The following is a 121896-nucleotide window of genomic DNA, read 5'->3' on the forward strand; positions in this document are numbered from 1 at the left end:
TTTGGATCTTAGAGCCCTAAGTCCTGGGAATCTTTGTCCCACCAGGTTTTCAGCAGCTCTCAGAGCCTAGGAGGAGAAGATCCCTCTAGCCACCACTCCAGACAGAAAGATCCTCTTCTTTCAAGACTACAGCTTCCACTGAGAGAAATAGTTTGAAGTGGGACCCACAACCTGAAGAAACCTCAACCTTCAAGACAGCCCTCTTAGATCAATAGCAACATGGATGGAAGCAGTGGGAACCTGACCCTGTGTCATGGGAGCATCCTGTTATCCCTGGCAACTTTTGTAGAGAAATCAGGCTACCCTGGGTATCCAACAGCCAACAGAGAGAGACCACTTACTTTGTGAGCTGCCTAACTGGCTGTATCCTCTGAAAACCCAGTACCTGTGCTCCTGAGAATCAGCCTTCCATCCAGCCTCTGCTGTGTGGGAGAGAGGTCACCTCCAGATCTCATACCTCTGACAGACAAAACAAAGGGAGATGGAAGACTCAATTGGTTTGAATATATTTATAATAAATTTTTTTTAAGAAAAAAAAAGAAAGAAGCTGCAAAATTCAAATGTTGGATTTGAAAAGTAGGTGAACTCTATTTTACCCTGTCCAGAACTCTATGAAACTTCTGGCAGCTTCTTTCAAGGGAGAGAGGCTATTCATTGCCATTTCCTGCAATTTCTGCTCCTAGAAAATAGAAAGAATCATTGGGCTTCTCTAGGTACCCAGCTCCCTCCAAGCTCTAAGAGAACTATAAGAACAAAGCTCTTTCTCTTCCCGAGAACCATGTATTTATCTGTGCTTTATGACTGATGCTGACTAAATGATAGGGAATGATGAAACCATTGAGTGGGTTAAATCTGTTTCCTCAGCTTGACTGAATGGGCATTACTTTAGATGTTAATGACTGCAGGAAAAAACCTGGCTTGATTAGCTGTGATTGGGCAGGGAGGTCACCTGGGTTTTCTTACTGGTGGATACAAATTCTACATATGCTGATTATTCATGGCAAGCAGTATATTCATTTGCAGGTGGTTTGCACAAGCTGATGCCAGTGAAAATTGTCCGATTAAAAGCTCCTTGAAGGCTGAAAGCACCCAGCTGCTATCAGATGTCAAACAGTATTTAGCAAAGGCCTGTAAAATGACTGGTACAATCAACATCCCCATCATCACAGTTGCCTAGCAGCATCCAGTTTGGAGAAGATCCTCTCATACCAAGCATGGTCAATACTGTACAAAAAGAAATTGTTCCTGACTCAGAGATATTCTCTTCAGCTGTGCTTCTAGTCCTCCTCTTGCCATGCTGTGGCTCTTAAATCTCCTTGATTGAAAGAGCTGATTGAATTATATTTCTAAATGAAAAATAGCAGATATGGGATGGAAATTAAATAGACATTGCTCTTCCTCTCTTTTTTTTTGTATAATAGGACACCACTGTGAATCACAGTGTTAATATCTAAAGACTGAAACACTCAAACCCAGTGTGGTTTGTGTGGGAACACCATAACATTTGTATATCCCATAAAAGGTTGCTTTAAAGTGTGAGGCCAAAAAACTGAGTTAAAAATCAGGCAAGTCATCTGAGAATGAAGGCAAAAAATCTTCCTCTAAACCACTCTTTTTGGCCACTCTACCGCAGTGTTGGTTACCCCCACAGCTCCACACTCCTGTAAGATCCACCATCAGAGACAGAAGCTCAGTTCTCACTGAAGTCAGCAGGGGCTTCTGCAGCCCCTCACAGCCAGGATGTGCCTATCACCCATCCCTCCCTGCCCTCCGCCGGGTGCACCATGCGGAGCATCCCTTGAAGTGAACAGGAGTTTTGCCAAATTAAGAGCTGCAGGTTCAAGCCCTGCATGCTGTAAATAATTAGCCTTAAAAACATCCCCACAAAAAAATTCCCTGCCTGAGGACTTGTAAATGAGCACAGTAAAAATAATTCTCTTGCTGTCTGTAAAATGTGTTCCTTATTAGAGAACGCTCCTGACCCCAAGAGTGTCCACACTGTATTTCTCCCTCTGCCTCTCTCTCTTGCACGCATGCGCACGTGTGCATGTACTTTGTTCTTTCCTAAAGCTGGCAGCTGTAGCAGTAACAGCAGTTGTAGACATTTTGAGTATTTTTTCATCCCCCATATGTTGGGAAAGCCTTTGGGGGTTCAAAATAAGATCCTTTGCCCTCATAGAAAGAAGAATAAATATATTTAAAAGAATGTTACAAATTTGGCAAACATCACATCACAACATCAATCCAGACCCTCATCAGAGTGAAGCAAATAACAATGTGCAGACCTTATTGAAAGTACAGGAATGAAAAAACTGTTTCCCACAACTGAGGAACTTAAAGTCAAAAATAAGCAAGCCTGAACTCTAGCTTTGCCTGCAGTAATGAGCTGTTTCTCCCCCCAGTGGAGTGCAGATGAGTGTTTGCGTCACCCTGCACTGCACTCCTTTCTCTGAGACTTGTCAGTTAAATAAATAGATTGTGCTGAACAAAAGAGAAAACACTTCCTTCAGTAGCCAATGAATTCTGATCCTCCCTCTGCCCCGGCTTTACATGTTCTCTAAAGCAAAACCAACGTTTTTCTGGATGAATGCTTTTCCATGCAAGGTGCCTTCTGTTCAGTTTCCCACCACACAATGGCTGCTCAGTCTCCACAAAGATGCAACATCACTTGATTGTAATGATTCCTGATCAGAACTAAAGGCAATTTATCAGCACAATTGGACACATAACAAACATATGTAAGTGACCATGTTCTGGGTGCAGTGAGAACCACAGCTATCAGCACCACGGCTTAAAGCATTTTTTGAGGAGACAGCAAATTGTTTTTGGTGTCATTGGGATTGTAATCACTGAGATCAGGCATAAGAGGGAGACGTGGTCACGTAACAGAGCAATTCAGAGTTTAGATCCATTCTTTCTGCTCTTAAATTTCCTCGAATGAAAATATGGAATAACTATTAGTTCCACTGAGGCTGCTCTGATTTATGCTGAAGGAAACAAAACACTGTCTGGCCTTAGGGGCTTTAACTTTTAAAAGGGGCTTATTAGAATGCAGCCACAAGAGACTAAAAAAAGTAGAGTCAAATTCCATGCTCTTCCAAAAACAAGAAGTTCTGGGATTGGTACTGAATGCACAGCATGAAATTTAAGACTGAAAGAGTCAGATTAGGTCATCACAGGGATTCCTTCTGGTCTTAAAACATCTAACAGATATGATAAAAGTAGAGAAACCAAGGGAAATATTTTATGAAAGATCCTTTGCTTAGCTCCTCTGTATTCCTTTCTATTTCCTATTTTTTCACTTCATCACTGCTACACTTTGACTGAAATGAAATGTTCTGCAGCTCATGAAAGAAATATCACTAAGGTATGGCTCTTGCTAATAATTACCAGCAGAACCCCTAGGTGGATAATGCTTATTTATCAAATTTGACATTGATTTGCATTTTCAACACTTGCCGTAATCTGATCTATGCAGAAACTGGCACCTTTACATTCTCTTTGGAGCTGGAGGGTGTTTAGAATCATTCTTCAGACCGTATAAACCAAGATCCTTATCCCACAAGAGAATTTCACACAGAACTTTGACTGCACATTTGAATCAGTTATATTAAATCTGAACACTTTTCAAGCAGTCAGACAAGTTTAAATTCCACTGGAGCCAAAACATTTTCAGCCATATAACAACCAGGTTTTAGTGCTAATAAATGTCCTTTCCTCCTGTCTACAGGATGTCACTATGAAATGAAACTGCTCCTAAAGAACGTTAACAGAGACATGCAATACATTTTACCTCCTTGGACTCCTACAGCTGTGCAGAAAGGGTAACTCAGGGCTACAGGGCTACATTCCAATCCCTGGTGCTTATAAAGTAATTTTCCTTTGTCCTGAAGACCACACTTGTCTCTAATGACATCAAAGACATGACTGAGATGGAGGGACTTATGAGTGCAGATCTTATTTCCATCATAGATGGAACAGGTAATTCTAGGCAGGTTTTGTATCTTGAGGGCCAAAATTAAAGTGAGAGTCTATGACATTGTAGCAACTATATTCCATAGCTTCTTTCAGCTCCTTTTGTCATTCTAAGCACAGTTCCTCCAACTTTGTTTAAACTTGGGCACACTTACTGCCATGGAAATACAACTCACCTTTACAGAAGGTTCTTTGCTTGCATCCTTTCCCCTACATCTGTGTATGGGCTCCCACAAGCCAACAACTCACACGAAGCACAGAGCAAAAACCAAGGTGATGTAGAAAGCTGGAAATTAGGAGGCCTATGCAGATCAATTTACACCAAAGTAGATTTTCAACTGTATTCACTGGGGATAAACAGATCTACAAGAAGGAATCTAAACCAGAACATGTCACTTCCCTACTGAATGCAGCCAAAATTTATTTCCCAGTTTACTGTCTGTAGCTTGATGTAGTAAGAGAATATTACCTCGGAGTGAATTAATTAGTTGGGCTGAGCTTGCACCCATGGAACCTCTTGGTGAGCTGTCAAGAGTGTTGCCCCAGACGTGTTACCCTTTGCAACCTTAGAAATGGAGAATAAACAGAGAGTAACCATAGTGTCTTATAACAAGGCTCTAAATGCAGATGAAAAATCTCCTTGTGCCCACCAAAAGCATGCAAATTCTACTGATATGACTATATAAGCTTCCAGGCATAAATTCCTGGTAAAATATACTACAGGCTCTGAAACACTAATTGTAATGATTGAACTCTTTCAGGCTCAGTTATTTTACCAAAATCATTTGGAAGCTTGACCAAAATGGTTAAACAGCTTCTAGAGCATGAAGATAATGAAAATTTTATACAGAGGTATTTTCATTATTGAAATAGGGGAGGAAGACAAGATTTTTTTTTTTTAATTAAATCCAAATGCAGTAAAAGTTTGTATCAAAATAACAAATGGAAATAATTAAAACTCATCATTGGACATGTGTATTACAGCTCCTACATTTGTTGTCCTCTCCTCCAGTCAGGCCCTGAGACATATGGGAAAAACAAGTGAAACCAGTCATATTAATAAAGCCATGAAGCATAATTGTTTATAGGCATATAGCCAGTATCCACCTGCCATAACCTGGAACTGCGCTATGCTCCCAGATAAGAATGTGAACCTTGATCAAGTACAGTGAAGGTCACAGACAGCTTTGGGGGGAAAAGGAAATCCAGTGTTTTTCCTCCTGTTTAAATCTTCAAATTAAATAAAATTGTTCCAAACTGGGAAGGTGGCTCTTTTCTCCCGCAATGGGCGGGATGGCTGAGGTCACTGTGGAATTCGAGAGCATGTGAAGGTAATAGATAGCATGAACAATCCCTGGATTCTGGCTGGGTGCAGATCCCTCAGCAATGATTGTCCATAGAGCCTACAAGCAGCAGGGAAGCAGAGGAAGCAATACAAATAGAATTAAGAAACACTTAAACATTCTACACAGTTAGAATGAGCCAGAGGATGGAAGTTATATTGATCCCTGTGTCATGAAGTTCTAATTAGCCATTTCACATGTCACAGTGAGAGCTGTGGATGCAGGCAGACACATATTCTCAGCAATATTTTGTTACTCATCTTATGATTTTGCCCTCAGAGGGAAAAGAAATTGACAGTAACTTCAGGCCCTGAAGTTACAGTGCATGCATACACAACTGGAAGCTGCCTTTGTGTCATCTCCTGATCCTGTTGTATCACCTTGCTACTGCTGGGAGGAAGCTCCTTTTAGGAACCACAACAGACACACTGACATAAGCAAGAGTTAAGATGAATATGTGCTGAGGGCAATTAGACAGTGCAGTCAAAAGTGGTTCTTAAAAGTGGTCCATGGGCCATTTAGCCCTTGATCAAAACCTTCTAAGTATGGACAAATCTCAGACCCACCATTTCCTACTGAATGTAAAATTTCCCTGACTGCTTTAATGGTCTCCTTGCTGTTGGGACTGGAGTAGGCAGAGGCTAAAATTCCATTTCACATGTGAAATATGAGTATTGCAACACTGAGACACAGATAGATCTTCACTTCAAGAGTTCTGCATCCTTGTCCTCTAAACAAGTTTCACTTTCTTTCTGACATTCCCTTACGTAAGAGAACTACAAAACAAGCAGCATGACCAACAGCTTTTACTATTGGTTATTTACATCAAAACTTTTTCTACGGACATTTGCAATTAAACAACATTTTTAGAAGATGTCTCACGTTTTACTTTTTTTTTTTTTGCCTTCAAAACCTTGTACATTAACAACTTTAAAGTGTTTGCCAAAATGTATTGATTGAAGAAGTTCGTAGAAAGTGGCATGTGCAAGGGAGGCACGTAGTAATTCAAAGTGTCTGGGGAAGGAGAGCTATTTTCTGCCAAAAACTGTTCAACTTCCAGAAACACAGGCATTCTGAGTTTTCAGAGTTTAAGGCATATTTCTGAAAGTAAAAGTTTCCATGTTGGGAAAGAGATACGTTTTCTAGTAGATGTACATAATTTATCAGCACAGGATTCATCAGTTCAGTTGTGTGTTACATGAACCAGCAGCCTGAAGTTCATGGTGCTCTTAGTTAGCCAGAGTAAGGGGGGAAGGCTGACCTAAACAAAACACCAACTTGTATAACAATATATTTGTGAAGGCCAGAACACTGTATATGGGCAGGGTGTAATAACAAAAGGAAAGGTCCCTGAGAAGTGATCTTCCATTTGGCAGAATAATAAGGTATTTTCAGACAGGTCTCATGGCAGTGGATTGGGCAGACAGGTAACTCACCAGAAGCTCAGGCAGCATCCACACAAGCCAGTAAATCCTGCCAACAGTTTGTATAACCAGGGAAGCCCCATAAAGGCACTTTGCCTGCTTACAGTGCAGAGCTGGACAGACTTAATGAGAAATGGTGTCTCTGAGCCTGCTGAAATCATCCCAGTGTTATCCAAAGTATGTTCCCATTCTTTAGAAACACCTAACTTTTCCTCTCTTCCCTTTTTGTCAAGGTGAAAACCCTTTCTTAACACACTCTGATCCCTTGAATAAACAAGCAGGTAACACAAGCACGTTGACATGGACTGAAATTCTTGCTGGTCACTTTTGAGTCAATGGAATGAAAGAATTTCAATGGGAAAAAGTACCTAAGTCAGGTCTGGAATTAAACATACCCTAAGAGGAGATGGGGTCCAGAATCTGAATCTCTGAGATCCTACAAACAAAATTCCATTCTCTTGGAAAAAGATAATTTCCAAGAAAACTTCATTCCAGATTTCCCCATCAAGAAATAATGGCTTCCCTGTAGGAAAATCAGAAAAAAAATGGGCACAGGCAGGGGGAAGAGTGAGAAAACAAAGACTCTCTTTGTTCCCCATCCTCTAACTGTCCTTAAGCTCTTGTCAGTTGAAAACCAGATAATTTTTTTATTCTAACTTTGCCAGTTGGAACAGAGCAATGGAACTATGTGCAAGCATTACTTTCTGAGCAGAAGTAACACTTCCACATGGAAATGAAATTATTTTTAAAAAAAGCTGTTTGAGAGAAACAAAACCTGCAATTACACCCTATTTCATTCTGGTGAAAAAACTTCATTTTTGACAGAAAGCTTTTACTTTCATTTGAAAGGTTTTCTGGCCAGCTCTGCCTACAGAAGATATTTTAAAGATCTGTTTCACAAATCAGTGTGAGCCTTTCTAGGGCTCATCAGTGAGGCACGCATTATTTTGTCCAAAGCTATTACCCTTGTCCAAAGCGATTACCCTTATCCAGAGCTTTCTGCCTCAGCTCTCAAGCTGATCAGCTTGCAACTGCCTCATTTTATACTTGAATGCCTCATTTACACCAATGAAAACATGTGAGAGCCATTTGTGTTGGCTCACATCATATTCTGCTCAGCACAAAAGAACCAAGGGCAATTTCGCTACAGGCACAACAATGGCCACTGTGCCTGTGAGCCCCACGGCAGCTCCAGCCTGCTGTGTTTACAGCCCCACACACACTCCACCGCTGCTCCGGCAGGGAAAACCAGCCCTCCCAGTGGGGCTGTTTTGGTGTCTCCAGCAGGAGAGCAGCAGCAAATCAAACACACAGGATCCTCCTGCTAAAGGGAGAAAGGGTGGGAATCACCACAAAGTCACTCTGCTGCTATGACCTGGGTGGAAATAGGCTCTGGGTATTTTCTCTGCAGTTATAAGAAGTGGTGAGCACAATACATAAGGATAGAAATGGAGCAGTTCACGTGACAACAGACAGAATTTAAGTGACAACTTCCCAGCAGCAAAAATACCAGTTTTTACTTCCCGGCTAAGACCAGATGGCACCCAAAGAAAGTCATGGCAGCCCTCTAGCAGCGCAAAGCTGGCCCTGAAGTGTTAAATGTGTGAACTACCTAGGAGTCAAGAGCAGGGCTGGGAGGTCCTGCCTGCCATCCCTGAATTAATCCACCTCTACCCACAGGCTACGCAAAAAGCCTAGCTTTAAAGATCTCAGTTTCTAGCCACGTCGGAGAAGAGCCATGGGCTCAAAGCAGGGGATAGGAAGAGTGTGAAATCAGACAGAGTTCTAAGAATAGCTGCTCTCCATATCTCTGGTTGAATGGATGGATCAATATCATTTTTTTTTTCTACTGAAAAAAATCATTCCTCAAGACAGGGATTGCAAACTTTGCTTAATTTGGCCCCTACACAAGGTCATGCCACGATTCACTACCTTCCTACCCTCTCTGCTCCGATATTTGCAAGCCCTCAAGCCTTCCTGTGTGGCAGGGCTGGAAAAGAAGACACTACACTGCAGCCTGAAACAGCTCCACACACCAGCCTTTGTCCTTCTTGGTTTGCCCTTTGGCACAAGAAGTCATGCTACAATTGACTCCTAGTTGTGAGAAATACACTGGAAACACCTAAGGAAAATATCTGATTTCTCTTTTCTTTTCTTTCTCTGAGGGGTGCAAGGAGGAGGAAGATTATGAAATTACTCATTCACCCTGAATATTTCCTAAAATGTCTTACTTGTAATCTACCTCCTTTCATAGCTGATCTGCCAGGAAATTCTCTCAGGAATGCACATTCCTGAACTCAAGAATCTGCAGTTGATACCTGTGTTGAGACTTATTTTTGGAGGAAACTAAATGGCAGGAACATCCTATATGGATGCACCAGTGACCTGATTTCATTTCTTCCCTGTGGTGTAAGTCTCATTACCAAACACATCATTACCCCCTGGAACAAATTTCCACAGGAGCCTCATGAGTGGAAGTCAGGAGCTAATTATATACACATACAAATGGTGGGAACAACCACAGTTCGACTAGCTGGAAATCACTTCAAAATGCAGAAAATATATGACTGACACTACTTTGGGGAATTAGTCAAGCACCATGTAACAGAACTTAGGATAATGCTGTATCCTCTGGCAAAAAATATCATTTTTAAGACAGGAGTCCATACACACAGAGCAATGCCATGAACAGCTGATATCAGCTGATTCCAGAGCTGATGTAGAATGGGGTGTCATCCTCTGGGGGCTGCTGAGAGTGAACTAGGAAGGCAAAGACAAGCAAGATCTCTGTCTGGTGTCTGAAAGGAGTCCAATTGAACTGAGCATTCACACTCATGCCTGAATCAAACCCCCAGATCTAAATATTGCCCAGTTTTGGATGGCACCTCCCCAGAATCTGTGCCTTGCAAACACCCACTCTAAATATCGTGAACCAAAACTTACATCTGACTTTCCCATGCTATGGGGTGGCCATACAGAAATGCCAGACTCAAATTTTAAGCTTGATCCTCTTTCACAGATTAGATCCCTTAGGGAAAACCAAAGGTTCAGCTTTGTTGCTTATCCCAGCATCTGTACTTTGCACAGAGGCCTAGAAATAACAGCAAGCTTGGCTCCCCCTTGGCACTGCAAGATCTCTGCTAGAGCTAATGCTGGAAAGCACCCAGAAATGGCCACAAACCAAAACCACAAAGGGCCTGCCGCAAGTCTCACAAACCTTGGGTTTGCACCGAGCTAATAGCATCAACATCACTGAAGTTATGCATGATTTGTAGTCTGTAAGTGAGAACAGAAGCTGGCTGTCTGTGCAGAGAAGCTAAATCCCTTTAATTATTAAAACATATCCTACTGCTGTTGAAAATCCCATTGCTGCTGGAAAAAATACACTAGTAATAATGTATGCTATACATCAAAGGCCTCTTTTGTAAATATAGTATTCAATTTTTTTCTTTTTTCTAAAAGAAAATGGCCTTAGGACTAAATTAATGTTTGATATGTTATCTTAGAAACATTTTGGAGTGGCAGATTTATCTGCTGTTTACATTTTTCCTCCTAATACAGCAATGAATAATTCCTGTTGATAATGGGAAATGATTTAATATAAATGGCTGAAGAGTCCTCTTCTGAAGCCAGTGGGAAATTTAGCTGAGCAGGAAAGACATCACTGGAAAGGAGAGCAGAAAAACTCAGAGAGTGAGTGATTCCTGCAGTCCCAAATGTATTTGAGAGAGTGCCATGAAAGTTGCCCCATCCTGGCTCTCAGAGGTGGATGAAGCTGCATTTCCAGTATGTACAGTCTTTTGGTTGTGAAACGGCAACTGCGCAGTTAACTCCTACTTACATATGTTAGGAATTCATGGCTTAATTCCAAAGGAGCCAGTGTCCCATACCAGTATAAACACCAGAGCTAAGAATTTGCTCTTACTCTGGTGAAAACGTGCCTTGGCTTACAACTGCACAGAGGACGAGGCCCATGCAGCTGGGGATCCCAACTCCCTCCCAGTCCTGTAGGCAGCATTTCTGGCACACAGATCACAGATAACTCCCCTGGCCCCAGAGTTGAGCTTGGCTCCTGAATGGATGCAGTTTGGCTGCAGAGGCTGAAGAGCTGGTGAGTGCTTAGTCTGCAGCAGTAGGGCCATTGCCTTCCAAACTGCACCAATAACCCAGACCCTGAAGGGGAAACACAATGAGAAAGGTGCCACTTTTATGAGCTGTGTCTGTCTTACCATGTCCTTGAATCCTCTGCAGGCAGCAGACAGGCCGATTTTTGTCCCCATGTTCCACCATGGGTTTGCACACTTCATGCCATCACTTCCCCTGCTGAAAGCAGGATCCATGCCTGCCCTGTGCACTGTCCGTTCTGCCCAGGGCTGCTGGCACAGCAGGATGGAGCCACTGGCATGGCCCACAGCCCCTGATGCCTCTGTGTGCTGCACCTCCCCACTCCATCCCTGCAGCCCCAGGCACAGAGCCAGGGTCCCACTTTCCCATCTGCAGCACACCACGGAGCCCTGGCCAGCGCTGCATTCATGTAATGCTTCATAAGCAAGGCTGTCTAAATAAGCAATGTGAGCACAACATCTGCTTCCCAGGCCTACCCATTGTTTTCATGGAGGGCTTCAATCAGCAGTTCCCTCCACCCAAATTCAAGTTAATGCAAGGATATTGAGTGCACATTTCTGCTTGGACTATGTTTTTCACTTCTAAGTTGCAGGGCAGAAATTACAGACCAGCTGGAGTGTAGAGGAGAAATATGTTCTTGGACATCCCATGGGCCTTAAGCTCTGCACCTTCTTGCTGGCTTCCAGCCCATCCAGCTCCTCTCAGCAGAGGGCTCTCACATGGGCCTTTTCCAGAGTGTCCAAAGGGAAGATGCCATCATCCTCCACCCTCCCAAGACAGCGATGAAGACTCTGGGGCACCATCCTCTAGCCAGGGACTTCTAGAGTGCTCTGAGTTTTAGTCACGTGTTCTCTCCCTCTACACTTGCAGGACATGTCCGTGATGCATCTTTTCAGTAAGGTTTGCCAGGAAGATCGCCAGCCATCATAAAATGCTTGGCTCTGTCCTTGTCTGCTGCATCCCTCTGCCATGCTGGAGTGGCACAAAGGGTCAGAGAAGTCACCCCCTGCTTGAGTATTGCCTGACCCTCACCCCACCTGACATGGATGAACTTGAGAAAACTATGACCTGTGAACACATAGGCTATAAAAAAGCACGGAGAAATGATAAATTAGTTCTCCAAATGGTAAATCTCCCATCTAGCTTTATCAGGCAGTGATGGAGCTTTAAGATAAGGTAGGAATTCTCCTAAAGTAAGCCACTCAAAAACAAAATGTCATACCTGAAACATGTATTGAGGGTCTCCAAGAGTCAGAGGAGGGCACAAGTGCTTCCTCAGCAGTCTATTCAGGTAATTGATAACTGGGCACCCCTGACAGGACCTTTCTGGAGATGCTGGTCTTTTTCTTGTCTCACAGACTCAGTGACTACTTTAGGTTGGATGGCGAGGCTGAAGTTGGGGGGGAAAAAAAAAAAAGAAGTACATATTGCAGCGTGAGTCCTGCTAAGCAAAGCTACCAGTTGCAGACAGGAGAAGCCTGGAAAGGAAACCTATACCAGATTTCAAGCATCATGAGTGTATCCCCTCAAACCAAGCTCAGCTATAAATGTTCCCCACTCAGGTCTTTCCACTTCACACCACAGCTGTTACAAAAATCTGGTACTGCCTGCCTGATCAGATCTGCAGATGAGGAAACCCTCCTGTGTGTCTTTGCCAAGTGTTTGTACAGTTCCTGTCCCTGAATTTTCAAGCCATTCAGGCAACTCTTAAATCAATCTATAATAAATCCAGTTTTGGTTGGCAGGGCTTTGCAAGTACTCTGTGAGCTTTCCTGATACCCATGGGGATGATCTGAAAGAAAACCCACAATCTGAGCAGAAGAAACAAATTCAGAGATTGTTTTTGGGCAGCTGAGAGAGCAGGATCTATTTTGGGAGCAACTCAATGAGAAATTTGTTTATGAGACTCTGGGGAAGAATAGAAGTTATGTGTTACAAACCAAAATAGGTCCTTTACCCTCTTCCTAAATACAGAGTACTTGAAGGCTGCTTTATGGTGGAAACACATGCAATCCTTGGAGACAAACCACAGGAACAAGAGCAAAAAGAAAAATAGAGCTCTGCCCACCCACCCGTGTAACAGCATCCCTCTGTGAGATACCTGGCACCACAGGGCAATGGTTAGGAGATTGCCCAAAGGGACTTTGGGTGGCCTAAGGACCTTGGCAGGGCAGATGTTGCTGTGGGTTTGAAATACAGACCTACAGGGTGGAGATTCAAGCAGGGGCAGTTGGTGCCTCATGCTCCTGGCTTCCATGATTCCCAGGGTGGCTGGGGCCAGCTGCATTCAATCCTCTAAAAGATGCGTGCAGGGACAGCTGCCTTTGGATGATCAGGCTATTTTGGCAGGCAGACTGTGCAATGATTTTATGGTGCCAAATATTCACCACAGAGAATAGAGTGTGGTCTTCATGAGAGAACCAGTGGCTGAAAGTTTCGCTGAGGTTTCCACAATGCCTGGGTCTTTAGCTTCATTATTGCATTTGTATCTTCCTGAAGCCTTACAAAGCAACAAACTGGAAATCCAAAGCATTCATCCACATGGAGTCTATACACATTTACATATTCTGCTTCATATTATTGACAGTAAAGAGACTCCAATGCTAAGCTCTCTTATTCTAGATCAGGCCATATTTTTAAAAGAGCTTCACAGACACTGGAAAAATTAGGTAAAACAGGTTGGACCCAGAAAAAGATAGCTTTTTCTTTAAATATTCTAATGAAAATTTTTAAAATTAAATATCTCATTTTGAAAATGCTGAAACAGTTCATGTTGACTGTTTTAATTTATATTTAGGTCCGAGTTTGTTTTCAAAATGGAAATTTTCCTTTAAAAGGACCTACACTTACAATTAAATAAAAAGGTGAAAATGTTTTCATATGGGCAAATTAAGCCAACAGTAATTCTGTTGCAGCTAGACCTGAATTTTGATGTAATTAAAATATATCCTTTTTTTGCTTTTCCCAGTGCATCTGTTTACTACACTCAATAACCACTTAGCTAAGTAATGGCATCCAAAAACCACTTGCTGCTCCAGTCCTAGGGGATATTCATCCTTCAGCTATCAGTGAGATTCATTCTCTAATGAAGTCACAGATGCCTCACAGAGTGAGGTCACAGCAGCCCCTTGTGAAGACCTGAGGATGTCCGAGCTCAGTGCTCTCACAATATACTGTACACAGTCTTCTGTCTTTTCCACCCCTGCTTGCCCCAAGAGTAGCACAGCTATGGAAGCGAAATGCTGCAGATATGCAGAATACTGTGAAGGGCCTGATGGAATACTGGAATGGCCCCCAGTTGTAATAAAGTTTCCTTTCCATTGCACCAGTTATATCAATGACTACAGCTCAGGAAGAGCAGGAGCTGGACACCCTCCACGTCTGCTGAACAGAGCACCAAGATGCTGATTACAATGGAAAGGGCTCCTCATGGCCTCTGCTTCAGCAGGACAGAGGCATCTGTGTGAAGGATCACACAGAAGGGTCTTACAGTCCCAGAACTGGAAGAGTTTGCACTCTGAGGTCCTTCTTCAGGCCCATCAATTACCCTTCATTAAAGGGGTGATGATTCTCCACAAAATCTGATCTGCCTCTCAGGAGCAGCAGAGCTGCAGCAGTTCTCTCCCGAATACATTTCCACTCTGCTGTTTCATTTAGCCCCACACAACCAAACATGTAAAACTGTGCTAATGAGCTAGCTAGCCCAGGAGCAGGCAACCTGGGGACTCTTCCTGCCTAGGCACTGGCATGACATCTGTCTGTTAAGATGAAGGCACTCCTTGTATGCAAGTTGCCAGCAAGCTTGATTCTCAGATTCCAGCTGGATTCATAAGGCAGGTGGCTGGACAGGAACATCTTCCCAGTCAGGGGGGTGCACGTGAATTTGGCTTTCTGAGCAGTAGTAGCCAAGGCACAGTTTCGCTGTCTCACTTTTCAAAGCAGAACCACACTTAACCAGCAGATACTCAAGTTTGGGAGCAGGAACCTAACAGAAAGCAGCCATGATATCCTAATTATGGGCTGCTGGCTCTCCCAGCTGGAATAGCCACAGAAGGCCGTGCAGGAAGACCAGCCACCCCACACACAGGGATCTTGTCAGTAAGGGCCAGCTGGTCCCAGGGCCTGCCAATCCTGCTGTCATTCATCAGCTGTATTACAGAAGGCAGTCTCTGTCTGCTCCTTTGTACACACTCTGTGCTGGGCTTCTGGCACGATACCAGTTGAAGTCATGGTGGGAAAGCCTGAAATTCTTCCTTTCCATCTACATTTCCTTTTCAGTTTCTCATGCTCTCCAGACAGCCACTCCTACAGCTCTCCTTCCCTCTTGCCCCGACCTGCTCAACACGCCAGCGAGGTGGTGACGGCGTTCTGCCAGATACGCTGAACCTGAGAGCGTCCCCATCTTGCCCAGCAGTCACCCGGGGAGGGAAGCAGCATTTATCACCACTCCATCGTCTGCTGCCAGACACTCTTGCCATTAAGATGTCAAAACAGGTTTCTCTGTGGAAATGCAACAGCACTGCAGACTTACCCTTGCCAGCAGCAGCCCCAGCTGGACATCTGTTCCCTTTCAACCTCACATGTGCACTTTAAATGCTGGTACTGTCCACTTCTTTGGGGGATTAGGCTCCTATTAAAGCTGCCTTCTGCATGATTCATTGTTATCTCCTGGTGTTGATCTGATTTATGGATTGGCCTGTGTTAATTAAGGTCATAAAATTGGGAGTGGGAAAAGGCTTCCAGCACTGTGATGCTGTTTAATGTTGGGTCATTTTCCAGTGCCTATGTTATTTTTCAGGGGATGGGAGAGAGCTCAGCTGATGTCCTGTGGTCAGAAATGAGATTTTACTGGGATGAGCCCTTGCTGGCCTCTCAGTCTTGGGAGAGAAGACAAGTCAGTGGACAGGTGAAAGCACCTCTGCTCAGCACTGATTCACAGACCCCAATGAACTCACAGTTCAAGCTGTTATTACCCAGATTAGGCTTGTGTCTAGAGCCCCATCTGAGACTGGAATTCCATTCTGCTGGGCACCACACAGCATCTTGTAAAGATGATTCCTGCACCATGAAATCTTGCTGACAATTCTGCCATGGGCACATTGCACTTTTCTCTGTGACTACAACAAAACAAAGACAGACCTGAGCCCACCTGGTTCAGCTCAGGAATCACCAGCAGCATAATTCTGGCCAAACGCTGCTCCCTGCAGGTTGTCGCTGTCTCCCAGGTCACACAGAGCTCCAAGCCACTGTGGCAGGTCTGTGACTCCTTACTGAGCAACACTGGTCCAAGCTGGCTCAAGCACTTAAGTCAGTGCATGGATCAGAAGGTTCTCTGCCACCAAAGCAGCACCCAGCCATGCAGGAACTGGCCACCATGCCCAAGGTCACACCACGAGTTCACAGAACAGCCAGAACCCAGGTGGGGCCAGCAACCACAGTCCTTCAGGCATCTGGCCACATCCCTCAGGGCCCATGTGTTGGTCCAGCTGCAGGATGCTGTCCTCTCATTTCAACCTACATATTTTCACATGTAACACTGGGGGTTTTGTTTGGGATTAGGTTTTTGGGTTTGGGGAGTTTTGGTAACAAAATTTTCAAAGTCCACAGACTGTTGTAAATATAACAATTACTGATTTGATTACTCTGTCAGTATAAAAATTACTCTGATGCAGTAGTACAGACCTGGTTGATGCATATTTGGCCTCATGTGCTGCTATAAAACAGATAAACAAAAAAAAAAAAACACCAGTGCTATACATTTATCTTTGCAAGCTGCAACACTTTTTTTCAGGAATTTATTACAACCTGTAATTTCTTTGTTTCACAACCTTCACTTATTTTAGAGCATACTTGCACCCATTGGTAGTGGAAGGTTTACCTTTTGCATGTGAATCTGACTTGTCCAGAGAGGGCAATTTCTTTCTCTGCTTCACTTTCCTCTTCCAGCCAACTGCATTACAAGATTCCCATGAACTGGCTCAGTAATTCACTTATTGTGGCCATTTTAGCAACCAGGGATTTTATCAGTATATGTTTATTATACATTTATTTTAACATCAGTGATGGTCACCATAAATCTGCTATGGCTCCACCATCAACCACAGCAAAACAGTTTCCTTGATGCAAATATGATGAAATCATATATATTTCCAGCGCTAGTCAAAAATATTTTACGTACTATAAATAAAAATTAGAGACAGGACTAAATATTTCTACCTGAAAGTTTAATTTAAATTAAAAAATCAAAAGCAAGATAAAAATAAACTTAATTCCTCTGTTAAGAATTTGCAGACTTTACCAGAACGATAGCCAAGAAGGAAAAATGTTGTAAATTCTTCATCACATAAAGTCTTTGCTTAAAGACTGCATAGCTTTAATGTCTTTAAAAAAAAGAAAAAAAAGGTACAATTTGTAGCCTGGTTGAAGGAATTTCTGGGTGAGCTTCTGTGACCTTTGTTATGCATGAGGTCAGACCGATTATCATAATGGTCCCTTCTGGCAATGAGCTATGAATCTGTTAATTTTAGCTCAATATCCTCTTTCTCTAGGGGGGTAAGCTAACTGAAATTGTATCACATTTTCCACTTAGGACTAAAGACACACACACAGTCCCTGCAGTTGAGCTGGCACATACTGCTGAACCATCACACGCTAACTTCTGTGTGTGTCTGAACTTTCATTCAGATAGTTGATAAGTCACATTGTTCTCCTCGGATCATGAATTATTACTGATATCCCCATGATCAAAATCAGACTGGGACAGCCTTTCTGCTCCACCCTCCAAAAACTGGGACATTTTAAAACAATTCAAATATTCATCTTCCTTCTGACGCAAATGTTTTAGTTCCTGCTTTGGAGTTCCCCTTGTGTTCTATTCTATTTTATGTATCATCACAGCTTATTTATGTATTTTAAGAGGACCTGAAAATCGCTCCGTTGCCCCGTCCCCATAGGTGGGGCTTTACACCAGAGCAAACAGATCCTGTGATACTATGCAGTGATGCAAAGAACTCTGCAGTTGTGGGTTATCAGAAGACAGAATGAACAATTTCCAGTTAAGCAAGCCAATGTGTTTTACAGCACCAAGGCTTCTCGTGGCCAAGGAAAAGCCACGAACTTCATTTCCAGATCCAGCTGTTCACATGACACAATGTTTAAAAAAGGTTCTTTTTCAACACAGATAATCCACCTACAGTTAACTGAGAGTTGATTATTCCACTTTGGGCTGCTTAAATTGAAATGAAAACATTTTGTCCTGGCCAGCCAAGCAGCAGTGTTCTGCTCCAGGTCAGTTCAGTGCTCCTTTGCCTGTGGCCCTGGTGCCTCCCAGCCACTGCAGAAAGTGGGGTGCAGCACATGTAAATGCTTTGCAGACTGCACCCTTCATCTGCTCTGAGATTTTTCATTCCACAGTTTTCCTAACAGTCTATGGGAAACGAGTTATCTGGTCTCTTTTTCCCAGCTTGGAATGAAAACTAATAGTGATATATGCAGATTTCCCTTGAGAGAAAACATCCAATTTTTACACAGTGTCTATCCAAGATGTTGAACTTGGATAGAGGAAAGTTTTGGTGAAAGCAGAGAGGAGGGTTTTAGCCCAGGAAAAATTATATCATATTTAATCCTGATCAGTTCTCCAATCCACTCCTCCACAGGGACATCCAAAGGGCTCTGCTGGTACAAAGGAAAGGGAGAAGGAAGAGATGTTGGGGACAGAAAACAGTGGCATGCAGCCAGGGCAACTTAATCCAGCTCTCAGGAAACTACAGCCTCAGAAAGGAAAGGTCAAAATGGGGTTTACAGCAGAAATGCAGACACAATGTGATGATGGGGAGACAATCTGCTCTCCATAATATTCTTGTTATCCTAAGCAAACAGTAGAGGAGAATGAAAAGTACCACGGGGCTGTTCTCTTGTGTTTGTGTAAGAATGCCATTTTAATTCATTTTCACCAGTGCCTCTAAGTCAATACTTCTTTAGAGCTACATTCTCATGTGAAATCCATATCCCAGCAACTGGAATCAAGATTGCCCCAGGTCAGACACCTGTAAAACTGAACTGCAACAGGAGAGAATGGCACTTTGTGTTAATAGGCAAGAGACAAGTCAGAGTCATAGTTCTCCTGTTGGACCTTCAGAAGGCAGAAAGACCCATCACACGATTACAAATATCCTCATTATTATGCAGTTTCTCTTTAACCTTCCCCCTCCACTTATCTCCATACCCACTTGTAGAGAGGCAGCTCAAGTAGCCAGATTCCAGGGCAGATGGGTATACAATAGATCCATGCCAAATGTGTCTACAAACACACACTTTTGTAGATTTAGTTAGCTTTTAAAGACTTGGACTCCAGCTTATTTGCCTCTTCCAGGCTTTTGTCTCCTGGATTTGTCTAGGGAGATTCCTGTGACTTAGTCACTGAGCTCTACACTCAGGGGATTGGGAGAAGGAGAAAGCCTGCTCATTGCAGTTTATGTTAATATGGAACCTGTAGATGTCCTCAACTATAAGTAAAAACTTTCTTTTATCTCTAAAAAACACAGCTATTGCCTTTTGCAATGCAAATTATGCTGTGAGTACCTAAGCCTCTTCATCCCAACCCAGCAGCCAACCCTCAGAGGATGTGCTCCTATGTACCCACAGTCCCTAGATGCCCTGCCAGCTGAAGTTAAGAATGCAGAAAATAACCTTAGTGAGGTGTCTGCATATCCTCCACCATCCCTGATGCCTGTGGTGAGAGCTGGAAGACTCAGAAGCTGCAGCTCATGGCTTGGGGTGACTGACTGGGTCCTCACCTTTCCCTCTGCTGTTCTTTCAGAGGCTTCTGCCACCACAGCCTGGGTGGCTTATCTGCTTGTGAGACAGTTTGTGCCTGGTGTCTCAAAGGCTTCACCAGATGTGCTGGAAACAATCTCCAAGAGTGGGATGACACACACTGCTGGGGATAGCAATGTCCATTCCAGCTGCATCCATGGGTGCCCATGACTCAACACCGTGCTCAGGGGCCACGGTCTCCCAGCAGACACCTCACCAGTGCTTGAGTTGGAAGAAGATCAAGCACTAGCAGACCAGGCCTTGAGCATGCCTTCAGGGAGAGCAGCTCAGGGAAGTGCCAGGGACAGCCTCCTTGTTCTGTGGCTTCCAGTAAACAGCTAATTCTGTGCAGGAGGCAGCTGCAAGGGAGGGAGATGATGATGATGCTCTGTATCTCTCTGCTGCTGCTGCTGCAGCCTTGAGAGTGTCTTCTCCTGCAGCCAACTGCTAGAAATATTCAAGCAATTCTGCTACGATTTACAAGGGATCTACTAATTGCCTGGAAATGCTAAAGAATTGCCATTCCTAAGGCATAAAGTATATATCAACCTTAACTAAAACAAAATTGTTGTATATTATTACATAAACCTATTATTTTCCTCATTCTCAGTGCCTCTTAATTGAAATTCCTGATTGCTTTTTCCAGGCCCCTCTCCAGCCCACCGCCCAAAGATTAGTGATGCATGTAGCAAAGCTTTGTTAACATCCAACGATGTGTGGTAGGGAATGCCCATGATTATTTCACCAATTCCCTCTGTGGTCTGGTCTTTTTATTGAAGCAAAAGGGTCTTGCCAGACTTAATTGAAGTTAAATAAGATGAAATTTTTCCAGGGGCCTTTGTCCACAAATTATAAATCATATACATGACACTCAATTTCGCATCCCATAATCACATTAGCAATGCCACTGAAGTGAACAGAGCTCCTCAGGTGAGTAAGAGTTACTCTCACAAAAACTTATTTGAGATTTGGTTACAGCCTAAGTTGGATGCACTCCAAACTGGAAGTTTCATTTGCCCTAGTCTTGTTCATGATTTTGGGGCAAAGTTCATCCTTTTGAGACATGATGCCAACTGCACATCAGATGAGTGTGGAGTTTTCTATTTAAAGACTGGAGTGTTTCTAACAATTCAATTCCACTGATGCTTTACGACTGTAATCCCAAACACTGTTTTTGCAGCTGGCTGCTTAGAAGTGAAACAAACCCAAAGCACCTCTGTAAGAGTGAGCCTTTTAAGCTGCACTGAATGGCAGGCAGGCACACCTCTGTGAGACACTGTAGGAGACATTTATGCTGAACAGGACACGACAGAGCCAGTCTGGCATCAAATACTATTTAATGTAGTTCAGATCCATAGAAATGGCTGTAATGGGATGTCCACACTGAACAGAAAGTTGAGTACCTTGTTTCCAATGTAACTTTTGGAGAGTGGCGTGTCCTAGGACCACAGGTGACAATGTTCCAGCAAAAGCTGTACCTTCTGTAGGCAGGACAGAGCCTGTGGCACACTTTGGGCTCACACAGAGAGGCCATTCACACCACCAGGAGACGTGGCACAGCATTTCAGTTGCTAATGGATGCACTCATCTGGGGTTTGCTGACCCACTGAGCTCCTCTCAGGCTATGGCAGGCTGCCCAGCAGCCCCAGCAGTGCTCCCATGCCACACCACTGCAGAGTCACACAAGCAGTGTGTCCGCTGGGAGCCATCATCTAGTTTCCTTGGGGTCCTATTGTTCACAGACAATGCTGAAATCACTTCAGCCATTGTGGCCAATACCAGTGACTGTACATCTCTCCAGAAGCAAAGCCACAAAGTTTCAGACTGACTTGAGCCACAGAGCTGGCCTGCACAATGAATGTCTGCACCACACATATCCACAACAGGTCAGAACTAAAGGGCCCCTGGAGGCACATAAAACTCTCCCCTCCTCACATAGACATTTGACTTTTGATCTTAATTCACTCTCCTGGGATAGATATGATTGTTCTCTGAGGGCGAAACCCAGCTCCAGCTCACTCTGAACCAGGCCTCCACAGCCTGGTCTCTCTTTCAGCATGAATTACACATCATGCTACAATTTTGACATTCTCTGTCGCTTTGCCATGACATTTTATCTGAGGTGCCCTGGTCTTCAGCAGGAATGGGCTTTCTCCACCACAGAGGTGGCCAGAATGGCCAGAAAATGTACTCCCAGCAATGTCCTTCTCACACCCCAGACACCCTCCATAACACTGCAGGGAACAAGTAAAAGTTTGCTTCCTGCGAAAGGTCTTTGAAAGTCCTTTGGGACTACAGTACAGATCAGGACAATACAAGTCTTTGGGATCACAAGGGCAGGAAACAATGAAACAATGTTACAATTTTTTATTATTTTTAATAAAATGTATCCCATATTGTATTTCAATACTTCTATGAGACTTCTCTTCAGTCACTTGTGGCCCTTAGAACACCCTCTTCACCTTCCCTGGGGGCACCTGACATTTTTAACATCAGCAAATTTGAATGTGATTTATACAGTTTCTTAAATATAGCCCTTACCTAGTTATAAAATAGTGCCCCAATTCTTTTATATACAATAACCATTGTGCTTATGATGACTTAAGCCATGTGTATTATTTTTTAAAAGAATTATATTTACATGGAATGTTTAAGAAAAGAATTTTCCAGATTCCGGAACCTCCTTCAGAACAGGAAGGAAATAATTAATTTTTACCTTAAAACCCAACCAGTGTAATGGTTTATTACCCAGCGGGAAAAGTGTGAGAGAGTTTCTTTTCAGCTTAATGAGGTGGATGTTTATATTAAGAGATTGTTCTGAAACTCTGGTGCCAGCAGCAAGTGAATAACAATATTCAGATCATGCTTCAATCTCAAAACATTTTAGAGCTGAAGTCATTAATATTTTGGGATGGAGGGACACATGAGGCACAATGAAACACAGGTGACTTGCTCAAAGCCACCTCAGAGGTCATTAGCAAAGCTGACCTCTTTGAGCATTGAACTCAGGGCTCCAGTCTCTCTTCTACTGGTCTGACCATGGCTCCTTCCTTACTCCTAAAGCCTCAGCCACAAAGCCTTTTTCTGTAGTGATTAGTTCCTCGTCAGCAGGCAGGACCTTAGGGAGGCACTCTGTCATACTGTGAAGTTGTAGTATGCCCTGTCTTGGATTTTGAGCCAAATACAAGGGGTTTTGAGAACATTGACAATAACCCAGAACTTTACACTATTTGGAAAACTCTATTTAGAAATTAAGAGAAGAGAATAAAAACAATCTGCAGCCTTACTGGACCAGGACACTGCATATTCACATCTATTCCTGTCTTCCACATGACCCCATTTCTGGAAATGTCCAACATGGATGTGCAGGGATCTGAAGAGATCTGAGCAGCGAGTGTGTTTTCCCAAGTAACTTCTGAATAACTCTTCTTGCAAAGGTGAAGTGCCCCAACTTTATCACAAATCAGGAGCAAAACCCCATTCTTCTTCAAACCTAAGGATCCTGCCTAATATTTGGGGATTTGTACCACCTCAAGCATCTTCCTTTGGCCAAAGTCTTAAGCACCTATTTTGATGCATGTGAGTAGCATGACACCAACACAGATATCCTGGCCATGTAATGATTAGGGAAGTGCTGTCTAGTCCATTCCACATTTCTGCTGGTGATTCAGTTCCCTTTGTACCCTGCTTTGCTGCACAAACTTGACAATAAATAGGCTGCCCTGCTGTGTCCCAGTGGTGGGGCTGCCTTTCAACAGTAAAAGTAATGTGAAAGTAATTCCTGAACATAATAGTTTTCTGTTATTTTCAGGCTTCAAAGCACTTTGAGATCCCTCAGAAGCTGGGGAGATAATACTACTTCTATAGAATATTACTCCTCCTACAGACGTGCATGTACCCCTAGGACCCAAAGGCAAACACAGGGGAACTTACGTCCTAGAGCTGAACTCCAGCTGCATTCATCACCTCATCTGTTATTTGATGGACTTTTGCCAATGGGCATTGTCAACAGGAAAAAAAAAATAGAGAGGAAAAAACCCAAATAACTTTTCAGCTAGTATTTTAAGGCTGTGAGTTACACACCATTTCCAAGAAAGGAGAAGATTAGGTATTTTGAGCATGAGTTTTGAGCATGTCTTTCTTAGGTGGCTACAGGGAAAGGATGATTGGTCTTCCAGGATGAGTATTGCATTAATCAGTCAGCAGAGCTGGGAGAGGGGACAGCTGCAGCCCCTTGAGCCATCTCTTCTCCTTTGACAAATCCACCCTTCATGAGAATACAGCAAAAAGATAACTAGTAGGAAAGAAGATTTGATGTGGGGATCACATCACATCCACATGTCAATCACTTTAAAGGATCTCCAGCTAACACGTCAGTGAAAGCAAACTCCATGCTGGCAGTGACCCAGCCCTGTGGGACACTGTGTGTGCCTCCACTAACACCCATTCACCTCTGGCTAGGGAAATGGTCTGCACAGCCCCTGATCCCTAATCTCAACTCTTGGACACCACTTTGAGAGAAGTCTCTCCTTGTCTTAGGAGTAAACCCTAAAACCCAAACATATTCCTGAATGCTTGTGTTCTCTGAAACAGCACCTTCCCAACCTTTTTTATCCCTCACTTGCTCTATTTACTCACAGTTTGTCCCTTCATGACAGGGAACAGGCTGTGTTCAATCTGGTGGTTGGCAATGTGTGCATGCAGCGAGGTGGGGTCAAGTGCCTGCACCCTGATCTGGATGAGATCAGCACAGCAAAACTGTGTGGCCTGGACCTTCTGTACTGCAAAGGGTGCACAAGACCTTGGGATTTGTACTTCTGGAGCAATATACTTAATTACCTGGTTTCTGTGAAATAAGATGTAGCTACTGGGTGTGTAGCCAAAATAGGTATTGGAAGCCCATATACTTGTTACAATTCCTCTGTGGGATAACAGTACTCAGAACTAGACTCCAGCATGCCACAAGCCAGCAGCTGTGGGGTTTAGCTAACCTGTATCCTGCATACTTCTAATATCTGTCATTCAGTGCCCAAAAGATTCGCCTTCCATAGGAATAGACAGAATTTGCACATTTACCACTGCTTACTGTTGGGCTTCAAGAGGCAAAGCACCTCCAGCATTTGCTCCTCAAAGGATCAGAGCTGCAGATCCTCTTTCAGTGACTCAGAGCAACTTTAACCATCTCAGCTTGAAGTTCTGCAAAACATTAGCGACAGACATACCAGTGTATGACTGGACAGTGATTCAGAGTTTTTGTCTGATCTTATTGTCAGTTCTTAGGAAAAAGGAGGGAAAGGGGGAAGGGAGAACTGGATTGAAGTCAAAGTCATTAATACCCTTCTACTTGAAGAATGAGCCCAGGGAGAAAAAGCAAGGTCAAATGTACATTGAAGTAGTGAGATACAACAGCACCAGGCACAGCCAAAGTCACAAAACAATATTTTGCCTTCTTTTTCCCCACTCTGAACTCAAAAATTCTTATCTAAGTAAAATCAAGTATTAGGGCAGAGACAAATCCATATTTCTGATCCTTGATTCTGAGGCAAAGTGAAGCAAACTAGAGGGTGGAGCTGGCTGAAAATGAGCTGCTCCAGGCCTTAGAGAGGTCATCAATCCTGTGCCACAGAGCGCGTGCACTCTGTTACAGCTGCGCAAGTGCTGTTGTAAGTGTGGTCACCTCTGGGCAACCTGTGACTTGCAGAGCATCCTTAAGCAGTAAAAAGGGAGATTTTTGGGATCTCTCAACCAACTGTACTTGCCCTGTACATTTATCCTTGGGAGAGAGGATACTTGGTAAACAGAGACAGCTCAAAATGAGGAATTCTCCTAAAAGCTGCTCCTTACAACTTGTTACTAAACCGAGAATCCGTTTCTCATAGCACTGTCCAGATCTGACTCGCTGTGAAACCACTGGGAAGAATGTCTGCACTTTCACTGGCAGGTCCTTGAGAAACCAGTGGGAAATGTATTTTCATGAATACCTGCGTTTTTCACAACTCTGGGAGGGACGTCTCCATCTGGTGGTCAGGCCAGGGAAGAGAGGCTTACAGACCTTGCTCCAGCTTGTCCAGTTCTGAGCACGCCTGCTCTGCTTCAGGGGCTTTGGCTTCTCCAGCTGCACATTGATACAGCAACATTTCCAAACTTCCAGGGGGTCCTGTTATGTCAGAGAAAGGCCTGGAGATTCTTGGCTGGACACTCCACTGTGAGCTGCAGCCCAGATTCCACCCACTCAGCTCAGCCAGAGCAGGAGGGGATCAAATTGTCATCTCAACATCTGGTTTGAATCCAGTAAGAGAGATGTTGTGGTGTCACACACACGCACACACATACACACGTACTCAAGGGCTTACAAGTGTCAGGTTGTGGTGACATCCCAGTGGTTTCAGAAGGTGGAGGTGTGAGTGAAGGGAAAATCTAGCTGTCCTTCAACTCCCAACTACTATTTACTTGGCTTTCCTTAAGAGTAAGTATAGCAAGTAATAGCAAGCCATGCCAGCATTAACGTCTTTATCTCCTCAGCATCCCTAAGAGGAGGGGTAGTGCTGTCAGTCTCACTCTACAGCTGAAGAACCAAAGGCCAAGAGTAGCCAAGGCAAGTCAACCCAAATCCTGTGCAGGCCAGAGGCAGTGAGGAGACAAACATAGGTCCTCCACCATTCATCACGGCCTGCTTGCTGAACCCACATTACTGACTCACTCTGGAGCCTGGCAGAGCATCCAGAGCAAAGCTACAGCCCAGTATAAATACTGTAACACAGCTTAATTCCCCAAGCTGTGTGTAAAGAGGTATCTCAGCCAGGGGACACACTCAGATACCTCAACAGGAGAGCTTTGTGTTGTCACCAAGTACAGTGATGAATTACCTGCTAGAAGGCAGCTTTCATCCTGCACGGCAGATGGGGAACAAGCCATAAAGATAGCTCACAAGAGTGTGGAGGGGAGAGGGGCTGGGTCCTCCTGCTGAGCAGGCACATTGCATCACCTGCCACAAGGTCCTGGCCCCAAACTGAGCATTTTGAGGGGCAGCCAAAAGAGGAGAGCGGAAATGGACAGGAAGGTACAGAAAATGGCAGGACTTCATGCAATATAAGCAAACACATTTGGAATGGAAAAAGCAGCTCCAATCAAAAGGAACTCTGAATTTCCCTCTAGACACAAGGTATTAAAAATAATCCCAGCTGAAATCTACCCACCTCTCTCACAGCATCTCCCAGCTGCTTCAAAAATAAACAGCTCTGTCTGGGTGGAACTGCAGCCACACATGATTTTGGGCTCTCAACCTGAGTGTGGGAATGATGAATAGAGTTTCCCTGGTCCATCTGTCCAGGAGGGTCTGCCACATACAGTTTCTGACTGCAATGCCAAATGCCAAGTGGACAAGATACAGTGAAATGAATCACAAGGAGAAGACCACATTTTAAGAAGATTTAGCATGAGTTATGTGAAATCTAGTGCCTATGGGACTCATTTTACCCTCAGGGTCTCCAAGCCTGGAACAAAAGTTTAACAGGAGGGTATGAATGTCTCATGGAGCCAGAGACAGCATGGGCTGCAGGCTCACTGGGAGTCCCAGGACACCTCGATGACCATGTTTAACCACAAACAGTTGTCACAGACTTTGCACCTCTCCTCTGGTGCCAGGCCAGCAGCAAGTCTGGCAGCATGGGATTTGGGGAACACTAAACCGAGGCTTTATGGCTGCCAGGGAATAGGACACAGTTTTGGGTGCGAAACAGTTCCTGACTGGCTCTTGGGTTTTAAGTGATTTATGTTGCAACTTCTACATTTTTAAGTTATCTGAAGGCGGTCAGGCAAAATGTCCTGCACCAGGCTCCACTGATCTTCAGACACCAGAAAGCTTTTCATTTTTTAACAAATTTTCTCCCAGGGACTGCAAGATCTAATAGGTACCTGGCAGATGACAAATGAGCCCATCCCCAGCTGGAATGCTGCTCTTTGTCAGTTGTCTTTGTCCCCCTCTCAGTCTAAAGACCAGGATCCCTTCCAACCTTGAACCCTGCCAACTCCTAACACTGTGCAGAAATCCCCAGGGGAGGCGGAAACCACTCTCTCCAGCAGACTCCAAGTCTCTAGCAAGTTCCGAATTTTTGAAGGTGTTAACCTTATTTGAAAGGGGAAGCAAGTAACAGGGCTAGTCCATAGCAAAAATAATCAGGCTGGGTGGGAATTACAGCTCCTTTTGATGGGGCCACACAATCCACTCAGCAGCAAACCCTTTGTTAATCTCCCATCTATTTCCTGCTGCAGAATTAATTGTCGGGCGCTCCTTGAGGGAGGCAGCAGTCAGAGGCAGGCTTTCCCTTCCAGCCCAGCAAGGGCTGCTGCACACCATGCCGCTCTGGAAAGCTCCTTTCTGAAGGACTTGGCTGAAGGACAGTTTCCAATTCTGGTTGCTCTATTTCAGGCAGAGCACGTACACCCACCCTGGGCTCACTGCCTCATTGCAGGCTTGCCTTTTCACTTTCCTCAGATTCTGTTGAGGCAAATTCTCATTGGCCTCCATCTTCTGGTACGTCATCCTTGGAGAGCAAGTGTGGTGTTCAGCTGTGATGATACACACATCTGTGCCCTGCTCAGACCCTGACAGTCTCCAAGGCAGCCTCTGCCAGAGGTGCAGCCACGTGCCCCCACCAGCCCCACCTGCCATGGGCTCAGGGGGAGGCTCTCAGCAGGTGAACCCCCCAGGAGAAGCTGCAGCTGCTGTCCTTCCCGAGCTGCCCATGTGCTGGAGGGGGGAAGAGGAACATGGCTGGGTACCCTCCTGCTCCTGCTCCTGGGAGAGGTTTCCCAGCATGGACATGCTGAGAACTCATCTGGGGCAGCAAGACTCACCCAGTAAAACTCACCCAGCAAGACTCACATGCGTGCAGAGAAGTACCCGCCTGGCACAGTTCCTCCTTGGTAATTTTAGAAATGTTTTTCTGGCATGAGTGAGAAGCTTTTCACAGAGGACACACAGGGCATGGGAACAAAGAAGGCATGCACAAGAGAGAGCCTCAGGCAGTGCTAGACAAGGGGTTCAGAGAATGTGACAGAAATTCAAAATCTCGTGCTGGAGACTTCACAAAGCAGCAGAAAATCCAGCCCAAGGCCTCATACATGCTCCTGAGCTTGTCACTCCTGCCAGCTGTATTCTGGTGTGACAAATCCAAATTTTTAACATACCAGCGTGCTTTCCCCACCTTTCCTATATGGATTGCTCATTGTTCTCTCACTCCTTATGGCTGGCAATTGTTTCTCGCAATGCAGATGTTAAAGAGTCACAGGTTTCCTGAAAACTGTAGCACGGGCTGTGAAACTAAACAACACGTGCTGTACAATAAGTCATAAAGCATGTGTGAAAAATAGTTGACACAGAAGCTGTCATGGAAACCAGTGCTACTAGAGAGCACACAGCCACAGAGCTCCCATTAAAGGCTGCAAAGTTGAACACAAATGCTAATAACTAAGGCAGAATATATTAAATTTACCATCATGCCCCATTCAGTCTTTACAGCAAGTCAGCTGAAAACTACAACCATTTCCGCTGGCAGTGCTGGATGGTAGTTAGTAGTAATTAAATTACCAGAAATCTTCTCACAGAGAAATTCTTTTCATCTTGTGTACCCTAGAAACTGTTTTTACTGACTAGGGACTGATTTTCTCCCAGGGAGTAAGTCTATTTAAAATAGACTATACACATTTCTCCAGCTTGGGTTATATTCTCCTACCAGCTCCCCTGAGCAACAATACCCTGCAAGCAAGAAAAAGCCCAGGCTGGAAAAAGAAACATGGTGAAACCAGATTAAGCTGTTCAAGCAAGATAAAGAGAGACAGACTGAAAACTGCACAATACCCTGCAAGTATTACAGGCATATCCCACACCATGATCAAACCTGTGGTTCTTAGATACCAGCTAGAAGGAAGCTACTGACCTAAAAATATTCACATATATAGATACCTTTTGACAGCTCACAGGCAGAGGAGGGGTGGAGGAACTTTGTCCTCTGTTGTGGAGAAAGCCTTTCCTCATTGCCCAGCCTGGCACGCTTCTCAGGCGGCCTCGGTGGCGGGGCTTCAGACGTGGGTGTTGCATGTTCTGCTGAGATGGGGACACACCAGAACTCATCCCTGACAGCAGCATTTACAGCCAAGAGCAATGCTGAGCTGTCCGGTGTGGTCCAGATGGAGGTGCAGGATTCTATTTTTTCCCTCTACCACTTTGTTGAAAATATTTTGATGTATCCAAGGGCCAGAGCCATGCATTTAAGTGTATTTTTCGTGCTCTCTCTCAGGGCCTGGTCTTTATCTCAGTGACTTCAGAAAGCTTCATAACTGCACTGGTTCAGACTATGAGGAAAGCCAGCTTTTTCTGCTGACTCTACAAACATATAACAAGGCTTTTACTGACCTATAAAGGAAGCGTCTATGCCAGAGTTGTCAAAAGTAGGGCACCAGCAAACTTATTTCACCTTATTTTTAATCCACCCAAATACCATAGGTTGGAAAGTTCATCTAGTGCTCAAATGTTTATAGGGATCTTATTTTGCTGAAGAGGCTGTAGAAAGAGAAATTGTGGAGGAGAAAATAAAAACCTTATGAAGAAAAATTAGGACTGGTTAAAAATTCCTGATGAAGAAAAATTAGGGCTGGTTGAGAAAATTTGTCAGAATTATTTTTCTGGACAGAAGTCAGATCTTTGAGTAAGTGAAATTTTTAGAGCATAAAAAAATGTGTACTTTCTGTAGAAAATAGAAAGTTTGTCATAACCTTTTGACTGAAAAGTATGTGATTCTGCCAGATGCTCCTGGTTAACTCTTCTTGGTTTATACGTGAGAAGTTGCCTTGTTTCACAGGGAGATGCAAGAGGAAGAGGTAGGGTCAGGCAGGAAGTGTCCAGTTACAGTCTTAGGAAAAGAGACTTTAAAATAAACTAGAGAATGACTACTAAATGAGAAAGAAAGACAAATCCTGAAAAGGGGATGAGACAAGAAAGGGTAAAATGAAAGCACAGGTTCACATTTAATAAGGCACATAAGAAGGACAAAGACAGTGCTCTTCTAATGCAGGAGTCAGAAAGAGGTCTTTGGCCATGACTAGGGCCTTTTCCACATGTTCACTGCCTTCTTTAATGGCAAGATCACAACCCATTTTTCCTACAGTTCTGTTCACTGCACATACCTTTTTACTATGCTCCAGCATATCAAACTACAATATGCACATTTTTTATGACACATAAAAGGTGCAAGCCTAGCTAACACAGATGGCTACACGACAGTCATGACGGGAAAAGGACAATATTTGCCATTAAACAAAGAGCCTTCAGGACATAAATATTGAAGTGTGACACAAGATCAAGCTGCAGCTCATTAGATTGGGTGTAGCTTTCCCTTAGACTCACTGAAATCCAAAGTTCTGCTGCTGACCCCACATCAACCCAGGCTTGTTTCTTCAAATGAAGGATGTCAATGCTCTGGCTCCAAAGAAGGCATTATCTCTTCACTTGCTCCTTCCCCACACAGCAAGATGGGAAGGTGTCTGTATTTCTGACATTTCCCATTTAAAGTCCTTCTACTGGTGCTGCCAGGAGTAGGCAAAGGAAATCACATTAGCTCTACTATGTCAATGCAGTGGGACAAATTTACACTGATGGAACTTGTGACCCAAAATGACACACACCTTAGCATTTTTTTCTATGAAATAGACCCCAGAAATGCCAGTTTTATCTCCCAAGCTTGACAAAAGCAGCTTAAAGGCTTTCCCATCACACTCAAAGTGAGAGCTGATAAGGCCGAAAATCCAGAAATTGCTTACTTTACAACTCTGAGTCCCTTTCAAGCTGACCTCCTGCCCTGAAAGCCTAAAACTCCTCACCAACAGCTATATTTAGGCAACTAAAGGACTGGAACATCTGGGAATAATAACAGCAGTCACTTGGAAATGGCATTTATGTACCATTGTCTAGAAAACATCACTGTGCTGCAAAAGCTCTCCAAAGTCCACTTGGTAGATTTCAGACTGGAAAATTACCTTTTATACAATCTGTGCATCACCAGAAGTGATGAGTGACAATCATATGTAGGAACAGCCCAGTTATTAAAAAAAAATCTTAAATCTCAGCAGTGTGACCTGGCAAAATAAAAAAACAATAATAAAAAACCCTTTAAAAAGTGTCCCAAACTTTCTTCAACCAGAATGTTTACCATGACCTCTTGGAGGTATATTTCAACATTGCTCTTCCAGCACTGAAAATGCAAAGCCATCAAGAACTGACCAAAGTCTGAGAAAGAGGAAACCAAACTGCTGGGTATTTTCACCTCCCAAGCTGAGCAGCATGTGAAAAAACAAACAAACAGTCTTCAGGATCTCACAGTGATTTCTTTTGATTGCTTCCTTTTAAAGGGGGTTGCAAAACTAAATGGAGCTCTGGGTCAATATTAGTAGCATTAGTTGTTTGTCCAGCCTGCTCTTCATCACAGCTTGCCTAGGGCTATTCATGGTCAACACTTAAGTAAGCAAAATAACTAATCTCAGGTAAAAGTTCTTTGCAGATATCCAGAATTCTGCTGGTTAACCCTTGGAGTCCTTGAGAATCCTTAAATGCTTTGTTTGTGTTGAAAAATAACTAACGAGCCTAGTTCATACAGCCAGTGGAGCGGGAGTAAATGTTGGATCTTGCTTGTCCTGACACAGGACTGTGAGCTGGATGCAGACATTAGCTGCTGTAAAGTCCTCTTTGATAAACTGTTCTGTACCAAGAATGGGTGATAATTTTTTGGAGCCAGTAGCTAAGCTTGCAGTGAAGTGCAAAAATATCAGGCTACAGTTACTCACATGGGGCTGAATAGCTGTACCTGGAGAGACAGCCAGGACAACCCAAGCAATTTTAGTACGATGGCCTGAGCTTAGCAAATATCTTCCTGCTGTGGCCAGAAGGTGAGGTACAGACAGGCAAGAACTCATTTGCATCCAGACATACCAGTATTTAAAAGCATTTGATGTGTCACACTGATATATGAGGCAAATAACTGCCTATGGATGAGATACTCGCTCAGATTTACATCTCTGGCTCTGCCTGCTTGCAGTCATAGCAGCTCCATGTGATAATTAAATGCCTGTCACACTAATACTGATCCCTAGACTAGTAGGAGCATCCTAAATTTGACAGCACCCCATCAACAAAGGAAGCAGACAATGTAAGACCATGGGACTAGTTAGCATTTTCAGAAGCCAACATGCAGGCACATACCAAGCCCTACCGCAGCTGAAAGCAAAGGCTGGGCTCCTAAGTCACCAGCATGTCCACACTGAGTGCTGGGATCAATGCCAAGGTCACTGTGAAGCTGTGATCCAGTGATCATCTGAGTTGCAAACCCCCTTGCCCTTTGTCACCATCGTCCAGTGCAGTTTTGCTGAACTCTCACGTGAAGTCAACACCATCCTGCTTTCATATACCCTACCTCTGCTGGGTATTTGGTCATCAATAAAGGATGTCATCCCAAGAAGATCCCATGTAACTCCCACTTCCCTTGCACCATACTGAGTCTTCAACCTTCCCATAAGTAGCAGCAAGCCTGCAAGGAAATGTAAAGGACTGTTCTAGATAAGAGTTTTTCCTTGAAGGGAACTCTGAAAGGAATCTGAAATATTTTTATTTGCATGGAGCTTAAAAAACTACCAAAAAAGCAGCAGCCTGTGGACAGTCTTGGCATGCCCTGCAAGGTGCACAGCCTGCAGAGGAAGGGCAGATTGCATATTACTGAGCTGGTGGATCCAGTCCACCCAGCAACCTTTGGCCATCTGCGATGTCACACTACCTCTTCAGCTCACCTGGGTGACTGCACAGTGTCTGTGTGCTTGCTCCATGCTTGGCAAGTGCTGAGGTCAAACTGAATTCCCACTGCCTCTCTGATTTCGGCTCTAGGCTCACTTAAAAGCCCAAAGCTGTATCACGTAGCACACATTCTTTAATTTTAAAATTAACTTCTGAGGGGACAAAAGGTGAAGTAAAGTAGGGAAGTAGGACAGGGAAAGGCAAAGGAAATTGCTTTACTGAAACACATTTTATTAATTTTGGTACTGTCTCCTTTTCAGCTGGCCAAATAATAGTCAAGGCTGTTTCAAGTCCTGCAGAGGAGTTTGTGGAGACTGGAGTGATATGCACTTGCCACGACTCAGTCAGTCAATTTAAGGTTCCCATGCATCAGCCTCTGAGCCAGCAGGACACTTCATGACTCCACTAACAAAACCAATAATTAGAGTAACAGAGAGTGACAGCTATGAAAAATAAACAGCAACAAAGACTAAAGACTCCAAAGCTGCCCAGCCAATGGGAGCTAAAGTTTATGTACTCAGTTTAAGAAAGACCTTGTAGAGCTCCCCTGTGGTCTTTTGGCAATTTGATTTAATTTAGTCTGTTCCTCCAACAAATAATTTTTAAATTAAAAGAGGGGGGAAAAAAAGAAACCAACCCAAACACTGCAGTACATTTGTCCAGTGCTCAGACTTGGTTGATTACAGCTCTTTAGGTTCCAGGAAATCTTGGAAAGTTTTAAAAGCCAGATGACTGTTGCTGGATCCACAAAATCTTCTTTTTTGCTATGTTTCTCCCTTTACTTGACCCCAGTAGGGCTCAGCACATCAGACAGGGAGGCAGGAGTCCCCTGTCTCTGTAGAAGGTGACCATAACCATACACATAGCCAAGGTGTAGGTACACAGGGTTCCATACAGGTAAGGCGGGAGGAGCTATTCGTGGTAGAGCCCCTGAATCACTAAAGAAGTAAGAGAAGGATTTAAACACACACTTTCAACCCAAACAGTAGAGCCATCATTACTTTTAGCATCTGTTCTACACAGGTCAGCTAATAACACTGTTTTCTTCTGAACCTCTTCTTGGGCACTTGGGCTTGCCTTCCTCTGGTCTACACAGCCTCTGATCAGGCAAGTCATCAGACACTTCCAAGGACAAACCTCTTTCTTTTTTGCCTGCCTTTCACAGCCTGAAACCTTCACCTCTCTCCTCTTCAGAGGGGTGTGTGTGTCATCTGCCCCGTCCCCTGACATCTCTCTTCAGTTCTGGCCATGCTAAGGACAATTTGCAAAGCCAGCCATGCAAACATCAGCTTTCCTCTGCTGCCCCTCAGGGTACAGCCCCAACTCACCTTTTTCCAGCCTAGGTCTGCAGCAATTTTAACACAAAGATATACACTGCAATGTGCCAGAAGGAATGAAAGTCAAAGAGGTAGAACGAGCCAGAAAAGCAGATCCTATTCTGACACACATATGAATCTCTGCAGCTAAACATCACACATTGCAGTATGAAATGACATGTCTCCAGACATGTTCTCAGCCTGGAGGGTTACACTGCCAGAGCACTGTTTCTCTTCTGAATCACAGAGCATTGTCATAGCCACAGAGTGCCAAAATCAAGAAGAAAACACATGAGAAAAGTTACCAAAGCTTATTTGGCAAGGATGTCCAAACAAACAATGCTTTGCTTAAGCAAAAAATTCTCCTTTTTACCAGAAAAACAAGACTTTGGTAATTAAACCACCTCCAAGCAACTTCAGTAGCACAGTGACTGTAGAACTTTGCTGGGACGTTGATTTAATAAATAAAATATCTCAATTAACCAACACCATTTCATGAAACACCTGTTCTTGTCTGCTTCCTATACAAGTTTTGGCATGATTGACTCTTGCTTAACATTGAGATCAGATGAAATCATAGCTCAAAGTATTACACTGAGAATTAAAGGGATGAGTTAACCAACACAATCAGAAGCCCTAAATTCTCATTCAAGTCAACTCTGGTGGGCTACATGCCCTTTGGAAGAAATTACTGCATATTTGTTGTAAAGCACTTAAGAAATCACCTTTTGTCCTTCAATTCATTTTTATCAGGAAAATGACCAGACAAGGAATGAGTTTCAGGTTTCAGTTTTTCCAAGTCACTTATCTTTTTCTATACTGAAATGGAATAAAAAGAGAAACAGTCACTTTTGCAGTACTTTGAAATCTGCTCCATGCAGAAAAACCAATGCCAACATTTTGAGTCAATATTACAACAATCAAGTCCCTCGCCATACTAATGATCTGCAAGTAAGTATCACTTTACATCCTCCTTCATATATTATCTCCCTTACACCTAATCAATCCCATTGTGATCTCAATGTGATTTGTAGAATCCCTTATTATTTGTCGGTGGGAGGGAAGGCTCGGAGTCTTTGGGGACTCCTCTATATGCCAGAAGAATACTCATCAATTGGTACCATTTAGAGCCTCTGCAATCATTCTTTATAAATTCCACTCTAATTGCTAGGCTGCCATGGACCACGCTGCGTGCCAGCAGTTCCCGGTAATAGGCTTCTTCACATGAGGAGTGAAAGAGATCTGGCAGTAAGTGGTAGGTAGTGTCAGTGGCTTTCCTGAGTAATTTCCTGAGTTCCTACAGAAAATGAACCTGTAAGACAGCTGCCTTAGAGTTCAAGAGGCATAATCAGACACAGATGTGAAACAAGGGCAGCTCTTTGAGCTCAGTGAAAGGAATACATAATTTTGAACACACTGCTGCATTGGTGGCTAATTAGTTACAATAAAATTGGATGTGTGCTCTTTGTCAGGGCTCTGAAGTCATTAACTCCCAGAATACAGATAACAAAACACTCTGCCTGACCCACCTGTGCTGTCATCAAGACAAAACTGCTCATGTTGAGATTATTTTTTAAAGGTATCTTACTGGAACAACTGTTTCATATACTCACTAGAAGTACTTCCACCACCTTTCTAACCACATGACTCCCTCTCTGACTACTAGGTACAGCCCTGTTTTGCTCCTGAGATCTGTCTGGAAGTGCAAAGGCCAGTCAAAGCTAAAATATGCAAGCCTAAGTCCTAAGTCCAGGTTTTCTGAAAAGTCATCTCCCACCTCTTCCAGTGATGGAGCACTGGAGAGTCAAGCCTAAAAGCCTTGGAAGATGGAGCACCCACTACTGGGCACAACTGAAGGCCAACGAGTATTAACTTCCAAGCAAGTTGGATGTTTTCCAGTGAAGGCCACCCGAAAGAGCAGTAGAGGAGCGGCTCAGACAGAGAGAACATGCACCATCATCCTTGGAATACTGCTGCTCCAGAAAGAACACTGCTTATGACTTCAGGTGGGGTCTCTTCAAGCAGTTCAAGGGGCTGAGATGAGTGTACTGCAGTGTTGTAGTTTTGCACCAAGTTGATTGTTTCCAATGAGGTGTTATCTTGCCTTTTTTCCCCTTCACTCTTAATTAAAAAGGCTAAGATTTTGTCTAAGCCTTGTTCAACCAAGAGGGAGAATCCCATTGACCACAGAGAACGGTGCATCAGTCTGTTTACAAGGACACATCATTGCTTTGACTCCAGTAGCATGAGCAGATTGAAGTTGCTTCCATAATATTTACAGACTGGTTTATTCCTTGGAAAAAGTCCTGAATGAATCCTGTAACACTTCCCCTATTTTTGTGAATCTTAAAGACAACTTATTCAACATCATTTAATAAAAATGGCTTTTTTACTTAAATAACCATATCCTTGAATGAGTACAGTGAACCTGTATTTGGAGAAGAGACAGATCTTACATGTTTTGCTCTTGTTCAGTGAGCACATTTTTCTGCAGCATTCTTCCTCCCTCCCTACAAGAGGAAGATGGAAGTGTAGGGTGGGATTTTTTTGCCAGGCTTTTTATTCACCAAGCCAAGACAATGCTGAGTCCCAGTACCCTGACTGTCTGATCTTTTCACCGTAGGGATAAATAAGAAGAGAAGCTGCTGGCCTTCTCTTTAATCAGTACTGCACTCCCTGAGAAGGCCAGAGGCAGCGCCAGGATCAGAAGAGAGGAGCTGTGGTCATCGCAGGTCATGGCTGTATTTGCTTTCTGGCTTCCTTCCAAAGTAATACCTTTTCTTGGATCAGAGTTTATTTTGCGTTCTGAAAATATTCTCAACAACACCATTTCCTTTTTCAAGTTATTTTTTGCACAGCCCTTTGGGAACCTCTGCTGCAGGCTGGCCAGCATGTGTGCGTGAGCACGTGCATGCCTGGATCTCACAGCACCGCCCAGGGCAGCTCGGAGCCTTCCCAACAGCTTCTGACCTCTGCAACCTCCAGTAAGTCTTGAGTGGTTATTCCATGCCAGGTAGCTGCAACCATGTGGCAATAGAAACAACTACTGATGTAATAAACCTAGGTCTGAAGTGTGTCTTGCTCTCTCACTCAAAACCATATCATTTTTCTGAACATCACATGCAGCTCAGCCATGGCAACATCACATTGTGAAGTTGTCACACAGGATACCTCTCCAAGTGATTGAAACAGAAGCCACCATAACTATCAACACTGGCAACGTTTCAGCCTGGCCTGCCTGGCCTTTCTGATACTGTTTTGTGTTCACACACACCTAGTATGTATTAGCCAAGGTCCTCTCCCAGAGGCCAGACTGTAGATATCATGAAGGCAGTTGCAGATAAGAGCTACATTCCCATCTGGCATCCTCTGATCTAGGATCTCCAGTTCAGCTGTTCTAATTCTGCTCTTGCTAAAGCCAAAGAAGATCCAGAAGATTCCAGTTCAGACTTAGCAAACAGTCTCAAATCTTCCAGATGACAGTAACATGGGGCCAATCTCCAGATGACAGTAACATTGGGTCACAGCTGACCACTTCTGCATGTAGGAAATGGAAGATTAAACAGCTCTTTGGTTCCCCCAGCAACAAAAACACATGGCATTTCCTTCATCCCCATGCTTTAGTTTCTCAGAGGATGTTTACCCACATATTGCCAGAGCTAATGATGTACTGCAGGTTTGGAGACTTGTCATGAACCAGCCATAGGATGAATTAAGGAGCAGATTGCAACTGCATGCTGTTTCTGAAGGTGAAGGATGGCTCAGTGAGTAGGAGCAAAGGATGTTGATTAATCTTACTTTAAAATTACACAGCTTACTTGTCCCCACAGAGTATTTCTGTTGTACCATAAAAATTGCAGTTTGAAACATATGAGACATCACATTCTGTATTTTAAAAAAAGCCTCTGTATTTTCTCAGCCACAATGGAGCTGGGTCAGGCAATGCTTTATGTGGATGCTGGACTGAATATAAAAAGACAAGGCTGGTGACTTAGCCACTGCCTCCTGAACAACAACCAGTTCCCCTTTTGGAAAAGAAAGAGAAAAGCTGAGCTTGAGCCAAAAAACTTACAGTGATACAGTGACTCTGTTTTTTGGGTCAAGTTGCAGAGGCAGCTGGGCCACTATTCAGTATCCCACTCTTGGAAAATATAGTTTTCTTGAACTTCAGATTTTCTGTTGAAAAACAATGCCAGTAGAATTGACCTGGGGCAAGAGGAGGGAAGCATGCAGGGAATCAAGAAGAAGAATTACACTTGAAAATATTTCCTGCATCTACTCAGTTCCTCATGCTCCCCTTTTCCCCAACAGACCACACTAACCTCCCCACTGTCTCTTAATTTACTTGAAATACAGGCACTCTGAGCTGCACCTTCCCTTTTTCTTCCCTATCTAAATGCCCTCTCTAAGGCATAGCTAGGGTATATGACCGACTATTTCTTTATGCTTCCCTGGTGATTTCTGTGTTTAGCACTAATCTGAGTCACTGTACAGAAGAGACTGGAGAGCACAGACTCCCTCAACAATTCAGGACACTGGACACTCTGCTTGTGTCACACATTGGAGACCTTTCCCTGGACACAGCACTCATCCCAGCCTGCTCTCAACTGCAGGTCACCTGTGTTATTTCTGCTCTCAACTCTACCTTAAACATGAACTCTCATGCAAAATGATTTCCAAATAACTCTGAAGCACAACTGCAGCAAAGGCTACCCAGTGAATGTGCTTAGTTGTTTAGATGCTCAGAGTGCCCCAGCTGAGGCAGACCAAAGGAGAGGAGAATAACGATTTCATCAAATGAGCCACACAGAATTACCACACCTCTTCGAATGTGGCCATTCCTATCACAACAGGCAAATCCTACCAACAAATTTAATTTCCTATGTGTGTGGGCAGCTTCTTAGCAATATTAGAAATCTCTTGGTTTCTTTCCCAAAGAGTGGATGGACAAAGTGGGGAAAACGCAATTTCAGGAAACAAATCTTCAGGACCACTGCAGAATCTGCAATCCATGAAGCTTTCTGAAAACCGCTTTCACAGCATGCATCATTCAATAGCCATTACACACTGCAGAAAATATCTCCCCCACCATGCAAAATGCCCACAGATAAGTGTCACGTCTCCTTCACTTCCCATCCTCCCTGTCTTTGCATCCACACCGTGCTGCACAAGGAGCAGCAGAAACAGCCACATGAGTGAAAACATCACACTTCTAGTCATGGCCTTGCCTGGAGGCAGCTGGGACTTCTCAGGATCTGAGGGACAGTGAATTCCTTTTGTTTGATACCTGTTTCTTGAGCTAACACTTCAAATGTACAGTAGAAGGTGGCCTTACTGTAAAAGCTCCTTTCCCACAGCACTCCTAAAGCTCTTCCACCTAGATTTATGTTCCTCCTGTTAAATAAATATAATAGCCTGTACTGCTAATGGTCAATAAGCCATGGTTGGTTTGTGTTTCAGCAAAAGTTTAGTTCTTGACAAATAAAGATGGTCAGATTATTTTATATATGATGTGAACTGGAGAGTAATGCAATACTAAATGCTTTAATGAGCTGGAAGAAAGCAAGATCTGCTTAACTATTGTTTTTGCAGGCCTGCTAATATCTATAATTCATCCAAATAATTGGCAAATACAAGATTTATAGCAGCCAAGTAGTCCTGGCCATTCCCACCTGTCTAGCAAACAGAAATTGATGATTAAAGAAAATGTCTGAATCTGTTGGTAGCAATAAAACCTTGTGAGCTGAGACAGGATCTGAGCTAGCAGAGTCCATGGAGACCAGGAATGCTCTATGCTGGCTAGATCCCACCAGGGCAAATTATGGTTGGGCTGGCAAGACATTACCTTTGATAGAGATAGTGGTAGAAAATAAAATTGCTGGTTTTAAATTATCTGCTGCTATTGCTTATATACAGCTTTCTGGAAGGCAGAGCTCTGTAGCCTTCTTGGCCAGTCTGTGTCGGCCATCATGTGAATTTCTGTCAAAACCGAGGTCCATAAAAAGATGGATGTGCCCCCATGCCTCCCAGCTATATTCTAGCGGGAAGAGCTTTTAGACTGTTGAATTAGACATGACAAAGAAGTATGCCAGAAAAACATAAAACCACCCTGATTTCAGTGAAGCCTCTTTCTTATGGCTACCACCCACTCAGCTTCACAGAAATAAACACTGCAAAGTGGACACACAGCCTCCAGTGCCCAGACACTGATGGGGTGCTCTGGGATGTATTAAATGCTCTGACACAGAACAGCAGCACCAGTGAACCTGTAAGGCAACAGCAAATATACACAGAGCTAAGCACTGGTCACATGTGCTGCTAAGACAACCAGAGCTGGGTTCCCTTTCTGGCATTGATCCAATACTTTAGAAAAATTCTGCTGTTAGATGAACCCTAAGTCAGCTGTCAACACCTTCTGGCTCCTGGGCCTACACACTGCTGTTAACATCTGCCTCTGAACAGATCTGAGCCTCCCCAGATTCTCTTGATTCTAGTGACCAGCCTTGTGCTTCAGACCAATGCACAGCTGCAGTTAATGGAAACTCTAATGTGCAATTGCACCAAGAGCTGGCTTTGCCATTAGCAAGGCTCCGTGCTTTAGATTCTTCCAGGATAGGATCCCTTCCATGGAAACCATAACACAAACAAGACTTGACAGTGTAGAGAATTTTCCCTCTCCACCTCAATACACTCATGTTCTTGGTCCTTGAATCATTCAAATTACTTCTAGGACATCACCAAGTAATCAGGTGGATGCAAACCTTCTGGCCATGAAAGAAGTAGACAACATCCTGGGGAAACAAAAAAATCAAGAATAACAATTTGTCTTCCTTGTGATCTATTACTTTTGCAAACATGGAAACTAAGGTATAAATCTATGCCTCAACTGAGTTCATCATTTAACATAGGCTACAAAAACCAGAAATGGCCTTGCAAAACCCAAGACTGACTATTCCTTATTGACTATTTCCTTATTGACTCTTGAGTTAAGAGTGGGGAAAAAAAGCAGTGGTGTGTGCTTATCTGGCTTATAACAGCCACTAGAAAAGCCCATTCCAGAAATATAATGGTGCAATCCAACCATCTCCATGTGCTCCCTCACATGCTGTTCAAAACAAGACTTTTCCCTGTTCTCAGCAGTGCATAACTGTGTTTTCACAGTGGAAGAAGAAAGCACCACAGATTAGAAGAGCACTCTCAACATACATTACTTTTTAAGAAAAATCAGCACATGAAACCTCAAGCACTTCTTCAATAATTTGAAACTCTGTTCTCTCTGCATCTGGTTTAACCTTGCTTTCATTCCAACTTATTTCAAGTTAAGCCTCCTGGTTATTAACCGGAACAAATTGCTGTCATGTTCCCTTCAGTTCAGTAATCAGGGGAAGTTTTTATATCCATAAAAATGCATTAGATGGTTGTGATAACACTTTTGGGGGAAGGGGAGTTAATACAAAACTCCTGCCAGATTGAGCACATTGGATACTTTCTCCTGAGCTGATCCAGGAGGATATGCTCCACACCTGCAACAGAGTGACTCAAGTGAGTGCTGTCCACATAAACCACCAGCAATGCATAAAGAAATGTCCTGTCATACTTCCTAGGTTTGCATTAAACAGGTCCTTTTGACAAGGAAGAGCAAAGGAAGGAAGTTGCAGCTCACATGCCCTTGATTATGAGTACATCAAGAGACGGCTGGGAAGTTAATCTCAGATATAGCATCTGCAGAGCATTGTCTTTGATGCAATGCATCTCTCCCTTGTGATATACTGCCCTCCCATAAGCAGCTGTGAGTCCTTTAATATATTACTTTCCTAAGGGTGACATTTACAGACAACAGGTAGCTAAGAGAAGCACATATTGGTGTGCTTAACACCAACAGGGCACAAAACCTACACCTGGGCTGTTTAACACCACCACGTGCAAAACCAGAGCCCAGGGACTGCTCCTGTAGCATCCATGTCAGGTGGAATTCTGCTGTCAATCTCTGTGAATAACATCAGGTTTCTGAAGTCTCTGACTGCAGTTCCCTCAGCAAACTAAACTGATTCCTGGGCTCACTGTTGCTGAAAGAGTGAAAGGGTCTTGCTGACTTTCTTCACTGATGATTTTCACCAGCAGTAGGGAACTGAATCAGGTCACAGATGGACCCAACAAACAGCAGAGTTGGCAGAAGAAAGCAGATGGGATGACACAGTCAGGATCAAGAACAAGAGACACACAGTTCTCAACAAAAGTGTGTTAAACAAAATACTGCCAAAGAAAACTTAATAAAATAAGGTAAAACTGAAAAGCAGTTGCATAACAACTGCAAACACCCAGTTGGCAGCAGAGGGGTGCAGAACAGCACCCTGTTCACCCACAGCACAGCTGCCAGGTAGCTTAAATCAGCTGTGAAACTCCGTCTCCAATACAAGGGTCTCGAGTGCCAGGAAGGAGCTATCCTGCTCTGATCTACCTACCACCTGGCTGTATTAGTTTGTCACAATGCGATTATTCAAGGCTTCAGGGAGTTTAAAAGCATGCTGTGTTCCTAGCTGATAGCATGTTTATGAACATGCTCTGTTCCTATTTGGCACTAGGTCATCACTGTATAATTTAGGAGTCATAAGCTGTCAGGCTGCCAGCAGCACACTGTACATGCAGCACGATGGGTTTTGTTGTTTCACCATTGTTTAAGTTTATATACAATCTTAATTGCAAATGGAAAAAAATATGCCTAGTCAATCAGGCCTGTTCTGAAGAGAGTTTCCAAAAGCCTGCTCTGAGTTTCATAATTGGGAAGTTCAACCCAGTCCAGGAAAGATTTACTGGAGTTAACAATAAGAAAGGGCTTGCTTGAAACTGCTGCCAAACTCCAACTCCAGACAGACAATCAGCTGGAGAGTGCCATCTATTGGCCACAAGGATGGCTGGATTGCCGTCCTTTGGCTTTTTGAGGCCCAGCGGAGGGCAGCTCCCCGGCTCTGCGCCGCAGGATGCGCCCGGCGCGCCCAGCCCTGCAGGGAGCGGGACACTCCAGCCACCGCACACCCAGGGACCCGTCCGGGGGCAGCTCTTTCACGTGTCCGACAGAAATTTTGGCTTAAACGAATGTGACCCAAGGCTCAGCTGCTGAGGGGAGGACAGTATAACAGTCCCAGTTCTTTATTTCAATGCCCTTTTTCTCCCCACCAGTGACCTCTTGGTCTGGTGATATCATTACACAACCAAGCTACCGGTGTTTTCTGATTCTGGCTTTAGAGGACCACTGAGCCCTCACCCAAAGGTCCATCCCACAAATGAGCAGCATCCCACACTGGTGAAAGCAGTGTCAAACTGGCACCTGGTGGTTGTCTGTGCATGGCACTGGGTGAATTCATCAGCCCTTCAGCCTCCTTCTCTCCCTGCTCACAACAGCATTGTCCTGGGTGTCTCTGTACAGAAGGGACAGGAGAGGGTTAGCTTACATCTGTGCCTTATTTCTGTGACGCTCTGTCATCAGCCCCAGAGATGATGGCTTTATCCAAAAAGTATTTTTGACTGCAGAATTATGTTTCTGAGGATTCCTACTCTAAACTGGTCTTGTCTTTAGGCTATCTCTATTTAGATGCCCAAGTTTATATTTCAAGGATTGGCCTATGAATCCTACTTTTAACTGCAAAACACCTCTCCCTGGGGAACACTTTCATTAAATCTGGCTAACGCTTTTGGCCAGAGAAACAGGAAAGAAATCTTAAGCAGCTTTTCACTACATTTTGCCTAATTGCCAGTTGTGTTTATTAGAAACACCGTGAAGGCATAAAAATTAAATTAATGCTGTCCTTTTGCCCAGGGAGGCTGACCCAGGTCACCACCAAACTCTGTGGCACTGGTGGTCTCCTGGAAACGCTCATTAGAAGTCAAATAGGTTGAAAGGTCTCGCCCAGTGTCCACCTCCAGCAAGCTCAGAGGGACCTGTCTGTGGTACAAACTTAAGAGAGGCACACAGCCCCAGAGCAAAGACACTGCTGCAGGTAACCCAGTTCAGTTTCCCAAAGCAAAGCCAGTGATTCAGGTCCTGACTAGACATGAGAAAGGCTCTGAACCGCCCAAGCAGCGAGTCACAGGAGGAGCACTTCTGTCACATGGGGTCTCTGGAGCATTTCCAGCTCCAGTAGTTTTCCAAAGACTTTTTGCAGAAGCTGTACAAAGTTGGTTAAATAAAACTTATCAGCCATAATTGTTAACTAACTATCTGTGATATCAATCAATTAAATAACCAGTAAAGACTGTGTTTTGGTTTGAACTAAAATAGAAGTTTCTGGAGAAACAGAAAAGCTGTTCTGGTCAATCATAAATATTTAGTACATATTTTTTCTAGAAAGAAATATATTAATGGTTGTGTTTGGACTTTTTTTTTTTTTTTAATTTTATTTTTTTCAGGAGGGGAGCTAATTTTGTAGTGGATACAAATGTCAAACTTCAGAGCAATCAAAATCCAGATTCAAATCAGAACATCTCAGCTCAAATCAAACACTGGATGGGAAAGTAAATCTGACAGTGGCAACAACTGCAGCCCCAAAGACCTGCCCACCTTAGCAAATTTCCTGATTTAAAAGCTGAGGAAAATATACAAAACTAACTGGATTTCATAGCAGAGAGAGGGGTCCTCTTTTCTCGGGGCTCTTCCCCATGATCCCCATTCAAACTGGCACAGAACACAGCAGGGGATGTGGCAATGCAGGAATGGAAAGACGAGCCATGTGTTAAAATAAATCAGCACCAATAAGGTAAACTCTATGGCAAATTTCTGCCGTGGGGTAGAGAGGAGGCAATTAAATCAGAAGCAAAAGTTATGGTTGACAAATAACTTGACAGAATTAGGAGAAAGATAAATCAGCCTGTAAGTTACTCCAAAAGAGGCAGGCGAGAGAATGTCCAGCAAAAAGCACCCTGTCTAAGCTGCCTAAGTGGAATTCCACTGGGAGAAGGCCAGCAGGTCTGAGGTCTCAGAGCCCAGAGCACAAATTGGAAAATAATGAAGCTGGTCTGCTGCGATTGCTATAGAGGTGACAGCGCTGCAAAACAAAGGGATTCTGGAGCCTGAGTTAGGGCAGTGGGAGAGATCAGCTTGCACACACAGCAAGGGGTTGGGTTACATGTAATTGCTCCTGTGAAGAGTGGGTGGTTTGCAAGTGTTATGACAGCTGCAGAGCAGAGGATGTCTCTGCTATGAGACAACACAAAGCTAGACCAGAAAACAGGGAGGCACAAGTCACCGAACTTTCTAACCCAGGGCAAGTACTCTGTCCCAAGGCACTTGGCACTGTGCAGGGACTCCAGGAGCAGGAAAGTTTATCAGCACTCACACTCATCCATTCGTTTCCTCCAAGGAGCACAGAGTGGCTCTACAAAGACTAAGAAACAAACTTCAGGGTATCTAACAGGTCCCTTCACTGCACAAATCCATATGTTAACCATATGAGTGGGACTTTCTTCGCACAACTTGCCAGGGCAGGCCTGGGCGATGGTGATTTTTCAATCCAGACCTACCATATTTATCATCTTTTCATCCTCATTACTTGAAGACAAAGAAAAGCTTTAACTGCATGTTCTTAACATGACAGGTTGTCTTGCCAATATAATCTGTATTCGGAAGTTCCTGAAACTGCATAGCCAATTACAGCATGATTTTAACCTTTAAATGACTGATACACAACCTCACCTTTAAATCCATCCTTACATCTTTTATCTAGAAATGCACTTGGCAGCCAGTTCCTCTTGTCTGCATTTTCTATTTAGAATACTTAATATGAATGAGTGAGCAGCAGACAGCCAGCACATTCCTACACCAACAGCTCCCACACACACAAGTTCGCCTTCAGCCTTGCTGCTTTTATAAAGCTCTCTATCTGCATGCCAGTTTGGGTGCAGCGCTTGCAAAGCATCCCCTTGCATCCAAATAAACTGGGCACTGGTGCCTTGTAAATGCACACGTGGGGAGCGAGCCTGGCACTCTGCCACAGCCAAAACATGAGCAGGCCCTCAGACCCAGGCTGGCCAGCTGGCTGGGGCTGCTCAGCCTGCTGCCACTACCACTGGCTCCTCTGCCAGCCCTGCTGCACCTTCCACCTCTTTCCCATCTTGTAGGACCCTGTGGGTGATGGTTTCTTCCTTACTCACATCAATATCCAAAACCCCTTTGAAGTGCTTCACACGATGAGTTTGTAGTACAAGCTGGGTATACTTTCCCCTTCTGATTTTATTCCACTGAGTCCCATTTTGCCTGTGCAGTCGTTATCTCTAAACTGTATTAGGGTACCACTTTGTTTTCCTGTTCTGGGGAAACTTACAAGTGAAAAATGTATTTGAACAAAAAGGGAAAATGCCCTGAAGTGTTAGCCTTCCCTCTGCCAGAGAGGAGCAGGACAGCATTTTTATCACAGAGAGCAAGAAAAAATTCCAGCTTGGGTTTGATACTGCAGCAACAAATGTTCTTCCACAGTGTTTTACATATCATTCCAAATGAAATGGGGATCCCTATCCACCCACCCTCCTGCCCTGGTGCCCAGTAGTCTCAACACTTGACACCTGTGTGGCCACTTCGACTGCTTGGCCAGCCTTTGCTCATCCATGTCCTGAACCCTGCGGTCATTTCCCCAAGGATATAAGCCATTACAAACCTTAATTGCAGAACCCACTTTAGCTCAGTCTGGACAGACCCAAGTGCTTTCAGCACAGGAGGTCTCGCATTTCAATCCTGGGGGAATCTGCCTAGACAACCACTGCCACAAAACTAACAGAGCCAGATTGTGCCTTGAAGGCTTGGGCCCATGTGGGAGCACCACTGAGCTGCATGATCTGGGCAGAAGCTTGAAATGTGATTCTCCAGGAGGAAGTGCAGTCCTTCCATCAACTGACAGTCATCTATGCTGAAAGCACTGCCCCCTTTCCTATTACCAGTGAGTGTGGCTTGTGTCTGACAAGTCCACTAAGATCTGAAAGTAAGACCCAGTAAACTGATGGCAGAAGGGACCAGTGGGAAAAAAGCAGTAAACAGATGGAGATCATGTATCTGTCCCATTCAACACACTCTTTAAAAAAAGCAAGACTAGGTATCTCTGTCTCATGTGCTGAAATAACACCTTTTGGTTCTGTTGATGTGCTTTCTTCTGGACCCTGTCGAGAGCTGTCCTTGATGAACAGCAAAAACATGTCCAGTCCATCACAAAGTTTGACTTTGCCCGGAAATCCAGGAGTGAAACAGAGAACAATGCTTCAGAAACCCATTTTCTGTCCTTCACACCTCCCTGTCCTTGCAGAAAGGGTAGACAGCTAGCACAGTGGTTTGCTGCAAGGGGAGGCAAAGCAGTACACGCTGAGATATCCCTGCTCAGTGCACATGAGAAGAGGCACTTCTGCATCAGGTCACTTCTGCACATAGTACAGGAAGGGGAGGTGAGCCGGGGACCTGCAGCCTGGGGACCACCACTGCACACTCAGGCACATTCTGCTTCTTTCTCCCCATTCCCCTCATTATTCAGTCACACAATGGCAGCTCACAAAAGACTACTTGACCTTCACTGAGGAAAAATTCTCTTTCCTCTGATTTAACAGAGCTAGCATTTTCAGCAGAGAGGCTTTTTGTCCCATCATCATTCCTTCTTAGTTGTCTGAGAGTTTACCTAAGAAAAGGCTATGAAATTCTACCCTTCCACTGTAAACCAGTATGTACAAACCATGTGCAGGACCTGACCCTGGTAAAAGCCACAGGAGCATTGTCACTGCTTTTATTTGGGCCATGATTTCACATGTAGTTTTCTATTGAGAAAGAGAAGTCCCCATTCCTTCCCCTGCCCCCATTTTCTCTAGTGCTTCCCAATTATCCAAATCTACAGCACAATTTTCACAAGAGATTCTTTGTTATTTTCCTTTCCTGTAGTAGCACAAATTTAACATGCAACAACCTTGGCCTTTTTGATGTCAGATATGACTCATGAGATAGATGCTGGCTTTACTGATTAATCTTACTTATGCACATGTCTTATTCCTCCCCTATGACTTGCCAAGAGCATTTATTTCTGCTACACTAGGAACAAAATCTCAGCTATGTCTCTAGAGCATTACATATTGCAGACTCTGTCTCTTTGGCCCCCTGCATTAATTTTCTTCAAATGACACCAAGGGGCCAATATGTTAAGTTTGCACTATTGGTCTGACAAGATTTTGGCTTCTATTTATAATCATTTGTATAAAAAGCATCAGTTTGGTTTAGCTTAGGCCTATTGTGGAGGGAATCACTCTATCACAGATCATTCCAAAACTGCTTTCACTTTCTGTACTTGCTGAGGTTTGTGTTTTTGAGGCAGTGTAAATTTTATCAGGGATGCTGACAACTCTCTGACGTGCAATTGGAGGTGTACACTGGAAGACTCTATTAATTCCAGCTTTGGTCTTCTGCCCTTTTTAAGAGGATTTCTTCATAGAATTAGGTATTGATCCTACTTTAGTTATTGGAATTGATTCACAGCTGCATGACCACATGGCCTGCTGGCATAAACAGTCCAAAATCAGGTGAATATTATGACCAGCAATACACAAGGTGCAACAAGAGCAATTCCAGTTACATACTAAGGATGGAGATATCTGAACTCCTCTAGACCTCTGCCCCAGTGTTTTACTTTCCTTACTGTTCTTTATTCAGATACAAGAATCCAAGATTATTCCTCACATGTTATTCTCCCAGGTTTGGGTATATCATGGTTGGATGTAACCCATTCTACAGGCCTTCTGATGTTTCTTTAGGCTGACTTAACTGTAATAAATTTAGCTCATTAAGTTCTTCGATAGTCATTAAGTTCTTCGATATTTAGTCTAAATTTTGAGGTTTAACATTGTCATAATACTTCCAGTTATAAATGAATGTTGTCCCCAGCAACTCTACAGAGAGGACTGTAAAACAGCCTATTGTTATCCAAAGCATTCAGAGAACACAAAGGTTTCCCTAGCAGTGAGAGGTGGATCCCACACGATCAAAGGAATTCTCTTCACTCCATAGTTGTTCATGTACATGATGAAAAAATTCTTGCAAGCTTCCTTCTGATGCAGGAGCTATGAGTTCCTAGATCTGCTAGCTCAGCCTGGTCATCTTGGAAGTATACTGAACACTGACAATGTCATATTGTGTCAGCAGCCTACCCCCAGGCATCTTTTGTCCAGCCTGACAGTGCATTGCATGGTGCAGCCATCTACCCTCACCCAGAAGTTCTGGGAGGATGATGTTCCCTACACTGATACTGATACTCAGTAAGACAGACATTTCCATGAGTATCACACATCCTACCTGACCGTGAGGGAAAAGCTGCACCATGACAACATTCCCACACAGGGAATGGATGCAAAGCTTCCACCAGGAAAAATCTTGGGCTCTGTGAACCAATCCTTGATCTACTTCATCTTATTCTTGCAGCAAGATATAGGAATGGGGAAGAAGTGTGCCAACATGCTGACAAGACTGAGCAAGGACATGTATTTTAATGCAGGATTTATTGGCTCCCAGTTCCTACTGTGCCCTAAAGGAAAGCATAGGAATAGCTTTTGTAGACACCTATACAAAGATATTGCTGCCTAACCACGTGGCAAAATACAAGCCAGAGCTCCTACATTCTAAAAGTATACACTATATGCCTTACACTGTAGCAAGCACTAAACTCAACAAAACTAAGTTAAAAATGTAGAACTATTCACTAAGGAATCTTGATCTGAAGTTCTGCCTCTTGAGCACTTGAAAATTAACTAAGAAAATAAACCAAGAATGTAACTGATTGATCCATATTTGGAAAAAAGAACTGTTTGATATATACAGCAAGAGAATATAGCTAATTAAAACTATCCCTTGCAAAACCAGACCAGCATGGACAGGGCCCCAAACACCTCGTGTCTGCCTGTTTCTAGCTACATTCTAATCATACTTGTCAGCCTCTGGAATTTAAGAAATACAAGTTTTTACATGTGTTCTTATGAAAAACCCAACAAACTTTTGCAAACTTAACTTCATATTGTCATAATGAAAAGCATCTTAGCAGAGGCTCTGCAGAGCCTGGATCTGTTCTAGTGTAGTCTAGGGAAGGTTGCTTATGGATTTCAACCTTTTAGGCTCAAATCTAAAAAAGTTCATTCACACAAAGCAGCTCAGTGAAGCCAAATAACTAGGCTTAGCCTAGGCTGCCCTGAGATATTTTATTACAGATGAAACCAATTCCCTTTGAAGATAAGGGAATGCTTTAGTAGATGTACTCTATTCTGCTTTTGGCAAGATCTATGTAAATCTGGAGTAATGCCATTAACTTAATAAAAACCTCACCCCAGATTTACAGTGATGTCACCAGGAGCAGGATCCAAACCCTGGTTGATTGAAAAAGAGTACCAAACACTTCAATTGGAACAGAATCTCAAAGTAACTAGTGGGAGGATATTTCCTAAATTGCACTTGTGATTATTGTTAATTTGCAGTGAGTTATAATGTAACTATTAAAGTTGAAGAACTCACAAAAATCAGTACAATTTATGAGCGGAATTGAGCATACCTAATTAACTCTAATTGTTGGTTATTAATTTTTATTTTTTTAAACCAAGTAACCAAGGCTCTTAATGCTATAGTCTGAGCCATAAAATCTAGTCTGTTTTGAAAATATATAGAAATTTGGGATTTAGAGCATAATTAAAAGGCCCACATTTTCTTTAGTATAACTTCCCTCATCTCAAACACATTCAAAGTGATATGCAGGGAGAATTAAGTTCTTTCTTAGTCAATCTCTCAATGTTCTGCTTCCAAAATATTTGAATTTTGGACCAAAACAGCCCAAAAACATACATGGGAAAAGAAAACTTTAAGTAAAAAACCACCATATTCTTCAAAATCTTTTCTTCTGAAAGAAATGCGTTTTTGAGACTCCTTTTTTCACATGACTCTTAATGCCAAAGCATTAAGCCAATGGTGAACAGGTTAGAGTTATACCCTACTTTTAAATGATATTTCATATAACATTAAGAAATCATTTGAGTTCCTGACAAAGTCTGCTTCTTCCTTTATAAATGTTTAAGGCTCAGGGGGACCATTGTCATAATCTGGTCTGATCTTCTGCTAAACAGGCAGCCAGGCTTTGAGAGGGAATACATTGTATATATTGTTAGCAGTGAGGCTCTGTATACCCAGTCCGGTCATGGAACACTCCATAGTGCCACTTGGAAGCTTGCACTGTGGAAATTCTCAGTATTTATTCAGTCATCATAAGAAATTTCGTTATACAGAGCTAGGATAGCAACAGCGACAACACTTCATGGATGAGTTTCACCATTTCACCCACTCTAACTTGCATCCAGTACTGCTTACCATCAGGTCATGGCCTCCAGAGGCATCTGATGGAGGTATGGTACTTTTTAAAGCTCCCAACACACATAGTTAAACCCCTACACTGAGTAAGGTCCCTCACTGATGCTCACCTTGGGTCATTCTGACACAGAAAGCAGGCTGCAGGGGCATTACTATTTCATCAGCGATGTCAGCAGCCACAACACTTATCCAGATCCTATTTCATGTTCCAACAGGTTCCTTGCCTCAGAAGATATCATAGGGTCAGCAGAATAGATCTGGGGAAAGGTCCAGAGATGAGAAGGAGAACACCAGCCTCAGAATAAGTCACAGAGGAGTGCTAAAAAGCACATCGTACCACAGGCAACAGCATGCCACTGTAAAGCAGGAAGGTGAAAGATGCTTTCATATTATTCTGAGAATTTACATTCAGGGTCTAGTATGTAATCCCAAGCTTTACAACAGTCTGATCAGCTTCTTCGTTTCATCTTTCTAATTCTCACCTCATGCCCCCTGGATCTACTTAAAACAGTCCAGTTAAAATTATTTTCTTGGCCTGGTACTTGACCACGTCATATAAACCAAATCTGAGCCAGAGGCAAATCCAGTTCAGCTTGTGGTTCAGGTTTGGGTTTAAATCAAAAGAATGTTTGTGATTTGAGTAGATGGAACATTAACAAGTAACAACAATATAATAGCCTGTAATAATAAGTTTACTTTGCAAGAATAGAGTCACAGATGAGTCAAAAGAGGAAACTAATCCCCTGGGTGATATGGTTGTAGGATTAATATGGTATGAACACAGTTAGATCTTCAGAGACATGCAAACCTATCCAAAATGCAGTAGGGTTTGTTTGGCACCAAGCCTCCAACTTTGACTCCATCCTAATAAAAATCAGAGTTGTATATATTTTTTTATTTTCCCCTAACTTATATAAACGTATTTCAACCAATTTAAAGAGCAAAACCTTCCCAAACTACCAAAGTCCAGGGGCATCTATTTTTGCAGCTCTAACCATTTTACTAAGACATCTCCTACTCTGTGACATTTTAATTATTCACAGCACCAGTGCACTACAAGTGAAACACGCTGTGTATTCTCCATTCACTCATTCATTAGTTTTAATTAAACCCTCTAATTTTATTTATGCTGTCATGGACTGATTAACAATCTGCAGCACAAACCAGGAAGTTTTAAACAGCACCTTGAGAAATCTTCCTTGCTCTAAACAGGGATCTGCTATAATAACTACAAATCTGCTGGATTATGTTCTGAAAGGCAAAAGGAACTACATCAGCAGCTTTCCCAACGCAATTTTCTTTTAGCTGTTTAACAAAACATATCTCAAGGCCTTTGGTGAGAAACACAGATGATGAGGTATCCAAGGGATTCAGCAGAATGAAACTGCAGACAGACACGGTGAAAGTTCCTTTATTAGAAGCAGTCTAGGGCATGGAGCAGCATGATGCAATAGGAACAGTGGACCAAGTCCTACTCCAGCAGAGACTCAGGACACTCTAAGTGTTGCCAAAAGGACGAGAGGCACTGCCTGGAACTTGTTAAAGGATAAATTCATGGAACAGCTTAAGTAACTCTAAACACAGTCTTTATAGCTGCAATTTGCACATTTTATTATTCTTTTAAATTCCTGTCATCCATTTGAAGAGTCTGTAGTTTGCACTCTCTGACAACAGACCTGTCTCTCAAGACCTCCATCTTAGTGATCTTTGAGCACCTGAACTCCTCAGCATGTGTGCTACACCTCAAAATGCAAAGATTTAAGTTCACTCAAAGCAGCCACCATACACCTCTGCAGTGTCCTGCTCAGCAATTAATTCTGGTCCCCAGATTTCATAATAGGCTTTCCCTCATTCTTCACATCTGTTCTTTCCTCTCTGGTCCCCATCTACACATCTTCTCACATCTGTTTCTGTCCCCATCTGCACATCCCAGCTCTGCCTCTCCTGCCCCTTCAGCAGTGTTTCATTCCTTCCTACCTGACTTGAAAAGACTACCTCAGACCACTTTTTCCACCTTCCCCTGTTAGGTGTAGCTGGGCTCACCAACTGAGTCAAGGCAGATAAAATTCTAGGAGAAGAAATAAGCATAAGCATGAAAGATTCGGGGGGGATATCCAGAGCTCATGGGCCCTTTCTCTTACCACTCTTTCCTTCTCAACTCTCTGCTCAGTACAATATACGCTTTATACAACTCTGAGTTACTGCCAGCTGCTGTGGAGCCCACAAATAACTATTCCCATTCTTCTATGGTCTTTTTGTGCAACATAGAAAAATGCAGTTTACAGACATTGAAGTCCTACCATGAAGGAGGGAGCTGTGCACTACCTCCCATTTTTATGGTACAGGATCCATGCTGCAATAGGACAAGCTAATGGAGTAAAGAGGGAGAGGGAAAACCTCTTCAGGGACAACAACCATTCCTACATAGCCACCACCATTAAGTCAATCCCTATTACTTTGCTTAGAGGCTTGAAATTAGGGAGTAATGAATACACAGTGAAGCGCTGACATTTCATCCTCCTGACCTCTGCCCTGAGTACAAACTGAGGCCAGACAGCGAAATCGGTTTGAGAGTGTCAGTCTGAAGTGAACTAAAACAACACAATTCTTTATCCTTCAGCACACCCTCCAAAATCTGCTCACACAACAATTCAGCAGCAGGCTATTTATAGAGGCTGCACCACCTCCAGGCCTGGAGCAAAGCGTTGTCCCAGGAGAACCCAGCTAAGACAAAGAAGAGCAGCACAGGCTGAATCTGCCCACCTCATCAGGAGGGTTGGATTTCACTCTGGCCAAGAGCGTTCTCAGCAACAAGTGAGGCCTCGCTTAATGTATTCCAATAAAAACAGAGGCTTTAAAAAGAAATCAGCATTTTTTTCCCTTCCAAGACATATAAATCGTTTTAAATTATTCTATTTTGGAAGCATTTGTGATTTCTTTTAGGCGATGCCTCCCTCTAGTGTTAAAGCTGGCAGGTGGCCACCACCGGGTATCTGACAGCCCAGTTTTTGAGGAGATGAAAGACTTCCGAGTACTCAAATATTTATTATGCTTCTCTTCCTGGCACCATCGACACGGCCTGAGCAGGACTCTGACAGCGAGCTTTAGGACTCATCATAGGTGCTAGTAGTCCTTGCAAGGAGACCTACAGAGGTCGACAGCAGGTGGAAAGCAGCAGGTTCTGGCTGCCTAGGTAAGACAGCCGTAGAAGATCTGGTTCTGGGATGCAAGAGCCAGAGCCTTGTCCTAAGCTTTTCAGTGAACAACTGAAGTACACAAAATGTGAAAGGCTGGGTTGAAAAGACAATAAACAGCCAGGCTTGTCTTCCCTCTTTGCCTGCAGGAGATTGATGCCAACATCCTATTACATGCTTCCTCAGTTCTTAAGACTTCTATAATTTTCTTCTTCTTTTTATACAGGGCCTTAAAAAACATTGTGCACACACACCTGTAAAAGATACATAGCAAAGACACACGTGAAGCAATGATCTGGCTGCAAGCTCAGAAAAAGGCCTCTAACAAGCTGCAGCAGATTCACCTAGAAAGTCACTTTTTAATTCCTTTGGAGAAAAATACAGCCCAAATAACCACAAGCATGGAGCTTTCCTATAAAATTGATATTCTCAAGAACTTCCTTACATGTGAGCTGTTGTCTAGCAATATTTGTTGGAATTACAAAAGGCGAGCAATCTAGCCACAGAAAAGCAGCAGGAGAAACCTTCACTCCTGGAATTTGTTCCCATTTGCAGTCATTAGTTTCTCAACCTAGTAGTGCATTAGGAGTAGACTTCTGCATTTAATTTCTTAAATGCGCTACAGCAGGGAGAGTGAGGGAAGAAAAAAAAAACAATTTTATTTCTCTGCAATATAAAGAGTAACAGTTATTGCTTGCCAACTACACAATTATTTTCAAAGAGCTTAGCTTCTCTCTTAGGTTGATATATTAGCTTTATTACACTGGCATGGCTCTGAGAGATACTTGCCACTCAACTCGTTGGTACAAAGAGATACAGATGCTTTATTACTGTGGATGGGATTCCCATTTCTGCCAATGCTGCCGGCAATTCTGTGCCCTCCTGAGAAGTAATGCAGCCCTTAAATCATTCTCTATTCTCATCACAACTTCACAGTTTTGGCATTTTGTTTTAAAAGTATCAGTGTGCCTCAGTGTATAGCATTTTCACCACCAGCACAGAAATCGCCTAGGGTGTTGGCTCAGACCCACAGTTGATACTTCATCAGGAAAGGATTGAAAAATAGAGAAGCTTAACGGATATGCATTAAAATCTGCCACTGCCATCTGTTTTTTAGCAGAACAGTGCTGCCTGTGGGCACTAGGACACTCCATACCTGACTAACTGACCCCTCTAGAATAGTGTTGGGATTTTTGGCTTCTAAGCTGGCCTCAGACAGGCCAAGTGCAGCCAGCTGATCAGCTCAGCCACAAAAGCAGCATTTCTAGGAACAGCTATAGCACAGGGAAGCACATAACTGATTAGGGCAGTTTTAGGTGAAACCTCTGGTGTCCATCCCATTTCACACCTCTAAGCAGGTAAGGGAAAGTTTATTCTTCTGAAATTCAGCCTCAAGATTTTACAAAGTTGTGTTTGAGGCTTATTCTAAGATTTCATTGAAGTCTTTTCTCCCTCTGTGTTTAACAGATCAGCCTCTCTTTTAAGCACATGGCATTTCTTTTAAAGGTAGTGTGTTTCAGGCTATGTGAAAGATAGCAAGAAGGATCAGCCCCTGGAACAACCTACCAAGTCATGTAGTGGATTTTCTACTGTTCAGTGTATTTAAATCAAAATGCAATGTCCTGCTAAGCCATCTGTGCCACCCCACCTCCAAGACCCAGGCCTGATGTAGAAGTTACCGAGTATTTTTAGTGTCACACAGGAGGTCAGAAAGAATGATCTAATGGTCCTGTCTGGCCTTAAGCTCTATGAATAAATGAAAATCTTAGGCCTAAGCACTTTGGGACAAAGGAGCATCTTTAAATATTTAGCAAAGCACTGCATCCACTGGGACTGCTCCATAAAGAAAAGTAGCAGTTACATGCCTGAGGCTCAGCCATCTCAGGTCACATTAATGCATGTAAACACTGGTGTGATGAAAGCTCGAAGATGCTCAAATCCCATGGTCACTTAAGTCTGAAAATGTAGTGGTTTGGATTTGTTTTTTCTTAGACAGTCAGTCCAAGCCTTTCTGTGCGGTTGCTCCATTGTGATAAGTCATAGTTCACATACAGCATTTCCTCAGAACAAAATCCATAAATATGTTCTGTCACAAAGTCCTTCCTTAGCCTCCAGTCTGGAAAAATACATACTAAAATCTGTGGAGGAAAGGCCTACTTGAAAAGCAAGAATGAAGATTTGGCCAACTGCCAGCAGGTCACACCCTTAACAGCACAACCAAAGGGCTTGAGAGGATTATCTCCCACTAAGAACCAGCACTTAAGACATGCTGGGTTATTACTGGTGATACTGGGTGCATAATCAGGATGTGTTTATCATAGTTAGAGGCATAACTTTAGAGCAGGAAACTGAAAAAATGATGGACTAAAAATTAAATTGCTGCCTCTTTCCCCCTAATCACTGACCATAATTTACAGAACCTAATTTTTCATTACCCAATTCAGAGTCACAGAAACAAATTGCTTCCTTTCCAAGTTGTTATTCTGCTTGAGCTTCCTTGGGAGTCTGAGTTTTTTCTCATCCTTCCAGATCCAACAGCTGAGCTCTAAGCTGCTGCTTCACATGGGTTGCCAGGATCCTTCCCAGAAACCCCACAAGGCTGATAGTAAGGGAAGACACACAGTTTAAATTTTCAATCTTGCTGGTTCAAGTAAAAGAGCGTAATATCTGCATATCAAAACTTGCCAGAACCAGATCCAGTAAGAATTGTTATCACTATTGCTTGCACGCAAGGGGGGTGAAGACTGTGGCTGTGTTGCAACATTAAAAGAAACTGATCAAACAACCAGAACTTGTCTTGCCCACGAAACCACACTGCCAATGGTTTAGCAGAGTAGCTGCACTGTAGCAACCAGCTATCTACATGTAGAAAAATAAAGGAAAACAAAATTAACGTAAATGCAATTAAATGCTTAAGTAAAAGATAAACATGCATGCATACATGCTACATGAAAATATCAGAGGCCATATGCATATATAGCTGAAACCAGAACTGAATTTTTTGGTTCATTAGAAGTTAATTTTCTGTGTGAAAATGACTGCACTGAAAATATAATTTTGAAGACATTCTGTTTTATAATACAGATTTTGTACTTTTACAGCCTTTGTAATGCACCATTCCAAGCAACAGGTGAGGCTGAGAACAGAGAGAAACAATAGATCACTCTTGCTTAAGTAAAACTGTGTGTTGAGGTTGAAGAGTTAAAGGCATAATGCTGCAAATGTATCAAGGACAGACCACCACTGAACAAGCTTTAAAGGCCTTAGGGATCTTTCCCTGCTATGACTTTAATGGAGCCATATGGATTTTCAGCTGCTGGAGGATCTGGTTCAGCAGACTTCAGTCAAACAGCCTCCATTCACACGAGCTGTGAGCCTGGCCCAGTTTGCCCAGACTATTTGTAGAACTTGCTCTGTGGTGCTTCACAGACAGATGTCATTGATAAGTCTCCAAAGGGAACTCCCACATTCTTATATTATGGTTTCAAACACTCCCAGAAAGACCATCTTCAGTCCCATGTATGCCCTTATATACAGAGCACAGTAGGGATCTTTATCAGCAAGCTCTACCTGGGATCTTTGGAGTCACAGTCAGGATACAGTGTAACTGTTTTGTTTTGCAAGTACCTGCTTTGAAGCAATAATATTTAAAGTCTTCTTCCGATCTTAGTAGTGACCATCTCTCACATTAGTGATCTCTTAACCCATAGAAGTCTGTAGGAAATGTAGGAAAATCTTCAATTTCCGCCTGAGCTTAGGAAAGAAGCAGCCTGTCATTTGTAGACTTCTCTCCTAGCAAATAATACAAAGCTCTTTATTTCTGCTTCCGGGACAACTTATCTTTTGACCCTCATTAACCAGTTTCTGGAAAACAGAGCCTACCCCTCCACACCATAGTTTAGTTTTGACAACAGCTTGGTGTTGCTCTGTCCTTAAATGCCCCCTGGTTGCTGCCTTTCTCAGTCCACTGAAAGACTTCGCGCTTCGCATTTAAATTGCTTCTGCAGTTACAAAACATCATTCCTTCTTAGAATATGGCAATGAAGATTTTAAAAAGCTTCCTCATTGTAGTCACTAAATATGATATTTGCAGTAATAGTGTATTTCAGAGCAAAGGAAACAAACGAGTTTATCAACATAGCACTGCTTTATTTGCCTGATGACCTCTGATGACCTTTTGGGTCTTGGCCTTAGAAATATTAGAGAACCCATTCTGTGTTTTCCTGAGGCTTGTAGACATTACAAGGCAGGAACAAGTTAATGGAAAAACGGAACATCTTCATTCAAGGACCTGAAATTGTAGTTCGGAATAAAGCCGGTAAAGAGCCATCAACATTTCTGGGAATTATTCATTAATATCTATGTATTCTGCTATACATTTATGCTCTCACAGTTGGCCCAAGTCTGCCAGGCAATAAATTCAGTTCTGCTGCCCAAAGGTGGGGGAGCTGGATGCGGGAGTTCCACGGCTGAAGCGGGGAGACGGCAGGATGGGCAGGATGGGCAGAAGGGCAGCGGGAGCGGCGGGAGCGGCGGGAGCGGCGGGAGCGGCGGGAGCGGCGGGAGCGGCGGGAGCGGCGGGAGCCCCGCAGCAGAGCGCCGGGCCGGGCGGGCCGGGCAGCCCCGCCGCTGCGGAAGTGACGGCGCGGTGCCGCGCAGGCGCAGTGCCGGAGCCGTGCCGGAGCCGTGCCGGTCGGAGCAGTGCGGCCCGGCCCGGCGCTGCCCGGCGCTGCCGCTCCCGCTGCCGCTGCGCTGCGGGGCCGCGGCTCGGGCCCTGCCCGCCGGGAGCCGGCGCCTCCCGGAGCCCCGCGCGTGCCGTTCCCAGCCGGGCCTTGCCGCCCGCCGCGGCGGAGACAACCTCGGGCCGGCGGCCCCGTGCCAGCGCAGCGGCCCCGTGCCAGCGCAGCGCCCGCTCGCACACAGAGGTGGGTGAAGCGCCCGCTCTGCCCCGGCACCGCTTGGTGCAGGCGGAGCAAAGGGCCCCGCGGTTCCTCGCAGGGGGCGGGGGCCGGGCCTGAGTGCAGGACCGAGCAGGTGCGGGCCGTGTTCCGAGCGGATGGGAGAAAACTGTGAGCTGGGACTGAGATCCATGCTGAGCTGCTGAGGCTGCCATGCTAGGAGAGGTTGCTGAACCATACCAGCTCCAGGCTTGCCTTAGTAAGTTAGTCCAGCATTAATTTTCTGAGAACTAAGGTGCTTTATTCTCCACTTTAAAGCTGAATCGTCAAACTAAAGCTTATGGCTAACTACACTCATTAGTGCTTTCAATGGCAAGCCTTAACTTGTTTCAAAAAGTTGTATTTTTGGGTTTTGGATATGTTAAGTTGCGTGTGTTTTTTGTTATGTCACAGTCTTCTGGACCATGAGCATTGACACACAAGACTGAGTTCACTATGTGGCAAGGAGAGTAATTTTTACATGTTGTCTTATTTGTCTTTATATCAACGTCAGAAAGACATTGGAGGGTTAAACATAGTTGTCTCTGAGAGGTTTTGGCTACTCTTTTGATTGTGGAAGTTGGTGTGGAGATGCCTCTGCAGGGAGGACTCATGGAGAAGTAGACTATCAGGTGTTTTGAAACAAGAATTTATCATCAACATGCTTATTGGTTTGCTTACTTTTTGGGGGGGTCACAGTCTTCATGAGGAGCTTTCTATGTGTGAATGTTCTTATGATAATGTGCTTCTTCTTTGTTGCCTTTGAGCAGAGGATGCCAACAGATAAGAGTCATCTGCCAGACAGTATCCAAGAACAAGAGTCTGCCACTACTTCAAGCAATAATTGCCTGCATAATGATGAGGAATTGGGAATTGGGCAAGAAAATGGCATTTGTGACAATGGAGCGGGTAATAGTATTGGAATTCCCAACTCTGACAGCCAGGCTTCCACTTCCATGGCTGTTCCTTTGGAGATGCCCAGAAGAGGACATCCCCTTTTACAGATCAACAGGCAGCAGATTCAGTCTGTCTCATGTAGTGCACATGCTGCTGAGCTCAAAGATTTAGGAGTTGATGTCTATGACCAGGATGTGTTGGAGCAAGGAGTTCTTCAGCAAGTAGATAATGCAATTAATGAAGCAACTAAAGCAGCAAAAATAGCTAATGCATCAAAAGAATATGAGTCAGTACTGGAGGATTTAAGGTAAATTGGTTTTTTTTCTTACTGTTCCTTTCTGCTACTGATGATATAGTGAGACTTGGTATCTCATGTTTTTAAAATCTGAAAGAGGAAAAGAGGTTTTGAAAGCACTAGATCATATGTACTCTTTGGAGTCACTCACCTTTTAAAAATGAAGAAAATATTTTTCACATCAGACAGTGCTTCATTGCTCTTATTTGACTATTCTAGTCATGCATCAAGGTGACAGAGTGCATCTCCTTTTTCTGCTGTGTCTCCTACCTCACCAAGATGCATCTGTTTTCTGGGCAGTGGAGAATGGCATTATACTCTGTTATTCAAAGTTAGTCAGAAAAAGTGTCACTTCCTCAATTCTGTATGTTTGATGGAGTTACATGCTTCGGGTTATGTTCCTTCTGTAACTTGGATGACTCCATCTCGTGAATGTCCTGCAACCATAACACCCTTGTCACAAGTGTTTGTAGGAAGTACTTAATGGCACCTTGAAAGAATCAAATGCTTAAGTAACATCAATACTATTGATAGTAGAAGACTTTGAGGAATAGGAGCTGCTAATCTTTTAAATTTTATCTCCCTTTCTGCTTCTAGTCTCATTGTAGAGTTAATGTGTGGACTATTGCAGGTAAATTATTCTACCTGGGTATGTTTCACTGTATTGCATTAATGGTGTTTTTTCAGTGCTTGGGAGTGCTGTAGGCCTCAGTTACCTGTGTGAGCTCGCACAGCTTTCTTATGCTTAATGTTATGCACTTCATTAGTTTTCCAGTTTGGGTGTGGAGATGTGAAATTAAATAAGTATGCAACACTGAAATTTAATTTCAGGTGTTATGGAGCAGAAGAACATAATGAGTAAGATGGTATTGAGAGGAAGAATGGAGCAGCATAACCATTACAATTAGATTATGTGGTGCACAGCACTGTTAATTAGTTTATGTTTTCCCATTTTTCTTCCAGAAGCATCCTATGATTTTTCTTACCCCTCTATTTTCACCTTTCATTTCAAGTCGTAAAATAAGATTTACAAGAGAGAATGCAAATAGTTTATGCAGGTTTCCAGAACGTTGTTTGCATAAGATGTAATGTGACAATCTGAAAGTTGATTTTTGAGAAAATTAACAGGTATAGCTGACTTTGAGCAGAGGCACTAACAAAACTTAGACATGGGTAAAGGGTGATAGAATTGGTTAAAATCCTGTAGCACAGTGAATGCATGACTAGAGAAAAAATCAGGCAATAAGTGTTTTTTGAGTAGTTGGCACAGAGTTCATAGTAGAAGCTGCATCATTCTATAATATACGCACAAATTTAAGCAGAAGAAGGAGAATAAAAATGTTTGAAGTTAAATCCTCTTCAAATCCCGAAGTCCTGTTAATTAAAGTTTTGTGGAAGAAGATACTGTCAAGAGGGCCAAGGAAGCAAAGGCCAAAATTAGGAGATGTGCAGGAGGATGCAGGTGTACTGCAAAGCAGCATGACTGGAGAGTTAGAAATGGGATGGGGTGGTTCAAAAATGTTGAAAGCGAGTGGAGAAGATGGCAGTGATTGCTGGGGAGCAGGTAGAATATGTCTCCTAGGAAGGATAACAGTGGTAGAATCCACATTAGAGCTGGAGGTAAGTGTGGCCCAACAATTTCCTCCCCGACAACTGAGGAGACTTCCTTAGTGCTTCTCCTTGCAATTGGGGGGAATAATGGCTGCTTTGCAGGTGTTGTGAACAGTTCTCTTTGACTTTTTTCGTAATGCTTTGAGATTCTAATTTGTACATCCTTATGAAATATTTTGATACGTGAATTAACAAACCTAAGGTTGTTGCTTCTGATGGTCAGGCAGTTCCTTCCTTGCAAATGAATTCAACAGCAGAAACATGATATTAGGTTGTAGCTAGTGGTTCTTGAATTTCATATTGTAAATGGAAACATGAAAAATGGTAGTGTGTGAGTAAGGGAAGTTTAATGTTGATGTGCTTTTAATTCTTTGAGCTAGTCTGTCTCATGAAGTTCCATTTTTATCTTGTAATCTACTTTTTGTGTAAAAGGTAAAAAATACAGGTTTCCTTATATATTGGCATCAAACCATTAGAAACATTTTAGCAAATGAAATCATGGGATTTCCCATTTATATTTTTGTTTCATGTTTTGTTTACCTTGAATAATGAAAACAACTGCTCTTGTTTGGCATCATCAGACTTGTAAGTTTTGAATACTAAATATTACAGTGGTTGTTCAGTTTTCTTTCTTCTGGAATTTTAGTATTAGCAAAATTTAGTTAAATATTTTATAACGTACAACTTTTTAAAGTGTTTAGTATTTCCAATGTTGTTTAAATATAATATGCTTTAGAGCTTTTTAAGCCTTACCTTAAATCTCCTGGAATTTCTAAATTGTCTGAATTGTGAATGTGCTATTTTTCTTTCTGGAATTTACCAGTTTATTGCAATCTTACTGTTTTTTTAGATCATGTACAACATCTCTGAGACACATAAATAAAATTATTGAGGAACTTTCACCTCAAGCTGCTGACAACAAAAATATTAACAGAAAACTAGATTCAGTAAAACGGCAAAAATATAACAAGGTAATTGAATTACAGTAATTTCCTCTTTATAATACTTAGTTCGTGCTTTGTCTTAAGGTTTGGCTTTTGTGATATAATTCTTAATTATATTGTTCAGAGTCAGTCTAGAATTGCTGTTCCTTTCCTTTGAAATGGTTTCATGCTAATTTAAAGAATTTTAAGTGGTGATTTTTTTTTTTATTCTAAGGTTTGGAACAAGATGTAAAACTAAAGTTTTAGGACCTGCTCAGAAGATTGATTTGCATGAATTTAATTGAAACCCTCCAAGTAGTATTTGAAGAATTAACAAAGCCTTGTTAGGGCATGATTCAGTAGTTTAACTAAATCTCAGCTCTCATGGTCTTCCTTCCCTGTGTTCTTTTCCTTAATCCTCTTTCATTATCTGTATCTTGCCAATACACAGTTTCCTTCTGTGAGCCTCTTTAACTCATTGTTCTGTCAGAAACCGCTGCAGCTTTTTTCTGCCATAGTAATGAGTTAAGGGAGCTGTAGAGCAATCAATCTAGCTGGCACCAGGGTAGTGTAGGCAATGGACCTCTACAGCTGTGAGTAGGAGGAGATTTCAGCAAAGAGAAATTTCTGCTACTCAGGAATGCAGCACCTTTGATCAGCTCACTGTCTGCTGAAAGTTCACCCTAATACTTCCTCTAATTATAAACCTGACTGTGAAACTTACTGTCCTTTGCCCTCAGACAGCCCAGTCTTGCCACTGACTCATTCACTTGTAGTTTTTTAACCTTGATAATTTCAGCAGCTTGGATAACACTGTGCTCATAAGTTAGCCTATTAAGAGAGTGGTGGGGACAGTACTGAGCAGTGGCAAAGGACTAGAAAAACATAGCTGGAAGTAGTAGGAAGGAATACATTAAACCAGAGTTACCATTAAAGAATGATTACTATTCTGCATGTTTTCATATTGCTTGAAGAAATTTACATGTTAGTTGCAGGGGAAGTTCAGACCTCCTTGCAAGTTTGTTGTTAACCATCTTTGAAGTAAAAGAAAAAAAATCTCCTTTTGAAAACTATAGGCCAGTGGTTCTAATAACTTGAAGAGTGTTTTGCAGGCAGGCAGTGTATTTAAATCTGGTCTTGAGCTACTTGTTGCATGGAAAGTGCTTTTTAGTACTCTTCCTTTTGTAGTATTTAAAGAAAATTGCTAAAGATGACTGAATTCTTCTGTTATTGAGACAAATGGGAAACTGATGACTGGTACAAGACAACTGTTTCCTTAGAGCTGACATACAGGGCATGTTTTATGATCTAAAGTACTCTGGTAGCAAGGATACATGCATACACAAGAGATACTATATTGTACCATACATGAATACAGTTGCTCTTTGTGTTTTGAAAAGTGCTACGTGAAGGCATGGGCAAGATAGTGAACTGTCCTTCATCAAAAGAAAAAAAAAATTGCTCATTTTGTAATGGACTTGATTTTTACTGAAGCATGTGCCTCTCTAGGTAAGGAAATACTTCCAAAGCATAGAGTTACAAATGTGGAAGGTTACATTGTCTGAGTCTTTGTTTTACTGGTTGGAATGTTTTGTTTCACAAATGAAAATTAGCAACACCTAGGAATCATAACATCAGAAGTAGATGCACTGTTGAGGATATTACAGTCAGATAAAAGATGTAACAGAAGAATTATTAGCTAAGAACTCTTTTCTTAGCAGTAGTAAACTTCTCACATCATCTGTAACATTGATCTTTTGAAGTCATTGCACTTATTTTTTGCTGTTAAATTAGCCCTTAACCGTATGCCAACACCTGTCAGGATGTTGGACTCACTTACAATTTCAGTTTCATTGTAACAAAACATTCCAAAACATCTGGGATGATAAAGAAATCTTAGTAAATCTTAGAGCTGTTATTTGTGGCTTAGTAATCATGAACCCAGTCTCGCAATCATGAACAAATCTGTTGGTGTTCTCTGTACATCTTAGCAATCTGCTTTGATGGGCTTCCTGGAATCAACACATTCATAAAATGACCTTAAGAAATGTACATAAAAATGCAGTATGCACATGAATTTTGTGTGTGTAAACAGTCTGATCTTACTATACACATATGGTGAGATAATCATACACCCAAAATCTTGTGTCTCCTGTGGGTTGGAGCCATACAGATATTGTGGTGACACTTCTTTTGCACTTCTTTTTGTTTCAAGTGTGATACTGTAACATTTGAATATGAGATTCTGGTTGAAAATACTGCAAATACATTGATTTAAGTGTTGTTTAAAAGGTTATCAAGTTTATAAACTGGATTAAAATTTAAATTACTTATCTAATTGTTGAAGGAGCAACAGCTGAAGAAGATAAAAGCAAAACAAAAACGTCTCCAAGGAATACTTGGTTTAACAGAGTTTGCTGATGAAGCAAATGAGATTGGATATGAGGAAGATGAAGGTGTGTATAGAAGAAGGCTGAAAGTTCTGTTCTACTTTTATGTAATGCCTTTTTTGTTTGTTTGTTTGAAGCTATGCTGTAAGATTTTTGCCAGTAAGGAAATAAATTTCAGTGGTTGGCTTTCAAAGAGAGAGTTAGGAACACTTATTCTGTACACCTGCAGATTTGCAAATCTTGGCATATTCATGTGGGAAGTTTTAAAAACTGGATGTTAATCTGTGTTCAGCTGAGTAGGGATGGCTGAGGCACATTAGAGTATTGGGCTTAATAAATTGGAAATCCTAACATTTTTTTCACAGCTAATTTGATAAAGATGACTAACATCATGATTGAATTACATTTTATATGCTGGATGCTATCAATCAGCATTAACAAAATTGTTTTTTCTTACTGTTGGGAAGTATCACTAGAAATGGAATGGGGAAGTGCTTCTTCTTTTCAGGCTGCAGTGTGATTTTTTTTAAATTAAACATAAGGTTTCTTCCAGAGCAGGATATGTGTTACCTCAGTGTTTAACTAGGTGTTCTTTCTCTCTGCTCTCTGTAAACTAAGCTTGGTCGCAGTCAGTAACCTGCAGTATTCTGCAGGGCAAGTTTGGGTCCCATTGGTGTCTGTGCATCACCTTTGGCTTTTATTGTTGTTTGCAGGGGTGAAAAAACTCTTTGTGCTGTTTGTCTCTTGCACGTTTGGCTAGAGTAGATTCCCGCCTCACAAAGCTCATGCTGCTCTCCTGATTAAACAAAACTTAAAGGAGTCAAAGCCTCAGTTAACTTTTCTCAGTAAAAAAGCATCTTAAATCCTTCTGCTTTGAATGGGTTCATGCAGCAAAACTCAGGCACACAGTGTGTTGAAATGTAACGAAGAAGTGAATGGAGCACAACATAAGAAATGGAGCAGTTCCAGTAGGAGGGGCTGGAGGTGGAGGGGTTTCACTGTCGTTACTCATTAAACATATGATAGATACAGTGCTTTAAAATGGGGCATTTAAAGCTGTGCTGGCAATGCTAATAGACTTATTTTGAAATTTTGGAGCCTAATAATAGATTTCAGGCCAGAATTCCCCTTCAGCTTCTTCAGTTCAAGAGCTTTTCTTTCTCTTTGGTTTCAAACACCCATTACAGTTTGTGTATAGTAACTGTAAGTGCACTGAAAAGTGCTCTTTTATGGCAGAGTACTGTGCAGCCAATCTGACTTTAGAAGTCATAATCCTAATATTAGTATCATGGGCTAGGAAGACAGGTGTTGGGTGTTTTGGTTTGGTTTTATTGTTTGTTGGTCTTTTGTTGGGTTTTTTTGAAGCATATGGTAGGACAGTTTGTGTTTTGCGAGATTTGTGTCTGTTCTGTTGTGGTAATCAAAATGTCAGATTTCAAGCTTAGGAGTAGGACTGAAAAATCAATAATAAAATTGAAATGGGCAGTGTTGCTGGAGGTGGGAACACAGTGGTTTCTTGGACAGAACATGGTGACATGGGTGGAATTGACAGCATAGGTGGTACATTAGAGTTCGTGCATCATTTGGAACTGTAATTTTATGGTAGTTCTTGCTGCTGTGTGTTGTATCAGAAGTCTTTGCATTTTGACAGTGTGTCTAACACCCTTGTTCCTGTGTTTTAGTTATACAGAAGGTGTTAAAGGCATGCTCTGTGTTCTGACTTCTGTTGCAGAACCTGGTCCATCTTCTCTTGGCAGTATGCTTATGCCTGCTCAGGAAACAGAGTGGGCAGAGCTCATTCGAACTGGTCAGATGACTCCATTTGGAACTAAAATACCTCAGAAGCCAGAGAGGAAGGCACGACAGTTAAGACTAAATGAAGCATCTGATTTTGAGAAGTACTTAGCAGACCAAGCTAAGCTGTCATCTGAAAGAAAGAAGTTATCCCGTCGCAAAGGAGCAAAGAAGAAAGCACAAGCCAAAGATGTTGAGTGCGTGGCTCCTGCAGCTGCTACAAAGGAAAAAAATGGCAAAGCCCTCTCCAAAACAGATAAACGCTTAAAAAAACATTTGAGAGAGCTTCAGAAGCATGCCCTTCAGATTCATTCAAAGGCCAGGATTCCAAAAGAAAAGAAGTATCCTGAGACCAAGAAATTCAGGCATGAACAAGAGGATGATAGTGGGGAGTCTGACTGTGTTCCTGATGAGGAGATCTTTGATCCAGAAGCAGCAGAAGAGGAAGAACAGGCGTCTTCTTTTGCTGAGAACGATTCTGATTATGAACTTAAGCATTTATCAAGAAAAAGAAAACATTTGGTGAAGAAGAGTTTTAAAGAAGCTGAAAATGATGCTGACTTCGTTCCAAGCTCTGAAGAAGAAGAGGATACACCAGGGAAGCACAAAATGAGACGATGGAGAGATGATGGAGATGTGGACTATTATAAACAGAGACTAAGGTTAGTCCTAGACATTTTTATTAGTATTGCTAACAAATTAGTATGTTGAAAATGCAAAGGACAATGTCTATTACAGACTGCTAGGGAGTGTATTGAAGTAAGGGAAATGAGGCAGTTAGAAGGATTCCAGAAGGATTCAGATATGGAGCCTAATTAGAAGAACTTGGCTGTTAAATTTTTCTGGTAGTTATAGGTCCTTATTTGTGTATCACTTTGTGCTAATTTGTGATTTATGAAATTTGTATAACCTTTGTATTGGTGATCTCTGCAGCTACAGTGTGCCATTGAGATGTTTTCTCTCCTGCTAGCATAGTTTTTGAGCTCCTAACAATAAGACTGAGCAGTGTTTCCATTTTTCAAAACTCATTGGGAAACATTTTGAAGGGGCAATGAAATGACATGCAATTTGTTAGGCTGTTAAAATGCTTTCTGGACAAGCTTGTGAAGTTACGAGACTTCTGCACATACTGGCAGTCAAAAGATCAAGGTCACTAAAATGGTTGCATTGTTGTAATTGTTCTCTAACCACTGGCATTGTTGTCCCTTTTCTAGTATAGGGGTTGAGCTTCATATAATAAACTTCAGCTTGTTGATGGCATGTGTACTTTTAATTAGTTACCTTTACTGAATATCCTTCAGGAAGTTGTACAGTCCTCTAGAAAATAATGGAACTTGAAAACACTTCTCTAGAGTGAAAGGAAGAACATATATTAGGACTGTCAGTGAAGGGTGACTGATGTAGAGATAAACCCTAGCACAGGAACTTGATTAATGCTTGGGAGGCTCAAATTTTACACTTCTATGGAAATGTAAAATCTTATGGATTTAAATGATGCTGTGTCAGAGAAGGAACCAAGAAGTAGAGGTATAACCACCATCGCTCCTGTAGTGAAAGCCTGAGTTGCTGTGGAGGAAGAGGTGGCACAAGTGCCCTCAGTTGTGGAAAAGCTCACACAGGAAGAACCCAACTTCACTTTCATATCCCAGGTTACAAAGGCAGATCAGGAACTGATATAAGGCAATAGGTTTGCAATCCCAGGATGTTGCTTTTCAAAATTAAAGCATAGTTTATTGCTCTTGAATAGAAATTTCAGCAAGAGGCTAATCTGAACAATGTCTAAAGGGTCAAAAAGAAATATGTTTTCTATTGGATGCATTAACAGAAATTAATTGTTCTTAATCGGTAAAATATTTACTGTTTGATTGAATAAAACTGTATTCTTCACATTTAAAGTAGACCAATATTAAATCATTTTTAATTCAGTGTTTTCATCAAGAGTAATTTATTTTGATTGAAAGTTTTAATATGACTCACAGTTTAAATTCATTCAAAAACGTTTTTTAATAACGTTAAGATTGTGACAATTTATCCTTAGCAAAGTCATATCATAGACTACATTTCTTTTGGTTACTGAAGTTACAATAAAAGCCTAAATGAATTTTAGAAATATCAATAACTGTAATTGCTACCAAAACACTACATCTCTTAAAAATTTCATAGCTACAGTTATTGTGGCTGTTAAGCTGCAGCTGTCCACATTGATGTTTTTATGCTGACACCCCCAGGTAATCCTCATTATGGGAAATGCCATGAGAAAATAAAATGTAGTGAATTAAGAAACATATTAAGAATGCTGTAGAAGTGCTGTCATTTGCTTACATTTATATCTTGTTTCATGTCAGTTTTACTTTTGAATGCAAATGAATGGGTGAGATTATAGTATATTTTACCCGTGAGAGAGGCAGAGGAAAATCCTTCAGGATTACTTTATTCTTCTGAACATCTAGTCTTGTGCTTGGCAATGAATTCAGTCCTACACTCTTAGAGATTGAAAATGAGTTTCCTTAACATTAAAACTTTTCAGAGATGGGACTTCAAGAGATTGGTCTGTGTCAAGGGGAAACTACATTGATGTTGTTAAAGCATACTAATTAGCTAACTGCACGACTGCAGAGCATCTCTAGAACAAGAGACTTGTTAGAACAGGAGCTGTTGTCTGTAGGAAGTGTCAGGCAGGAGAGTAGCTGACTCTTCCCTGTCCTTCTAAAGGCTACTTCCAGAGGTTGGCCTAGTCAGTCAAAGCAAGGTGTGGTCAGTGGAACATGAAAAAGTAAAATTTAGCTATGCAGAGTTCAGCTTAGGCTATCAGGAATTTCAGGTTTTTTCCCTTGCGTGAGTCTCTCCTTTCTCTAGTTACTGTTACTGCAGCCATGTTGCTGTGTAGACATCCAGATGAAAAAAATCTTCTGTTCTGAAAGGTCAATGTCTAAGGTGAATCATAGCTTGCTGGAATAGTGAGCAGTACCAAGGAACCATCAGGGTTATGGAGAGTAAGGTAAATAAGCAGGATACTGTCATACACCTATAAGGTAATTTAAATATTCAGTGAAAATTAGTGTGTTGTCATTCCCAGCTGTGCATTGTACTGGCTATTACCAGCTGAACCCAGGGGCTTAGGTAATCAGTCTCTAGGATGGTACTGGAATGTCTCAGAGACTTGATCCCCATCAACAGATATGTTATCAATGTCTATTTTGTCATACTCAATAGTGACCATCTTCATCTAGAAGTGTTCAGAATTGGACCTGGTGGGATCTAAACCTGTTCTCTCTTGTCCAGTGGAATGCTCAGGTGTCGTGGTTTAACCCCAGCCAGCAGCCAGGCCCCACACAGCCACTCACTCACTCCACCACCAGGAGAGATGAGAAGGGTAAAAGCTGGAAAACTCATAGGCTGAGATAAAGGCAGTTTAATAGGGAAGATAAAAGCCACTCATGCAAGCAAATCAAACCAAGGAATGAACTCATGGCTCCCCATGGGCAGGCTGGTGTTCAGCCATCCCCAGGAGAGCAGAGCCCCATCTCAGATAACGGTGTCTTGGGAAGACAAACTCCATCACTAGAAATGTTCCCCCCTTCCTCCTTGTTCCCCCACTTTATGTACTGAGCATGATGCCATCTGCTCTGGAATATCCCTTTGGTCAGTTGGGATCACCTGTCCTGGCTGTGTCTCCCCGCAGCCTCCTGACCAGTGTGGCAGCACTAAAAGGCCTTGGCTCTGTGTAAGCCCTGCTCAGCAATGACAACACATCTCTGTATTATCAGCCCTGTGTGCAACACAAATCTAAAACACAGCCACATACCAGCCACTGTGAAGAAAATTAACTCTACTCCACCCAAAACCAGCACATCAGGTCATGGCAGAGTCAATTTCTTTGAAGACTGTGGAAAGGGTGAAAATGGACCTGTTTTTCAACTTCTTTTACATAGAATCACAAAACAAAAGTAACTTTGAATGCATTTTAAGTGTGTAGGAAAAAAAATTTTTTTTGCTTTTTTCTTTCTCAACAAGAAAACTGCTGTGTGTTTTTCTTGTACTATTCTCAAGTTTTGCAGATGTGGAAACTGCAGATTATCAAGACTTTGTTTCTATTACTTAAAGTTTTTCTTTGCATGTCTTAAAATGCCAAGCATAAGTATAAAGTAATTTTTTCTGCTTATATGTAGTTATTATATTACACTGTTGACATCAGTAAGGTGTCAGTATAAGGTAATAGCTCAGAGTCAAAATAAACCTTAAGCAGTCTTAGAGACACTCTCCCCATACCAGTTATCAGTATGTATCTGCCTGCTGCTTCAAGGAAGGAATTACATGTCATTATGGGAGATCAGTGCCATATCTATGTTTTCTTATGTATTCTGTATCGTTTGTGGAGTACAGTATTTGACTTCTATTGCTGTCAAGTGCACAGAGGCAAGGCTGGGAAAGCTGCTTCTTTTCATGTCTCTCAAGTGATATCCTGGCAGTTGAGTGCAGGAAGTTTTGGCTGTCAGTATACAAAGCAGTTGATTCAAATAAAAAAAATTGATTTGAATTAAATTGGTTTTCATAGATCAGTTTTCATGTACTAGCTTTCTTTGATGTATCTGAGTTACTGAATCTCTCAGTTCAAAGTTATAAATTAAAAAAGGATTAAATACTACCTTTCCTGAAAGATACTTTCTTAAAGCATCCTTACTGTTCTTTAAAGTGACAAAGCCAGGACACAAATGAAGATATATTTTGTCTCACTCGCTGAGTACACCTTTCATTCGAAACTCAAGTGTGTAATTGTGTACATCAGTCTTAATTTACTTATTGAGGCTTGTGGTACTAACTGCATGTATTTCATCTGTTAGGACATACCAATTAAATCCACCCATATAGACCATAAAAAGTTAGATCAAAAAAGTAATACTGTATGCGTCAATTTAGCAAATTAGAATAATCTATAAGGGATTCTTAGCTGTATAAAATATAAAACATATTGTGCTTCACAAATGCAAACTATATTAAATACTCAGCTTGGTTCCTGACTATTTTTTTTTTTTTTTTAAGTCAAATTGTGCTTATTACTGTTTTGGGTGCAGAATTTCTTTCTAGGGTATTGCAATAAGTGGGAAATGGGCTTAGAATCTGAATACATTCTTATATTAAGAAGAAATTTAATTGTATGATATACGGCTTTCATACTTCACTTTTAGGGATAGCATTGTATTTATGTTGGTGACAATGGACAATATAAGACAGATTTCTCAAAGATCATGCTTCTGTTTTGAAGAGACTTTGGTAATATAGTAAAACCTCTATTTTCTGATTGTTTAGGCATACTAATGATGTTTAACTGATGTGTGTAAGGAATATATTGACCAAATGGACAGTAAGTTACTGTGTCTATAAGTCAAAGATGAGCTACCGCTATTTCTCCCTACAAAGTTTGACTTCCATGGAAAGGTACAAGACCAGATTAACAGACTGATCTGGTCTTGGAAATAGTGTTTGTCCTCCCATGGCTTCAGCCATTTGGGTATTTACACTTTTCTAAAGAAAATAAGGAAGTTTCAGTGTAGAATATGATAATGGTGTGTGTTACATTAAGTTCACAGCCTTTCAGAAACTGAATAGTTGTTTGTGATAACAAGTTGCTGCTGCTTTTTTAACTGGTAATTGATGGCAAAAAACCTCTAGACATTTGGAAGAGATATAGTACTTCAATGAAGTAACAGATAACAGCATGTAAAAAGGAAATGGTTTTTAGGAAAATTAAGTACAGGGTTTATTAGTTCAAATTCTAGATGTATATATTTTCTAGGTATAATTTTAGGAAAAATCCCAATATCGATCACACTTCCTGCAGAAAATGTAGCAGTTATATGGAGGTGAAGTGCCTAAATTCCTGGACAGTTCGGAGTTAACCTCAGTTTCCTCTTGGTTGTTTCGGGATCAGTTTTCCCAGTGCACACTAGAGGGCAGTCTGCTCCTTCCCAGGGGAGGCTGCTGCTCCAGCGCTGGCTGATTGATTCACCTCGGTGATTCGCGTTGGAGTACAAAATTAATAGCAAACTCTTGTACAAATTATTGCCCTGCTTGGGTTTAGTATGGATTGTTTACCTAGATGTCTCTTTGGAAGCTTTGTAATCTGTAGTTGTTTTGATTTTAGTGTGGTAAGTAGGAGTTTCCTTCCTTGGTTTGAGTCCTGCCATAACCCAGTCAAATGAAATAATGAAGTTCTAGCATGTCTCAGTTCCAGCAGTGACGCAGTCTGAAGCAAGGATTATCAGCATTTGTCAATTTGAATTCCTTTTTCTGGAACTCAGAAAAGTAAGGCCCTCTGTGCCTGGTAGAGTAACATTGTAGTACTGAAGAAAAAGAAATGCATTTTTATGCTGTGACTCTAGAACGTATCATATCTTCCTGTTAGACTCTAGAGCATGAGTGTAATTTTTCTAAGTCAAACATTTAGCAGACTCCTAGTCTAAGGTAGAGATTTCCATTCCTGTTAGGATAGGTATGTAAAAGAGGAAAACACTGACACCTCTTTAGTAAGTTCTGTTTTATTACTTAACCAGATACATGATTTCATATAATGAAATAAGAAGAATCTGATAATAAACATTTGCAACTCATCAGTTTTAATCAGCAAACTGAAGACTGTCTTTTTTCATCTAATTTTTTCCCCATATATGCTCTTTTTTCTCTGCATCATTATTTTTTTTGCTTCTGAAGACTTCTTGACTTAAGAGATCAAAATATGCTTCAGTGAGACTGGCTCTCTAAACCTGTCCAGCATAGTGTTGTCTTAGTTCTTCAGTGCTTTCATTCTTGGCAATGATTGTAACTTGTGTGTATTTGGAGATGATGATGTTTATTTTCAGTTAATAAAACAATACCAAGTTTGTTACTAGTTCCATAAAGACAGACTCAAAGTATTTTCTCAAAAGGTACTGCTGAAAAGTCCATCTAGAAACCTCGCATAATTAGCTTTCTTTCATGAGAGTGTATGATTGTGTTGCTTGTCTGTGAAGTGTTGAACTTCTTCCCTGCTCTCTTTTTCCTAACACAAGTGTTTTGAAACAAATTTGCCAGATATGCAGAGACCATTAAGTGGAGGTGTGCTTTTGCACTGCATCCAGAACAGTAGCATATGGATGTTTTCAATCTGTTCTGAACCATGCCAATTTCTGTAGGGATTTTGTCCATTTATACACCACATTCAGTGTGCCTGCAGTAAATGGCACTTTCATGAGAGAATTCCAGCAAAATCTGAATTGTCAGTGAAGTGCTGTTGGTTGAGTAGTACATACCCAGCTAGAGTACACTTTACCATTAGAGGCAGATGGGTTTGGGCCACTGAAACACAAGTTCATAATTCTGTTGGAATGTTGAAGATCCTTTGGTACTTTTTCAGCAGCGGGGGAATGATGGGACAGGAAGGTAATTCTCTAAGCTGCCTGGAGTCCAAATAAGATGAGGCTGCAAACCACAAATCACACTGTAATTTCAAAACCTCATAAAGCTCATTCTCTTAGTAATGACTGCTTTACAGATTTCGAGCATGTCGTCCTGAAGATGGTGGTGATGTTTCCAACTGAGTCTTGTGTATAAGATTATACACTGCTTCGCATTTCTCTACAGGAAGGAAGTTAAATTTAAGTGTTTGGTTAAATTAAATAGTTTTGGAATACGTAAACTTTGTCAGTGTTTTGGCAAGGGGTGGGGAGGAGGAAGGGGAGGGAGATTTAAGAGTTTAAAGTAGACAGATTTTTTGGTGCTGTTAGCTGTTGATTCCATTATATTAGTATTTTTGTCTATAGAAAATTATAAGTAGCTATAAAACATGTACCTTTTAATATATTGGATATTTCAAGCATTTATTTGCATAATTCTGTCCTCCAAAGGATTACTATTTTAAGTCATGACATCAGAGCATGTCTTTTTGTTGGATTTTTTACCTGATAGAAAATTCAGTGTCATTTTCATAGAGTATCTTTTCCATGTTATAATTGAATGTTGACTCCTTGTGTCACTCCAGGAAGTGGCAAAAAGAACGTTTGAAGGACAAAGAACATGAAACAGCTGAGGAACTTTCTGAAGAAAGCGACGTTGAATTTGAAGAGGGTTTCAAAGTACCAGGATTTCTCTTCAAAAAGCTTTTTAAGTATGTATTGTGTACATTATTTTTATATTATGCTGCTGTATGCTGTTAATAATATTAGTAGTAATAGTCATGGTGAGTTCCAGATGCCCTTTGCTGTAACTTTGACTTCAGTGAACGATGCCTCAACTTTTACTTCAATTGTTTCAGTAGGATTCTTCCTTTAAAAAAGATTTCAGGATCAAACTTCAATGTAATTAACTTACTGTGAGCACAAAATGCAATTACATGAAAATACAGATGATAACTGGCTGATATGAATATTGTAAATGTGTATTAGCTGAACTATGAATTGAGAAGCTCTCCTTGTCTATTTTTATAAATGCTTTCTTTTATTGATACATGCTTGCTCCTAATAAAGGTGTGGAGTGGTAGAACAACTTTATTTTGAAACATAAGATGTTGGCAAGATGTGATAAAAGAAAAAAACAAGAAATACCATGTTTCTCTAATTGGGTGGAGTGAAATTTTCTGCCAGTAAAAAATATGAACAACTTTTTCTTTAAGTAACTACTCAAAGTATTTTCAAAGTAACTACTTGTAATTCGTATGAACATTTTGCCAGGTAAAATTTTAAAATATAGAGAGTGAATTCTTAATTCCTCTGGTAGATGGAAAGCACGCTACAATTCATTCTTTAGTTATTTAATGCTTAATTACAGATTTGGACATAACTGTTTTCTGTTTCAGTTTTTTAAAACACAGTGCCCTGTGATGCTTTCAAGTTCATCTCAAAAAGGCTAATGATAAACGACAGCCCAAACAAGCTAGCAGCTGACCAGTTAACTTCATCCATAATCTCTCCCTTAAATTTCATGCATAATGGGCTTGAATTCAGTTTTGTTGGCAACATCTCACACAGCAGGAAAAACATCTTCTCTTTCAAAGCAAACTCTTAGAATCTTACTGTAGTAGAAAGCCCTGGTTTATAATGGGTGTGCGTGGTATCCCTTCCAAGAGAACCACTTAGTCTTGACCTCAAAGAAATTATTACTGTTGTCCTGTAGTCCTCAGAAGGAAAGCACTAGCTCTGAAATGGGATTGAATTAATGACTTGGTTGCTGGGACCATACAGAGCCAATATGTGGTCTCCAGTTGTTTATGCGATGGTACTGCACAAGTATTCATCTTGAGGACGGATGTGTGGTCTGAGCAACCCGAAGGGAAATGAAATAGAGTAGTCACTAAAAATTAATCTTGAAGATGCAAGCCTCACTAATGAAGGGTATCCCTGCAAGCATGAGTCAGTTGGCAAAACTTCTTAAGTGGTTAGAAAGATCAATTGAGTTGAATGATTTGTCTGACTTGTAGCTTAAATGCTGAAATCTCCGATGTAGGAAAGCCCATAGTCAATAGTCATTAAAAACTGTTGAGTTCTGAGCAAGTTTAGTACAAAACATGGAAGTATATTGACCCATGGATATGTATAGCATGTACTTTAAGTGATCTTCCTGCATAGTTAAAGTCCAAAGAAGTTAGCTCATGCTGGAAGTAGGAGACCCCCAGGTCTGTTCTTTGGTAATCCTGTTAAAGTGGACAATCAGTTTCTTCCCTGCACACTTGTCTGCTTTGATGAACGTTGAGCAGGAATAGCATTGATACTGCTGTGGAACAAAACCAAGCAGAGCTGCAAACATTGCCTTATCCTGCCTGCACTAAGCCTGAGAGAATGTTCTCTGTATGAAAAAGGAAACAGGCTTCATCATTATTTGCTTCCAGTGTGTGATTTCCCTGATAAATCTGAAACACAGTTTTGTCTCTGCAACAATGCAGCTGAACTCTGGTAGCTACTGTGGTGAATTTTGAGGGATGCATCACAGCATGATTGCTCATGTGAAAAACAGGCCAATATAACTATTTTGGAAGACCAGCAGCACTTCTATTTACTTCCAGAATATTTTTGGAATTAAAAAAAATTGGTGCAACAAAAGTGTAAGGTTGAAAAAAATTAATTCTTTCCATATAACTACAGAAAATGGAGGAGGATGTGTTCCTTTAACTTTTGCATAGTTACAATTATTGCATGTTTATATGATTATACAAAGAAAGCACCTGCATCTTTCATGTTTTTAAATAACCACAGAGCAGAATTTTTCACAAGCTTAGTTATCCACGGGGAAGCTTTCTCAGGAGAAGGAAGGAGAGGGAGAAATACGCTTATAAATTCATCTAATTTTAAAGCTCTGTATGTAATCCTAAAAAATAATACAAATTTATATCAGGAGGTTATTGAATGGTTGTCTTCTGAAGAGACATGCTGAACATTAGTCTGGGGGAGCAGCTTATGACTGGAATTAGGCTTATCTTCAATTCTTTAATGTTTGTCAGAAAATGTTTTGTCTTCATAAAATGTAGCAATGATAGCATCTTAATCCAATTATAGCTAATCTTGCAAGTTATTTCATAGTTGTTCTATAGATTGCTGCATTTTAAGGTGAATTAATTTCTAATAAAAGGGTTTCTTAAGGGCTTCATGGCATAATGCTTTTGAGACACCAGCAGATAGTGTGATGTCGGAACATTAGATGTGTTCTTCGATCATCTTTTTTTAACTACTCAAGCCATTTGTTTGTCTCCATTTAGCATTCTCTAAATCCATACCAAACTCACACAAATTGATTTTTAATAGTACTTTGTAGACACTAGTGTTGTTAGCTGTCAGTAGTCCTAAATATTATTTGTTCAAGGATGGAAACAGGATTTTGAAATGCACACAAGAAATCACCTAAAATGAACAACCCTTATTTAAAATTAAAGTGTTTTGTTCTTTGCTGTGCTCTGCACTCCAGAAATGTGTACCATCAAGAAAATTATCAGTAACCTTTTTTTTCCCTGTAAGTTACAGGGCACTGAGGTGCTGAAACATTTGCATCTTTTTTTTTTTTTTTAATGGGATTTAAAGATATGTTTTTTCATTTATTTCTTTTGTTTTCAATTTAACCCCCACACATGGTGTGTTATTCTTACTAGGCTCACTATTTCATATTGTTATAAAAAGGTATGTCCTAAAGTGATTCTTAGTCCAGCATCGTATCTTCACCTTTTTAGCTTGCCATCATAAAGCTTGCTTTCTAGTCCACTTCTTTTAAGTGGAATGTGTTTTACATTGTTGCTTGTACAATTTCCAGTGAAGGACTGGGAGTAGAAACTGCTCTGATGCTCTCACATAATGGTCTGCTGTATCCCATGCACTGCAGTAGTTTCTATTGCTTAGCCTTGATTTTTTTCTTCATTGAAAGAGACTAAATGTTATTAAATAAATTTATGTATAAAAAAAGCATGGTTTGGCAGATCTGATCAGTTTTTGTAGTGGAGTATGAAGTCAGTACCCATTACAAGTCAATCTTTTCCTTCAGTTCAAGGTATATGTTCCAAATAATATTATTTACTAGACCCTTGTATGTTGTCTTTTCTGAAAAGATAATGCTTCATAAGAGTAACTTTCCAAGTTGCTTTTAGCACTTAAAATATATATGAAATAAAATACCCTCTAATTACCATGACTATCAGTTTAATTAGAAATGTTTTAGTGTTGCATAAAGAACGAAAGTCACATGTAATGTCTGAATGCATCAAAAATGTATGACCTAGTAAATACAGCACTCATGTAAAACACACATCCAGCATGTTACTGTAACTGGTATAAGAACCTTGCCAAATGATTAATTCATGAGTACTTTCTGTTATGATCTGTATTATCAAACATTTGCCATCTTCTTTTTCCTTGTTTTAGGTACCAGCAGACAGGTGTTAGGTGGCTTTGGGAATTGCACTGCCAGCAGGCAGGAGGAATTCTGGGAGATGAGATGGGATTGGGCAAGACCATTCAGATAATTGCCTTCTTGGCAGGTCTGAGCTACAGCAATATGAGGACTCGTGGTTCAAATTACAGGCAAGTGCTTCTCTGCAGACTGTCAGTCTGTGGAGCTCAATTAATATTTCATCAGATGTATTACTGGTGGAGGAGGGTCCTGTGAATTATTAATGACATTTCAATTACAATATTCCTTTAATTCTTTTAGTGGGGGACATCAAAGGAAAAATTTTACGAGACAATGGAGCTGTAGGGCAGGAAAAATTAAACATGTAACACTTTTAATGAATTCCAGGCATTGATGCTTCATTTTGCAGATGAGCCACGCTAGATATTTTGGGTCAATACAGTGTCTAAGGTTACCTTCCACAAATGGATTGTTTACAAACTCAATTACATTAATATCAGTAGTTTACACAATATGGAATTTTAAATTAGATGTAATACCTTTAGTTCCATTTATTAAATTTTACATTAAAATATTTGTTCTGGCAAGCCACCAGGTAAATATTTTACAGGAAGTAGCAAGCTGATTTGCAGTGAAAGTTAGAGTTTCTGATGGGCAGGGAATTATCCATGCCAAAAATTAGTAGTAAGAGTAAAACCAATAAGTTATACAGCAGAATTTCCATCAGTTTTTGGTTTTCTGTTGTTGCTTTTCAAAACATACGCTACTGTGACTGGCCTTTCTTACAAGATATTTTATGTTTTTTTGTTACTGAACAATGCTTTAAAATTTCTTTTTCATAGGTGAAATTACTGGCAAGACACTTGTTTGTGTCCTCGGATTTGCAAATGCACGCATGAATAGTACTTGATTTTTTTACTTCTGTTGGCCTGTATACCTGATGTAAATAGCTACATGAAACTTAGCAACTATCATAGTACTGTCCCAAACAAAAATAATTACCTCTATATAGAGGTATGTTTAAATTATGTTCAGCTTGTACATGGATTGTAAAATAATGCTTTAAAGAGAAAATATTCCTGTTTTTTCTCCAGTTGCTTCTTAATAAAGCCTTAATATAAAAAAAACCCACAGGTCCTTCATCACTCAGGCCAGTTGATTTACTTTAATATGGCTGCCTGGTAAAGGATGCTACTGTCCAGATTATTTTATATTCCCTACCCCACTTGGGAGGCCAGTGAGTTGATGGAAATCCTTCAGAGACGTCTCTTGACGCTTTTAAATAGTGTGAAACTACAGTAAAACTTTGAAAAGGCCAAAATCAATTTGCCCACCTAAGTTGCAGTGTTCTTTTTGCATGGAAGATAATGTGTTGAATTTCTTGTTTTGGCTGGTGCGTGTCATTGAGTCCATCATGGTAGTGATTCCATGGGAGGAAACAAGGTTTAATATATTGGTGAAGTTTGCTCTGATTTTGCTTGTGTGCTGTAAGGCAGACAGTCTAAACTACTTGATCTTCCCTAGTCGAGTGTTATCCTCCCCTGGACTGAGAAGGCAGTAATCCTGGTAGCCAGTAGTACTGGTTAACTTGTTTCTACTTGAAAGGGTGCGGTCTGATAGGCAGGAGGCTTTCTGGGCAGCCCCTGCTGCAAAGCCAGCACTAAGAGTGGACAAAGTTGTGTTGCCCACTCTATGTGTCTTCCAGACTAGCTTGGGCCTCGTTACCTTGGTGTGTAACAAAAACCTTTTCACTACAGGCTTGGCTTCATTTATTTGAGACATCAGATGAGAAACTGACAGAAAGTTTATACACCGATTATTTACCCATCTGTGCTCTTCAGGATACTGAGACATAAACATAAACAGCTCAATCTCTACTTTGAGTGGCAGAGATTAATTTCCATGGTGCTTAGGTAAATAAAAATCCATTGCCCCAGAAAACATATATGGCTCTTGCTGCCCTGGTCTCTTATTTTTGCTAGGATTTAGTTATTGTTTCAGCTTGAAAACATGATTTGCCAGTCCTTGGCAATATTTGGTTATAATGAAACATGTTTTCCTCCACTAATTTTTTGTGTATTTAAAGATTATAAATATGTATAAATACAGCTTCCTTTTTCTTGGTAGCAAGTTGCAGGAATAGATCTTATGTGCAATTCTAATTGCATCCAATTAAATAACAACAAATAAAGGATGCTTGTGAGTTTGGGCTTTATAAACTAGAAGCAACAGAAGAAAGAGATTTGGATATATTGATCATACGTGATATTGACCATAAGCTATCAGTACAATGTGTCTGTGAAAAAAGGACAGAATACAATATGGCAATATATTTGGAGTAAGAATAGGACAGCATTGTCTTTGTACAAGACACTAGTAAGGCTTTAGTTTTGAATTTTTTAGTGCCACCTTTGTTCAAGGAAAGCAAATATAAATTGAATGGGCAGCAGAGCGAGTCTTGCAGTGTTGCAGTGATTAGAAGAATGAAGGATGCCTCCTAAGTGTGGCAAGCAGAAGTATATGATTTGTTTAGTTTTGTGAAACAGCTCAGACTGGAAGAAACTAGATGACTCTTTTATATAAATAAATAAAAGGTCTCAAGAGAATAATAAAATGTTGGCTAGTGCAAAGTGGTTAGAGTCAGACTAGACACAGAAGAGTTTTCACACAGCCAAGTGGAGGGAGAGTGGATTTTCTGAAAATTGATTCAAGGAGGTGTAAACTCTTTGTGTAAGCTGAGGGGGAAAAAAAATCTGGATAAACCCTGCATGTGAGCTTGTGTGATACAGACCAGGGGAATAAACAGTGGTATTTTGTTACTACCCACGAGGAGTGAGAAACTAGTATGTTCTGGGAAGGTTGGCTTTCTTGCTGTAGGTATTTTTAAGAGCAGTAGCAGGGTTATTTGGATTCGTAGCATAGTTGAAGCTACTCTCCAAGTTCTTATTTCCCTTTGGATTGCTGGGAGTTTTTTAATTAGACCATGTAAGGTTGTGTTCTAGTATTTTATAATAAGCAACATCCAGGTTGTTGTATATGTATAAGCTTTTAATAAAGAATATTATTTCTTCATGTCAGCAGTTTCTGAAGGCATTAAGGGGTTTGTTGTTTTTTTAAAGTGGGGTGTTGCTGGTGTGTGAGAAATCTTTTATTGCTATCAGTATGTGATCTTGAATGTATACTGTGAACTTCTGCATTGTTTATTTATTACCACTTGGATAGTACATAGACAGACACAGGTCAGTGTATGAAAACTGAAGCTATTGCCTTTGTTTGCAAAGTCATTTTGTTCCATTTTTTTAAAGAGCAAATATATTTGAAAAGTAACTGCTAGTAACCACTAGTTAATATATTTCTTACATGATTGTTGATATGTATTTGTGGCAGCAGTATTTTTTATTTGGCTAGTGTGCAAAAGATTTTTCCCTTCATAACCTTAAGAGCAGCTCTCAACTTAATATACAGAAAGACTTTGTTTCAGACTTCTTTAGTAATTCTCAGAAACAATAATATAATTATGAATAAGAAACTTATGAGACAGTTTGAGCCAAGCTCAGATCTCAACTTCCATGGATAATATAGTCTGCCACTTTAGAATCCTTCTCTTATGTATAAACTATGGTGATGAGAGTAGAGTATATTACCAACATGAAGCAGAACACCTGTGTATAAGTCCATTTGTGAGACTCTAGCTACACATTCTGTATAATAGAAGTAATAAAATAATTGCTTGTTAATGATTTCTTTTTGCCTGTAGAAACAGCAGTCACTAAAACGTGATTTGTAATATCACAGGAGGAAGTTCCCTTATGCCATATTGTTTGGAGCTTTTCTATTCCTGTTTATCTTGATAGATGCATCCATTAACTGGTCAATGGGTAGAATCTTTTAGCAGTACCCTCTTCATCTTCCTTTAAAAAACAGACTTCCAGGAAAACAAATTGCCAATTAATTTCCATAGCTCTCATATTCCACTTCAGCTGTTAAATATGTCATTTTAATATGTGTGTATTTTAATGAGCCACTTAATACAGATTATTTATTTCACATTAAGGGTTTTTTTATTGAATACTCTATTTTAGGTACCAGGGATTGGGTCCAACAGTGATTGTTTGTCCAGCTACTGTGTTGCATCAGTGGGTAAAAGAATTCCACACTTGGTGGCCTCCATTTAGAGTCGCTGTGCTCCATGAAACTGGTTCTTATACAAAGAGTAAGGTAATGATTGACATCCATTTTGTAATTCCAGAGGCTTCTTTTTTTTTTCTTGTTACTAGCAAAAAAAAAAAATCCCCTGTTGCTTAATGCTTCTGTGTAGGAAAGAGCTTGTGCCCTTTCTCTGAATGTCTTAAAAGAACAAAATGTTCATTGTCTTGTGTAGATTTCGTAGTAAACTGGACTAAAAGGGGGATGACATGGAATGCACGTATGTTATGATAAAGACTTGTATTGCCTGAACAAATTAAGCATAGTAACAGGTTTCTTGCTTGAGCTTTCCTTGTGCTCTAGTCCATGCTAGGAGTTTGTGATGGGACTGCTTGTACACCAGTTAAATGCTTGTAGCACTTGTGAATTCTCTTCTTGCATTTCTGTGCATCACTATGTCATTGATGTGATATTTAATGTGTGTTGTAGTGCTAGGTCTGGTTTAGCAAGCTGCAGCTTTCCCTGAGAGCTCAGCAGGGCTGCTTAGGGCAGAGCGAGCATTTCGCCCTCCCGTAGTCCTTTTCCGATGGCTCCGCGCTCTTGCTCCAGCAGCCATCAGCCTTGCAACCAGTGATGGTGAAAGAGGCGAGAAGGGGCTCTCCATCAGGGACCTTTAATGGTTACATCTTGTCCCAGCACCCCCAGAGGCAGAGAGACCTCGTGATCCGGGCGCAGGGGGGTTTTCTCAGGGGCTCAGGGCTGGTACATGGGCAGAGTTGGGGTACAGGAACCAGTAGGGAGAGCCCGAGGGAGTGGCCAGGACTAGGGGCAGGGGAAAGTGGGGGAACAATATGGGATCAGAAAAGCAGTGGGTAAACAGATCACCACAAATGTGGTTTGCGTGCATGGGCAATTTCTCTGCAGTTGGTTGCTGTCAGTTGATATCACTTAGTCTCATTTTCTTTAATGACAGAGTTACTTCATTAGTTTTCATTGTTTCAAGCAGAGCCCTTTCTGTGTTTCAGTTTTCTGTGTCAGTCTCTTCATATGCATGTTCTCTGTCTGTTTCTTAAGCTGGAAAGTCTGACTTGTCTGAAGTTTCAAACTTTGGTACCTTGCAGGAACAAAACAAGGAAAACTTAGATTTTTATTCTCCCCTAGCCTTATATTTCAGATGCTTAAATGGATTTTTAGGATTCAGCAAAGCATTTTAAAATTTCTCTTTAAATATTTATTGAATTTCTTGTAATAACATTAAGATTATATGGTGCTTAATTGCACTTGATTAAACGTATTCTGAAGTAATTGATGTAGTTACAGTACATGGCAAAAAAGGAGTAGCACACTCTAATGTGCTAATAGCTTCCTGTTGTTCAATTAACTTGGTGTGTTTTCAAGCCCTAAAAGTCTGTTGACCTCAATAACATGGTTGCATGTCTTCCTAAATTAAATCATGCATGCTTATTTTGGGCTATTGGTTAATTAATGGACTTGACAGACTGACTCAAATTTTTCCATCTTCAGGAATAGTCAGGTTTTCAAGATTTCATTGTTGTCCTTCAAATGCATATTCAACAACTTAAAGATGTTAGCACTTTCAAGCAGATTTAGAGAACTGAACCTAATGCCTCATCTTCTAAGAGCTGCAAAAATGCTTTAAACAAGTGTCACTGCTGATAAGGTCTTAACCTCATGCACATTTTTTTCCTAGATGCCTCTTAATCAGAGAAGAGCAAGCTAACCCATCTTTCCCATTCTAGTTCCCCTTTTACCTGCAATAAAAGTTTGCCACAAATTAGCATAAGTAACACTTGTACACTGAAAATATATCATAAAATACAGGATGGGTGATTTACTCCTGCCTAGGATTTATTTTCAATATACATTCTTTCTATGAATACTTTAGTGCTGATCTGATCTTAACAGCAATTCCATCTGCTGATAACCTATGGCATTACAGAAGACCACTTTTACATATCTTAACTTTGTAATATTCATCCAGGGACCATCCAGCCCTTATGCTCTGGCATAATACATAAAAGAATAAGTAAGTTAAAGAATATCAAAGTAGTGGTTAGACTGCATAAATTTTTTGAGATTAAATTTACATGGCTAAAAGCCAGCTCCCTGTTCACCTGTGGTCTCAGTGTTGCAGAGGCCTGTTGGGAATTAACCAGGATTCACCTGTTCTATTAGTGTATCACAGTTTATCACAAAGTAAATGAGAAGATTTTTGTGCTGGACAGCTCCAGGAGAGGATTGGGGAACTGAACTTTGTTACCAGCTTTGGAGTGAGAAAGGTCATTTCAACCTCTGAAGAGGTTACAATTTTCTGAACCAGTGGAGGAACATAATTGTTCTCCAGACTAAACTGGACATCAGACAGCGAAGATACTAATGGATTTTGAGGACTACCTTATCATGTAGTGGTTGGCCAGCAGGTTGTGGTAAAAGGCAGCATGCAGCTTGTTCTCTGCAGGTCTGTGAAAGAGTCTCTACAGGTCTATGAAAGAGGAGCAGGTGATTTCTAAGGAGCAAAGAATAATTGTAAAACTATTGAATTAGAATTTTGGAGAAAAAGGGTTAAGCAATGATAGATGTCCCATAAGGCAAGACAGTATTTCATAGCAGAAACGGACAACAGCTGAAGTTTCACTTGATAAAATTTAAGTTGATATTTTAGGTGAGATGGATGTACATAATTTTTACCATAACATTGTCAGGAATCCTGATATCTTAGGAAATACTAAATCTTTCAACATTGGTGAAATTATATGCCTTTATGAATAGGCATTTTCTGGTGTACCTTCTAAGATACACAAGCATTGATGCAAGAGCCTGTTTCCCAGTTCTTCAGAGTTGCCCACAGAAGTATTTCACTTGACAGTGAAGAGTGGGGAAGACATCTGTTCTGATTGTTTCATCATAAATTGATTCTAGGCAACACTTCCCACATCTGTTCAGTTAGTGACACTTCTTTATTGTTACAAATGGACTTTGACCAATGTGGTAAGTGAAAAGCTCACTGATTTTTCCCTTTTTACCAGTCCATTTTGGTTTTCTTTGCAAGCAGTTACAGGATTTTCACAATAATAGTATGAAATAGCATCCTGAATTGTGAGCAACAGATTGGCTGCAAACCTTGTCAGCCCATTTCAGCTTAGTCACTGAGACATCTCGCTGCTATAATATTCGTGTGGTTTTTAGCATATGTGAAGCTTCCAAAGAGAGACTGTGTTACTCCTTTTCTAAAATAACAATGATAGAAAATTCTGACAGTAAAAGAGGGAAGTGTAAATTTCCAGTTTCACCCCTCGGACTATGACTAATTTAAAGGCCTTCAGCTATCTACAAAGGAAGGCAGATTGCTACTTTAGATGATGAAAGGAAGACACAGTAGCAAGTTTTGAGCTTGTTTAAAGCATTCAGATGAAATGTAAAACTTGCTCTTTTTATTATTATTATTATTATTATTATTATTATTATTATTATTATTATTAATTTTGATTACAGATTATTTAGCTCTTCTATGATGATAAATGTGCTTAAGTTTGAGCAGTAGGTGGAACCACATCTAAATGATAGTCTTCCCCTGTGAAGTCAGCTTTCAGTTTGAGCAAGGTATGGCATTTGTGGCTAAATGTGTCCTGCAGTGCAGTCTTACGCTGTTAAGCTCCTACTGTGGTTTACACTCAAATCTGATCTGTAAACACTGAGTGCTCTGAGACCTCTAAGCATGAGAGAAAACAAAGAACTAAATCTAATGTAGTGTATCACAAGTGCTGTTCTATTTATGGTATAGAACAGAAGGTAAGGAGAAAAAACTTTGATAGTGTTGGGAAAAAAGCCTTCTTTGCTTCTGACAAGCAAAGAGCTTGTCCTGGTGTTTTAAAACTTCTGTTGGCACATGAGCATTTGTAAATCATAGAATGTAAGAGGCAACATGAACTTTGGTTATCTTGTTCAACATCTCACATATGGCAGGAGGCTGTATTTTTTAAGTTCAAGGCTGAACTTTTAATTTTTTAATCTTTGATTAAAAATCGGTTAACCTCGGTATCACCGAGGTTAACAATTCTTTCTGATGTTAGTCACATACCATTTGTAAATGTGTAACTTTGCATTCCCTTATTCTCCTCAAATGCAGGACACACAATTCAGCCCTAAAAAGTAGTTGTCAGTTCATGATGCTTGCAGCTGTGAAACCATCTACTTGAAGATGACTTTACACATGGAAAATTTTAGACTTTCTAGCCTCACAGTAGAGTACATAATCTACATGTGAAGAAAATAAATTTTGGAGGTTACAGTTACTGGCATGATTTCATATGGAACCTGTATTTTAGCCAAAGGCTCTATTTCTGAGTTAAGGACCAAACTCAGATAAAATTAGTATTGTACTCCAAGAAGTAGCATTCTTGTTAAATATGTACTAAGTGCTTTAGCTCTTTTTATTGCAACTTTTACATTATTAAACATTATAATGTGTTCTTTTGAAGCCTCTTCATGGTGCCATTTAGATTTTTTTGTTGGGGCAGGGAAATAATAAAGAGGTTTTATATGTTGAATTTATGGATCCCCAGGCCTAATGGTTGGTTATGAGATAGTGATAAGCCTGCTGAAGAATGCACTTTTGATTCATAGATGATATATGGTTGTATGAGTGACTAGATACTATCTCTGACTTCACGCTTGCCTCAAAGGTATCTGAATGTTTAGTGAATTTTGTAGTTATCACTAGTCTATTTCTTTAAGTTTAGTCTTAACGTACACACTTCTGTCCAAGAAAATGACCATGTTTAATACATAATATGTAAGTGTTCAGAATTGAGGTCCTCTTAAATATTTTTTTAAAGACTGCTTTATCCCAAAAAAGATAAACCTTATTAAGCATCAGTCCAAACAGTGGTCCTGGTTTTGTACCTTCAGAAGCAAACTTAAAGGTACAGTGAGGTACCAACAGGAAAAAAGTATTTGCTTGGAGTATGTCCTTAGAATAAATCATAAATCTTTTAGCCTTAAGAATTGGTGCTTGCCAGAAATCATCCAGTCTTTGTACATCTTACGTGGTCCAGTGAAGACAAGGCAACACCATCATCTTATCACCCAAGGCTGGGAGAAAATACTGTCCCTGAATTGTAAAGGCCTGAAGTACTGTGCTGAACAAAAATGCAAGTTCATAATTACTCAATTTACTCACATGTTCCTCTATTCATTAGCATCAATCAGATAAAGGCCAGAGTGCAGCATTTCAAAATTAGGTAACTGCTGTGTATCTATCTGTGCCAATCTTTTGGCATTAGTAGGATTTGCCTCTCTCAAGCAGACTGTTTTTAATTTAGTGTTAACAGTGCATGACCTGAAATATTTCACTGAAGTGTATTTCCAGAGAAAAAATAAAATTAAGTTAGATGTACCTTAATCTAACGAAACAAGAACTCTAGACTAAAGAATACATTATAAAATAGCATAAATTATGAAATACCACTCCCTCAAGAGTTTGTATCCAATATTAGATCTGTTAGCATGTTTTAAAATATTTTAAATTATTCCAAGAACTGCACCTAAAGTGAAGGCAACCTTGAAAAAGTACTCAATGCAGTAAAATGAGACTTAGTAAGTGTTGTAGTGTGAGTTGATAAAATTGTGTTGTTGTATTTCTTCATTGTCAGCACAAATCCTTGTTTATTAAAAATTTAGCTTGAAGGAAACTTTAATTAATTACAGGTTCAGTAAATCCTGACTAGGATTCTGCTGTGGTGTGTTTACAGTGAATGGCCTTCATGTGCCTGTGTTTCACTTCTGTTCTCTCTGCTACCTGACAGCGTGATTTATGGCTGTTGTTTTCTACCAGTCCACTGTTTGCCCTCTAGGAGGGATTGGTCTCTTGAGCCTCCATAATAACAGCAGCACTTTCACAAAACATCTTTTAATGACAAGAGTGTAGCATTCTGTAAGTCAGGCTAATTGCAGACATACCCTTTTAATTGCAAAAATTAGGAGAGGTTACATATTTTACAAGCTTTTAATTTTAAATCACCCGAGATGATTTGTCTTAAGTGTTTGGGTAGAGGTGTCTACAATATTCTATGATAGACCATTGCTGAGACTCAAGAAAAGTTGCAGACTGTGGATAATATACCAGGTAGAACTAAGCTTTAGATGTCCACACCTGCAGAGAAATCCTACTCTGTCTGAAATACAAATTATTCTAAAGATTACTTATTCTTTTGAGACTCATGATATCAGCATTAAATAATGTGTTGATGATAATCAGAAAGCAGATATTCTTGAACAGTTAAAAGAGTTTTTTGAATCTTCAGGTACGTGTGAGCAAGTAATTTTACAATAAAAGATCATGGATATTGACACCATCTGAGTTTTTGACACAGGTTTTTCCCTTTTGTTTGGTTTTTCTAATTGTTTTTTTGTGGGTGGTTTTTTTTCTTAAAGATACTTCTGGTAATAAGGGGTTTGTCTTTCCTTTAGCAAATGTGGTGGTGATTGTACTTTCTTGTTTTCCTGTCTCATCATCTGCTGTTTGAGTCTTCTAGATTTATATGTGGAGGATCAATGCAATAAAGATGAGTCCTGAACACTGTCAAAAGTGACATAGACTGTTCCTGCCCTACATAACTTGCAGCTATAAAGGCTAGTTAAAACTTGGGGAAAGGTTAAAGCTTACAAGAGAAGCACAAAATTTGAAGACTGATAGCAACTATATTAATCCTATTAATGAGAATGGTTACACAGAATTTAGGATTAAACAAATAGATTTTTGTGTTTGTTTTTCAGTATTGCATTTGTTTAATTTTCCTCTAACATTCTTAATCTTGCTTGCAGTACGCAAAGCTGGGTTTGTGAAGTGAATATAGGAGAACTTGAAGAGACCAGTTACCTGAAACAAATCCAATGTTTGTTTTTTCAGACATTGCCTGTAAAAAATTAAAAATAAAAACCACTGTTTCTTTCTGACCAGGTTTTCATTCAAATTCTGATTTGCTATAACACAGTATTCAAGTGCTTCATTCTTTGACAGAGGAGCTAAGAATCATATAATCAAAATCTTGCCTATACTTACTTTCTTTGCAAAGTAAATTATAGATCTGCTTTTAGAATACTTTTTCTATGTACCTTGGATAGCAAATCTCTGTGTGTGTAGTTCAGGAGGTCTGAGAATTCTGCCTCACTGACAACGTGCACCTTTTGCTTTTAGGTGAAATTAATTCATGAAATCGCTTCCTGCCATGGAATTTTAATTACGTCTTACTCGTACATTCGACTGATGCAGGACAACATCCACACGTATGATTGGCATTATGTCATTCTGGATGAGGGTCACAAAATCCGAAATCCAAATGCTGCAGTCACACTTGCATGCAAGCAGGTACTTTATAAAAAATAAATTTAAGTGCTCTGGAGGGAGGTTCCAGTATCTAATAGCCTATCATAAAAATATATGTTTGATCATTAATAAAGAATAAAAACATAAATCACAATGGTCTGTATTTGACTATTTAACTTACTTAACATTTTTAATGAATTTACATGGGTAAATTTACAGAAGTATTGTGGAGGAAAAAAAATTAGAAATTTTAAATTGCACAGTAATTTACCAGTAGGGATAAATGTCAGATTGCTGGTGTGAATTTTCTGCTAACAGTACATGAACAGTGTATTGCAGAAACCTGTACTTTTTATGAGTGTGAGGTCACATATTTTGACACAAGAATTTATTGGTGGTGAAATTGAATATCCTCTGAGGCAGGAGGCAGGATACACCATGAGCCATGAAAATAACTTTCTTTTGTGGTTTTTTAATAGTTCCGCACACCCCATCGAATCATCTTGTCTGGCTCCCCTATGCAAAATAACCTAAAGGAGCTCTGGTCCCTTTTTGACTTTATATTCCCAGGAAAACTGGGAACACTACCTGTGTTCATGGAGCAGTTTTCTGTCCCAATAACCATGGGAGGATATTGCAATGCCTCTCCTGTCCAGGTAAATGCATCCAAAATAGCATTTTGCTTGAAGGAAACTCTTCCAACTCTTACTGTTGTTTCTAAACTGACTTCTAAATGTACTTAATGCTGTATGTTCTAGACACTAACCCAAGAAAGAGTTGTGTGTGAGTGTTTTACTGCTGGTTGTGTAAAAAAACCATTCAACTGAGACTGTTTCATTTATACAGGAGTGCAGCTTGTATACAAGGTTTTCTTGTCAAAAGCCCTAAAGTTTAAGTCATTAGAAGTATTCTTTGATATGAAGTAAAGATAAACAAACTGGGGTGGGAGGCTACTGATCCTGCATTTTGATGTATTTAAATAGAACTTCCCTGTTTGCTATCAAGCTTTGGCAAATTATGCAATAAGAGGAATCCTTAAATCTAAACTGAAAACAGTTTTTATTTTAAAAAGCTAAATTAGGTGTTGGAAGTCTGGAAGTAGATAAACTAATTTTGAAAGCAAAAAATTATCTGGGAAATTATTATTTAAATAAGTCTCTATTAGTCTTTGTAGTTGTGGTTCTCAGTATTGATGGCAGGCTGTTGTATTGATTTCTAATTAGATGACAAATTGTCTGCATCATAATCTGCAGACTAAGTTTTGTATAAATGCTAATAAACTTGTATCCTTTTAACTACTGTTTGTAATGTTTTGCATGCGTTGCTAAAGTTTTCTTTTCAAGTTCAAGTACTTCTCTTATATAAATATTAGTAAATTACTGAGTTGGCTTTTGAATTGTTTTTTTAATATCAATAATTTATTCTGCTGTTTGCTTTGCTTCAAGACAAATTAAGGTATTTTTAGCCATTATGTACAGTTAATACCTATCTCACACATCCATTACCCATTATAGAACCATATGCTCCCTTTAGGGCTGGAGTGACCTTTAGTTTCTGTGATCATGGGGATTTTCTTGTACCCTTTTTTTTGAAGTCTCAAGTGAGCACTAATCTTCACTTATTGTCCAGTAACCACCACTGCTGCAGGCTTCTTTTTTGATCTTCAGTATATGCATTAGCTACTTTTTCATGAGGATTTTGGTTTTGTACCGATTTATACTCACTTCTTTCTTTGGTTTCTAAATTAAATATCTTACTTTTCATCTCTTTTAAAGACAAATCTGGGGTATCTGAGGAAGCCTTACTCAATTTTATTGTTGGTAACATGAATTTTATTGCAACTCGTGTTGAACATGTAACTGTAGATCCATGTAAAATAAGCTATCTAATTTTATTAGGATTTTCCTCTTGTTAATTATGTAATTTTGCTAGTTGCTAAAATTAATATCAAGAATCAAAATACAACTTGTGCCTTTTCTTCCTTTTTTCAGGTAAAAACTGCGTACAAATGTGCCTGTGTGTTACGGGACACCATAAACCCCTACTTGCTGCGAAGAATGAAGGCTGATGTAAAAATGAGCCTTTCGCTTCCAGATAAAAATGAACAGGTTTGCTTAGTTTCACTACTAGATCTGAGTCCTCTCCCTCCCCAAAACTCAGTCTTGCATGAACATTTGGAAATAATCTGTGCTAGTAGCAGATAAAATGCTGGTTTAACTAAAGATAAGGTGCAGAGCTTTCAAGATTCATGTTCTTTCACCAGTGTTCGGAGTATTAAATGATCGCTGCCTTGCAGGGTCTGTATGAGTTCACTCATCTAAAAAGCAAAGGATAGATGAAGTGTAGTCAGGGCTATTTAATGCTGTCCCTTAGGTCTCAAGTGCATTGAAATGAGTTGTCTGTCTGTTTTCTTTTTTACAGCAGGAAACAATTAAGCATTGTTTCCTATTGTAGAAAGAATAATTTGGGCAGCAAATAATAGAGAAATACTTGGTGGCAGTTGTACATAGTGCAAGCTAGCTGGCCTATACATGCTAATAAATTTCCAGAATATTAGCCTTGTGGTGTAAAACGTGTTTGCTTTACTAAAAGGTGGGATGTTTCTTTAGGAAACATTTTCATTCAAAGTAGAGGAGGTTGAAAGTATTAGTTAACTGAAGTTGCTACAAATACTCACTTGTAGTAATTATTAGCTGCTTCTTCAGGCTTCAGTGCTTCAGGGTTTCATGTTCTGTCCTCAGTCCTTTCCTGTCTTCTCCTTCTAAAAGAGAAGTAGACATGTTAGTCTTTGTAAGACAGTGCTGAAAGGTACATAATTAAGGAGTAGGTCATACTGTGTATATGCAGTCTAATGATCTTTTTTAACCAATTTTTTTAATTTCCATATACTTTAAAGAGTCTGGGCTACTTAATCTAAAGAATGGGATCATAGTTTAAACAAATTTGATTTTTGCTTTTGTCAGTTATAGGCCACTACATCAGTTTGATTTAGAGCATCGTTTTGGGTGCCTTGCAGGATGCAAGGAAGTGATTTTGTACAATTTTAGCCCATCAGAGCACCTGAGAAATCATATTTCATGCTCAAGGTCTAAAGACAGGACAGATCACATCTGCTAAACTTCTAAGAATTTGCAAGTTGTAAGGGATGTGACAGACACACAATGCAAAGATTTTACTATGAACATAGCTTTGAAAGATTGTTAATGTTGCACAGTTACCTCATTAAAATTAGAGAATGACAGCAGTTGAAAAACTAAAACAGTTTGGGGGAAAATGTAACTGCTGTGAAAAGAGCACATAAAACCTCATGAAACTCATCTTAATTATCATGTTCATTCTCTAATTTTTTTTTATTATTTCTTATGATTTGCATACAGTATTTTTTAACTTAGCATTTCAGTATGTCAGACATCTGTGAAGTTATTTTGTAGCACAGGGTAAAATTTTAAAATTCACACAGGTTGGGCTTAAGTGGTTGGTTTGTTTTGTAGGTCCTCTTTTGCCGTTTGACAGAGGAGCAGCGTCAAATCTATCAAAATTACATCAACTCTAAAGAAGTTTACCAGATTCTCAATGGAGACATGCAGGTGGGCATTAAATAAGGATAATGACAGGTAGGGTTTGATAGAGAAAATCATGGCGTGGCCTTTGCATTCTTCTAGCTGGATTTTGAGCAGAAAAGGAAGCAAACACACTGATGTCTGTTCAGCTTTTGTAGTTGTCTACTTTTTTTTCTCAGAAATGTTAGATGAAATATATTCGAGTTAGTGACGTGACCAGGTAAAAGTAGGAAAGGAATGAGCTTCACAATATGTTTGTGATCTTGGGAACAAATTATGGCTTGTTGGATGACCTGTTGTAGGTAACTGTATGCATGCTTTTAACTAACTGCAGAAGCAAAGCAAAGGAAAAGCTTCGTTAGTCCTGAGAGTACAGTTCAGGTGTGATAACTTTGTGATACAACAGTTGATGATTTCACAGTATTGACAGAAAGCAGGACATGATAATTTCAAGAAACAAACTGGTGGAATTTTTCCTTTTGAATAAGAAAAATTTGACCTTACAGCTAGGGAGGGACTGGTTTTACTAATGTTGAAGTTGTTGCAGAATTCTCTTAACACTGTCACCAGAATAGGCTCATAAGTACATAAAATTTCAGTCATTTTCTTTTGTACTGATTTTTCCTAAAACTTTCCCTGAAACAAATGCTAATATCAAAACACCATTAAAAACATTGATGGTGAGTGGATAACGTACTGCTTTTTATTTTTCTTGTCCACAACCCCTATAGATAAAAGTATTTGTCATGAAAATAAAAATACTTTTTTCTTAACTTCTTTAGATTCTCTTAGGACTATCAACTTTGAGAAAGATTTGCAACCACCCTGACTTTGTTGCGGATAGTCCCAGAATTTTGAAGAGTGTGCCAGATGCTGAAGCGGAGGATCCAAATCAGTTTGGATATTGGAAACGTTCTGGAAAAATGATAGTGGTAGAATCCTTGCTGAAAATATGGCACAAGCAAGGTCACAGAGTGTTGTTTTTTACTCAGTCAAGACAGGTAAGATGAGCTAATTGTTTTTAGTTTTAGCTATTACTAAAACGTGTGTGAGTTCCAAAAACACTTGCAATTAGAACCGCCTTTTGTAGTGTCTTTCTCATAAAATTAACATCTTATTGAAAAAGTTACTGAAATGACTAAAGTCATTGGAGTAATCAGAGACCAGTTCCCAATCTCAGTAAACTTTACTGGAATGACACAGCATTGTGGCAATGGCCTGGTTTCAATATACTGGGTCGAAGCTTGTATCAGTTATACCCCTATCCTACCAGGCTGTCCATGCTGTGTGGTTTCAGGATACAGTTGGTAGTCAATTTGCATGCTCTGTGTAGTGCCTGTGCATGTCTGATCCTCAGAATCAGTCCCTTCAGGACCATAGCACAGGCAGTGACCTTTGTTTGTTTTCCCTGCGTACTCACAATTTTGTCTTCCTTCTGTGGATTTCCTTGGGGTGCTGCACCCCAGTCTGTTTAATTGTCTTGAGACTATGGCCCTGGACTTTCCAAACCAAGCACAAATATTCCACTGCATTCAGCTGTGAAATAGGTTTTTTTTCCCCATTTGCATAAGTTGGTTTTCTGTCATTTAAGAAGGTTTTTTAAGTTTTTGGTTGTCATCACTTGTTTGACACTGCAGTTAGTACCAGAAATTCTTATACGTTGATCACACAGTTGCACAGTCTTCACATCTGGATTTCATTAAATGTTTTCCATCACCACAGATGATGCAGATACTTGAAGTCTTTGTGAGATATAGAAATTATTCCTACCTCAGGATGGATGGCACCACAGCAGTAGCTTCCAGGCAGCCTCTTGTAACAAGATACAATGAGGTGAGATGTTGCATGCCACACATGAATACATATTAATGAGTATGATTGAGTTCTTCCATTCCGTTTTCTTCTGATTTTAGATATACTACTTTAGACTGGAGACACAAAACTAGGGAGTTCAGTGAAATGAAACCCCTGTATTTGTGAGAGAGAAGAAAAAAGTCATCACTTCTTTCACACTTAAATTGGGTTTTCTGCTAAAAAAACCCACATCTGAGAAGGGGGGAAAGCAATTTTACTGGATAACAGTAAATGAAATTTAGATCAGACTACTTTTATTTGCCAAAAGAAATACTAGATGAGCAAGGAAATATATTCCTTCTCTTGGCTCCCTTTGCATCTTTGCAAATAATGCTGATGAAATAATCCAGGAAATAATTTTTTTTTTAAATGTCACATTTTGGTAATTCTTGTTTTAGTAAATTCTCACTTGGGTTACAGGACAAATCCATATTTCTCTTTCTTCTAACAACTCGTGTTGGTGGCATTGGAGTTAACTTGGTTGGTGCTGACCGCGTTATTATCTATGATCCTGACTGGAATCCCAGTGTAGACACACAGGTGAGTTTGGTTTATTACATTCCATTTACCAGCTAAGTTGAAATAAAACTGAAGATGAAATGACATTTATCTCCTCAGATAGTGTTAAAGCACTATGTTGCTCTTTCCTAAGTTGCTGTTCCCAGCAATGGTCACTTAGGGTGCAGCTCCACATTATGATTACTCCTGTGGCAAAGCCAATTTAAGTGATTCCCACCACATCCCCTTTATGCTGTTATACCTTACCACTGTTCAGTATTGTTGATTCATGTAGTCAGTTACAGTGCAGTCAAAAAACCAGTTCAAATGGCCTGTGTTTCTAAAATAAATAAATCAGATGTCTCTGAAGGGAAAGTACAGCTGTGCAAGCTCGTCACCAGACAGGAGAGGACTGTTGGTGGTGACAATGCAAGGTGAGAAGAGAACAGATGCTGCTCAAATTGGCTTTCTCTCTAGATAACGATACGTAGCTGTGACCTTACAGAGCTGCTCTAAGCTTTTAGAAGTTGTTCACTATCTCATGGTGTGATAAGACTGATTTATCAAATCACGTAGCAGTTACATGGTGCTTACAAGTTTGAGAGGAAAAAACTTTTTTGTAGAAATCCTGTGTAGCTCTGAAATCTGCAAGTGTCTGACATAGAGTGCTCTATATTAGCAGTTGGTTCAAGATGTTTGTAGGAAAGATTTCAGTTAAGTTAAAGAAGAAAAGTTCAAAGGAAAGGTGTGTATTAAAGCTCTATTGTGAAATTTCCTTCTGGAATAAGTCTATATAAAGTACATATTCTAGGTAAAGGTTCCAATTTTAACATAATCTATTTATTCATAATTTTTTGCATAGATTTCTTGGTACAATTGGAGACTTTCTAAATCTTTTTCCTCTCCTGCTGAGTTATCCCATGGTCTGGAAATAACACTTCTTGAAGTATGTGTCAAATGTCCAAACTAAGTTTGAAACGGTGTTATCATTAGCTCTCTGTCAGACACGTTTGAGAGGCTCATGTGTGGTGACCAAATCTTTTGTGTTGCAGGCTCGGGAACGTGCTTGGAGAATAGGCCAAAAGAAAGAGGTGACTGTGTACAGGCTTCTCACTGCAGGTACTATTGAGGAGAAGATATACCACAGGTCAGTCAGAATGATTTCTTGGGTACAGCTGCATGCTCAGGAAAATGTTTGTAACAAATCCAAGGTGGTGTAACAGTGACATACCTGTGCACACTTTACATTGCTTGTAATCCCCAACCTTGGTCATGATGGGCACATCATGGAAAACTTTTAAAAGTTTCTTCTGAGAAATGGAGAACCTTTTTCTCGTACTAGACTCCCAGCTGTGCTGCTCCATCTCTAGCTGCAAGACCCATGTGCTAAATGGCTACCTTACAAGTCTGTTCCAGCAGCTGTGTCCAGCACACAGAATTCACTGTAAAAGAGAGTACGAGGCATGGACAGAAAACAGTGAGCACCTTATTCAGAACATGAGACTCAACAAGTCTGAAATGCAAATTGAAATCATCAAGTTCTTTATATTCTCCTTGGGATAGATCAAGATGTATGTGGTACATACATCTATTTACTACGGTGCAAACCCAATTTAATTTTATTCCCAATTCATTCCAAAGTGAAAGAATTAAATCCCAATAACTACCAGTCATATTCATGTTATTTATTCCAAAATGTAGCTAAAGCCTTTTAATTTTTTGTATTTCAAAATCAATGAAATCTTTTCGGTTTGCTTTCCCATTCAGCTTTCTCAGGAGTTAGCTTCACTCACATGAATTCCAAATGAATGTACATGGGAATCCTCTGTCTAGACTTTACTCTTCAGAACCGAAATGCCCTCTTGGAAAATTCAGATGAACAAAAAGCTCTAAATAATGAAATGCCCGCACTTACTGAATGCCTTTTTTTAGTCCGTTTTGCCACGTGGACACAAAGTATCTGCTGTTTTTTGGCTTGCATCCCTCTGGCATACTTCTATTTGAAGAACACTGACTGCATCAAGAAATTGGACTCTTAACAGTCAGGACAGCCATCAGAAATTAATTCCTTTCCAGAACAGTGCAATGGACCTTGAACTTTAAGCAGTTGTCTTTTCTCTTTTCCTGTGTTTTCTTGCCTGCAAATAAAAACTTCGTTTTTGACCACTGGATTTAAAAATAGTTTCCCTGCTTAATGTCAGCAGAGCCAAAAGCATGATAAAAACTATTCGAGAGAACTGATTTCCAGTTTTATTTAGGGATGTATTTTCTGTACAGAGTAAAACGGTTTTTCTCTAGGCACTATGTAGTACAAACATGGCACAGAAGCAGTTTTACCAATCCTAGAAGACTTGTTGCAGCTTTGTTCTCCTACAGATTTTTCCTTTTGGTCCTCTGCAGGTGGGCTCTTTCCTTCTCAGCCACAAGTCTGATTTCCCTTTTCAGTGGCTGTCATCCAGTCATTGCCATCAGACTGAGCTACTCTGCTGCTTTTAACTCCTCCAATCAACTGAACCCATAAAATGTTGTCATTTTTACAAGCTTTTGTTTTTCTTTCAGGAGCTTTCTGATTGTTTTATTGTAACATATGTAAGCTTTTCAATTTTAATGGACAAGAAAGTTCTAGCTGTGAAGTTATTTATTGCTCAGTTAAGGGATGCCTCATAGGACATCTCAGGATGGTGGTTACCTGTTGTGTTATGGGGTTGTTGCAAAATAATAAATCCCTGTGTTTAACAATTTACTTGCTTGTTTGAAAGTTACTAACTCAAGATGGTCTTTTGGAAACTAACATCATCTTCCCACTGCTTAATTGCCCTGCAGGGTAATGTTTGTGCTTATAGTTTTCTGTTTAAGTACTGTACTCAGTACTTAAACATAGCTAGACATTGTTTCATGCACAAAGTACTTGTTTTTTTCTTTTTTAGACAAATCTTCAAACAGTTTTTAACAAACAGAGTGCTGAAAGACCCTAAGCAGAATCGCTTCTTCAAATCCAATGACCTTTATGAACTATTTACTCTGAACAGCCCAGATGTATCTCAGGGGACAGAAACAAGTGCAATTTTTGCAGGTACATGTCTTTTTTTCTATTTGTTTGGAAGAAAAAATGTCTTAAGTGTTTGCTAAATGGATACTTATTTCATTCATCCCTCAGGTACTGGTTCAGATGTTCAAGTCCCAAAGCCACCTGATAATGGCACTTCTAAACATGATCTCCATCTTGCAGAAAGCAGCTCGCACAAGAAGATAAAGTCCTCCAATTCCTATTCCACCACACACATGAAAGATTCTTCTTCTAAAGCAATAGACACAAGTGAGGAAACCAAGGGAAATTTGGAAGCCTCTGACCAAAATAGCTACACAAAAGATAATGCACAAGCTGGTACTGATGTAAATTCGTTCAATAAAAGCCAGGAGGAATGCTTGGAAGGTGATGACAAATGCACATCCCACTCGATGCCATGCAATGCAGGGTCTTCAGAGAATGCCAAGTGTGTGACTGCTGTGGTGGCTGGTGAAGGACATGGAGCAGATGCCAGGGCAGATCTTACCCTTTCTTGTGGTGCAGCTGGCTCTTGGGAAAAGCAGGAGGCTAAAACGGAAGATGGGCAATTTGATAATAATCATTCTAAGTGTATCTCAAAAACAAAGCACAGGGTGGATATGCTGTCACATGAGAGCCACAAAGATAAGTCTAAGAAGAAGCATCACAAAGATGCCAAATTTGAAGGAAAGCGCATTCCTCATCTAGTGAAACAAAAGCAGTATAGAAGGGAGAACAGTGAAGAAGAACAAGACTCAAAGAAAAATGATGACTATGTCTTGCAGAAACTTTTCAAAAAATCAGGTAACAGCTGTTGTTTGGCTGCTGACTAAACAGAGGTAGTTAGAACCTATGCAAATGAGGGAAAGCGCAGATCTGTTACTCTGATGGTTAGAGCTAAAATACAAAACACGTTTGTTCTGTTACTGTAGTGAAACCTTAAAATGTTGATTATTCAAATGCTCCAGTTAGGAATTTGCTAATTACCTTAGCACAAACTGTTCAGAGAGACCTGCACTTCTGGATATAGAAGTATATGCTGTGTTCTCCTGGATATTTCCAGGATGTAATCAACCTTCATTTACACAAGTGTTTCACTTCTGTCAGTCCTGTCCATAACAATGGAAATTATCAATTTACCCACATAATTGCCAGGTCTGTTGTGAATAATGACCTCATCAGCACACCAGAAGTGATTTGCTGTCAGATTGATTACTTAACTGATAAAGAAGGGGGTTCTCTCATTAGAAATTACTGTACTGATGTGCTTGATATAATCACTCTGAAGAAGGAAAAATGCAATTTTGGCATTCACTTAAGAAGTGAGTGATTTTCACATAACTTAAGAGATGTCCTCCTTCACCTTTTGTATCTTCTGGTTTTAGGGGTACACAGTGTTATGAAGCATGATGCCATTATGGACGCTTCCAGTGCAGATCATGTGCTGGAGGAAGCAGAAGCAAGCAGAGTGGCCCAGGATGCCTTGAGAGCCTTAAGACTCTCTCGTCAGCAATGTTTAGGAGCTGCTTCTGGTGTGCCAACCTGGACAGGAACAAGTGGTCTCTCAGGTGCACCATCAGGAGTAAAGTGAGTTCAGTTCTCACTCTGCTTTCCCAAAAACAGAGGAGTTACTTAGAATATTAAAGATTTACATTTTTTGCCTTGGTGTTTGCAGTAACATGCATCAAAGTCATGTTCATGTTTTATATTTAATATAGACATGAAAGCATATTACAAGCGTAGGTAGTCCGTTCTGAAGTACAAAGAAAGCATTATTGTTGCACAGTAGAAGAGAGAGCACAGCAGAGGGCTCTTGAGAACCCTAAAACACAAACCCAGTCTGCCTTTGAAAAAACTATCCTAGTGATTTTGAGAAGGATGTTTTATGGAGTTAATTTTTTCATGGGTTTTTAGGAGTCGGTTCGGTCAAAAAAGAAACTCCATGCTGCTTTCTTCACTTTCCACTTGTGCATCACCTGCAAAGAAGCACAAGGTAAGAAACACAAGATAATGTTTCTGTTTTAAATAGCTGGTATATGTGAAGTGTTATGATTTATGCAATAAATTTGACTTACATTATAGATGTCTCATATACATTTGTTGTATGATTATTATTCTAGAATTTTTTGTTACCTGTGAATTTGATTTTTTGTTTTGATGAAGTCTAATTAGATACAGCAGTCACAAATTTCACCATGGTTTGGGTATCTGTCTCAAGACCAGCAATGCTTTTCTTTTGTTTCCTAAGTTCTAAAGTTAAGACCGGAATACATCACCTCTTTATTGTATATTTCAGATGACCAAGTTCTACAGGATCATGTTTGTTATTTAAGTCTAAACAACAGACAGATTTTGTTAAATGGATTCTGTGGGTCTCAAAATCCAACTTTCCTCATAGTCTGTATGTTTATTTGCAGGATGCAGATACAATAAAGAAGCAAACTATAAAGAAGTGTAGTTCCAGTGAGCACTTTAATGGAAAATCTGGAGAATCGTCATCAAGTGCTCTGGACTCTTCATCTTTATTAGCTCGTATGAGGGCAAGAAACCACCTTGTTTTACCACAGCAGACGAGGAATGAGGGTGATGAGAATCATCACCCAGCACCAGCCCCAGTCCAGGGTTCAACAGAATACGATGAGCTGCTCGTAGATCTACGGAACTTCCTGGCGTTCCAGGGCCGCGTGGACGGCGAGGCCAGCACTCGGGAGCTGCTGCAGGAATTTGAGTCCAAACTGCCTGCAGAGCACTCCTGTGTCTTCAGAGAACTGCTCCGCAATATCTGCACCTTCCATAGGAGCCCAAATGGGGAAGGGGTCTGGAGGCTAAAGCCGGAATTCCGATGACCCTTGACCAGCAAAGGCACCTCTGTCCACTTGACCACCATTCTCCACTCAAAGGAGGAACATTGTTTGACTTTTTAAATTTTTAAGTATTTTGTATTTCTGAATTAATTAATGCCTTGAACAGTCAGTGGTGCAGGACTTGTTGCAAGCTTAAAGCTAACTTATTTTCTGATTTACACTATTTATATGAAAGTGCCATCTACCTCATAGATGAAACAATACAAAATATCAGCACCTTTTCTTTAAAAGAAATCTTAATATAAATGGGATGAAGAACATATACTGACCTTGTATTATAATAAGAACCATGCATGTTGCCATGGGTTGTAAGACTTGATTTCTGTGAAATTCCAGGAAACTGCTTCCTTGATTTCCTGTTTGTTACTTGAATGGTCATAGGGCACACAGTGTGCCATCAAAAAAAAAAAAAAAAAAAAAAAAAAAAAAAAAAAAAAAAAAAAGGGTGGGCCAGGGGTGGAGATGATAGTAGTCAACATGAGAGATTCACTTGTACTGACAAGTGCATCAGAATAATTTTATGTAACTTTCATCAGTAGTGAGAATTTTGTTTTCGTCTTTAACTAACTTGGGAAATAATTCTACTGCCATGGAGGTTTAATCTCAAAAAATGGAAAGTGTGGCAGGATATTGAGTTAACTGACAATTGATAGTTATGGAAAACTTACTAAATTCCAGAACACCCATTAACACCATAATGAGCAATCCAGTTACAGTCCTATACACCACTGGCAAGTGCTTGCTACAGTATTTCTTAACACTGAGGTGACAGTAACTGTTATGTTTGTCACAGGTTTGGACTTATAACTGAAATCTCATTAAATGTTTATGTGTTTCACTGTGATTTATGTCCAAAACTTTCCAGTTACCTCCTAGCACTTAAAATTTTATACCTTAACATAGACTGGGGTGTTAGCTGGTCAGAGGGGGAAGGGTGTCAGTGTATTTTACTCACCATAATCACCTTTGGGCATAGTTGGAGCATATATGGAAGTTACACCTCATTCATCTTTATAGGTAGGGAAAACTTAAAGCTTCGTGACGGTTGGGAAGTTCTAAGCAAATCCAAGTACAACACTGAGTCTGTCTTCAAGGTATTCGTGTGCTACACAAGGAAATTTTAAGGTGGAAAATGTGGACAGATTTTGAGAAAACCATATGGTTGCAGCAACTGCAATTAAATTACTGTATGGCTTAAACTAGGAATAGTTAAATGTGCCTAATGTCCTTCCTAGCCCCAAGCTATGGAAAGCTGAGCTACTTTTAGCTTTTTTTGTTCACTCTGAAATTATCTTGTTTACTTTAAGGGGAAGTACAAATATTCAAAGATGAATGGTAAAGCAAGAATATAAAATTACTTTCTTTTTGTAAAAAAAAAAAGCAACTTCAAGACACTTATGGCTTTTACCCTTGTTTTTACTCAGTGATAAAGGATCTGTAGAGATTTGCAAGGAGTGGTGCTTCACTGTTTCAGTAACTGGTCAATTGGCTTTTCAGGGACTGGAATTGGACAGGGCAGGCAATCCAAGAATGTTTGTTTTCCTAACAGCATTTGAAGATGGGACTTCTCCTGACATCTCTTTCTCTGATCCCATTTATATTCACTTACATTCCCTTTTTCAAGAGAAAGATGAAACAAGGAACTTGGGCTGCAATTGCTGTTGATATGACTTGAAATGGATCAGAAAAAGAGTAAAAACAAACCAGTTTTGCTGTCTTCTTCAAAGCTATAGGGAATTTGAATTGGTTTGGGTGTCATGTCCTCATGCATCTCTACTTATCCCAGCAACAAACCAGGAATTCAGCAGTCGGCAAAGCTGCTGTTGTCACCGTATCTGTTAGTTTTGGTGTCTTGTTTTGTTTCTACTCCCAGTTTTAAAGACATAATTCCTGTATACTAAGGAGAGTTTGCAGCTTCTCAATCTGTTAATGTAAATAGATTTGCATGTACTTTTTATAAATCCTTGGCTTTTATGGACTTATTAAAAAAGGAAAAACGAAAGTGTGTTCTAGAAGTCATTGGGCACTGGGGAGAGTGGGCAGGGAGCACCTTCCCATTATCTGTGCACTGACCAAATGATTCATATTATCTTTAATTGTATTTCTATTTTTCATACAATTTCAAACCATGCATCCTAACAGCTAGCTTTTTTCCAGTACCTGTGTTTGTTGAAAATGTTTAAGGACTGAACTAGTATTAATGTAATACTCAAAAAGTATTTGTAAGTAGTTAATCACAAAAGCATATATGATTAAAGATTTACAGGCTGATTTATACGTACGTTTTTCTATAATATAATATAGCTACTATACATTTTAATGTAGAAGAGCTATTTCAGAATACTTCTACTTTTGTTCCATAAAGCATTATCTGATTTTTGTTTGTTTAGCTTTCTCTGTGTAAAGTGAATTCCTTTGATATCTTCACAGAATATCTGAAGCAATTCCTGACTAACAATATTGCATAGTCAAACAAATCCTGTATTTTAGCTGTCTCAATTTCCAAGTAGTTAATGCTGTAGTTGGTAGTTGCTACTTTATTTGTGCATGATTCCAAAAATCACTCATGTGGAGTGCTAATGTTCTTATATTTTGTTTTCTTACCTCAGTAAAAAGGGGATAAAGAAAAATCAAAATACAGATGTTAATTTAGGAATCAAGCTGGGAAAAAACATTAAATCTTACTAAGGAAAGACATGTCAGCCTGGATCAGTGATTATAAAGTTTAAATTAAAACAAGCATACTACAGGGAACTACTGAAAATTTCTTTCCTGTAAAGATGCTAAAAGCTGAGCACCATGCAACTGTGGGATGTGGCTACCATCCACACAGCTGAGCAGGCAAATGCAGTTGAATAAAAATTTAGAAAGCTAAATAGCAGAAATTTTGATTGCTCTGTAAGCAGTTGTGTGAACTGTGTACCCTGTTTGGGTAAAACGTGTTGCATTGATACTTTAACAGCAGAAGTTAAAACATCATTAATTGTTCCTTCTGGTTTCAAACCGTGTTTGTAAAGGGGGAGGTAAAAAAACCCCTCTTGTTTATTAGGATGTTTTCCCTTTTCCCCCCATCCGATCCTCCTTTTACAGTATTCCAGGTGCTTACTCTCCTGTGTTCACCCTTTTGCTGAAGATGTGTAGCCAACCAGCATATCTCTGGTATAGAACTAAATAGAGAAAAAAGGCTCAGCTGAAGGCTGTAGGCCTTTGACTTTTCTGGACTATAATGACCCACCACAAAAGAAATGTAAGATGCTGAATTGATAGATTGATTAGAAATGGTGATTAAAAATGGGATTTTTAAATGCCTAACTTCTCTCTGTGGCTCAGGCTCTTCGCAAAGGGCTGCACCATGTAGAGAATTGAGTCTGTTGCAGATAATAAATGTCATCCTCTCAAATAAAGCTGTAAAGAAGTGGGTTTTTACATCTGCAAGTTTTAGCTTCGGATGACAGTCACCTGTGGTACTCAAGTCATAAGGCCAACTTTGCTTTTGATTCCAAGATTGCTAAACTTGGCCAATTTTACTGTCTTCTACTAGTGCCTCTAGTAGAATTCTCTGCCTTTCAAGAAGCTGTAATAGTAGGGACAAACTTGATAGTTTATTTTCTTTTTCTCCCATTCTACAATGATTTTATCCTTAAAATAAAGAACTGGGTAGATGAATAATTAAACTGGTGGGATAATATCTAACTTGGATTATTTTTGCATACTGCTGTGATTCATACGTAAAATTCAGTAATTACAGTTCAAGCAGTTTTCTCTCTTGAAGGGAGGAGGTGTTAAGGAACAGTGGAACAGCTGTATTGCAGTGATTCAGCAAGGAAGAATGATTCAATGTCTCTTGTGCTGCCGGTGGCTGTGCTTTCTCAAATGATACATAAAGATGGTGCAAAATTTAAATATGAAGAGACCCTATAGCAACTTTATCCAAATTTGGCTTATTTCCAGTGTATGGGCTAAGAAAGTACTGAATTTCTTCCTGATTTTTCCTCATATTTTATGTTCTGTAACACAGTCACTGAGATGATTTAAAATGTGGAGTAATCTACCTGCTTGCTCTTTTAGGAGCAGGGGTGTCTGGAATTTCCTGCTTTACATCTCTGGGTAATTTGGATGCAGCACTCTAATTCCTGCATTGGTTTCTCCATCTGATGGATACAGTCTTAAGAGGGAAGCAATAGATCTTTCTGGTCCTTCAAAAATGCTTCAGGAAATGATAGTATAGTACAAAGAACTCCTGGTTGGAAAAACAGGTAATATGGCATTTTATTGTCTAGATCATTAATTCAGCAACTCTAATTTACACAAAACTATCGTAGAATATTGCTGAGAGTCCAGTTTTTGAAGGGCTTGCATAGGGCACATGTCTAGGAGTCAGGATGTGCTGGCGAGTCTGCACTAGGGAGTTTATGTCCTCTGGGAAAGGTATTTATATATTAGATACATGGTAAAAACACTCTCTGCTACTTAGGGCCATTTATAATGTCCATGTTCCAACATTCAGGCTAAATGCTGAATATACTAAATGCTTACTAACTCAGTGGCTCTCTCCATCTACCCAGCCCTCACGGGATTGCTATTCTAGGCTCTGGGGTGATGTCACCACTCCTACTTCACACAGTATTGCTGATGTGGTGCAGTCCTGCGCCTTCAGCAGAGACTTAGAAGATGAAGCTTTCCTTAGTAATTCTTAACTTACTCTGGTGGCTGTGGTTTTTCTGCCTCTGCTACTACTAAAAGTAAAGAGGAGTCTGACATCTTTCATGCAAGGGCCATTCCTCTTTTCCTTCTTAAATGGGCCTAAGCTGCTATGGAAGTGAGTGAAACACTTCATGTTCTTGTTCCCTGCCTGAAAAACCCAGAGAAGACTGCAGAGCATCGTTGTTTCATTCACAGAGCAGAAAAGTGATCTTTTCCCCAGAAAGAATAGATCTGTTGTGAGTCACTAAATCAGGAACTACAGAACCAGCACAGAAAACATAGGAAGTGTCAGGCAGCTGTGTTGAGAAAGAAGCAACTTCTAGCCTGCTCTATCCCCTGGCTCTTACTGTCCATGCTAATATGACACAAATGAGAGAAGGGAGAGTGTGTTCTGAGCTTAGCTCTTCCTTTTGCAACGGCAGGGCTGGACGTGCCCTTCAGTCCAAACTTGATAAAGTTCTGAAATGCACAGTGAAGGCTCCAAGTTTGCTCTGCCCACTAATGATACCATGCAAGAACCCTGCTTTTTCAATATCTCTATCCTATATTCACCACAATGGCATCAAAGATGATGTGGCAGGCCATATAATAAATACCACCATTCTTACCCATAAGCTATACCTGAAAGCCAGATGATTGTGAACTCTTCAGACCCAACAAGCTGTTTATCCAGTCTTTTGAGAGAGAAGGGAAAGCAATGCCAATGCTGAGCTCTAGAGAATCCACGTAAAATTTTAAGTTAACTTTATCTATCATAGCTCCCTACAGATTCCCAGCTTTTCCTGGGCTCCCAAAGCCACACTGCTCACAACATGTAAGTTGAGAGAACCTATTTTTATTGTACAGAACAGGGAGGTTGAAGCCTTGCACTAATTGCAAACCAGGACTTAGAATCATCAGAGGAGCTATGACCAACTCCTGCATAAGGCTTACATAAGTGGTGAGTCATGCAGTCTTACAAAAGAATGGGGAAAGAGGCTTTCATTATGTTGTTTGCCTAATCAGAAATATGAAAATAAAAGAACACAGCACTCAGTGGGTTACGTTTGGCTAACTGTAGGCTGGAATTTCTGCAGTTGCACTACGATAGAGGCATTTCGTTGTTTGTGGTCCCAGCTTACATTAAACAGAGAGGATTTTTTTCATAAATCTTTGCCTCTGGGGCAGAGTTAAGGTTCTTTGGGAACCCTAGCTATGTGTTCCCAGACATTAATGTCTGGAAGCAGCACCATGAGAGTAAAAATGAAGGTATATGTCTAGGGAGGATACTGGGAGTAAATGAAGAGACCCAAGGGCAGGATAGGGTTTGTGAGGATAAGCATGTGAAGAAGCAGTGGAGTGGAAGCAAAGCTTTTTAGGTTAACTGAGAAACAGTCTGGTGATGATTTCTTGTACCTTACTGGTCTCTTTCCAAGCTCTCAGGCAGGTAGCTGAATGGGTATTATTTTATCCAGCACTGTTAATAGGCATGAGCTGAGATACCTGCAGCACTTAGAAGACAACTCGAGAGTGTTGAGGATCAAATTTGGCTGAAGCTTTATGTGCAGCAACAGTGCTCTTTACACTGGTCTGATAACCCATCACTGCTTCTCATTTTTCCTCCACTAGTCTCCTGCACTTCATGCTGCAAACTAGATCAGCACATTTGTCTCATGGCGAAAAAATGAACCAAAATACAGCATTAATAACTCCTTTTTCCTTTCAAACGTGGCTACAATAGCTGAGGGCTGGAATGAGTGACAGTGGGAAGGAGTCTGAGACTGAAGAGATGCATGGCCAAGTGCCAAGGAACTTCAGCCTTAGAGCAGCAAAAGGTGGGTGCTTCCTGTGTCAGGGCTATTTGAACAATTCAGATTAAACTTTTTATTTTTCAAACGGCTCATTTGGGACCGTGTGGAACTGTGGTCTCTTTGCCTCCCCCTTACTCTTCTATAGGTCCACCTGCTTGCTCAGTGCAAGTACTCCTGTCTAACATCGTGTGGCTAAGCAGAGGAACCAGTAGACATTTTTATCTGCCCCACGAACTACCTCCCATTGCTTTCCTGCCTGGAAAGAGAACGCAGCGCAGTGTGGCACAAGCAGAACAGGCACTGCTGCATGAACCATCAGGAAGGTCTGTTTGCTCCTCTGTAACTTGCCACACTGCCTTAAAAAAGACTACTGTGAAAAAGGACTACTACGCAGGATCCTTAGGGCTGGGGTGGGTTCGTTTGGGTTGGTTTTCTGTTCTAGTATTTTTGGGGGGTGGGGGGTGTGGAATCCCCTTCATCAACCAGTGGGTGAGAAAAAAAGGCAAATTATTGAAAGCTGGTTGACTCTGGGAAATAGTTAAGCCTTAAAATATCTCTTCAGAATGTGTATTCCTGCCTCTATCCCTGAGCACTTTGAAGCCTGGCATTCCCCAGGCTGTCAGACGGGAGGGTACCGGGGATCCGGGGCATTCCCCAGGCTGTCAGACGGGAGGGTACCGGGGATCCCGGGCATTCCGGAGGCAGGGAAGTACAGAAGCTCACGCCCAGGTCCCAGTATACTTTTTACTGCTGCAGCAACGACAGGAAACAGCACCTGGGCTCAGCAATCTCCAAATCAAAGCTTTTCTCGGGTGAAAAAAAAAAAAAAAAAGACGGTAGGTTTAAAGAATAGGGTTTTCGCAAGTGCGGTGTTCTTCGCTGACACCTGGCCCTTCCCCAGGCAGCCCGAGCCCCCGAGCCGGCCCGGCGGCCGCTCCGATGCCAACGAGCGCTCGGCGATGCCCCATTGAGCCCTTAAGCGCCGCTGATGGCCCGGGCGCGGCGCGGCCGCCCCTGCCCGGGGCCTTTGGCCCTCAGGGCTGCGCGCCCTGCCCGGCGCTCCGCGCACTCGCCTGGCCGCGCTCAGCCGGGCCGGGCCGGGCCCGCGGAAGGGCCGCTGCCCCTCACGCCGCGCGGTCCCGGCCGCCGTCCATGGCGGCCCGCCCGCCGTGCCTGTGGCTGTGCCTGGCCGGGCTGCTGAGCCTGCGGGCGGCGAACGCCCAGCCCCTGCGCCCCGGCCCGCGGGACCAGGTGCTGGCGGCGGCCTTGCAGCGCCTGCGGGAGGTCTTCGACATCGAGGAGCTGCCGCCCGACGTGCTGCCCCGCAAGAAGCCGCCACAGTTCATGGTGGATCTCTTCTACAAGGTGGCCGACGCCAACGGCATCACCCGCGCCCCGGGGCTGCTGAAGGGCGACGTGGTGCGCAGCTTCGAGAACCGAGGTGGGCCCGGGGCGGCGGGGCCGAGCCGCGCGGTGCATGCGGGCGCAGGCCCGGCGGGGTCGGGCGGTGGTCCTAAGGAAGGGTCTTTTCCAGTTCACGTGGACCACCACCACTTCTACTTCGACATCAGCGCGATGGAGAAGGGAGAGCAGATGCTGAAAGCCGAGTTCAGAGTCTTCAAGCTCAAGAGGACACGTGTGTCCAGAAGGTCCGACGTGCAACACTTCTGCAAAGTAAGTGGGGAAATTATCAGTTAAACACTTAATTGTGCTATCTTTGTTACTAATACTGAAAATGAGGAGTGTAACTACCTACCACCTGCTTTATTGTTATTTTTGTTTTGTCGTCCTCACTTTTCCTTTGCCTCCAGCGTGCAAAGAAGTAATGCAAAGTTTTCACTTTGGCTGTCCTTTGTTCTATGGCAGTGAGCTTTCCCTAAAGATACCAATGTCAGACCTATCCCAAATCAGACTGTACTTTTCTGCGACTTGAGATGTTTCGAAATTCGAATTGAAATTTATCTGCTGGAGCTGCTCCGAAAAATAGTAATAGCAGCCAGGGATTCATGGGAAAACAGGGCAGGTAAGGAAATTGGGTGTATCTGGCAAAGGTTTTTGCAAACCCGAAGACAAATAGTGGAGGAACAGAAGACTTTGATGGTATCAGGTGTTCAAAACAGGATAGGGATGGTCAAGATATTTTTCTGTAGTATCTATAGTCTGGTATCCTGTCTCTGAACACGTACAGAAGTAGATGTATGTAGCAATAACTGTTTTTCTGTTAAGTCCAAAATCTACTTTTTGCGTCTTTTAGAATGACGATACAGTTTTACAGCTCTGATGTAGCAGAAACCTGCATAATCTTCATCCTCCTATTTTGCTGTAAGAACAATTGAATTAATTTCTTATTGTTTTTGTTGTATTGCTGTTATCTAGGTGGAAGTGTATGAGCTCTTGGCGAGTGAAAATAAGCCACAGAAAAAACGTCTCATTACATCAAGATTATTGTCCCTGTACGCAGAAGGCTGGGAAGTCTTCAATGTCACGCAGACAGTAAGCAGAGAAGTCTGACTTAATTTTATTTGTAGATCTTTTAAGGTGACACCTCATAACTCCAGCATTGTCATTGTGCTGGATTTTGTGGTCAATTTAAACTGAAGAACAGCAACAGAGGGAGAAGCTTTCTCTCTGCCCTTAAAAGTACACCTGGTGCTACCTGAATTAAAGAAGTGTTTATGAGCTGCTAGGAGCACAAGCATGGTGACAATTGAGTAACGCAAACCTAGTCGATGGAGGGACATCAGTATGTCATGATTACAACCTTGTGTCAGTCCTTAGACTGCCAAAGCATTTGGCATTGGTTGTGTACTAAGAGTAGGGTTTCGTTTCTCCTTTTTATTCTGGCAACATTTCTGTAGAGCAGCATGCTTCAGCGTTTTGTTTCTGGAGTTTATCATGGTTGGATTGCCTGTCATTTAACGTCCTCCGTAGACTTGTGTAATTGTGAGCTTCAAGATTTGTTTTGTAGATACCCATAAATTGTAACAGTAGGTGAATGCCTTTCCATAGCAAAAGAACCCACACATGTCTTAAAACTGTACTCTGGGACAGTGTTTTTCATTGTCTAAGCTTTATGATCAGACTGAACAGCATGCTTGGATGATTGCTTGAATTCCATCTTAAGTCATGATATTCCTGCTTGAGAATGGCCTGGCCTTATCTATCAGTTTGCAATTATAACAATTAGGTAAGTAAATTTGCTTGATTGTGAGTTTCTTCAAATGCCATGCTTTTTAGATTTTTAAATGAGTCTTAATGGTATGAAAAGTCTGGAGAGTTCATATTACTCTGTTAAGATAGCTATGAAAAATAAATTTCTGCTGAAAGTCAGAGAGAGTTTATTTTCATATTAACTCCTACACTCAAGTGTTCACTGGTAAGTTCTCTGAAATTAATTATCTTTCTGTAAATGTAGCTTTGGGGAATGCATATGCTATTTTGTGTTTTTAAGTGTTGAATTACTGGTTTAAATATTAAACTCAATGGAGTCTCAGCTATACAGTTATCTCACTTCTGTTATAATATATGTCCTTATGCTCTCATAGCTTGTTGCCTATTCCCTTCTCCTAATATAAACGTTGATTAATCGTAATTAGATTATTGAAACAATATTTTTTTCTTTTCCCTGTCTTCACCAGGTTTCCAAGTGGGTTGGAAACAGCAGCTCCAACCACGGCTTTTGGATAACTACGACACATGTATCCAACAATGGAATGGAACACAACCTGGTTACATTTGCCAAGAGCCAGGGTGCTTTGCAGGAGAGTAGAAATGCTCTCCTTGTCCTCTTCACGAACAGTAACAAACAGAGGTCTCACAGCTTTGTACCCTCTGCTACAAGTAAGTGCACTTTTAGAACATGAATTGCCTGTTCATCTTCTGTTACCGCCTGCTACCTCATGTAGACCTAACCTCAGTTATTTACTTGCAGTGTTGAACAGGTTTGAAGTTCAGCTTTGTCAGTGATCGAGTTTTTATTTGATAGTTCTTGCTAGTAGGTCACCAGCATCCTAAATTGCCCCTCCCCTCACAAAAACTGTGTTTGCCAGAAATATTCATTAATCCTAAGGGGAGTCTGGTTTATTTAATTTGTAAGGGGGTGGGAGTTCTATTTTTTAAGTACGGTTCATATTATTTTTGTGGTAGTGAAATTTGCATGAAAATTGTATGTTAAGTTTAGGCTGAAGAAACTCAGTGACTTGGAATACTTCGTGAAAATTCTGGTAAAGTATCTGTAAGTAGAGTCATTAAGTGTGATTTTAAGAGTGAAAGAGGTTGTTAACTAAGCAATTTAAACTTCTCTGTCCTTGGCTTGGTTTTTAAGCACCTATTTAACTTCAACGACTAATTAGCATTGTCACTAAAGGCTGCCTTCATCAAAGACAACGCCCTCGTGCCTTAAAATACAAAACAGTGTCTTAACTCTCCCACTGGCCTTCCTGTAAAATCAACTAAGGCTGGATATTAGGGCCTGATAAATGCAAAGAGCAAAAGCTTGGAGGAGGGGCAAAAATCACGATGTTCCGGCTTTGCCGGCTTTTCTGGTAAACGGTTGTATTGCATAAGAAAGAAGCTAGGTAGGACTTGGATCAGTATTAAGAAATAGATTGTGAAATTGATTGAAATTAAAAATGAGGCCAGTCTGTTTATTTTTGTTTCCCAAATAAAAATTAATAGTGAAATCCTAGATGCCAGTTTAATGAGCATCAAGCTCTGCACGGGATACTGTGTCAGGATTGAGAAATTTCTCAACGAAGAAACTGTCTAGACCTTTAGTGGTCAGTGACTACACAGACTGTTCTCCATATCAGTGAGTTTCAGCTTGTGTACATGGATCTCCATGGACCTCAGGGCTTCTCAGAAGATATTTTAAAAAGCATCCTATTGTCAGTAAGCTTCAATCTTCAGCAGTGTTCTGTAAACCTGGTGATGGCTTTTTTGGATCAAAAATTTGATTTTTTTTTTTTTTTTTTAAGTTACTTTACACATTTCCAGGTTACTACACACTCTGCTTTACAAGTGTATGGGTAGAGTTCCTGGGAGAATACTGGAGAGAAAAAGGCTGTGATCTCCACCTGCTGTTAGCACTGCCCAGAATAATGTGTGTTGTAGGAGTGGCCACATGAAGACAGTTAATAGCATTCTGACCAGATTCATCCCTGAAGAGGGACTGTGGAATTCACACAATATTTGGTAGATCATTGTGTTTTTCCCTTCTATTTCTGCTGAACTGGGGCTTTTTCAGGACACAAAGTGAAACACAAGAACACAAGATTTGACAGATTCAGAAGTATGGCTGAAATGGCAATTGAACATACACCCCTTCTGATACTTTCATTCAAAATCTACTCTGAAGACTTGATGTAGACTTATTAATTAGACTTTCATGCAGAATACTGTACTTAGTAAATTAACTTAGTTTGTGAAATATTAACATACAACTTCCTTTCAGAATCAGAAATGCACCCTGCCAAATCTGATGCTTCACGTGTTTCTCATGACGCTGGTGTCATCAAAAGCAGCAGTGCCAGCATGAGCAGGCAACCTCGAGCTGCCGCAGCCACTGCTGCCAGAAGCCCAATAACAGCGTGTCACCGAAGGGAACTCTATGTAGACTTCCATGCTATTGGCTGGTCAGGATGGATTATTCACCCAAGTGGATACAATGCATTTTATTGCAGAGGATCCTGTCTCTTCCCTTTGGGGGGAAGCCTAAATGCAACAAACCATGCTACAGTTCAGTCCATTGTTTATACACTGAAACTGTCTCAAGATGTCAGCACACCCTGCTGTGTGCCAGATGAATTGAAGTCCCTCAATCTTCTCTACTTTGATGACAAACAGAATGTCGTCCTTAAAAATTATAAAGACATGGTGGCAACAAGGTGTGGCTGTCACTAGCGAGACATTTTTTTTCTCTGCATTTGGTGTGCACCTGGATTCAGTTCCCCATTTGCCACTGAAGATACCAAAGGAGATGGCATTTCAGTTTACAGGACAGGAGAGACAGAAACTCATCTGTGCTGCAAATCCTTCTCCTCTCACCATGGCTGTGTGGAAAGGTGGCTGGCTTGTGAAGAGCTGTGGACTTCAAGACCTCCATGGAGAGCTCTTTGAGTGCCTGTACACCAAGGAAGTTATTAAAATCAGGAACTTGCTATATGAAGGAGTTGAAACACATTAAGTTGACTGTTCAAATTAAGATCTTCTGTATACCAAGGCTCAGAGTTTCCAGTGATTTAACAGGCATGGCATCCTGCCTCAATCCAGGAAGGGATGCAAGTGTCTAAGTAACAGAACCTTACTGAATTTTGGCTGCATGATCCAGTGGGGATGTGCAGTCCTACTTTGAACTTTCAGGGTAGTTGTTTGCCTAGAGCTAATCTCAGAGGCCTCTACCACCTGCAGATCATGTGTTACCAGGAAATGGACTTCTTCCCCTGAGCTTTATGCAGCTCTACCAGCTGCAGAGACCTGCTCATAAGTCCCCATGGGACTTGCTAGCCAGTCTGAAGGAGCACATAGGTCAGTATTTGTCTGGGAACCAGCATACTTGGCTTCTGACTCAGGGCTGCAACTCTGTATGGTGAGGCCAGTGCCTCTCTCCATAATACTATTCCCCTCCACTGCAGTCTGCTGTGGCTGTCGGGGTGTGTGGCACCAGAGATTTAGAAACCTTTGTGTATTTGCTGTACAATGGGATCCTAAGGTTGGGTCAGAATGCTCATGGTTTAGCAAGAAGGAAGAAAACTGAAGCTTTGGAGGTCCATGAGAGCATGCTATGTGAGAAAGAAACAAGCCGGACACTGCAGAAAATTCCTGGGAAGCACAGAAGAAAGTAAATTACACATTATCTGAGAACAGGAAAGGCATCCTGTTTTCTTCGAAGCCTGCAAACCTTGAGGAAACTAAAAAACTGTCAGGCTGACGGATTTATTACAGGCCTGCAACTGTGTTGTGAGCGAAGGACTGAACAGAGATTCTCACACTAAGTGTGTAAGTACTGTCTTAACTCTGCAATAAACAGATTCATTTTGCTCTCAGCTTATGAGTCTCGCATTCCTATGCCACAATGCTAGATGCTGGCCTGGTCCCGTGTATGAGGCGAGTTTGGTGGAACGTACTTGCTGATTCCCTTCCCTTACTTGAAGAACAGGACACAGGCTTGGAATGGGCCCCTAGAGGTCTTTCAGTCTCGCTACGATTTCATGCAGGTGACCAGCCCATTGCAGTTCCCCAATCAATTCATTGAGTTATATCTTAACTCTGGTTAGGCTTCTTGTCTCCGTTAATCTTGAAGGAGGCTGACCTCTCACAGAATGTGACATCTCCCATGGGCAGAGTCTTCATGGAGAATATTTTTACTCCAATGAAACTTAGAAAAAAATATGTAATGTTTTTCTTTCTCTAAATACTGATGTCTATAATAAATTTATTTTATTTAAAACCCAAATACTTGAGGTATATTAATCTGTAATATGAAATGGTAATTTTAGAATAAATTTAATGTAACATTGGTATGGTTTGTATGTTGTATTTGAACCTCTTTCCTAGAGTCATGAATCAAATAATTTTCCAGAGGAGAGGACATTCCCAGTGGCTTCAGTGGGTACTGTGTCAAGTCCTCTGACTCTGTGTCAAGGAGTATAACAGATAAGCAGAATAGACATGTTTCCCTTCAGGGAGGATCCTGTAGTTATTCCTCAAGTGAAAGCATTTTGATCTTGGTCGCCCTGGTAAAGTGGAATGTAAATCTAGTAGCAGGGTCGTTCTCACTGCTGCATCAGCCACACCCAGCCTGGGATTCAGTGCCATTGGCAAAGGGACCTTGGGAAGCATAGAGGGCCATAAAGGATCTCCTTTTACTGGTTTATTTCCCGAGCTGCTCTTTTGCACTTTTCTCTTTTCACTGCAGAAGTACCTGTGGTGTCTTAAGTCTGTAGGAACCATACCTTGGGCGTGGCAAGATGTATCTACAGTGAGAGTCTGGACGAGGTTGTTTCTGAGTGGTGACTTCAGCTGATGTTTTATCTGCTTCTTTTGGGAGAGTCCCTAAGAACTGAAGCCGGAAGTTTTTGCTAGCAGCATTTGGAGTGGATTGGCAGAAGCAGGTTCTGTGTCCAACATCACATCTTCTGTCCACGTGTGACAAATGCTTCCAGCATCATCAGCTGTATATCAGCTTCATCCTTCACTGCTCAACCCAGAGAGCTGCCCTATGTTTTTCCTAGGATATCTTAATGTCTTTCTTCTTGTTTCAGATGCCAGGAAAAAAAAAAAAAGGAAAATTTTCTACAGAAAATCAAGTATGATTAATAAGTAAATGATGGGCACACAATATTAGCTAACATAGTGCTGCCCTACAATAGGTGAAATATGCACAGGCAAGCTAGGAGCACTCAGTAGTTTTGCACACATTAAATTATTTTTTTTCTGCACCACTCAACTTAGTCTCATTATGCCCCATTAAACCCTGATAATTAAAACAAAATATATTGGAATTGTTTATCCTGGACTTTGTAAGGAAATGAGGTTCATAATAATGCCAAGGGAAAAAATTTACACTACACCACAACTTGTAATTAGAATAACAATTAGGCACAAGTAGGCTCTTTTTTTTGTTGTTGCCTTTTTTTTGTTTTGCTTTAGAATAAAGGTGAATTGTCTTCTTATTCATTAACTGAAATATGTAATAATTCCAAAATAAGAAGAGAATCCAACCTCATGGTGAAGCGGTAGGGTTATGCTCAGCCCCATAACAAAGCGTTTGGTCTAAGTTTGGAACTAAAGTGGTCCAGGCATGTGAGGTATGTGCAGTCACACTCTGCTCCTCAAGGTGAGGAGAGCACTAAGCCTTGTCCTGACAACACGGCCGCAGGGTCTGAGTATGTTGTGGGAGAGAGCCAACGGTAAAGAGCACAAATGAACAAGAGTGGCCTCCGGTTAGTAGAAATGTTTGTTTTAAGGGATTTCTGTGGTGCTCCTTTCACAAGGTATAGAGAACATGAAGGTGCTTCTTGGCACTGAAGCAGGAGAAGGAGTATGCTGGGGATGTCCTGGAGCGAGTAAGGCAAAAGGGATGAGCTTGCAGAAATTGATCTGAGAGGGTTTTCCTTCTTTTTTTTTTTTTCTTTCTTTTTTTTTAGGGGGTGCGGGGGTGGGGGGGAAGGAAACTTAAAATGTGCCTGCCCTGAGGAAGCTGGAGCACAGCAGTACTGTAAAGCTCTCTTCTATCCACTCTGCAGGCTTGAAAATGCTGTTTGGTATGAGGCAATCTGCTAGGAATGCTCGGTGTTGTTTCCAGACTGTCAAGGGTAATTATTGTGGTTCCTGTTCTTCGTGTAGCAAATGGGGCAATTATTTGAAAGACTCATGCAGGATAGTATTTATTCATAGTCCTGGAGCTTGTCTCCGGGAAAGAGGAGTGGCTGGGTACCGATGGTAAGTTGCAGGGTTTTCCCACAGATAACCTTGCAAACTATCACCAGTCCCTTTCATATTGCGCATGCAAATGCGAGTACACATGTGGCTTCTCTCTTATGTACACCCATGGGCACATGCATTCATGTTCAGAGGCAGCTTCACTCCTGGTTCATCCCAAAGGGTGGTGCAACTTACCAGTAACTGAGGTGGAGTGCTCGGGCTAATTTGAGAACATTGCCACATCGAGAGAGTGCATTTCAATGGCTTTGAGCAAAAGTATGTCACACCCAGGCCACTTCTCTCCTTGTGGCCTGGAGTGCAGCTCGCCTGCCAAGGACAGTAGTTAGTAGGTGTGAATTTGCCTTACCTTTGGTGAATGAGACAATTGCGCATTAAAGCAGCTAATGTTTTATTTCTTCCTATTGGGTTTATGGCTAGAAGCCATTCACAGAATAAGGGGGACTGCTAACATATTCTGTTGTCACAGGATGTGTGCAGCTTTAGATTCATGCATATACTAACTGCCCTAATTCATGGCCTGCCTTATTCTGGAAAACAAAAGCTGCAGGTTTTGCCTAAGATAATGACCTGATACTGAGAAGTGACTGACCATTAACTGAAACGATAATTTGGTGATGCTGTAAATTCAGGCCTTGTGACACAAATCAGCATTATGGCATAAAACCCAGTAGCTGCTTCAGATCTGCTCACAGAAACCTTGATTGGTTAACCATCAGGTTAAATGGTATTGTCAAGCAGCACAAAACTGGTGTGTGTATTTAAAAATCTGTATAGACTTTCTACCGTTATCCATATTGTAATCAACTCTTCGTCTGTGTCAAATTTTCTGCTGAATGTGCTGAGCCAGTGTTCATGGCCAAGCAAATGTGTCCTCAAAAGCCATAAACAGAAAGACCTTCCCTTGAAAGTCCTCACTCACAACTCTTGGTTAGAAGACTTGTTTTGTCTGGGAAGAAACACCTTTATGTGATATCTTCACTAAAACCCCAGACAATCCCCTGAAAAACCAGAGTCGTTTTGCCTCATCCTGGCATAATCCCAGCCTGTGCTTTGAGTCACTTCAAATGGTAGGCATCGGCTTGGTGAAGGTACAGCTCCAGGCAGAGAACGGTGGATACTGAGGAGGGCTCCTGGCAGACTAATCTTCTGTGCCACAAGGTAGCTTCTTGCTTTCCATTGAGAGGGAAGGCAAGAATGACTGATGGGCTGCTCATAGGGTCCTGGCCAGCTCTGAAAGGAAACATATAGCGCTGTGTCTTAGAGAACTATATGGAGCACAGCAGTGAAGGTCTGTGTGTGCCTACATGAAGCTTTTTGCCATCTGGGTTGAATGAGTATAACACTTGGAGGGACATAAACAAGACAAGATCATGGGATCAGGCCTGGCACACTGAATGACTTCTCAGTGGTATGTAATATCTCTTTCCATCTCATGCACTTCCTTTGCCATGTTATGAAATTTCTATCCAATTCCACTGGTTGCTTAGCCCTTGTCCAGGCTCTGGTCAGAGATTTTCCTCTCTGATGTTACGTGTTCCTTTATCTAAGGGTAATGTAGTTTCAGTCAATAACAGCTCTCAAATGAGCAGAAAATATATACCAGTATATGCATACCAGTATATGAAGTCCCCATTAAAGGTGGAGGGGGGAGAGAGATAGAGAGAGAGAGATAGAGCGAGAGAGAGAGAGAGAGAGAGAGAGAGAGAGGCTTACCTTCATTATAAATGGGACCAGGAATGTAAAAGTTCAATTACCAGAATGCATTTGCTTTGTACATTTTAAACCTGCTGTAGCTACTGTAACCAGCACATGAAGTTGGGTCTAATTGCTGCTTTCCAGCTTGACCTAATTGATGCTCTGATTTGCAGTTACCTACCTCTACAAGCCCATGTTTCATTACATTTTACCCTTGCTCCTGAAATCATAAAATTCCCATGAGAAAAAATAGACTACAGCAAATCCAGAGCTTTTGTGTATGAACTGACAATCCTTTTTCCCCTGTAAATTTCTTCATCTACCCATGAACAATGAAAATACAGTAGGTTGACAAAGAGGTTTATTAGCTAGCCCAAAATACTCCTTATTTAAGGCAGGCATAGCTACTTATAACTCACTGGGAGTTTTACTTAAACTCTGAATGAAAACTGCAGTGATATAAAATTATCTTAGAGATAATTTCATAACCTAATCGGGGTGTTTATATTACAGGACTGTGTTAGTCTCTTTCCATAATTGCAAAGAAAGAGTTCTCTGGTGAAGAATGTGTCAGCATTTTCCATGGAAAATTATTTAAAGAAAAGCTTTTGAAATATGAAAACCTCATGGTTTTAGCTTTAAATAAGCATTTCAGTCATCATAAAAAACCCCCTCTAATGTCTCCTGCAGCTTTGATTTCAAACACGTCACATTCTTCATTAAAGCAATCATTGTTAAAACAGAGGGACATAAAGCAACATAGGATTTATTCCTTCATTAAACTGATGATCCGTATATGAAGCCAATTAACATTATGAGTCTGGTGAACATCAAGTGTAAAGAGGTTACAGAAAATTAAAAGC

At 41.0% G+C, this 121896-nt stretch overlaps 2 protein-coding genes and 1 long non-coding RNA gene across 5 annotated transcripts; 2 read left to right on the top strand and 1 right to left on the bottom strand.

Moving 5' to 3' along the window:
- Positions 1 to 58433: 58433 nt before the first annotated feature.
- On the bottom strand, positions 58434 to 59930 carry LOC104696601. Its single transcript, XR_002047610.2, has 2 exons — positions 59759 to 59930; positions 58434 to 59672 (listed from the first exon to the last, which is right to left on the bottom strand). It is a non-coding gene; the product is annotated as an uncharacterized LOC104696601 (long non-coding RNA).
- A 266-nt stretch (positions 59931 to 60196) lies between these two features.
- ERCC6 (ERCC excision repair 6, chromatin remodeling factor) lies at positions 60197 to 105402 on the top strand. 3 transcript variants are annotated; one of them, XM_039553985.1, is made up of 21 exons: positions 60197 to 60306; positions 61089 to 61522; positions 63972 to 64092; positions 66392 to 66500; positions 68167 to 68890; positions 76243 to 76368; positions 80099 to 80257; positions 84170 to 84305; positions 91450 to 91620; positions 92058 to 92234; positions 93570 to 93686; positions 95070 to 95165; positions 95921 to 96139; positions 96861 to 96971; positions 97413 to 97532; positions 98543 to 98637; positions 100418 to 100563; positions 100648 to 101340; positions 101922 to 102123; positions 102451 to 102529; positions 102954 to 105402. In XM_039553985.1, exons 2-21 carry the CDS (start codon positions 61092 to 61094, stop codon positions 103380 to 103382), a joined length of 4461 nt encoding a protein of 1486 aa, XP_039409919.1. In that variant the 5' UTR covers positions 60197 to 60306; positions 61089 to 61091; the 3' UTR covers positions 103383 to 105402. The 3 variants fall into 3 exon arrangements, with proteins under 3 accessions (XP_039409919.1, XP_010409299.2, XP_019149447.2); XM_010410997.4 differs by lacking the exon at positions 60197 to 60306 and adding an exon at positions 60363 to 60538; XM_019293902.2 differs by lacking the exon at positions 60197 to 60306 and having other exon boundaries at positions 61053 to 61522.
- A 5687-nt stretch (positions 105403 to 111089) lies between these two features.
- Positions 111090 to 117340, top strand: LOC109145925 (bone morphogenetic protein 7-like). The gene is made up of 5 exons (XM_039553485.1): positions 111090 to 111335; positions 111429 to 111568; positions 112271 to 112387; positions 113533 to 113734; positions 115347 to 117340. Exons 1-5 carry the CDS (start codon positions 111239 to 111241, stop codon positions 115793 to 115795), a joined length of 1005 nt encoding a protein of 334 aa, XP_039409419.1. The 5' UTR covers positions 111090 to 111238; the 3' UTR covers positions 115796 to 117340.
- Positions 117341 to 121896: the final 4556 nt, after the last annotated feature.

This window comes from Corvus cornix, chromosome 6, assembly GCF_000738735.6.
Source record: "Corvus cornix cornix isolate S_Up_H32 chromosome 6, ASM73873v5, whole genome shotgun sequence".
NCBI lineage: Eukaryota > Metazoa > Chordata > Aves > Passeriformes > Corvidae > Corvus > Corvus cornix.

Coding starts and splice junctions, on each gene's coding strand:
- LOC109145925 (XM_039553485.1), top strand. CDS start 111,239: ATGGTGGATCTCTTCTACAAGGTGGCCGACGCCAACGGCATCACCCGC. Junction 111,336..111,428: donor GCGCAGCTTCGAGAACCGAG/GTGGGCCCGGGG, acceptor GGTCTTTTCCAG/TTCACGTGGACCACCACCAC. Junction 112,388..113,532: donor TCTTCAATGTCACGCAGACA/GTAAGCAGAGAA, acceptor TGTCTTCACCAG/GTTTCCAAGTGGGTTGGAAA.
- ERCC6 (XM_019293902.2), top strand. CDS start 61,053: ATGATAATGTGCTTCTTCTTTGTTGCCTTTGAGCAGAGGATGCCAACA. Junction 68,891..76,242: donor TATTATAAACAGAGACTAAG/GTTAGTCCTAGA, acceptor GTGTCACTCCAG/GAAGTGGCAAAAAGAACGTT. Junction 101,341..101,921: donor GAAACTTTTCAAAAAATCAG/GTAACAGCTGTT, acceptor TTCTGGTTTTAG/GGGTACACAGTGTTATGAAG.